The sequence below is a fragment of the Schistocerca cancellata genome, chromosome 3 (genome assembly GCF_023864275.1).
Source record: "Schistocerca cancellata isolate TAMUIC-IGC-003103 chromosome 3, iqSchCanc2.1, whole genome shotgun sequence".
Taxonomy (NCBI): Eukaryota; Metazoa; Arthropoda; class Insecta; order Orthoptera; family Acrididae; genus Schistocerca; species Schistocerca cancellata.
Genome location: NC_064628.1, coordinates 881,191,238 through 881,335,416, shown reverse-complemented (window position 1 = coordinate 881,335,416; position 144,179 = coordinate 881,191,238). Strand labels below are relative to the sequence as shown.

The 144,179-nt window shown below is 44.5% G+C and overlaps 1 protein-coding gene across 1 annotated transcript; it reads left to right on the top strand.

Moving 5' to 3' along the window:
• Positions 1-24,015: 24,015 nt before the first annotated feature.
• LOC126175948 (opsin-2) lies at positions 24,016-95,548 on the top strand. Its single transcript, XM_049923026.1, has 9 exons — positions 24,016-24,213; positions 36,675-36,683; positions 37,983-38,156; positions 46,632-46,850; positions 56,033-56,163; positions 61,496-61,668; positions 79,361-79,521; positions 89,620-89,721; positions 95,165-95,548. Exons 1-9 carry the CDS (start codon positions 24,161-24,163, stop codon positions 95,283-95,285), a joined length of 1,143 nt encoding a protein of 380 aa, XP_049778983.1. The 5' UTR covers positions 24,016-24,160; the 3' UTR covers positions 95,286-95,548.
• The last annotated feature ends 48,631 nt before the right edge of the window (positions 95,549-144,179 follow it).

The window sequence follows — 144,179 nt, the reverse complement described above, 5'->3', positions numbered from 1 at the left end:
TAGGGACACTGTTGCTCCTGGGGTATCGGCGAGGACCATTCGCAACCGTCTCCATGAAGCTGGGCTACGGTCCCGCACACCGTTAGGCCGTCTTCCGCTCACGCCCCAACATCGTGCAGCCCGCCTCCAGTGGTGTCGCGACAGGCGTGAATGGAGGGACGAATGGAGACGTGTCGTCTTCAGCGATGAGAGTCGCTTCTGCCTTGGTGCCAATGATGGTCGTATGCGTGTTTGGTGCCGTGCAGATGAGCGCCACAATCAGGACTGCATACGACCGAGGCACACAGGGCCAACACCCGGCATCATGGTGTGGGGAGCGATCTCCTACACTGGCCGTACACCACTGGTGATCGTCGAGGGGACACTGAATAGTACACGGTACATCCAAACCGTCATCGAACCCATCGTTCTACCATTCCTAGACCGGCAAGGGAACTTGCTGTTCCAACAGGACAATGCACGTCCGCATGTATCCCGCGCCACCCAACGTGCTCTAGAAGGTGTAAGTCAACTACCCTGGCCAGCAAGATCTCCGGATCTGTCCCCCATTGAGCATGTTTGGGACTGGATGAATCGTCGTCTCACGCGGTCTGCACGTCCAGCACGAACGCTGGTCCAACTGAGGCGCCAGGTGGAAATGGCATGGCAAGCCGTTCCACAGGACTACATCCAGCATCTCTACGATCGTCTCCATGGGAGAATAGCAGCCTGCATTGCTGCGAAAGGTGGATATACACTGTACTAGTGCGGACATTGTGCATGCTCTGTTGCCTATGTCTATGTGCCTGTGGTTCTGTCAATGTGATCATGTGATGTATCTGACCCCAGGAATGTGTCAATAAAGTTTCCCCTTCCTGGGACAATGAAGTCACAGTGTTCTTATTTCAATTTCCAGGAGTGTAGATTGTTGGAAAAGCAAAAATTATCCAAAATTGGCAGCGATCACATGAGTAGGCACACACAAGATGGAAATTTTTTAAGCTAAAATTCAATTATGGCAAGTTAATCACGAGGAAAAATCACAGGAGACCGGAGGGTTTTGGTCTCAAACGAGAAGACGGGGTTGTATAAAAACTGGAAGAGGAAGGATAACCAACGATGTACTTTCCGCTGTCCTAGTTGGGCGATTCCGAATAAGAAGCAAAAAAATCTGCAAAGTAGAATTCGCGGGAGGGATTTTAGAAACTTCTGCAGCTGAAACGAAGATAGGACAGGGAAATGGACTCTGTCCGTCAGTCTCATTTGAGGGCTTGAGAAGTATTACTAGGATATCGGTAATAAGACTGGCTGATGACACTGATAATCTCTTAATGCAGCCACGCTGCTATTTGTCGGTGACGAACGCTGAAATTTGCACGCCAGTGCTGCAGCTAGTCGTCCGCTGATTGGAGACAGATGGCATTTTCAGTTGTAAAATTTCCGTTGACGTATACGGCGTGAAATGTCTGAAAGCAAACACAAACAATAATCTTCGGAAGGATCCAGGGTAGGGAATGTTTTCGTGGCATTCCCCGGGGTGATCTCGTCATTCTGGAAGGGACAGTGGATCAACACAAGAAGCAGAGCCGCCGAAAGGAGCCTGCTGCTATCAGACATAGGCTTTATCAAAATGAGGAAGAAATTTCTAGGGATGGACCGGGGGAAATAGGAAAAACCGAAAATCGAAGCATTTTCTATGTGTGTAAAGTAGTATGCTGAAAATTAAGCGGACTATTAACAAATGAGGTGGAAACAAATATGAGGAAAACAGAACAAGGGACGAGATGATAGTGCAAGTGTTGACATACCAGGGGATAACTTCAATTGTAGTACAGGGAACGGCAGAGCGGTACTTTCACCTAAACTCCCTACATTTCGATGGTATTTAGCAGTCGCAAACTGAATCAAACGTAAACGGATATTGATCTGATTAGATGAAATCTCGTATAGGACAATTACTGTTTCTCATTATGCATACGCGATTGTTAATCTTTGACACCTGAACCACTTAAACCCGAACCCAATTTCCAGCCGGTCGGAGTGGCCGAATGGTTCTAGGCGCTACAGTCTGGAACCGCGCGACCGGCATGGATGTGTGTGATGTCCGTAGGTTAGTTAGGTTTAAGTAGTTATAAGTTCTAGGGGACTGATGACCACAGCAGTCAAGTCCCATAGTGCTCAGAGCCATTTGGACCCAATTTCCAGAACGGCGTTGTATTACCATTTTTTCCACTAAATTGTTTAATTAATATTCTTCTTCAAAGCGCACTTACACTTCTTATTCCCGTCGACATTTATCTCACTTGAGATACTGACTAGTATCCAATACATATTTCCTCCACTCGACGTTGTGCTTACCCCCCATTGCGACACGATGTACACTATCATTCTCCCACCCTCGACTCCCGAATTCGCAACTGACTTGGAAAACGCATGCGCACTCGCATCGACAAAAAATACGAAAATGCTCACAAATCTCCGTCTAATAAAGAACTTACGCTCCAGCAGGTATGGTACGCTTACAAGAGGCCGAAAATTGTAAGGCTGGACAGAAAGCGGAATGCACAGGGTATTCCCCTTATCTTGACCACCACAAATAACTTTTCGTCCACTTGTACAATAAAAAAAAATGTCAAGCAAATGCTTTTAAGTTCCCAGGGGGCCGTTAACCAGCATGATTGTTTTTCTTGCAACTTTGTTCGTTACGAAAATGTTAACAACAGTATGTCTTTTCTAAACAGCACCCTTATATTTTGTATTCCGCAATTCTCTTGCTCCAATTAATAGCTCTTTTTTTTTTTTAAAAAATGACAAGAACATAACACAAAATTGACTTGACTATCCTGCATATGGGCACATTACGGATAGACGACGTAAAATAAATAGTTTTTTTTTGAAAATTAACGGTCAAATGTTTTGTGAAATGATTTGTCTAAAAGTAAGAGATAATGTAGGTTAGAGAAATAATTAACGCGCCTTTGAATGCTGCTCGAAATGACGTACAGCAAATGATGCGTACAAAATGTTTCTCTAATCTATTGTAGCTTATTTCTCACTTTTAGACAAGTCGTTTCACGAAATATTTGACAATTTTTCCTATTTTTTTTTATTTTCAACTTTTGCTCAGAAATATCGAAAGATAGTATATAAAATATCGATCGGTATTCCATTATATATATATATATATATATATATATATATATATATATATATATATATATATATATATATATATATATATATATATATATCAAGTGAAAGACAAAGAGCTTTAATTTACGCTGAAATCTATTTATTATTTGACGAGATGAACTTTTCAGAACTTGATTTACATAGCAGTAGTTGTTCGTGAAATATTTCAATTTTCCCACCGCTTGAGTTCTTGTTAATTAACCTAATTACCTTCAAGCAATCTTTTTCGCAAAGCTCGTTCTCACACTATCAATTTGATACTACCAAGTTGTCCATTTCGCCCATCTTCGATTGGCTACGAAAGTAGCTTGCAGGGAGCGTTGTTTTTCGCTCTAAGCAACTATTTGACAGACAAGGAAAATGCACGGTGGTCAGTGAACAGTCTTCAGTTGAGGGTTTGTGTGAGTACAATGTACACCAACGAAGAGATGGTACAGATGCTACTCATACGTAGAGGATGTAAGTAGTACAGTACTGTACTGCATGCACCCCGTTGTAAATAAGAAGAAGTTATTGCAGTTACTGTGCTGCAAAGTTACATTCTCCGCGGACGAGTAACATTTCACCTTCTCTTCATTGGTGTACACTTTGCTGATACAGAGGTTCAACTCAAGACTGTTGACTGAATGACCAGTGTACATTTCCGCTGTGTTTCCATTTGTTTACTGATAACTCCGGCACGCGGACGAGTTATGTTGTCCCAAGTACCTGCGTTATGTACTGTTACAGGAGAGCAAAGTCAGTTTTGAGTTACATTTTTATTACGTGAATAGTACAGTGCGATACATTTTTGGAGGCGTTTTGAGGAGAGTAAGTGGATTACCGAATAAAAAATATAGAGGGCTATTTAGAAAGATGTTTTGGTTCTCCTATCACCGTAACGAACAAAGATACAAGAAAGGCAGTCGTTTTAGTTAATGTTCTCCTGGTAGCTACACAACATTTGCTTGATACGTTTTTTTTTTATTTTGCTTCTAGACAAGATTTTCGGTGGTTACGATAATGGGATACCCCGTCTGTATACAGGGTTGTTCATAAGTACCAGACGGTTATAATTAAACTGCAGCTACTCATGGAAGTTCCAATGCGGGATGTAATTTTCATACGATAATGAAAATCGGTGGAACGGATTTACAATGGAAAAAAAATAGTTCGAATTCTGGCGACCAGATGCAAATCTGGGGCTGTGAATGCAAGAAAGACGTATAGAAATGTTTCCGCATGTCATGGACTAGGACCAGGACGTGGGCAGAAACGGTCAAGCAAGTGAGAATGGAGCAATTTTGATTTTATTAATAACTGCCGCTTACACAATTTATTAAATGTGATCACCGGAGACGGCGACGAGAAGCTGCAACCGTAAAACGATGTGATGAACAACTGTTCGCAGCAGGTAGGGTTGAATCTGAGCAGGTGCTCAGAGCGGGTGCTCGAAGCGGGTGCTGTCGTAGCAGCGTCAAGGACTTCAGCGATTCAGCGAATTGCGCGCACGTGCTCTTCTGACGGTATTGATGTTCACTGTGTCATGGAATAAGCTTCTCAGACATGTGAGTGGCTTGAAGACTTCTTAAGTAAGTAGGCGTTCCCAAAGGTAGTGTTATAGGCCCTTTGCTGTTCCTTATCTATATAAACGATTTGGGAGACAATCCGAGCAGCCGTCTTCGGTTGTTTGCAGATGACGCTGTCGTTTATCGACTAATAAAGTCGTCAGAAGATCAAAACAAACTGCAAAACGATTTAGAAAAAATATCTGAATGGTGCGAAAAGTGGCAGTTGACCCTAAATAACGAAAAGTGTGAGGTCATCAACTTTTTTTTTTTGTCATCAGTCTACTGACTGGTTTGATGCGGCTCGCCACGAATTCCTTTCCTGTGCTAACCTCTTCATCTCAGAGTAGCACTTGCAACCTACGTCCTCAATTATTTGCTTGACGTATTCCAATCTCTGTCTTCCTCTACAGTTTTTGCCCTCTACAGCTCCCTCTAGTACCATGGAAGTCATTCCCTCATGTCTTAGCAGATGTCCTATCATCCTGTCCCTTCTCCTTATCAGTGTTTTCCACATATTCCTTTCCTCTCCGATTCTGCGTAGAACCTCCTCATTCCTTACCTTATCAGTCCACCTAATTTTCAACATTCGTCTATAGCACCACATCTCAAATGCTTCGATTCTCTTCTGTTCCGGTTTTCCCACAGTCCATGTTTCACTACCATACAATACTGTACTCCAGACGTACATATCAGAAATTTCATCCTGAAATTAAGGCCGGTATTTGATATTAGTAGACTTCTCTTGGCCAGAAATGCCTTTTTTGCCATAACGAGTCTGCTTTTGATGTCCTCCTTGCTCCGTCCGTCATTGGTTATTTTACTGCCTAGGTAGCAGAATTCCTTAACTTCATTGACTTCGTGACCACCAATCCTGATGTTAAGTTTCTCGCTGTTCTCATTTTTACTACTTCTCATTACCTTCGTCTTTCTCCGATTTACTCTCAGACCATACTGTGTACTCATTAGAGTGTTTATTCCGTTCAGCAGATCATTTAATTCTTCTTCACTTTCACTCAGGATAGCAATGTTATCAGCGAATCGTATCATTGATACCTTTCACCTTGTATTTTAATTCCACTCCTGAACCTTTCTTTTATTTCCATCATTGCTTCCTCGATGTACAGATTGAAGGGTAGGGGTGAAAGGCTACAGCCTTGTACTACACCCTTCTTAATACGAGCATTTCGTTCTTGATCGTCCACTCTTATTATTCCCTCTTGGTTGTTGTACATATTGTATATGACCCGTCTCTCCCTACAGCTTACCCCTACTTTTTTGAGAATCTCGAACAGCTTACACCATTTTATATTGTCGAAAGCTTTTTCCAGGTCGACAAATCCTATGAAAGTGTCTTGATTTTTCTTTATCCTTGCTTCCATTATTAGCCGTAATGTCAGAATTGCCTCTCTCGTCCCTTTACTTTTCCTAAAGCCAAACTGATCGTCACCTAGCGCATTCTCAGTTTTCTTTTCCATTCTTCTGTATATTATTCTTGTAAGCAGCTTCGATGCATGAGGTGTTAAGCTGATTGTGCGATAATTCTCGCACTTGTCAGCTCTTGCCGTCTTCGGAATTGTGTGGAAGGTCATCCACATTAGTGCTAAAAGAAACTCGTTAAACTTCGGTTACACGATAAATCAGTCAGTCTGAAAGCCGTAAATTCAACTAAATACCTAGGTATCACAATTACAAACAGCTTAAATTGGAAAGAACACATAGAAAATGTTGTGAGAAAGGCTCACCAAAGGCTGTGTTTTATTAGCGGGACACTTAGAAAATGTAACAGACCTACTAAGGAGACTGCCTACACTACGCTTGTCCGCCCCCTTTTAGAATACTGCTGCGCGTTGTGGGATCCTGACCAGATAGGAGTGACTGAGTACATCGAAAAAGTTGAAAGAAAGACAGCACGTTTTGTATTATCGCGAAATATGGGAGAGTGTCACTGAAATGATACACGATTTGGGCTGGACATCATTAAAAGAAAGGCGTTTTTCGTTGCGACGGAATTTCGCACGAAATTCCAATAACCAACTTTCTCCTCCGAATGCGAAAATATTTTGTTGACACCGACCTACATAGGGAGGAACGATCACCACGATAAAATAAGGGAAATCAGAGCTCGTACGGAAAGATATAGGTGTTCATTCTTTCCGCGCGCTATACGAGAATGGAATAAGTTCAAAAAATGGTTTAAATGGCTCTGAGCACTATGGGACTTAACTACTGAGGTCATCAGTCCCCTAGAACTTAGAACTACGTAAACCTAACTAACCTAAGGACATCACACACATCTATGCCCGAGGCAGGATTCGAACCTGCGACCGTAGCGGTCACGCGGTTCCAAACTAACGCGCTTAGAACCGCACGGCCAAACCGGCCGGCATGGAATAAGTGCCAGGCACTTAAATGTGATTTGCAGAGTATCCATGTAGATGTAGATGTAGAATAGAACCAAGAACATTGTCATCGACGGCCAGTGTTAATCAGAGACAAGGGTATCGTCAGGAGTGTCCCAGGGAAGTGTGGGAGGACTGTTGTCGCTCTCTGTATACATAAATGATCTGGCAGAGACTGTGGGCAGCAATATGCGGTTGTTTACTGTTGATGTTGTGGTGTACGGAAACGTGCCGAAGTTGACAGACTGTAGGGCGGTACAAGATGACTTAGACAAAATTTCTAGTTGATGTGATGAATCGGAGCTACCTCTAAATGGTGAAAAATGTAAGGTTTCAAGTGAGTGTGAAAAACAAACCCGTAACGTTCCAACACAACATTGGTAGTGTACCGCTCGACACAGTCACGTAGTTTAAATATATAGGCGTAACGTTGCAAAGAGATATGAACTGGAACGGGCATGTGAGGAATGTGGTTGGAAAAGCGAGAAGTCGACTTCGGTTTGTTGGGACATTTTTGAGAAAGTGTGGTTCATCTACGAAAGAAGGTCACACAATGGACGCTAGTGTGACCTTTTCTTGACTATTGCTTGAGTGTTTGGGATCCATACCGTGTTCAATTAAAGGAAGACATCGAAACAATTGAGAGGTGCGATGCTACACTTTTTACCGGTAGGTTCGAGCAACACGCAAGTATTGCGGAGGTGCTTTGGGAACTCGACGAAAATCCCTGGAGAGAAGGCGGATGTTCTTTTCGAGGAACGCTATTCAAAAAATTTGGAGAACCAGCAATTGAAACTGACTGCAGAACGATCCTACTGTCGACAGTATACGCTACTGACCATTAAAATTGCTACACCAAGAAGAGATGCAGATGTTAAACGGGTATTCATTGGATAAATATATTACACTAGAACTGACATGTGATTACATCTTCACGCAATATGGGTGCATAGATCCTGAGAAATCAGTACCCCGAAAAACCACTTCTGGCCGTAATAACTGCCTTAATACCCTGGGCATTGAGTCAAACAGAGTTTGGATGGCGTGTACAGGTACAGCTGCCCATGCAGCCTCAACACGATACCACAGTTCATCAAGAGTAGTGACTGGCGTATTGTGACGAGCCAGTTGCTCGGCCACCATTGACCAGACATTTTCAGTTGGTGAGAGGTCTGGAGAATGTGCTGGCCAGGGCAGCCGTCGAACATCTTCTGTATCCATGCAGGCCCGTACAGGACCTGCAACATGCGGTCGTGCATTAACCTGCTGAAATTTAGGGTTTCGCAGGGATCGAATGAAGGGTAGATCCACGGGTTGTAACACATCTGAAATGTAACGTCCACTGCTCAAAGCGCCGTCAATGCGAACAAGAGGTGACCGAGACGTGTAACCAAAGGCACCCCATATCATCACGCCGGGTGATACGCCAGTATGGCGATGACGAATACACGCTTCCAACGTGCGTTCACCGCGATGTCGCCAAACACGGATGCGACCATCATGATGCTGTAAACAGAACCTGGATTCATCCGAAAAAATGACGTTTTGCCAGGTTCGTCGCAGGGGCTCCTGTCTGTGATGCAGCGTCAAGGGTAAGTGAAGCCATGGTCTCCGAGCTGATAGTCCACGCTGCTAAAAATTCGTCGAACTGCTTGTGCAGATGGTTGTTGTCTTGCAAACGTCCCCATCTGTTGACTCATGGATCGAGACGTGGCTGCACGATCCGTTACAGCCATGAGGATAAGATGCCTGTCATCTAAACTGCTAGTGATACGAGGCCGTTGGGATCCAGCACGGCGTTCCGTATTACCCTCCTGACCCCACCGATTCCATATTCTGCTAACAGTCATTGGATCTCGACCAACGCGAGCACCAATGTCGTGATACGATAAACAGCCATCGCAGTAGACTACAATCCGACCTTTATCAAAGTCGGAAATGTGATGGTACGCATTTCTCCTCCTTACACGATGCATCACAACAACGTTTGACCAGGCTACGCCGGTCAACTGGTGTTTGTGTATGAGAAATCGGTTGGAAACTTTCCTCATCTTAGCACGTTGTAGGTGTCGCCATCGGCGCAAATCTTGTGTGAATGCTGTGAAAAGCTAATCATTTGCATATCACAGCATCATCTTCCTGTCGGTTAAAGGCCGGCCGTAGTGGCCGTGCGGTTAAAGGCGCTGCAGTCTGGAACCGCGAGACCGCTACGGTCGCAGGTTCGAATCCTGCCTTGGGCATGGATGTTTGTGATGTCCTTAGGTTAGTTCGGTTTAACTAGTTCTAAGTTCTAGGGGACTAATGACCTCAGCAGTTGAGTCCCATAGTGCTCAGAGCCATTTTTTTTGTCGGTTAAATTTTTCGTCTGCAGCCCGTCATCTTCGTGGTGTAGCAATTTTAGTGGCCAGTAGCGTATATAGACGTAACGTTGCAAAGCGATATGAACTGGAATGAGCATGTGAGGATTGTGGTAGTAAAAGCGAGAGGTCGGCTTCGGTTTATTGGGAGCAATTTGGGAAAGTGAGCTTATGCAAAAGAAGATTGCATATAGGACGCTAGTGCGACCTTTTCTTGACTACTGCTCGAGTGTTTGGGATCCACACCGAGTTGAATTAAAGGAAGACATCGAAACAATTCAGAGGCGAGCTGCCAGATTTTTTACCGGTAGGTTCGAGGAACACGCAAGTATTGCGGAGGTGCTTTGGGAACTCGAACGGAAATCCCTAGAGAGAAGGGGGATGTTCTTCTCGAGGAACGCTATTCAGAAAATTTGGAGAACCAGCATTTGAATCTGACTGCAGAACGATCCTACTGTCGACAATATACGTTTCGCGTAAGGACCACTTAGCTGAGCTATGAGGAATTAGGCCTCGTGCGAAGGTATATAGACTGCCAGTTTTCCCTCGCTCTGTTTGCGAGTGGAAAGGAAATGACTAGCAGTGGTACAGGGTACCCTCCGCCATGCACAGTATGGTGACCTGGAGAATGTGTTTCGAGATGTAGATTTAGATAAGCTGTGTCCATACTGAGCACCTACAGGGTGGTCCTAAATGCCTAAAATGTAAAGGCAGGTAGAGGGGACCTAAATAAGCAGCTTTCGTATAGGAATGCGTGTGCAGTAATGATGCATACAGTACTAGCTTGTACAGCAGTATGAATCACAGGAAACTGAAAAGGCGTGTAAAGACAAATGACATCGGAAATACACTCCTGGAAATGTAAGAAAGAACACATTGACACAGGTGTGTCAGACCCACCATACTTGCTCCGGACACTGCGAGAGGGCTGTACAAGCAATGATCACACGCACGGCACAGCGGACACACCAGGAACCGCGGTGTTGGCCGTCGAATGGCGCTAGCTGCGCAGCATTTGTGCACCGCCGCCGTCAGTGTCAGCCAGTTTGCCGTGGCATACGGAGCTCCATCACAGTCTTTAACACTGGTAGCATGCCGCGACAGCGTGGACGTGAACCGTATGTGCAGTTGACGGACTTTGAGCGAGGGCGTATAGTGGGCATGCGGGAGGCCGGGTGGACGTACCGCCGAATTGCTCAACACGTGGGGCGTGAGGTCTCCACAGTACATCGATGTTGTCGCCAGTGGTCGGCGGAAGGTGCACGTGCCCGTCGACCTGGGACCGGACCGCAGCGACGCACGGATGCACGCCAAGACCGTAGGATCTTACGCAGTGCCGTAGGGGACCGCACCGCCACTTCCCAGCAAATTAGGGACACTGTTGCTCCTGGGGTATCGGCGAGGACCATTCGCAACCGTCTCCATGAAGCTGGGCTACGGTCCCGCACACCGTTAGGCCGTCTTCCGCTCACGCCCCAACATCGTGCAGCCCGCCTCCAGTGGTGTCGCGACAGGCGTGAATGGAGGGACGAATGGAGACGTGTCGTCTTCAGCGATGAGAGTCGCTTCTGCCTTGGTGCCAATGATGGTCGTATGCGTGTTTGGCGCCGTGCAGGTGAGCGCCACAATCAGGACTGCATACGACCGAGGCACACAGGGCCAACACCCGGCATCATGGTGTGGGGAGCGATCTCCTACACTGGCCGTACACCACTGGTGATCGTCGAGGGGACACTGAATAGTGCACGGTACATCCGAACCGTCATCGAACCCATCGTTCTACCATTCCTAGACCGGCAAGGGAACTTGTTGTTCCAACAGGACAATGCAAGTCCGCATGTATCCCGTGCCACCCAACGTGCTCTAGAAGGTGTAAGTCAACTACCCTGGCCAGCAAGATCTCCGGATCTGTCCCCCATTGAGCATGTTTGGGACTGGATGAAGCGTCGTCTCACGCGGTCTGCACGTCCAGCACGAACGCTGGTCCAACTGAGGCGCCAGGTGGAAATGGCATGGCAAGCCGTTCCACAGGACTACCTCCAGCACCTCTACGATCGTCTCCATGGGAGAATAGCAGCCTGCATTGCTGCGAAAGGTGGATATACACTGTACTAGTGCCGACATTGTGCATGCTCTGTTGCCAGTGTCTATGTGCCTGTGGTTCTGTCAGTGTGATCATGTGATGTATCTGACCCCAGGAATGTGTCAATAAAGTTTCCCCTTCCTGGGACAATGAATTCACGGTGTTCTTATTTCAATTTCCAGGAGTGTAGTTTACAAGAGGCGCTCGAAAGAGCGGCCACCAACAGCGATACACGATTCAGCGTACGGATCAACGTACTGTAGAAAAGATGCCGATCACAAGTCCAGCAGCAACAGACACGTGGGCAACTAAATCTTCTTCAGATGTGACGGGACTCTCATGCACCAGGCTTTTCATATGGCCCCACAAGAAAAAAAATTCCACGCCGGTTAAATCGGGAGAGCGCGGAGCCAGGGAACTGGACCATCCCGACCTATCCACTGTTGGCAGTAGACCGCGTCCAGGTTATTCCTGACCTCTGGGCTGAAGTGAGCTGAGGCGCCATCGTCCTGGAACCACATTCGTCTGCTGACAGGAACATCGCCCAGAAGTTCACGTAAGACCTCCTGTGAGAAGAGGTATGTGTGGCCAGTTAAACGGCTAGGTCGAATGTAAGGTCCTAATAAGTTACCGTGTACAATGCCTGCCCAAAGATTAACGGAAATTCATTCTTGGCGGGCGTGTGCTATTGTGCCATCTGGGTTACCATGAGTCCACAGGTGAGAATTACAGTTATTCAACATATCCGACCGCGTAAAGGTAGCCTCATCAGCAAATAAGACATCTGTAAGGAGGGTTTCGTTGCCTACAGTCTGCTGTGCGTACCAACGAGCAAAGTTGAGACGTGGGAGATAATCGTCAGGGGTCATTGCCTTCACTCTCTGTAAACGATACGGCTGCATTCTGTCTTCATATTAAGACCTCAAAACACTTTGATGGCTCACACCCAACGCACGTCCTAGAGCTCTCGAGCTTGTCGAAGGATTATCTTCTACAGTGTTTAGTGTTCTTTCTTCCGCTGCAGGAGCTCTGCGATATCTTCCAATGGCAGTTCCATTCCTGGAAGCATAAAATGATCCGCTCGCTCGTAACTCCCAATGAAGATGCTCGAATGTTCGGCGATCCGGCTGAATCGCTCGCTGTACATCTTTTGACCAGCTAATCCATTTCATTCTGCAGCCCCAAAGATGAAATGCATGTCGGCCTGCTCCGCATTGGTGAAACGATGCATGCTGCTCGAGATCCGTGCGGGAAATGATGAACGCAGCTGGCGAAGCGCTTTGATACGATGCAGTCACCTCCGGTCTCTACCTGGTCAAGGCGGCATTACCGCACACACATTCCTTTGCGACATCTGCTTATTTCGGTTCCTTCTACCTGCCGTTACAGATAGACATATACACACGACAAAAACGTTTTGCATCACCTCCGTTCCGAGAGTTCCGGAACCTGTACAGAAAATAGGAATAGAGATCAACATAAACACCATTTCTGCCCGTTTTGTTGCTCATGAAAACCACACATTGCCTGTTCTACCACCATACAGCGAGACCTCGGTGGTGGTCCAGACTGCTGTACACACCGGTGCCTCTAATACCCAGTAGGATGTCCTCTTGCATTGATGCATGCCTGTATTCGTCGTGGCATACTATCCACAAGTTCATCAAGTCACTGTTGGTCCAGACTGTCGGACTCGTCAACGGCGATTCGGCGTAGATCCCTCAGAGTGATTTGTGGGTCACGTCGTCCATAAAGAGCCCTTTTCAGTGTATCCCAGGCAAGTTCGATAGGGTTCATGTCTGGACAACATTCTGGCCACCCTAGTCGAGCGATGTCGTTATCCTGAAGGAAGTAATTCACAAGATGTTCACGCTGGGGGCGCGAATTGTCGTCCATGAAGACGAATGGTTGCACTATCGGTCGGAGGATGGCATTCACGTATAGTAAAGCCGTTACGGCGCCTTTCATAACCACCCTCATATTGCCTCCCCAAAACAGCAGGGAAACTCCACCCTGGTGCACTCGCTGGACAGTGTGTCTAAGGCGTTCAGCCTGAGCGCGTTGCCCCCAAACAAGTCTCCGACGATTGTCTGGCTGAAGGCATATGCGGCACTCAGTGGTAAAGAGAACGAGGTGCCATTCCTGAGCTTCCATTAGACATGTAGTTGGGCCCATCTGTGTCCCGCTGCATGGAGTCGTGGTTGCAAAGGTGGAACTCGCCATGGACGTCGGGAGTGAAACCTATTGCGCACAGTTTGAGTCGTCACACGACGTCCTGTGGCTGCACGAAAAGCATTATTCAACACGATTGCGTTGCTATCAGGGTTCCTTCGAACTATAACCCGTAGGTAGCGGTCATCCACTGCAGCAGCAGGCCTCGGGCGAGCTGAGCGAGGCATGTTATCGACAGTTCCTGTCTCTTTGTGTCTCCTCCACGTCCGAACAACATCGCTTTGGTTCACTACGAGACGCCTGGACACTTCCCTTGTTGAGAGCCCTTCCAGACACAAAGTAATAATGAGGACGCGGTCGAACCGCGGTATTGACCACCTAGGCATTGTTGAACAACAGACAACACGAGCCGTGTACCTCCTTCCTGGTGGAATGACTGGTGATGATCGGCTGGCGGACCCCCTCCGTCTAGTAGGCGCTTCTCATGCATCTCTGGGCGGGTTTAGTGACATCTCTGAACAGTCAAAGGGACTGCGTCTGTGATGCAACTGAAAATCGCTGAGTGCGCTGTGTGCAGTCTGTGGCTGGTAGGACTCATTGTGTAGTGTTGGGCAGGTGGATGTGAACAGCGCGTAGCGTTGGGCAGTTGGAAGTGAGCAGCCAGCAGTGGTGGATGTGGCGAGAGAGATGCCAGCCAGGCTTTTGAGAGGTTACTATGAGTGGACGATCTGGACGCGTGTTCGTCAGAAAAAGGAAATTTGTATAGTTGGACGTCAAAAAATTATATATACTACTGGCCATTAAAATTGTTACACCACGAAGATGATGTGCTACAGACGCGAAATTTAACCGACAGGAAGAAGATGCTGTGATATGCAAATGATTAGCTTTTCACAGCATTCACACAAGGTTGGCGCCGGTGGCGACACCTACAACGTGTTGTCATGAGGAAAGTTTCCAACCGATTTCTCATACACAAACAGCAGTTGACTGGCGTTGCCTGGTGAAACGTTGTTGTGATGCCTCGTGTAAGGAGGAGATATGCCTACCATCACGTTTCCGACTTTGATAAAGGTCGGATTGTACCCTATTGCGAATGTAGTTTACCGGATCACGACATTGCTGCTCGCGTTGATCGAGATCCAATGACTGTTAGCAGAATATGGAATCGGTGGGTTCAGGAGGGTAATATGAAACGCCGTGCTGGATCCCAATGGCCTCGTATCACTAGCAGTCGAGATGACAGGCATCTTATCCGCATGGCTGTAACGGATCGTGCAGCCACGTCTCGATCCCTGAGTCAACAGATGGGGACGTTTGCAAGACAACAACCATCTGCACGAGCAGTTCGACGACGTTTGCAGCAGCATGGACTATCAGCTCGGAGACCATGGCTGCGGTTACTCTTGACGCTGCATCACAGACAGGAGCGCTTGCGATGGTGTACTCAACGACGAACCTGGGTGCACGAATGGCAAAACGTCATTTTTTCGGATGAATTCAGGTTTTGTTTAGAGCATCATGATGGTCCTATAGGTGTGAAGGCACATTGGAAGCGTGAATTCGTCATCGCCATACTGGCGTATCACCCTTCGTGATGGTATGGGGTGCCATTGGTTACACGTCTCGGTCACCTCTTGCACTTTGAACAGTGGACGTTACATTTCTAGATGTGTTACGACCCGATCGCTACTCTTCATTCGATTCCTGCGAACCCTACATTTCAGCAGGATAATGCACGACTGCATGTTGCAGGTCCTGTACGGGCCTTTCTGCATACAGAAAATGTTCGACTGCTGCCCTGGCCAGCACATTCTCCAGATCTCTCACCAACTGAAAATGTCTGGTGAATGGTGACGGAGCAACTGGCTCGTCACTATATGCCAGTCACTACTCTTGTTGAACTGTGGTATCGTGTTGACGCTGCAAGGGCAGCTGTACCTGTACACGGCATCCTAGCTGTGTTTAACTCAATGCCCAGGCATATCAAGGCCGTTATTACGGCCAGAGGTGGTTGTTCTGGGTACTGATTTCTCAGGATCTATGCACCTAAATTGCGTGAAAATGTAATCACATGTCAGTTCTAGTGTAATATATTTGTCCAATGAATACCCGTTCATCATCTGCATTGTTTTTGGTGTAGCAATTTTAATGGCCTGTAGTGTACTTCTTAAAATATTTTCTGAGACTGACCTGTTTCGGCTGTATGTCTCAGGACTGAACGCTTCACCTTGTAAGCTAGCTTGTAGATGCTCTGAACAATACTTCACAAGCGATAGGGGAATGCTCACCAGATATGGTGGGTACCGGGGAAATAAAATACCGGGGGGTGGGCCAAAACTACCAACTGCTGCCTTGTAGTATGATGTTGGCTTATCAAAGGCTAAAGGAAGAAAACCTCGAGTAAAAATTACCTGGTCCTCCGGGTTGGGGGTTGTGCAGTGGGCTCACATAAAAACATAAAAATGCTAAAAAACCTAATAATATGCCTCGGAAAAGTTGGAACTTCGGACGAGGAACTGGCGATGAGAAACGGAATATGATTATTGGATGCTGGAATGTGCAAGGTATTTCCACTAAAAGAAATTTACTACCTGCAGAACTTGACATGTTCAACATGGATGTTTTCCTACTCTCTGAAATAAAGAAGAAAGGCCAAGAAGAAGAAGAACTGGGTAATTATGTACATATCTGGAGTGGGGTATCAAAAGCAGTAAGAGCAAAAGCAGGAGTCTCCATTATGATAAAGAAATCATGGAAAGAAAGAATCACAAATTGGACATTCATCAATCAAAGTATTATAACTGTTGAAATGACATTATTTGCTAGGGCAGTTGTGATTATTGGCGTATACGCAGTCACGAACGACACAAAAGATAAGGAGAAAGATGCATTCTGGGCCACCCTCAGGGAGACTATTGAAAAAATCCCAAGAAGAAAGGAGTTTATTATCATGGGAGATCTGAATGGAAGGGTAGGAATTAGAGAACCCTGTAGAATAGTAGGAAAACGTGGAGAGGACGAATATAATGACAATGGGGAACGATTGATTGCAATTTGTGAACAATTTGATCTAAAAACTACCAACACATTTTTCAAACATGACTTTCATAAATATTCATATACACTCCTGGAAATTGAAATAAGAACACCGTGAATTCATTGTCCCAGGAAGGGGAAACTTTATTGACACATTCCTGGGGTCAGGTACATCACATGATCACACTGACAGAACCACAGGCACATAGACACAGGCAACAGAGCATGCACAATGTCGGCACTAGTACAGTGTATATCCACCTTTCGCAGCAATGCAGGCTGCTATTCTCCCATGGAGACGATCGTAGAGGTGCTGGATGTAGTCCTGTGTAACGGCTTGCCATGCCATTTCCACTTGGCGCCTCAGTTGGACCAGCGTTCGTGCTGGACGTGCAGACCGCGTGAGACGACGCTTCATCCAGTCCCAAACATGCTCAATGGGGGACAGATCCGGAGATCTTGCTGGCCAGAGTAGTTGACTTACACCTTCTAGAGCACGTTGGGTGGCACGGGATACATGCGGACGTGCATTGTCCTGTTGGAACAGCAAGTTCCCTTGCCGGTCTAGGAATGGTAGAACGATGGGTTCGATGACGGTTTGGATGTACCGTGCACTATTCAGTGTCCCCTCGACGATCACCAGTGGTGTACGGCCAGTGAAGGAGATCGCTCCCCACACCATGATGCCGGGTGTTGGCCCTGTGTGCCTCGGTCGTATGCAGTCCTGATTGTGGCGCTCACCTGCACGGCGCCAAACACGCATACGACCATCATTGGCACCAAGGCAGAAGCGACTCTCATCGCTGAAGACGACACGTCTCCATTCGTCCCTCCATTCACGCCTGTCGCGACACCACTGGAGGCGGGCTGCACGATGTTGGGGCGTGAGCGGAAGACTGCCTAACGGTGTGCGGGACCGTAGCCCAGCTTCATGGAGACGGTTGCGAATGGTCCTCGCCGATACCCCAGGAGCAATAGTGTCCCTAATTTGCTGGGAAGTGGCGGTGCGGTCCCCTACGGCACTGCTAGGATCCTACGGTCTTGGCGTGCATCCGTGCGTCGCTGCGGTCCGGTCCCAGGTCGACGGGCACGTGCACCTTCCGCCGACCACTGGCGACAACATCGATGTACTATGGAGACCTCACGCCCCACGTGTTGAGCAATTCGGCGGTACGTCCACCCGGCCTCCCGCATGCCCACTATACGCCCTCGCTCAAAGTCCGTCAACTGCACATACGGTTCACGTCCACGCTGTCGCGGCATGCTACCAGTGTTAAAGACTGCGATGGAGCTCCGTATGCTACGGCAAACTGGCTGACACTGACGGCGGCGGTGCACAAATGCTGCGCAGCTAGCGCCATTCGACGGCCAACACCGCGGTTCCTGGTGTGTCCGCTGTGCCGTGCGTGTGATCATTGCTTGTACAGCCCTCTCGCAGTGTCCGGAGCAAGTATGGTGGGTCTGACACACCGGTGTCAATGTGTTCTTTTTTCCATTTCCAGGAGTGTATATAAACAACAGAACACTAAAGAACTTCGTTCTATAATAGATTATATTATCACTAGGCAAACAAGTAGTTTCAAGGCAGTAGACGTCAGATATTATAGAGGAGCCCAGTGTGGATCAGACCACTATCTAGTAAAAATGAAGTCTTTCTGGCCGTGGAAGAATGCAAGGAGTGATACAAGTAACATAAATAAAACGAACCAGACTGAGAAAGATGAAAATTTACCTTTTAATATTGACAGCCTACAAGACGAACGTATCAGAACACTCTTTGCGGCCAGGATGGAAAGGAAACTGGTTGAATTATTTGAAGCAGGTACAGAGGAAATATATGACTATATAAAAACTAATGTGAAAATCATAGCAACAGAGGTGTGGGGTAAAAAAGATAGCAACCACAAGCGTGCAGCAGAGTGGTGGTCAGAGGAACTAGAGATCCTCGTTAGAGAAAAACGAAATGCGTTCCTTCAGTGGTTGAACGATAAATCAGAAGAAACAAGATCAATATACAAGGAAAAGAAGAATGAAGTGATGAAAAAAATAAGGATGTCATAAAATGAAGCATGGGAAAGAACATGTGCCAAGGTGAATAGCAAATTAGGATTTGGGAGAGCAAAAGAAGCATGGTCAGTATTAAAAGGGCTTCGACAGGATACAAAAAGCAAAACTAATCTCGAACTGATAACACAAAAGGAATGGGAAGAGTATTTCCAAAAATTATTAAATGAGGACAGAGAAGAATATCTAGAGGAAGGAAGAGTGGAAAAAAAAGGACATGAAGATGATGAGATCCAGATTTTAGAAAGTGAAGTACTTCAGGCGTTGAGAACAGGCAAGAATGGTAAATCAGCGGGACCAGGCAATATCAATCTGGAGTGTCTGAAATATGGTGGTGACAAAACTGTGAAACTGTTAACACAGCTCTTCAACAAAATGATACATGGAGATTCAGTACCCAACGAGATGAAGCTAGGTTACATTACTACAATATTTAAGAAAGGGGGTCTCAAAATTTGTTCAAACTATCGAGGAATTTGTGTTACAAACACATTAATGAGAATTTTTGCGAAAGTAATTAAAAAGAAACTGGAAAAACATTTTAGAAACCAAGAAGAACAATGTGGATTCACGGCTGGGAGATCATGTGTAGACCATATTTTTACATTACGACAGATTTTGGAGAAACATAGGGAAAAATAAAAAAATATAGGATTAATTGTCATAGATCTAGAAAATGCGTATGATACTGTTGCAAGAAAATTACTTTGGAGAGGACTACATATGGCAAACATAAATCCTTACTTGATTAAAATAATACAACAGATGTATAAAGATAACATTTGCCAAGTGAAAGTTGGTAATAAAGTTTCACAGAAATTTAGAAAAAGCAAAGGCCTTTTACACGGCTGTCCCAGGTCACCATCATTATTTAAAATCTATATAGATATTAGCCTTAGAACATGGTCTCGTAAATGTAATAGTATGGGATTAGAAATAAGAGATGGAGTTCACCTACATCATTTATTGTTTGCTGATGATCAAGTAGTCGTAGCACAAGATGGGGAGGATGCTAACTATATATGCAATCATCTAGCAGTAGCATACAAAACTTGGGGTTTGAATATTAATTACAATTACAACAGAATACTTGATTAATGATTCAGATGAGCTATACATTAAGGAAACAAAATCAAATAGATAAACACTTACTGTTATTTGGGATCCATTTTAGAAATCGAGGGAAAGTCAGAGTCAGAAATCAATAAAAGAATTAGTAGCGGACGGAGGGTCATTGGGACGCTTAACTCAGTCTTATGGAGCAGGAATGTAATGAACAGAACTAAAAAATTAATATACAAATCCATATTAGAGAGTGTGGTTCTGTATGGAGCGGAGACCTGGACAATTAACATGAAGCACATTAAAAAATTGCAAGCTCTAGTGATGGGCTACTGGAGAAGATCGTCAAGAATCTCCAGGAAAGAAAAGATAAGGAACACCGAAATAATAAGGAGAATGGAAATAAAAGAAAAAATATTTGACGTAATGGATAGGAAGAAATTACAGTGGTACGGGCATGTACGACGAATGGAGAAAACCAGAATACCAAAATTGGTACTGGAGTGGGAACCGGAGGGGAGAAGAAAAAGAGGACGACCTATGACCAGCTGGATCCAAAATGTACAGCACACAATGGGGAGAATGGACGCAGAGGAAGAGGACACACAAGATCGAAACACCTGGAGGAATATTTTCAAAATATAGTTAAAGGACGTTTATTGTTTGTATTGTAATTTCCAAGTAAATTATTATATATATATTACGACTTTTGAACGCTATTAAGGTAAATACATTGTTTGTTCTCTATTAAAATCTTTCATTTGCTAACTCTGCCTATCAGTAGTTAGTGCCATTAGTAGTCAGAAACTTTTATTTAACTGGCAGTATTGGCGCTCGCTGTATTTCAGTAGTTCGAGTCACAAAGATCCTTGTGAGGTAAGTGAGTGATTCATGAAAGGTATAAGTCATTGTTAGTCAGGGCCATTCTTTTGTAGGGATTATTGAAAGTCAGACTGCGTTGCGCTAAAAGTATTGTGTGTCAGTTTAGTGATGATCAGAATAAGTAAGAGAAAACTGTCCGAGTACGTTGAGTTTTGCTCAGGTGTTTGAAAATCAAATAACGTAAGAGTTTTTCCAGCACTTTCTTTACATGCAAGTTTCACAATACGTTCAGGAGTTCTGGGAAGTGGGGTGATGCAAAACTTTTTTTGATGTATGTAGTTTAGGACCACCCTGTATAATGTCAGCCGGCCGGTGTGGCCGAGCGGTTCTAGGCGCTACAGCCTGGAACCGCGCGTCCGCTACGGTCGCAGGTTCGAATCCTGCCTCGGGCATGGATGTGTGTGATGTCTCCTTAGGTTAGTTAGGTTTAAGTAGTTCTAAGTTCTAGGGGACTGATGACCTCAGATGTTAAGTCCCATAGTGATCAGAGCCATTTGAACCATTTGAACCATCTCTTCTGTCAACCCGACCTGGTACGGATCCCACACTGATGAGCAATACTCAAGTATACGTCGAACGAGTGTCTTGTAAGCCATCACCTTTGTTGATGGACTACATTTTCTAAGGACTCTCCTAATAAATGTCAACCTGGCACCCGCCTTACTAACAACCAATTTTATATGATCATTCCACTTCAAATCGTTCCGTACGCATACTCTCAGATATTTTACAGAAATAACTGCTACCAGTGTTTGTTCCGCTATAGGATAATCATACAATAAAGGATCCTTCTTTCTATGTATTCGCAATACATTACATTTGTCTATGTTAAGGGTCAGTTGCCACTCCCTGCACCAAGTGCCTATCCGCTGCAGATCTTCCTGCATTTCGCTGCTATTTTCTAATGCTGCAACTTCTCTGTATACTACAGCATCACCCGCGAAAAGCCGTATGGAACTTCCGACACTATCTACTAGGTCATTTGTATACAGGGTGTTACAAAAATGTACGGCCAAACTTTCAGGAAACATTCCTGACACACAAAGAAAGGAAATATGTTATGTGGACATGTGTCCGGAAACGTTTACTTTCCATGTTAGAGCTCATTTTATTACTTCTCTTCAAATCACATTAATCATGGAATGGAAACACACACAACAGAACGTACCAGCGTGACTTCAAACACTTTGTTACAGGAAATGTTCAAAATGTCCTCAGTTAGCGAGGATACATGAATCCACCCTCCGTCGCATGGAATCCCTGCTGCGCTGATGCAGCCCTGGAGAATGGCGTATTGTATCACAGCCGTCCACAATACGAGCACGAAGAGTCTCTACATTTGGTACCGGGGTTTCGTAGACAAGAGCTTTCAAATGCCCCCATAAATGAAAGTCAAGAGGGTTGAGGTCAGGAGAGCGTGGAGGCCATGGAATTGGTCCGCCTCTACCAATCCATCGGTCACCGAATCTGTTGTTGAGAAGCGTACGAACACTTCGACTGAAATGTGCAGGAGCTCCATCGTGCATGAACCACATGTTGTGTCGTACTTGTAAAGGCACATGTTCTAGCAGCACAGGTAGAGTATCCCGTATGAAATCATGCTAACGTGCTCCACTGAGCGTAGGTGGAAGAACATGGGACCCAATCAAGACATCACCAACAATGCCTGCCCAAACGTTCACAGAAAATCTGTGTCGATGACGTGATTGCATAATTGCGTGCGGATTCTCGTCAGCCCACACATGTTGATTGTGAAAATTTACAATTTGATCACGGTGGAATGAAGCCTCATCCGTAAAGAGAACATTTGCACTGAAATGAGGATTGACACATTGCTGGATGAACCATTCGCAGAAGTGTAGCCGTGGAGGCCAATCAGCTGCTGATAGTGCCTGCACACGCTGTACATGGAACGGAAACAACTGGTTTTCCCGTAGCAATCTCCATACAGTAACGTGGTCAACGTTAACTCGTACAGCAGCAACTTCTCTGACGCTGACATTAGGGTTATCGTCAAACTGCACGAAGAATTGCCTCGTCCATTGCAGGTGTCCTCGTCGTTCTAGGTCTTCCCCAGTCGCGAGTCATGGGCTGGAATGTTCCGTGTTCCCTAAGACGCCGATCAATTGCTTCGAACGTCTTCCTGTCGGGACACCTTCGTTCTGGAAATCTGTCTCGATACAAACGTACCGCGCCACGGCTATTGCCCCGTGCTAATCCATACATCAAATGAGCATCTGCCAACTCCGCATTTGTAAACATTGCACTGACTGCAAAACCACGTTCGTAATGAACACTAACCTGTTGATGCTACGTACTGATGTGCTTGATGCTAGTACTGTAGAGCAATGAGTCGCATGTCAACACAAGCACCGAAGTCAACATTACCTTTCTTCAATTGGGCCAACTGGCTGTGAATCGAGGAAGTATAGTACATACTGACGAAACTAAAATGAGCTCAAACATGGAAATTAAGCGTTCCGGACACATGTCCACATAACATCTTTTCTTTATTTGTGTGTGTTAGGAATGTTTCCTGAAAGTTTTGCCGTACCTTTTTGTAACACCCTGTATATTGCGAAAAGCATTGGTCCCACAACACTCCCCTGTGCACGCCAGAGGTGTACTTTAACGTGTGTAGACGTCTCTCCATTGAAAACAACATGCTGTGTAATGTCAGTTAAAAACTTGGAGAGATGTTCTGCCCTTCAACCTGTCTTAAGTTTCTGTTATTTTCGCGCTGTCGTTTTGTGAAATCCCGAATAAGTCTGTGCGATACATGAGTTGTGGAGACGGCTCTGAGATGAAGAGTTCTGTACAGGAGAGTAAATCGTGTTCGTACCAAACCAGTCGGAAAGACTGAAGACGGAGAGGAGGTAAAAAATAATGGATCGAAGCGATGTCCTAGCGCCCGCTTCCCTCCACAACGACGACAATACCTCCGCTGTTGTGTGTGCGCGCGCGTCCGCGCGTGCTTTGTAGGACATCTGAGGCGACCTTGATAGTGCTTCAGCGCGTGTGTTGTAAACCGTACCACAATCGGATGCTTGGCCTCAAATCGAATTAAAACGTATTGAGAGCGTCGTGGCGGCGTCGTAATGCGTTTAGGGGGCCGGCCGGGCTCGGTGATGAACGCCCGGCGGCGGTTCGCGTGATGTGCTGTCGCAGCGGCGGGTCGGCCGCGCCGAGGGAAGCCCGAAGCCGGCGGCGGCGCGCGGCTATAAAGGCGGCGCGCGGCGGCCCAGGCGCCCAGGTGCGAAGCGGCTGCGGTCGACTTTGCTCGCTGCCTGCTGCCCGCTAGCTTCTGCCTGCTGTCTCTGCCACTCCCAGACTCTGCTCACACACTCACCCCACGCAGCAACACACCGCCGACTCGCCACCATGGTGAACACCACTGACTTCTACCCGGTGCCAGCCGCCATGGCCTACGAGAGGTAAAGACGCAACTTTATAAACCACACTGCTGCTCGTCACCGTCCGCTTCGTCCCACACTACGCCTACATGCAGACCCTGCCAATCACACCGACGTGCCTGGCAGAGTGTTCATAGAATCACCTTCTAACAATACCACCACTTGCAAAGTAGGTTAGAAATCAGATTAGTAATGAAGAAACTTCCTGGCAGATTAAAACTGTGTGCTCTACCGTGAATGCACTGTAGTTCCTTCTCTAGACTGTCGTACAGATGACAAAATGGTAGATATCGAAATAGACGACAGAGGGATAGAGAAACAATTAAAATCGCTCAAAAGAGGAAAGGCCGCTGGACGTGATAGGATACCAGTTCGATTTTACACAGAGTACGCGAAGGAACTTGCCCTCCTTCTTGCAGCGGTGTACCGTAGGTCTCTAGAAGAGCGTAGCGTTCCAAAGGCAAGAAAAAGGGCACAGGTCATCCCCGTTTTCAAGAAAGGACGTCGAACTGCTGTGCGGAACTATAGACCTATATCTCTAACGTCGATCAGTTGTAGAATTTTGGAACACGTATTATGTTCGACTATAATGACTTTCCTGGAGACTAGAAATCTACTCTGTAGGAATCAGCATGGGTTTCGAAAAAGACCGTCGTGTGAAACCCAGCTCGCGCTATTCGTCCACGAGACTCAGAGGGCCATAGACACGGGTTCCCAGGTAGATGCCGTGTTCCTTGACTTCCGCAGGGCGTTGGATTGAAGAGTTCCTAGATAACAGAACACAGAATGTCATTCTCAATGGAGAGAAGTCTTCCGAAGTAAGAGTGATTTCAGGTGTGCCGCAGGGGAGTGTCGTAGGACCGTTGCTATTCAAAATATACATAAATGACCTTGTGGATGACATCTGAAGTTCACTGAGGATTTTTGCACATGATGCTGTGGTATATCGAGAGGTTGTAACAATGGAAAATTGTACTGAAATGCAGGAGGATCTGCAGCGAATTGACGCATGGTGCAGGGAATGACAATTGAATCTCAGTGTACACAAGTGTAATGTGCTGCGAATACATAGAAAGATAGATCCCTTATCATTTAGCTACAAAATAGCAGGTCAGCAACTGGAAGCATTTAATTCCATAAATTATCTGGGAGTACGCATTAGGAGTGATTTAAAATGGAATGTCATATAAAGTTGATCGTTGGTAAAAACAAATGCCAGACTGAGATTCATTGGAAGAATCCTAAGGAAATGCAATCCGAAAACAAAGGAAGTAGGTTACAGTACGCTTGTTCGCCCACTGCTTGAATACTGCTCAGCATTCTGGGATCCGTACCAGATAGGGTTGATAGAAGAGATAGAGAAAATCCAACGGAGAGCAGAGCGCTTCGTTACAGGATCATTTAGTAATCATGAAAGCGTTGCGGAGATGACAGATAAACTCCAGTGGAAGACTCTGCAGGAGAGACGCTCAGTAGCTTCAGTACCTTCACCGAGGAGTCAAGCAGTATATTGCTCCCTCCTACGTATATCTCGCGAAGAGACCATGAGGATAAAATCAGAGAGATTAGAACCCACACAGAGGCATACCGACAATCCTTCATTCCACGAACAATACGAGACTGGAATAGAAGGGAGAACCGATATAGGAACTCAAGCTACCCTCCGCCACACACCGTCAGGTGGCTTGCGGAGTATGGATGTAGATGTACACGTAGACTCGAACTTCGGGACCTTTGCCTTTCGCGGGCAAGTGCTCTACCATCTGAGCTACCGAAGCAACACTCACGGCCGTTGCTCACAGCTTTACTTCTGCCAGTATCTCGTCTCCTACCTTCCAAACTTTACAGAAGCTCTCTTGCGAACCTTGCAGAACTAGAACTCCTGAAAGAAAGGATACTGCGGAGACATGGCTTAGCCACAGCCTGGAGGATGTGTTCATATAAGCGCACACTCCGCTGCAGAGTGTAAATCTCATTCTGGCACGTTCAGACTCTATTGCTCATATTTACCACTCAGTCACTTCCCTACATTTACCCATTTTTACGTAAAATGTCCTCTTGAAACACAAATGTCTTATTGATCGCTACTCACGTAAGCTCAAGTACAGGTGGTGCACGGATGATTGAGCGCGTGACTCTAGGTCGTTACAGTGGTGTGACCTCTTAAAAGTGAGTTAATGGCTGTATTCAGAGTATGTGCAGGTGCTTGCGATATACGCTCACTGCCCTCATTCAAGTTACAATTAGTATCATCGCTTTGTATTTGACATCAAGGATCATAATCTTGTGCAGTTTGGCGAAGAACTGGCAGTAGAGCTCAGTGATTCGTCTTTTACACCGCAACAAAAAATAACATGAAAATATATTTTTTTTTAAATGTTGCATACACTGCTGTAAATGCTGTAAATAATATATGTATACAGTGATCGATAAATAGTTCACCCAATTGTGAAAGAACCATCAAATGGTAAAGATGTCGAGGCACATAGCAACAGTACCTGCTGTAATACAGTTTAATTATTAGTGCTGCTGGTGATGATTAATAATCTAACAATACCACCACTTGCAAAGTAGATTAGAAATCACTTGCAATGTAGGTTAGAAATCAGATTAATAATGTTGCTCACGCAGTATATGTTCGCTTTATCGAGCAGCAACTAAGTTATTGTCTGTGAATGGTATAGTCAGAATGGAAATAATGAAGTCACCGTAAAAAAGTCATCAATTTTGGCACTTATCTTGAATGGATTCCCACGTAGATTTCGTCGGAGTCGTTACGGCTCATCTTGTTGATTCGAGGGTGGTTCCACTTTGACTGCTGGAAGGTCCAGATCTGTATTTTAGCAATATTTGAAGTCCTAACAAGTGCGTTTTTCAGGAAAATCTGAATGATCAAACAATCCCAGATCAGAACAATGATATGGTAGAAATAATTTTTGACTTGATGTTCACGATCCACATTTTTATTAAACTTCTTTTAAATTCACATATACTTCTTCTTAATTGTCACACCATCAAGAAAACAGTTTTGTATCAATCTTCATATATTTAATTTCCAGTTTAACCAAACACAAGACTTTACTGTTATTTTACAAAGCGGAATAACAACTTAACTTCTGCAAAGTGAAACAAAGACTGCTCTATGCGCATTCGTGCCAAATCTACTTTGCCTTACAAGTAAGTCAAAGATTATGACAGTCTCACAGAAATGAATAGACAGAAGAACCATGCCACTGTAGTATATCAATACATCGGAGTACCTATACATTAATAAAACCAAATGTGAATATTGTCACAAAAATATGTCTGTTACTTCGCAGAAAAGTAGTACGATATTACTGGTATCGAGAACTGGGGTTGGAGTGCCGTAATGGTCACGTAAATAAAGAACCATTACAACCTTCACAATGATTCTCTGTTATTCCACTCTCGGACAGCGCGCTGAAAAAGCGAACGCCTATATCTTTCCGTACGAGCTATGATTTCCCTTATTGTATTATGATGCTCGTTTCTCCCTATGTAGGTTGGCATCAACAAAATATTTTCGCATTTTCGTGAGAAGATCCCGCTGCAGCGAGAAACGCCTTTGTTTTAATGTTGTTCACCCCAAATTCTGTATCATGTCCGTGGTCCTCTCTCCCCTATTTCCCGATAATACAGAAAGTGCTGCCCTTCTTTGAACTTTCTCGATGTGCTCCGTTAATCCTATCTGGTAAGGATAGCACCCCACACAGCAGCACTCCGAATGAGGACGGACGAGCGTAGTGAAGGCAGTCTCTTTAGTAGAGCTGTTTCATCTTCTGAGAGTTCTGCCAATAAAACGCAGTCTTTGGTCTGCCTTCCTCACAACATTAGCTACGCATTTTTTCCAATTTCAGTTGTTCGCAGTTGTAATTCCTAGGTTTTCAGTTGAATTAATAGCCTTCAGATTTGGTTGATTTATCGTGTAACCGAAGTTTAACTGATGCCTTTCAGCACTTATGTGGATGACCTCATAGTTTTCATTGTTTGGGGTCGATTGTCAATTTTCGCAAGACACAGGCATCTTTTCTAAATCGTTTTGCAATTTGTTTTGATCTTCTGGTGACGTTACTAGACGATAAACAGTAGTATCATCTGCAAACAACCTAAGAGGGCTGTTAAGATTGGCTCCTAAATCAAATAGATCAGGAACAGCAAATGAAATGAAATGATCATGGCATTGTTGGCCGGGAGGCCCCTTTCGGGGGGGGGGGGGGAGGGGGGGCGTTCGGCCGCCGTATTGCAAGTCCTCTTCAGCTGACGCCACTTCGGTGACTTGCGAGTCCGTGATGATGAAGGATACACAAACCCAGTCCCCTGCTGGGAAATCGAACCCGGGCCCCCTAGGTGAGAGGCGGTAATGCTACCGCTACGCTACGGAGGCGGACATAAGGAACAGCAAAAGGCATATAACACTACCTTTGGGAACGCCAGAAATCACTTCTGTTATACTAGGTGACTTTCCGTCAGTTACTACGAACTGTGACCTCTCTGACAGGATATCACGAATCCAGTCACATAACAGAGATAATATTTCATAACCATGCAATTTGATTACAAGCCACGGTGTGAAAAGCTTTCTGGAAATCTAGAAATACGGAATCAATATGAAATCCCTTGTCGATAGCAGTCAGCACTGCGTGTGAATGAAGAGTTAGTTGTTTTTCACAAGAATGACGTGTACTAAATCAGTGTTGACTGTGTGTCAAGAAACCGTTCTCTTCGAGGTAATTTATGACAATGAAAATACTGTCGAAGTAGGCTGTACTGTTTTGTTATCTACGTGATCGGCCAGCTTCAACTCTGGGCCATTTTCAAGCACGTATCTTAAACATGAAAATTACACAGAGTTGAAACTGGCCGATCGCAAAGTACACCCTCTTGGACAATGTTTCCATTCTTTAAACCAAATTAGTATGTCCGTCAGTGATGATCAGTAATTATCTAAGATTATTTATGGATCTTTCAACAACCATTGCATTCGATATTGCCAGATGCCTTAAAAGCGTTGGGCGATCGTATTGGTTTACTGGATTGTGTAATCCAGCCAGGTTTGACCTTTCTGTCTCCGTCATATTAGGCCCAATTAGGTTTAGTACGTAACAGCGTGTAATTGGTATGTATGTTGTTGTAGATTAACCTGAAGATGCCATTCATTAGCGCGAAACAGATTGTACCTTAATCTCACAATAAATTACGACTAGCAGCTACAAGCGAACTCTACAATTTTTTGGAAGTTTTTATCACAAAAATTTGAAAAGATCGTTTAGTTATACTGCAATTAAGCCATTGTAGTGTTTTTGTCTACGTAGATTGTATTTGAATGTTCGGTTACGTAGCCGCTTATTTGGATCCTGCTGAAGATTTTGTCGCTCAGACAATCAGTCTTCTTCGCTTAAAATGATTGTGCCGGTACCGCACTACAGCTTACATAATTAGTAAAAGAGTTTTTGATAAAAGGGGCCCTAATATATCACCTTCCCCAAATTTGGTCCCCCCCCCCCCCCTCCCAGGAATTTTCGGTTTCCACAGTTGGTAACAAATATTTAATGCGCATTCCTGCATGATCTCAGTCGATTATATTGTTGAGAGAATCTGTTGTGTGCAGGACGTGTAGCTTCAGCGTAGAGAGAATTGAATTTTTTTTTGCTGGGGTGTTAGTGTAACAGTCAAATTAACGGCCTGCAGTTTCTAGTGGGAGCACTGATTTGTGTTCAAATATTGGGCTGCATTTCAGTTATATAGTTTCTATGTTATATAGTTTATATGTATAATCGCTATAGTCAAGGATTTAGTCTATGCTGCTGTAGCGGCCACTACAATAAATCTGGGGATGGTCGTAATTTCGTCCCCTGTGCAGTTTCTATTTTGGCCACGGGGACGAAATTTGGAACTGCTATTAAAACTGATTTTATTTGCTGTTTGTAAAGACTGCTTTGCTTTTTTCACACGGGGAAACAAAAGCGGGGAGGAATAGATTCGTTGCACGACATCCTTGGTTTGTTTTTTCAATTGAATAAACTTTACCAGCAGCCGACACTTCACGATACGTTATTTAATTTCAAAAGCAATCAATTTTGGCAATTAATTTTGCCATCTTCGGGCCCCATACCTGATTCATACGAAAGCGTGACAGCAACTGAGCCCACCTCACACTTTCGTATGAATCATCTGCACAACGATTGGGATTCACGATATCCAGTTTTATGGCGCTATACGATAAGCTCGTTGGGGCCTGAAGATGGCAAAATCAAATGCTCGAAACTGATTGCTTTCGAAATAAAATAAAATATCGTAAAGTGTTCGGCTGTTGGTAAAGTTTATTGAATTGAAAAGTACGTACCAACCGATGTCCGCTGGCCATAATGGACCAACAGAGATTGCTTGTTTTGTTGTCACGAATCATGCTTTTCATCTACATAGACATACAAATTCGTAACTGACGCATCCTTAGACGGCTGAAAAATAACTTGAAATTTTTCATTTATGGCCTTTCAAGTGATTTATAATAGCGAAAGTGTGTGGCTATGTTACAATGGAAAAATACACTTCAGTTACTTGTACTATTGAGATATGGTTGACAAAATTACGAACTTTCGTATTACTGTTTTTGGAGTGTTAATGTTTGTGTCAAATACCGGCTTTAGTATGTTATAACAATGTAAGTGTAACTTGCCAGCTAGAAGAAAAGGTTCTATAATAATAAATCGTGAAACTAATACCTATTGTGATGTTACAACAATCTAAGTGTAACTTGGAAACTAGAAGAAAAGGTCCTCTAATAATAATATATCGTAAAACTACTACCTGTTGAGATGTACGTCAATCTGTTCTCTCATTCCCATGTGTCTGTTACATAGAAGTAGACACAAGAGGCAGCGCTGCATATCCTCTAGCCCTTCGTCGCAGTGAATCACGCAATCTCTCAAATACAGCTGGCTCCATTCGGGTTGCGTCGCATACATTGGTCACACGCTCCTGTAACGTCTGCACATTGTTGCCGGGTGCCTATTGTCAGAAATCCAACGATTCGTTTCCGGTGGACTGGGAGCACACGCTGCTAATCGTCCCCGACATATAAATCGCTCGCAGAACGTTGCGGTGAGATAGGGTGCATGGAAAAGTGGCTGGTGCTGCGTCCCACATAAACTACAGTCGTTGCCTTCCTGCAAGGGTAACGTTCTTCAAAAGCGCCGGTAATATATACCGCAGAAATCGGTGATCTGCACCTGTTAAACTGTTTGTTGAAGTGTATGACCCTGTGAATCTGTTAAGAATATAGACTGATACCGAAGCAATTCTGATGCCTCTCCTCTGTTACTGCTCGAGGATTTGCGTCTGCTCACATGCGCGTAGTGTGGTAATTCACTATGCAATCTCTTGTGAATCTTGCCTCATCCGTAAACACTACACATTACTCTCCGCAAGTAAAATGGCCCATACCTCAACAGGTATTGGTTTCCGGACATATAACTACGGCAACTTTTACTCTGGTTTTGGTCAGTACTACCCCTGTACGAATATTTTTAAGCACGTTGTACACTCTTGTACAAATGATTCCGTGCAACTACACTACTGGCTATTAAAATTGCTACACCAAGAAGAAATGCAGATGATAAACGGGTATTCATTGGACAAATATATTATACTAGAACTCACATGTGATTACATTTTCACGCAATTTGGGTGCATCGATCCTGAGAAATCAGTACCCAGAACAACCACCTCTGGCCGTAATAACGGCCTCGATACGCCTGGGTATTGATTCAAACAGAGCTTGGATGGCGTGAACAGGTACAGCTGCCCGTGCAGATTCAACACGATACCACAGTTCATCAATAGTGACTGGCGTATTGTGACGAGCCAGTTGCTCGGCCACCATTGACCACACATTTCCAGTTGGTGAGAGGTCTGGAGAATGTGCTGGCCAGGGCAGCAGTCGAACATTTTCTGTATCCGGAAAGTCCCGTACAGGACCTGCAACATGCGGTCGTCCATTATCCTGCAGGGATCGAATGAAGGGTAGAGCAACGGGTTGTAACACATCTGAAATGTAACGTCCACTGTTCAAAGTGCCGTCAATGCGAACAAGAAGTGACCGAGACGTGTAACCAATGGCACCCCATATCATCACGCCGGGTGATACGCCAGTATGGCGATGACAAATACACGCTTCCAATTTGCGTTCACCGCGATGTCGCCAAACACGGATGCGGCCATCATGATGCTGTATACAGAACCTGGATTCATCCGAAAAAATGACGTTTTACCATTCGTGCACCCAGGTTCGTCGTTGAGTACACCATCGCAGGCGCTCCTGTCTGTGATGCAGCGTCAAGAGTAAGCGTAGCCATGGTCTCCGAGCTGATAGTCCATGCTGCTGCAAACGTCGTCGAACTGTTCGTGCAGATGGTTGTTGTCTTGCGAACGTCCCCATCTGTTGACTCAGGGATCGAGACGTGGCTGCACGATCCGTTACAGCCATGAGGATAAGATGCCTGTCATCTCGACTGCTAGTGATACGAGGCCGTTGGGATCCAGCACGGCGTTTCATATTACCCTCCTGAACCCACCGATTCCATATTCTGTTAATAGTCATTGGATCTCGACCAACGCGAGCAGCAATGTCGTGATACGATAAACCACATTCGCAATAGGGTACAATCCGACCTTTACCAAAGTCGGAAACGTGATGGTAGGCATTTCTCCTCCTTACACGAGGCATCACAACAACGTTTCACCAGGCAACGCTGGTCAACAGCTGTTTGTGTATGAGAAATCGGTTGGAAACTTTCCTCATGACAACACGTTGTAGGTGTCGCCACCGGCGCCAACCTTGTGTGAATGCTGTGAAAAGCTAATCATTTGCATATCACAGCATCTTCTTCCTGTCGGTTAAATTTCGCGTCTGTAGCACGTCATCTTCGTGGTGTAGCAATTTTAATGGCCAGTAGTGTACTACTAACAGAACTGCCATCGCTACATCCCAGTGACGCAATCACAATTACTCCCACAGATTTAATGGATTTGACTCTTTGCAGTGATACTTTTATATAAGGGAGTTCGATTCTTTAATAAATCGGTCATTGCTTGGTGCTGATTTTCCTCTAAAATTTAATGCGGGAAAGTACATACAAAAAAGCGAATACAGGTGATTTCACAAAGCGTCTTAATGTGAATGTATTGTATGGATAATGTTAGACACATTAATGTTTGTTATGTGTCTAGGGTACCAAACGTAATAGATTAATAAACTTTTTGTGATTTTGTTACTGAAAGCAGACAGTATGATGACAGATCATCAACGTTGTAATTTGGCTTTACAGCAATGTAGGTTTATATTAACCACTTCACCAGGAGCGAGACACCAAAAAGTGCACAACAAAAGACCAGATTCGTCCTCCCAACCTGACTGAAGAGCTACAGATATCTGAAGACCACAGATTTATTCCGAAATAAGCCGTGGCAATAGATAATAAACTTCTTTAAGTTTTCAATTTATTTATTTACTTGTATCTGATTTTGCAAATTCCTTATGCTATCGTATAAGCAAGACCATTCGAAAATTACTAGAAAAATAGCTTTATTATTATTTTTTTTGATATTCTGGCAGCATCCTTTCTTGCCTTACGTATCTTCCACTTATTTTCTCATTCTCATTAAATATCTATCTCTTCCCCTGATGTCCTAATTTCGCTTACAGTCCAGTAATGCAGAATACACCACGGCACACAAAATCTCATCTATATGCTCTCTGCTCTTCTGGTTGGCTGTTCCCCAATGTTCGCAATCAGGACCAATGCTGACATTGTCAATTCTTCTCAGGATTTGTGCGTCGCTCTCCGTGCGATCTTCCCATTATATCTCATAATCACACCACACAGATACAGAAGCTAAGGTAAAAAGTCACTGATATGACAGAATATCTAAATACCGCCACGGCCTAGAATATGAATTTGTTGAACGCAGTTTTCCGAAATTACTTCACCAGGGAAGACGAATGGAATATTCCAGAATTTGAAACACGAACAGCTGCTAGCATGAGTTTCTTAGAAGTAGATACTTTAGGGGTTGCGAAGCAACTCAAATCGCTTGATACGGGCAAGTCTTCAGGTCCAGACTGTATACCGATTACGTTCCTTTCAGATTATGCTGATACAATAGCTCCCTACTTAGCAATCATATACAACCGCTCGCTCACCGATAGATCTGTACCTACAGATTGGGAAATTGCGCAGATCACCCCAGTGTTTAAGAAGGGTAGTAGGAGTAATCCATCGAACTACAGACCTATATCATTGACGTCGGTTTTCAGTAGGGTTTTGGAGCATATACTGTATTCAAACATTATGAATCACCTCGAAGGGAACTATCTATTGATACGTAATCATCATGGTTTCAGAAAACATCGTTCTTGAGCAACGCAGCTAGCTCTTTATTCGCACGAAGTAATGGCCGCTATCGACAGGGGATCTCAAGTTGATTCTGTATTTCTGGATTTCCGGAAAGCTTTTGACACCGTTCCTCACAAGCGACTTCTAATCAAGCTGCGGGCCTATGGGGTATCGTCTCAGCTGTGCGACTGGATTCGTGATTTCCTGTCAGGAAGGTCGCAGTTCGTAGTAATAGACGGCAAATCATCGAGTAAAACTGAAGTGATATCAGGTGTTCCCCAGGGAAGCGTCCTGGGACCTCTGCTGTTCCTGATCTATATAAATGACCTGGGTGACAATCTGAGCAGTTCTCTTAGGTTGTTCGCAGATGATGCTGTAATTTACCGTCTAGTAAGGTCATCCGAAGACCAGTATCAGTTGCAAAGCGATTTAGAAAAGATTGCTGTATGGTGTAGCAGGTGGCAGTTGACGCTAAATAACGAAAAGTATGAGGTGATCCACATGAGTTCCAAAAGATATCCGTTGGAATTCGATTACTCGATAAATAGTACAATACTCAAGGCTGTCAATTCAACTAAGTACCTGGGTGTTAAAATTACGAAAAACTTCAGTTGGAAAGACCACATAGATAATATTGTGGGGAAGGCGAGCCAAAGGTTGCGTTTCATTGGCAGGACACTTAGAAGATGCAACAAGTCCACTAAAGAGACAGCTTACACTACCACTCGTTCGTCCTCTGTTAGAACATTGCTGCGCGGTGTGGGATCCTTACCAGATGGGATTGACGAAGGACATCGAAAGGATGCAAAAAAGGGCAGCTCGTTTTGTATTATAACGTAATAGGGGAGAGAGTGTGGCAGATATGATACGCGAGTTGGGATGGTAGTCATTAAAGCAAAGACATTTTTCGTCGCGGCGAGATCTATTTACGAAATTTCAGAATGCGAAAATATTTTGTTGAGCCCAACCTACATAGGTAGGAATGATCATCAAAATAAAATACGAGAAATCCGAACAGAAAGGTTTAGGTGTTTGTTTCTCCCGCGCGCTGTTCGGGAGTGGAATGGTAGAGAGATAGTATGATTGTGGTTCGATGAACCCTCTGCCAAGCACTTAAATGTGAATTGCAGAGTAATCATGTAGATGTAGATGTAGACTAGTCTATTGATGGGTTTTTAGTACCTACTCCTGGAATCCCTTGTATCCCATACTTTTAGTCCTATTGTAGAGATGTTTAAACTGTACTGCTTCATCAGTGGGAAATCTTTCACTGTACAGCGATTTTAATATAATTGTAGTCAGACAGTGAACAGAGCTTTCGGCCCTTTTCACTGTACTTTACGTGTATTATCTGCAGTATTTTTAAGTTAAATAAATGAAATGGTATTTTTGCTAGCTATGTGAGGTTTCACTTGCTATGACGGCATATGATTGTGTCATGAACAGTCACCGCTATATTCCATACCTTCAAATTAAGAATTTATAGTATTTTTTTAAATCGTAGTATTAGTTTACTGATGTACATATATAGGGTGTTTCAAAAATGACCGGTATATTTGAAACGGCAATAAAAACTAAACGAGCAGCGATAGAAATACACCGTTTGTTGCAATATGCTTGGGACAACAGTACATTTTCAGGCGGGCAAACTTTCGAAATTACAGTAGTTACAATTTTCAACAACAGATGGTGCTGCAAGTGATGTGAAAGATATAGAGGACAACGCAGTCTGTGGGTGCGCCATTCTGTACGTCGTCTTTCTGCTGTGAGCGTGTGCTGTTCACAACTTGCAAGTGTGCTGTGGACAACATGGTTTATTCCTTAGAACAGAGGATTTTTCTGGTGTTGGAATTCCACCGCCTAGAACACAGTGTTGTTGCAACAAGACGAAGTTTTCAACGGAGGTTTAATGTAACCAAAGGACCGAAAAGCGATACAATAAAGGATCTGTTTGAAAAATTTCAACGGACTGGGAACGTGACGGATGAACGTGCTGGAAAGGTAGGGCGACCGCGTACGGCAACCACAGAGGGCAACGCGCAGCTAGTGCAGCAGGTGATCTGACAGCGGCCTCGGGTTTCCGTTCGCCGTGTTGCAGCTGCGGTCCAAATGACGCCAACGTCCACGTATCGTCTCATGTGCCAGAGTTTACACCTCTATCCATACAAAATTCAAACGCGGCAACCCCTCAACGCCGCTACCATTGCTGCACGAGAGACATTCGCTAACGATATAGTGCACAGGATTGATGACGGCGATATGCATGTGGGCAGCATTTGGTTTACTGACGAAGCTTATTTTTACCTGGATGGCTTCGTCAATAAACAGAACTGGCGCATATGGGGAACCGAAAAGCCCCATGTTGCAGTCCCATCGTCCCTGCATCCTCAAAAAGTACTGGTCTGGGCCGCCATTTCTTCCAAAGGAATCATTGGCCCATTTTTCAGATCCGAAACGATTACTGCATCACGCTATCTGGACATTCTTCGTGAATTTGTGGCGGTACAAACTGCCTTAGACGACACTGCGAACACCTCGTGGTTTATGCAAGACGGTGCCCGGCCACATCGCACGGCCGACGTCTTTAATTTCCTGAATGAATATTTCGATGATCGTGTGATTGCTTTGGGCTATCCGAAACATACAGGAGGCGGCGTGGATTGGCCTCCCTATTCGCCAGACATGAACCCCTGTGACTTCTTTCTGTGGGGCACTTGAAAGACCAGGTATACCGCCAGAATCCAGAAACAATTGAACAGCTGAAGCAGTACATCTCATCTGCATGTGAAGCCATTCCGCCAGACACGTTGTCAAAGGTTTCGGGTAATTTCATTCAGAGACTACGCCATATTATTGCTACGCATGGTGGATATGTGGAAAATATCGTACTATAGAGTTTCCCAGACCGCAGCGCCATCTGTTGTTGACAATTGTAACTACTGTAATTTCGAAAGTTTGTCTGCCTGAAAATGTACTGTTGTCCCAAGCATATTGCAACAAACGGTGTATTTCTATCGCTGCTCGTTTAGTTTTTATTACCGTTTCAAATATACCGGTCATTTTTGAAACACCCTGTACTTGCACCTTATAAGAGGGATAGTTTATTATAGCTTATTTGCAATGGCAGTTTCCCTTACGTAAGCATCTTAATTTTTAGGACGAGTGTCTGTTTACGTCCACACGTGCCTGCTTCTTACTTTAAGTACTGAGGTTTCGGCCGTACTTGCGCGAATCCCCATATGAGTCGCTGGACAGAAAGAAAGCTTTAAAAATAATTCCCCGCCGTTAAGAGGATTGCAAGCAGCGCACGGCGCGCTGCGGCACACTTGTGAAGTTTCGTTTCGGCAGCCGCGGCGTTTGTGTGTGTTGCAGTAGCCTGCCGCTGCTGGGATGGAACGTGCCGACGGAACACCTCGACCTGGTCCACCCGCACTGGAGGAGTTTCCAGGTGCCCAACAAGTACTGGCACTTCGGACTAGCCTTCGTCTACTTCATGCTCATCTGCATGTCCTCCTTGGGCAACGGCATCGTCCTGTGGATATACGCCACGTCAGTAACCTACTTAGTACACGTTTCTCCATATGCACATTATTATTATTTTTGTAGCGCACGCTAACATAAACTGCACAAGAGCCTTTAGTTTAGTATTAAAGGGACTGGTTCGAGAACACATGGGGAAATCACGAAAAACTTGTGAGTTTTCTGAACAGTGTAGCTCAAGGAATACGACTTGTAAGCCCATTTCATGCTATCCATCTTTTAACAAATCTTTCGGGTACAATTTCTTGTATTGGCCACAGCTTTCGCTCTCACACTTTTTTTCTGAACTGTATTTTGTGTTGCAAGTGAAATCAAGCATGTTAATTATTTATGTGCAGCACAGGTACACATACCTCGAAAAAAAAAGAACGTAGAAGTTTGATTTTTGTTTTGCAAATTCTGTACACTATTGTGTTTAAAGAAGACTTTGAGAAAGACTTTGCTGTCATAAATTATGGTTCCAAAAAATTTAATAATTATCATCAAAAATTTCAGTAATTATAGTTTTTCTTTAAAAAGTTTTTAATTTTCAAACTGAAGTCATAAGAATAGTCTGCTCTTTAGTTAAGTATACTTAAAGCCAGTATCCCGAATTTCAGCCTTCTATCTTTAATAGTTTTTAACCAATGCATGCCAGGATATAAAAAAGTGAACATCTGGTTAAAAAGAAATAAACTCCAAAAAAATGTTTGAATGGTTTTCTTTCTCCTACAGCAATTTACAACCTCCTATAACGACACAAAAATTTTTGGATTCTCGGAGTCAAAGAACAAATATTCGGGCTAGAAAGGATTGCAGCACACGGAAAGATAAAACGCACAAAAGATATTAGTTTAGTATTAAGTATTTAGTAGTAAGTGGGAATTTGAGGAGATGGGACCTGGATAAACTGAAAGAACCAGAGGTTGTTGAGAGCTTCAGGGAGAGTATTAGGGATCAAAACGGTTCAAATGGCTCTGAGCACTATGGGACTTAACATCTTAGGTCATCAGTCACCTAGAACTTAGAACTACTTAAACCTAACTAACCTAAGAACATCACACACATCCATGCCCGAGGCAGGATTCGAACCTGCGACCGTAGCAGTCCCGCGGTTCCGGACTGTAGCGCCTAGAATCGCACGGCCACCACGGCCGGCGCATTTGGGATCGATTGAGAAGAATGGGTAGCTTTGAGAGATGAAATAGTGAAGGTAACAGAGGATCAACTAGGTAAAAAGACAATGACTAATAGAAATCCTTAGGTAACAGAAGAGACATTGAATTTAATTGATGAAAGGAGAAAATATAAAAATTCAGTAAATGAAGCAGGCAAAAAGGTATACAAACGTCTCAAAAATGAGATCGACAGGAAGTGAAAAATAGCTAAGCAGGGATGGCTAGAGGACAAATGTAAGGATGTAAAGGTGCATTTCACTAGGGGTAAGATAGTTACTACCTACAGGAAAATTAAAGAAACTTTTGGAGAAAAGAGAACCACTTAAAGAGACTTTTGGAGAAAAGAGAACCACTTGCATGAATATCAAGAGCTCGGATGGAAACCCAGTTCTACGCAAAGAAGAGAAAGCAGGACGGTGGAAGGAGTACATAGAGGGTCTATACAAGGGCGATGTTCTTGAGGACAATATTATGGAAATGGAAGAGGAGGTAGATGAAAATGAAATGGGAGATATGATACCGCGTGAAGAGTTTGACAGAGCACTGAAAGACCTAAGTCGTAACAAGGCCCCGGGAGTAGATAACATTCCATTAGAACTACTGACAGCCTTGGGAGAGCCAGGACTAACAAAACTCTATCATCTGGTGAGCAAGATGTATGAGACAGGCGAAATACCCTCAGACTTCAAGAAGAATATAATAATTCCAATCCCAAAGAAAGCAGGTGTTGACAGATGTGAAAATTACCGAACTATCAGTTTAATAAGTCACGGCTGCAAAATACTAACTCGAATTCTTTCCAGACGAATGGTAAAACTGGTAGAAGCCGACCTCGGGGAAGATCAGTTTGGATTCCGTAGAAATGTTGGGACTCGTGAGGCAATACTGACCATACGTACATCTTAGAAAATAGATTAAGGAAAGGCAAACCTACATTTCTAGCATTTGTAGAGTTAGAGAAAGCTTTTGGCAATGTTGACTGGAATACTCTCTTTCAAATTATGAAGGTGGCAGGGGTAAAATACAGGGAGCGAAAGTCTATTTACAATTTGTACAGAAACCAGTTGGCAGTTATAAGAGTCGAGGGACATGAAAGGGAAGCAGTGGTTGGGAAGGGAGTGAGACTGGGTAGTAGCCTATCCCCTATGTTATTCAATCTGTATATTGAGCAAGCAGTAAAAGAAACAAAAGAAAAACCCATGGAGAAAAAATATAAACTTTTTCGCCGATGACATTGTAATTCTGTCAGAGACAGCAAAGGACCTGGAAGAGCAGCTGAACGGAATGGACAGTGTCTTGAAAGGAGGATGTAAGATGAACATCAACATAAGCAAAACGAGGATAATGGCCTGTAGTCGAATTAAATCGGGTGATGCCGAGGGAATTAGATTAGGAAAGGAGACGCTTGAAGTAGTAAATGTCTTTTGCTATTTGGGGAGCAAAATAACTGATGATGGTCGAAGTAGAGAGAATATAAAACGTAGACTGGCAATTGCAAGGAAAGCGTTTTCGAGTATTGATTTAAGTGTCAGGAAGTCGTTTCTGAAAGTATTTGTATGGAGTGTAGCCATGTATGGAAGTGAAACATGGACGATAAATAGTTTGCACAAGAAGAGAATAGAAGCTTTCAAAATGTGGTGCTACAGAAGAATACTCAAGATTAGACGGATGGATGACATAACTAATGAGGAGGTATTGAATAGAATTGGAGAGAAGAGAAATTTGTGGCGCAACTTGACTAGAAGAAGGGATCGGTTGGTAGGGCATATTCTGAGGCATCAAGGGATCACCAGTTTAGTATTGGAGGGCAGGGTGGAGGGTAAAAATCGTAGAGGGAGACTAAGAGATGAATACACTAAACAGATTCAGAAGAATGTAGGTTGCAGTAAGTACTGGGAGATGAAGAAGCTTGCACAGGGTAGAGTATCATGGAGAGCTGCATCAAACCGGTCTTTGGACTGAAGACCACAACAACAACAACATTGTCAGCAAACTGTGTATACAACCTTTTTGTAAAACTTACTACATGTGGTTTATTCACGATTTGTTCCCTAAGTTTCTACCTTAGATAGAGCGCGCTAGATTTGGAGTTGAGACATTTATCGCAGTTCAAGTGCAGAAGTAATTAACACTAACAGGCTTGACCTATGCACGTATTTTTACTGTTGCAACTTCAGGTAACTAAACTAATGAAATAAAGATTGATAACTGAGAATTTCTTTACAGATTATTTTACTTCAAAAGACAAAAATAATTGTCTCCGTTGCAGTTCGTCACTGCCCTCTCTCTCACTCTTGTAAGATGAATATGAGATTATAAATCATCGCGCGCAAAATACTAGCAATAGGTATTATTTTAATGCACACAGCTAGATGAAATTTAATGGTTGGTCTAAAGCAAATTTTACAGTTAATTAGATTTTAGAGCAACAATATCTCATTAGGGAAGACGTCCACAGTTTAACTATTACTGGTTGAAGCTATTAGGTTCATTAATCTCCATTTAATCACCACAACTTTATTGAAAGGTTAATTACCCTCAGCATAATCGTCTAGACACCGAACAGTTCACGTCTAGTGTCCTCAGAAAACATTGTGAATTCTAAACACAGCAGCTCCATTTTATAAATCTGCCAAAGAACGTGCATTTCATCACACTCTGCGCACGCTTTCGTTGTCGTCCGGTATATCGGCAATATTTTTCCTTTCTGTTTATTCAAAGATATCAATATTTCGACAAAGTACAGACATTAGAGTGAAGTGTTACAAACGAGTATCAACTTGGAAGATATAGTACTCTTACAGTTACATTTAATAAAGTGCTCTAGTGCGTTGAGCTCTATATTTCAAGTACTAATTCACTTGAAAAACAAATCCTGAATGGAGAGAATAAGCACTTTTCCTTTTGAAGTTTGTTTTGGAACACTAATGAAGTCAAGACTGTAGTACTGGATGTGAGCATCCCGCCTCCTCACATTTATTTTTTAAATTCGATTTTTTATTTAATCTTTTAACTCGGGGCTGGTTTACTATCGATTAATTGCACGCTGATCCGTGAAAGTATAACTATCTCTCTTATCGTCAGATGTCGTTAATGCAGGGCAGTGATTTGCTCGCCGTGTGTTTGTCCGTTTTCAGTTGATTATTTGAATGCTGAACACCGGATCTAGCTGCGTGTAATACACAATATAAAGAACCTGTAAAAAACCTATCATCTGTTGATAAGCTTGCTGTGATTCTAAAACTGGGCAATGGGACAAGTAAATGTTGAAAAACTTTTTAAAGTGATTGGTTGAATTTTCCACATAGATCATCTGCTTCGTAGGATTTTATTGAGGTTCTAATGTGGGACAGTAAATCGCGAGTTTCATTTCCTATTATGCACGTACATGCGAGACAAAACTCTAGCACTGCATTAAATTTTCAGTGCGAAAGACTTTGAGATTTTTAGCATAGTATGTGATTAGGTATTTATGGCATTTCTAGACTTGGAGGAAGCTTTTGACAATGTTGGCTGGAGTACTGTCTTTGAAATTCTGAGGACAGAAGGGGTAAAATACAGGGAGCAAATGGTTATTTACAACTTATACAAGAACCAGATGGCAGTTATAAGAGTCGAGGGGAATGAAAGGCAAGCAGCGGTTGAGGAAGCATTTAGACAGGGCTGTAGCCTATCTCCGATGTTATTCAGTCTGTACATTGAACAAGCAGTAAAGAAAACAAAGAAAATGTAGTACGAATTATGATGGAATGTAGTAGAACTAAATCAGGTGACGCTGGGGAATTAGATTAGGAAACGAATCACTTAAAGTAGGAGATGAGTTTTCCTGTTTGGGCAAAATATAATTGATGATGGTCAAAGTAGAGAGGATATAAAATGTAGAGTGGCAATGGCAAGAAGAAGAAGAGAAATTCATTAACATCGAATATAGATTTACGTATTACGAAGTCTTTTCTGAAAGTATTTGTCTGGAGCATAGCCGTGGTGGAAGTGAAACATGGACGATAAACAGTTTAGACAAGAAGAGAATAGAAGCTTTTGAAATGTGGTGCTACAGAAGAATGTTTAAGATTAGATAGCTAGGCCAAGTAACTAATAAGGAGGTACTGAATAGAACTGGAGAGACAAGAAATTTGTGGCACAACTTTTTCAAAAAGTAGATATACCAGTCTCATGAACTTGGTTCGAAAAAAACCATTCAAAATTGGAAATTAAAGTATGCAACTATAATAATAATTGACCACATCCCTTTGAATTAAAGCTACTACCAGATAATGGCAATTGTAGAAACAAATTGGAATCATTTCTGTTAGAAAGTGAGGTTATGTAATGGATTTATCCATTTTTGTTGGAAATTTATTTGTGTGGCATACAGAGCACAATAATAAATACGACATCCTCATTTAACACTTTCACACTAAGATATTTACTTTCCAGAGCTGAATGAAGTAATTAACTATTGATGTTGTATTGGTTACTGTGCTCTGTGTACAGGACAAATTTCCAGGAAAAATGGTTAAATGGCGGTACAAAGCCTTATCGGCACAACTCACAGGTAACCCTCAACACACTTCAGATTAATGTACGTCTGAATATAATGAACCTGATGACAGCATGCTGCCGAAAGGCGTCGTGCTAATAAATAGTGACAAAAATTGACGGAAGCAGTAAAAACTATTTCATAATTCTGAAATACAGTCGTTGACCTTAATCAATTCCATACGGCATGGATAAATTTCAGAGTAAGAGATTCGTTGTCACAAATTATTGATAGGGAATAGAAGAAGGGTAAAACCACATAGGAAAGGAAAACGTACGATATATTAAATAGGACCTCTCCAGTAAATGGCACATATAACATTTAAATAATAATAATTAAAAATAAATTGTAGCTTATCAAAAACTTTGACACGTAGCACTAATGTTTCACGTCTTTCGGATTCTTAGGCAATCATCACATAACTCAGTACTAAGTACAGAGTCCACAAACTTCAGTGAGAGTTCATAGCTGTACAAAGATTGTTGTACAAAGGTATGTAACATTTTATGACTATGTCGATATAAAACGTAAGAAAATGTAATACCCAAAGAGACCCTGAACAAATAAATCTCATATTAAAGTATATTCAAATTTTAAATCTATATGAATGTATAAGCCGAATATATCGTACAAGTGAATAATGGCACAGTCTAGCATGCCATATGGAAAACTGGTGAATGTGCACAGGTTGGAAAAAGGATTGGATGGGGAAGCAGAAGTCTATCGAATGTGGGTGTAGAACAGTGATAACAAGATTATTATCTAATGATGATAGAAATAATGACTGGCTGCTGCTACTTTAGTAAGGGAGGGTAATTTAAAATATGTTTGGTCGTTAAGGACCAGGTGTAAAGCTGGAATCTTTCGTATTTGAGTCTCCAATTCTTTCTATGCTCAGTCAGTTTAGTAGTTATAGCCCTACTTAATTGACCTAATATAATTTGCCACACAAATTGCAAGAAATCCTGTAAATTACACTCTGTTCCAAAGATGGTATCTAATCTTTGGTGTTGAACAGAAGGTGGGCAACAGTATTCCCAATGTAAAAATGTGGAGTATATTTCCTGGATTTTAGATCCCATGTAAGAACCTGTGAAGTCCTGCCTGTGGCAAACTAATTGAGCATGAAACGACTTGGAGAAAGATTCCACCTTTGCTGAATATGCTCTGAATGGATGTTATATTCCGGCCTGTTCATCACATTCACCAGTTTGTCCATATGACATAGTAGGCTGTGCCATTACTCACTTGTACAACATATTTGGCTTACGGATTCATATAGTTTTAATATTGGAGTATACTGTGTAACGTTCCCTTAGAAAAATTATAAATGACTGTACTGATAAACTTCTTACGTTATTTGATTTTCAAACAGCTGAGCAAAACTGAACGTACTCAGACATTTCTCTCTTACTTATTCTAATCATCACTAAACAGACACACAATTTTTTTTTTTTATTTTTTATTTTTTTAGCGCAACGCAATCTGACTTTCAATAATCCCTACAAAAGAATGTCCCTGACTAACAATAACCTGTACCTTTCATGAATCACTTACCTCACAAAAATCTTCGTTACTCGAACTAATGCAATACAGCAAGCACCAATCCTGCCAGATAAATGAAAGATTCTGACTACTGAAGGCACTAACTACTGATAGGCATAGTTAGAAAATGAGAGATTTTGATAGAGAACAAACAATGTATTTACCTTAATAGTGTTCAAAAGTCATAATATATATATCAGTTCATGACATCCAGTCTTATAAATTTCCTTTTTCTGACGGACACACATCCAGATCGTCCGCTCTCAAAACTCTGCCATCTCTCTCCACACATCCATCACTGCTGGCGGCTCACCTCCAACGGCGCAACGCTACGCGCTGTTCACATCCAACTGCCCAACACTACAATACCGAATATTCCGACAATGAGTCCAACCAGCCACAGACTGTACAGCACAGTCGCTGATTTTCATACAGAGCGCTACGTGGCGTTACCAACATAAAAACCTAAACTGCGTATTTACAACTGTAATTTAAGATTTATTTGTTTAGAATCGCTTTGGGTATTACATTATGCTTGTGTTTTGTGTCGATACTGTCATAAAATGTCAGATATCTTTGTATAACAATCTATGCACAGCCATGAAGTCCCGCTGAACTCGTGTGAACTATCTGTTTAGTATTAAGTTATCTGACGAGGACCTAAGAGGCCGAAAACCGGTTCATGACGAACTGTTAAATTAATATTATTGTGGAACGTTACTATTGTGTATTCAAGTTTTTAATATGACTTCCTGCAAGAACCGAGGGAATATTCCATAAATTGCAGTTTCTGTAGGATTGGTGATGTTACAGGGAAAGGGGGCGGTAGGGGGCGGGTGACAGTACGGAGTGGTTCGAGGATAACCTAGCACGGCCGGCCGGAGTGGCCGAGCGGTTCTAGGCGCTACAGTCTGGAATCGCGCGACCGCTACGATCGCAGGTTCGAATCCTGCCTCGGGCATGGATGTGTGTGATGTCCTTAGGTTGGTTACGTTTAAGTAGTTCTAAGTTCTAGGGGACTGATGACCTCAGAAGTTTAGTCCGATAGTGCTCAGAGCCATAACCTAGCACAATCTAGCGATCGGAAACCCTACATAGCCTTCCGTTATGGTCAGACATCAGATATAAAAATTTCTTCCGCCGCCAGCGTTCGAACCCTCACTGTAGAACGTCGCGCACCTTGTAAAGAGCCAGCAGAAAGTGGAGGTAATGTTACTGAGTAGAGTGTTGCGCCGCCCACAGGACCAAGTCGATCCGCACACCGTCCAACATGTTCATCGTTAACCTGGCGCTGTTCGACATACTGATGCTGCTCGAGATGCCGATGCTGGTGGTCAACTCGTTGTTCTACCAGCGGCCCGTCGGCTGGGAGTTGGGCTGCGACATTTACGCCGCACTCGGCTCCGTCGCAGGAATGGGCTCCGCCATCAACAACGCCGCCATCGCCTTCGACCGGTACAGGTAGGTCAAATGGAGCTCCGTCTCTCTACCTGTTGCTCCGCGCTGCCTGCGAGCGAATCAAGCGGTGAGGCCAGCTTGCGCTTCCTGTAATCTCCGCATTGCCAATTGCACTCTAGAGTTTTCCGAAATAGAGGTATCAGACAGAAGCAGAGGGAAGGGGAGAAGCACCTGCACTGGATGAAGTGAGCTTGGAGATGGCGAGAGCAGCTGACATTTTTGGAGTGCAGTGGCTCTATCGGGTCACGAGAACGGTACAGAAAGAAGGAGGGCACCTGAAGTCTCGCAAAAGGGTATCATAGTGGTAACTTTTAAGAATGGCTGGTGCTCCTTCTCTCTACCTGTTGCTCTGCACTGCCTGTGAGCGATTCAAGCGACGAGGCAAGCTTGCTCTTCCCGTAATCTCCACATTGCCAATTGCACTCTAGTCTCTTTCCGAAGTAGAGACATCAGAAAGAAGTAGAGGGAAGGGGAGAAGCAGCTGGACTGGATGAAGTGAGCTTGGAGATGGCGAGAGCAGCTGACATTTTTGGAGTGCAGTGGTTCTGTCAGGTCACGAGAAGGGTACAGAAAGAAGGAGGGCACCTGAAGTCTGGCAAAAGTGTATCATAGTGGTAATTTTTAAGGAGGGCAGCCGGAAAATGTGTCAAAATTCTAGGAAAAGAGAGCTTCGATGATAGCTGGAGGAGTATTGAAAGAGGGACAAGGTCAGTTTAGACCGGGAAGGTCAACAGTGGATCTAACTTTCATGGTAAAGCAGTTCAAAGAGAGATGCTTTGAATTTCGTAAGGATTTAGTAATGAGAAGGGGTGTGGTAGTGTGGAACGAAGCGAGATCGGGGAAACTCATCCGGAAAGGGGAACTGGAAGGCTGACTATGGAAAGCACAACGGAAGCGTATCAAGGAACTGTGACTTGTGTAAATGCAGGAGGAGAGAAGACTGGCTGGTTTGAACAGATAAATGGGCTGAAGCAAGGGAACGTACTATCACTTTAATTTCTCATCGCCATTGTGCAGGATATAATGACAGGAGTGATGCAGCGAATATGAAAGGAAAATACGGAAACAGTGATGTTTGCACATGATTTAATTGTATAGGTAAATAGTGAAGGAGAAGTTCAAAAATGTTGGGATTAAGAGGCGAGACAGTATCGACTGAAATTTGGGAAAAGAAGTGTGAAATGATGCTGACAACGAGGAATAAGAGGGCAGTAGCGACGGATATAAGTGTTAGTGGGCAAGTACTAAAGAAAGTGGTGAGCGGACGATTTGGATGGGATTCGGTTAATGAAAAGGGGACATACAATACAAGGTTTATTTCCCCAAAACAATTAATTAATTGTAATGAATTACACTATGGTTTACCAATTACAGTGACACAAACAATCAAACTGCTTACAATATGAGGTCATAAAAATGTGAAATGTGAACAGAGAAACTTATTTGTGTCGTTTGAATCACTGCCAAACAAACTTTACAATGTGATACTTTAACAAATAATCGTTGCGCATTAAACTACATACTTTTACCTAATACAGTTAAATTTTTAAACGTGAAGCACAAATGTATAATTTACAATTAAATTTTCAGTTGAAGTTACTCCTTCCTATACCTTCTTTAAAAGAATGATAAAATTTTCAACAGGTATCTCAGCTAAAATGCCCTAAAATCCTTAAGACAACAACACGTACATGAGTAAATATATGTACAGCAAGGCCCAACATTACCAGCGCAAACACATACAAACTTTCGCCAACATGGGCCGCTTGCCCGTCAAAACATGTTACGACTACAGCAGCGGGCGAACTTACATAGGTAATAACACAGGCCACCTTGCAATCTTGCCAAAATCAGTTTACACGAAGGAGGAGGAGGGGGGGAGGGGTAAACACAACAAATACCATACGCAAGTGCACTTGCCAAACCTACTACTAAAAATACAGTATAAAAGCTATCAGTTAATGACAAATCCGGGATAAGCCCAGCAATATTGCACCTGAGCGCTAGTAGCCAAAATAAGGTTGACAGATACCAAGGTCTGACATCATCTTAGGGCTAACTGGCACAACAAATAAATAAGAGTAAAAGAACGAGCAAATGTCAATGCTCAAGAATTTAAATAGGATTAAGTACACACGACGCTAAAATCAATTGCTAGCACCTTGGACATCGTCTTAGGCTTAATTGACACTACAAATAAAGGTAAAACGACAGACAAATGACAATGCCCAGCAATTTAAATAAGTAAGCACAAGGCTAAAAGCAATTGCTAGCAACTTAACAAGCACACATAAAAATATCAGACTGCTGCCACATCAAAAACGGAACAGGCGCGCTCGCAGTCCCCAGCAAGCCAGAATACCAACAACACACACTCCAGCAACAGAGCCAGCCTGACCACAGTAATTTCAACTCAGAATCAGGGCGCGTGAGCACACCGGGTCCACGCAAAACACACGCTGCTAAACAATTCCCACCAACAGACACGGCCGCCCCCCGGGCGGGAAAACAGGGACGAAGACCGGGTACACACCAGCAGAAAACTCGACACAGACTCCGGCAAAACTGCCCTGCAGTCCTTACAACTGCTGAGCGCGGAAACCCAAGCGATATCGTGACACCCTTTTCATAGGCTGAGAACCTCGAGCAATCTCGTGCGGGAATCCATCAGTTCTCCACTACACCACATCATCAACACGGCACACTGCCCAATGTCCAAATCAACGAGACCACACGTCCGTGCCGGGGTGGAAGGCAAAATACCGCCAGCTCGGTGCGAAACCAACTGCCGAGCCGAGCGCGCGCGGCCCCCCGCGAAAAACGCTCCAGAGGGCAGCAGCCGCCTCAGCGCCTGCGCAGGCCGAACCAGACGGAAACAGAAATACAAGTCGCTATCGATAGTGCCGGATACACAACGCGCCAGAGAACTGGCACAAGTGGGAAGTTTCAAATACCTAGGGAGCGTAATAGAAGACAGCGGGAGGAAGAATAAGATTAGTGAAAGGGGACCGCAAGGCCACGGAGAGTGAAAAAAGCTTGGTATGGAGCAAGGACGTAATACCCTAAAGCAAGCACTTGTTATGCTGAGTATATTATGCTCCAGTATTCACGTATACATCGGAAATAGGGGTAATGAAGAGAAGGCAGGTGAGCAGTATATCAGCTTACAAAATGCAATTACAAAGACGCGTGAAAGGATATGGATACAGAAGGAAATGAGACAATGGGAGGAATAGTGAAAGAGAAGCCCTTGCAGGAGACCATAGAAAAAGCAAGATTAAGACGGTATGGGCATGCTGTAAGAATGCGAATTGGCAGGATACCGAGACCGGACCATAAAATGACAGTAGGAGGCAAGAGACCTAGAGGAAGACTCAGAGATGCATCGTGGAAGTGAAGAAATTTGCCATGAAGAGAGAAAAATACTGGGACGGAGTGTAGGGAGAAACGCGGTAGGAGGTCAGGGAAAGGTTGGGAGGCTTATGCTCTGAACAGACACAGCCATGGGATGGAACCTGTAGATGACGATGATTATTAGGATGACGATGGTGAGAATCACGATCGGACGTGAAGGTATCTCTGGGTGATTACCCTCTGTATTACTGACACGAGTGACACCGTGGTTGTAAGATTACTGCACTTGTATTCGAGGAGAACAAGTATAAGACCTCCGGCGGCCCTCTTGTTGTTGGTTTTCCGCTCTTACTCTATGGACGTTCTCTCGGGAATGTCATAGGGCTCATTCCTGGGTCCACTGTTATTTTCCTTCTATGTCACTGATATCTCGCCGATTCAGTCCTCGTATAAATATCATTACTATACTGACAACCTACAGCAAAACTCTAGTGTCAGGCCAGAAGATATGAATACTGTCACCGTCCAGATGAACGACGATTGGACTTCAGTGCTCAAGTGGACACAAAATCTCCTCTCAGAAAATGGGGAAGAACTTGGGTGCAGTTTCGGGTGAGAATTTGAATTGGACAGAAAATGCTGCCGCCATGGGCAAGGAGGTTTCCGCTTGCCTCTATGCCGTCCGTAAATTTCAGAACATATTATATCCCCCGGATGTGAAACGTACACTTTTACTATCACTAATCCTGCCGAATCTCCACTATTGCGATGTAATCCAGCACGGCCTTAAAAGCGGAAACCCTAGGCGGTAAAGACTAAGCCTGAAAGCTTGCGTTACATCTGCAACATCCGTCTATTTGAGTGATTAACACACGCTACACGTACTTCGTCGGCTCATCAGCATACGTTCACTCCAGAGATCCAATACCCACACAGTCGTCACTCAAAGTCTCGCTTGTCTAATATCCTAGCTGTGCCCATTCAAAAAACGAAAGCATTCCCAAACAATTTTTCTGTTGCTGCTCGCTATAGGCGCATGCCGGGATTGTCCTATACGAAGTTACGACCTATTTCCCCACGCATCCATCATTCCTAGCACTTGTCTGCATGGTCGGTTTCATCTACAGCTGGGTGTCGAGCGCAACTTCTGAGACCTGTCCCTTACATGCCCTCGTTGACTTGCTCTAAGCATCATTTCTTATTACCCCCGTGGCGTCTACGTCCTCCTAGACCGCAATGGAAGACTGTTTTTGCCATAGATGATGTGGCCACATCACCTAAGACATGTTTCTTTTAATTTGTCGATTATCACTGTGACTCCCATTCTTTCCCATTACGCGTTCTTCGTATGGACCAGCCGTGCAAAGCCATTGTGCATTGTGGGCGCTAGCGATGTAAGTTGGGTTGCCTGCAATATTTTCTGGGCCAGGTTAACATTGTTGACCGTACACGTGGACAACATTTCCGTTTCAGTTTCTTGCAGCCGTTGTTTATATTTCGCTATTGCTGCCCGATATTCTGGGCCGTATAGAGCCAGCAGAGTAAGACGTATCTGTAAATTTTCCTCTTTAGTTGGTTGTGTGCTTTCTTGTGACGCAACACTTCTTTGACTTGACGACCGAAACTATAGTACAACACGGCTAGAACCACAAAAGTGACTGGTAACTTATTAATAGTAAGACGAATTTGTACATGGAGTACTTTCGTATAAGTTAGTTGACTCCTGTAACTACAATACATTGATTTTATTAATTTATTTCACATTATTGATTTCGTGATACCCTGTCTTATCCTCTAATGTTTCTGGAAAGAAGTATATCAATGGAAAATAACGTACATCTACTGTGGGAATCCCTTATTTTCGGCTGATGTACTTCAGTTTCCAGCCACATCTGATGACGTGAAACCAAATAATTAATGCAGTACTGTTTGAGGAATCTGTTAGGCAACGTAAAATTACGGCTGCGTTTCCCTCAAAACCGCCGAGAAAGAAGGGAAGGCAGGAACATACAAAATGACATAAAAACACTCTGTTGGTGTTGTTAACGGAGCGTCTTTGCACAGACCGTGCGCTTATCACAACCAAACAACATCTTTCAGCCATCTTTCAGCCTCCATTGCGAACAAGTGTTCAGATCTCAGTAACCGGGAACATATTCATGGGACCTTTTTTTTAAAAAAATATTATGATGGCTACTACCGCCTCTAAAAATAGGACACATATCCTTGTTATACTCCTTGCCTGTAATATATACAATTCTTTCTGCTTCGCACTCCATACATATTAATGCTAAAGCCACCCTGAATCGGAACGTGTTTCATAGCGTGAAGCAAGACGAACGTGAATCCCATCGTGGCTGGTTCACCCTTAGAAACGAGCTGGTGCATCACAGGGAACGTAACGTGTTCCTCACCGTTATCTGCGACCGAAGCGCTGATCCAGCGGCAGTTTTCAGTTGCATCTGACTCGCAAATCATACAGTTTGCTTATGAATACGAACACGCGTGAAATTGCTACACCTACTCTATTAAAACTCACATTTTCTACTTTCTCGATATGCCAACCGTGTTCTTCTATCTGTAGTATACGCAAATAAAATATCCATAAACATGATAGGCGACAAAAAGAAAAGTTTTGTTGAAATAGACGGAAGTTGCAGATGGAACGGACACAAGCTTTCATGATTACTAGTGCTGGATTACATCACAATAGTGGTCATAAACTTTTAAAACTTCCATTACAAATAGAGCGTTAAAAAGGTACAAAAGTCTTCTACATAAGATAGAAATTATATCATAATTCTTATTTTTTTGTTAATTCCTAAATTGATTCGTATTAGAAAACTCCTTCTATTTAGTAACTGAATTTTTAGGATTTACTAAACACGAGATCTAAAACAAGAAAGTGAGAAATTTCCTACAGCAAAAAGTGCAAGCTGTCTTGCAGATAAATGCTAAAGTTAATATCTGTACTGCAATACTGCTACTAAATTTTCTGTACTTCATGTAAGTGTGTGTGTGTGTGTGTGTGTGTGTGTGTGTGTGTGTGTGTGTATGCACACATAAATTTGTATACTTGAGTGTTTGTGCACACAATTATACACAATATTTAAAAAGGACTTACATTTCCTACAGTATGGAAAGTTATTTGGATAAATAAACGAACAAATGCTAAACTGCGATTCAATCAGGTAGAGTCATCCAAAACAGATTTGCAATTCACTGGTCCACGTTCCATGGCATGTTCACAAAACCGAACGAGCTCACTTCTGAAGTGGTGCACCCTTATATATACATAACACCGAATTTTATTGTACATACTTCTATGAAAGTAATAAGGAAGTCTAAGAATTTTTAGAGAAAGCACAGACGTTTAAAAATAATCGCAGATAGCAGATGTGAGCCACCTAACTCGTATTTATAACAAAGCTTGTGTCCAATACACTATAGATTTTTTTGCTAAAATCTTTTACTCGAGTGAAACGCCTTGAAGGTTTTAACCGCCAATATCTCATTAAAAACCAAACTGCGCCCGAAAAAACCATGATGGCCAAACGGTACCGACAGACCGCTGTGTCGTTCTCGGCTCACAGGCCTCACTGGATGCGGATATGGAGGGCTATGTGGTCAGTACATCGCTCTTCCGGCTGTTTTCTCAGTTTACGAGACCGGAGCCGCTACTTCTCAGTCACGGAGCTCCTCAGTTGGCCTCACAAGGGCTGAGTGCACCCCGCTTGCCAACTGCGCTCGGCAGACAGGATGGTCACCCATCCAAGTGTTAGCCCAGCCCGATAGCGCTTAACTGTGGTGTTCTGACGGGAACCGGTGCTACCACTGCGGCAAGGCCGTTGGCCAATAACGCATTAATTGGCATTTAATTATGAAAAATCGTACCAAAAACGACTCGTTTTTGAGAAACCTTCAGTGAGGCGTTGACTTGAAACGGCGTACGTTCATAACACGCAAGTTGCAATACAAGAACATCAAATACAAAAGTTATTTAATCACCGATATGATGTTCCCCATAGTTTTATTTCAACAAATTGCACAAAAAATGACGAGTTTTAGAGAAATCCGCGCTGTGGTGCTGCTTCGGAACAGCATGTAGTCCTAGTACGTAAGTACACTACTGGCCATTAAAATTGCTACACCAAGAAGAAATGCAGATGATAAACGGGTATTCATTGGAAAAATATATTGTACTAGAACTGACATGTGATTACATTTTCACGCAATTTGGGTGCATAGATCCTGATAAATCAGTACCCAGAACAACCACCTCCGGCCGTAATAACGGCCTTGATACGCCTGGGCATTGAGTCAAACAGAGCTTGGATGGCATGTACAGGTACAGCTGCCCATGCAGCTTCAACACGATAACACAGTTCATCAAGAGTAGTGACTGGCGTATTGTGACGAGCGAGTTGCTCGGCCACCATTGACCAGACGTTTTCAGTTGCTGAGAGATCTGGAGAATGTGCTGGCCAGGGCAGCAGTCGAACATTTTCTGTAGCCACAAAGGAACGTAGAGGACCTGCAACATGCGGTCGTGCATTATCCTGCGGAAATGTAGGGTTTCGCAGGGATCGAATGAAGGGTAGAGCCACGGGTGGTAACACATCTGAAATGTAACGTCCACTGTTCATAGTGCCGTCAATGCGAACAAGAGGTGACCGAGGGTGATACGTCAGTATGGCGATGACGAATACAAGCTTCCAATGTGCATTCACCGCATGTCGCCAAACACGGATGCGACCATCATGATACTATAAACAGAACCTGGATTCATCCGAAAAAATGACGTTTTGCCATTCATGCACCCAGGTTCGTCGTTGGGTACACCATCGCAGGCGGTCCTGTCTGTAATGCAGCGTCAAGGGTAACCGCAGCCATGATCTCCGAGCTGATAGTCGATGCTGCTGCAAATGTCGTCGAACTGTTCGTGCAGTCTTGCAGACCTCTCCATCTGTTGACCCAGGGATCGAGACGTGGCTGCACGATCCGTTACAGCCATGCGCATAAGATGCCTGTCATCTCGACTGCTAGTGATACGAGGCCGTTGGGATCCAGCACGGCGTTCCGTATTACCTTCCTGAACCCACCGATTCTATATTCTGCTAACAGTCATTGGATCTCGACCAACGCGAACAACAGTGTCGCGATACGATAAACAGCAATCGCGATAGGCTACAATCCGACCTTTATCAAAGTCGGAAACGTGATGGTACGCATTTCTCCTCCTTACACGAGGCATCACAACAACGTTTCACCAGGCAACGTCGGTCAACTGCTGTTTGTGTATGAGAAATCGGTTGGAAACATTCCTCATGTCAGCACGTTGTAGGTGTCGCCACCGGCGCCAGCCTTGTGTGAATGCTCTTAAAAACTAATAATTTGCATATCACAGGATCTTCTTCCTGTCGATTAAATTTCGCGTCTGAAGCACGTCATCTTCGTGGTGTTGCAATTTTGATGGCCAGTAGTGTACTAACGTGAAACGCATCAAATACGTGCTTCAAGTGCAAACTACGTAATTCAATATGGTGTCTCCTAAGTTCTGTTCGTGACGTAGAAAGCATCTGATTGGCCACGTTTCTCTTCACGAGGCAAAAAAATCTGACGTGCCTTAGTTTTCCACGCTTCGGAATGCTCTGGAACGTGGAATTCCACGTTGTGATGTCACAAAACGTGATCAGCTCCACGTCCAGGATCGCTTTCACGTCTCGTGCGAGGATACGTACTGCAAAGTTTTCGATACCGCTGGAGCTGTACCTGCTGCTTTGCGTTTTGCTGTGTACACGGTGTGTGTGTGTACGTGTGTCTGCCCTCAGGACCATCTCGTGCCCCATCGACGGCCGATTGACGCAGGGCCAGGTGCTGGCGCTCGTCGCCGGCACGTGGGTCTGGACACTGCCCTTCACGCTGATGCCGCTACTCCGCATCTGGAGCAGGTTCACCGCAGGTAATGGCATCCCTCCTGCCTGACGGGTTGCAGAAGATACGAGGGCTGTTCGGAAAGTAAGGTCCCATGGGTAGCGAAATGAAGACCACAGTGAAAGTAAAAAATTTTTTATTCTCAACAATGAGCCACACTTTCCACCTACCTCTCTACATAATCGCCACTCCGACTTACACATTTGTCGTGGCGGTTTGCAAACTTTCCCGTACCCTCGTCACCGAAAGCAGCCGCCTGTGCTTTCTGCCAATTCTGTACGCTGGTCTGCCTTTCGTTGTTTGTGCCAAAATGTTGTCTTCATAGCCAGCGGTTCATGTGAGCAGAGATGAACAATGGAGGGTGACAATTAAGGGATGTGTTCTGGGTGATCAGACACTTCCCATCGGAAACGCTGCAGGAGCGTCTTCATTGCCCCTGCAGAATGCGGCTGAAAATTGTCTTGAAGAAAGAAACGCATGACATTTACGTTATGTGGGCTGCATAACTTCAGGCGAAATTTCTCACCAGATCCATGTGAAAAAACGCATGACATTTACGTTATGTGGGCTGCATAGCTTCAGGCGAAACTCTCACCAGGTCCACATACTTGGCGGGAGACACTGTTGTTTTAGGCATTTCTATGTGATCGCTTTGCACTCTGAACTGAAAAGAGCGACGTGAAGCGTTCGACAGGCGCACTAAAGACAATTCCCAACAAATGTGTGCAAAGATCCGTCGGATTTTCACTATGGTTTCCATTTCGCGCCTAATCGGAGCTTACTTTCCGAATACGCCTCGTATGCCCCCTAGCATTGACGCTGTCTGCTCTTTCCTGACCTGATCATGACGAAGACATGAACTTCCTCTCACTTATCTCTGTGATTGTGATCAAGCTACTAACAGAAACCAAGGGCAGGTGGGGAAATGAAAAATTTACATAAATGAGAAAGCATCTGAATCGGCAGACTCAACGGACTCAATTGATAGACAGTTTGGTGTTAAAGCAAAATTCAAACCTACTTCGTGAAACTATCAAATATGATATCTAAAGTTAAATTTATGTGAGAAGTATCACAGCCATTTAAAAAAGACAGTTGTTAGACAAGAGGAAGGCTTATCACCTGTACTGTTTAACTGCATTTCAGAAAAAATTGCAAGTATCTGGAATTTGGAGCTAAAAAAAATCACAAAATTGAGCCAATAATTTTGGAAAGGGAGACAAATGAAAATAAAGTAAAATACCTGGCTTTTGCAGGTGATTTTGCAATGCCTTCAAAAAATCTGACAGAAGTAGTTATTCAAATAAGTATTCTGGAAAAATTTACGAGTAGAACCTATATCTAAGAAATGTACCAAAATATATGGAAACGCAAGTACGTAAAATAGAACGAGTTAGTAAGTCTACATATCATGGGCGAAATTATACAGCAGAATGGACTAAAAAAGTTGTAATAGATGCAAGAGTAAATGAAATGGAAACAGCATGTGGTTCGACAAAAAATATATCTACAACGACAAACGCAAACCTATAAAACCTAAATTAAAACACTGTACCGCAGTGGTAAGACCAGAAGTTTGTGACCATGTGAATGCTTAACGGTGAAGTGGGACAGAACAACTACTTGAAAGACGGATTATTAGAAGAACAGTGGGTGCAACACAAACTACAGATGGCTGGAAAATAAGAAGTAACGAAAGAATCTATGAAAATATTGCGAAAGTGTCAGAAGTAATAGCACAGCGAAGATGAATCTTCTTTGGACACATCTACTAAATGAATGAGAATAGGCTAATGAAACAAATGTTTCTCTGGAAAAAGAAATCGACAGAGGCATATGTTACAGAAATAAGAACATAACTAGAAAGAAAATCAAAGAATCGGAAATAACAGAAACAAAGGTGATTCATGCAATTGTTTAGAAATTAAATACTTGCAACAATTCATTGTAGATGTAGACCGGTTGCAGGTGTAACACTTGTTGCAAGAGACGGCATTAAGCTAAACAGCTTGTAGCTAGCTGGTTTGTGGCTGACAAAAGAAAAAAAGAAAGAGGTAAGAAAAATGAGGCGAGGATAAACTCGTGTTTTGGATAGTGGCTTAGCCAAGGGCGACAGCGGTCTGCTTTTAAACGCGAGCACTTGCGGTACAAACTGTAGCTTAAACGCCTCGCTAATGGCGCCTTACTCTCCCTAATTACCTAGTGTTATCAGGTAGTGGAAGGTTGCAACTGGAGGTAATGCTGCCTGTCAACGAAGCAATGTCTCGTGTAATTTGCAGACTGTGCCCGAACTTTATCGACAAAATTTCGAAGACCGTTCAGCGATATTTTCTGACTATTTTAATAATAAGGGACCTGTGAGCTCCGGTAGCTCGTGATAGAGTAAATTTCATTTGATTTGTTACCCTGACTTACCTTCGTATCTTTACTGGAATGAAAATATATTCACAACAGCGAAAATGTCGTGGGTGTACCCTGGGTGTGTTGTTTGGAAACCAACTTGTTCCTTTCATTCACTACAAAGTGTGGACAGTCTTACGTGGCAGTCAGCCACGATTGTAAACAAACGAGAACTTAGACCGCCTGAGGGGAGAGGAGTGGTGCGAGGGAAACAAACACAGCTTCACTGTCGCAGAGAGTACCTTTGTACTTTTGCATCTCTACATAGGCTCCTGCGACGAACTAGGCCCTTCTATGTTAGAGCGGAAGATAGAATATTACAGGCCTCTTCACAGATACGAATTCGGTTGACAAACACGCCACGGTTCCCTTATAGCAAAATACTCACGAAATATCCCTGAACAACCACCAAAATTTTATCAGAGGCGTTCTCTGAGATGAAAAGGGGAGCACAGGAGAAGCAGTTGAGACGGGCCGCGTCGGACCTGCCAGAAGATTGATGACAAAGAAAGTTCGGAGAGTATGAGCGAACTTTTATTGTAACGAGTAGGTTAGTGTAGGTTTCCGAGCTTTGTAGATAGATCAGTGCAATGCATGGCACTCGCGTCTGCCGCCCTATAACTTGTTATTGCTTGCAGCAGTAAGCCTCAGCCACTACTTGAAGATGTCGAGCGTTTATATCGAGGAAATAGTGAAGGACGCACAAAACACGATCTGGCGGCAGATTCGCGAGCCAAATACCGAAGCAGATCAGTGACTGTGAGCTAAGACCCTCGACAGCAACTTCTGCCTGTCACAACTTGCAGACCACGGGGAAAGGACGAAACAAAAAAAAATTCCTCTTCTCGTAGTATTTAGAATTATTACAAAAGAATCAGTTATCGAGTCCAACTTACTCTGTATCTACATCTACACTCCGAAAGCCATCCTACGGTGTGTGACGAAGGGCACTTTGTGTACCAGTATTACTTCGCTCTCTTGGTGATGATGATGATGTGATGATGTTTTGGTTTGTGGGGCGCTCAACTGCGTGGTTATCAGCGCCCGTACAATTTCCCAACCTTTGCTCAGTCCAATTGCGCCACTTTCCTGGATGATGATGAAATGATGACGACAACACAAACACCCAGTCATCTCGAGGCAGGTGAAAATCCCTGACCCCGCCGGGAATCGAACCCGGGACCCCGTGCTCGGGAAGCGAGAACGCTACCGCGAGACCACGAGCGGCGGACCGCTCTCTTGGTGTTCCAGTCGTTTATGGTTCACGGGAAGCACGATTGCCAGTAACCCTTCGTGTGGGCTCGAAGCTCATTAATTTTATCTTGATGGTCTTCACGTGAGATATACGTAAAAGGAAACAATGTACTTGTTGACTCTTCCAGAAATGAAGGCTCTCGGAACTTAAGAGCAGACTATAACGCGATGCAGAACGCCTCACTTGGTGTCTTCCAATGGAGTTGGGTGAGCATTCCTGTAACGGTTTCGCGCTTGCTAAATGAACCTGTAACGAAACGTGCTGCTCCTCTTTGTACCTTCTCCATTTCCTCTATGAGTCTTACCTGGTACAGATCCCATACTGACGAGAGATAATCAGCTACTGGTCGAGAGAGGTTTTTGTAAGCCACTTCCCTTGCTGATGGACTACTTCCAACGAATCTTCTAATGAATCGCCTTACTAGCGATTAATTTTTTATGCTCTTTCCACTCCAAAGCGCTCCGTACGCATTTTCCCAGGTATTTTATGGAAGAAACTGCTTCCAGTGAATGGAGTACAATTTTGTAATCATACAGTAAAGGGTCTTTAAATGTATTCGCAATTGCGAATAAGGACAACCAGCTGTAGAATGGAATGGCGACAATGAAAATTTGTGCCGTAGCTGGACTCGAACCTGGTTTTCCCATTTATCGCAAGCGGTCGCTTTACCATTAGGCTACCCGTGCACGACTCACGGCCACAGCCAAACTCCCTTACGTCGTCAGCCGTACGTATACGATCTGCACTTGCATATCCATTATGTATATTCCTGTACACGTCATCACGAGGTCTCAGGCTCGATTCCTGGCCGGGTTGGGGATTTTATCCGCCCCGGGATTGGGTGTTTGTGCTGTCCCCATCATTTCATCATCATTCATAGAAGTGGCCAGATTGGACTGAGTAAAGACCAGGAATGTATAGTTTGGATCCGGCTGTGAGTCGTGTACGGATAGCCAAATGGTGAGGCGACCGCTCCAGATAACCGCCGGCACGGTAGCTCAGCGGGTTCGGTCAGAGGGCTAGCTGCCCTCTGTAACAAAAAAAAAAAAAAAAAAAAAAAACTGAGTTAATCGATCAACAACGAACGTAAACGGATGTCTTACGACGTCCGCCCCGAGCAGATGCAACGAACAAAAGCGAACAAAATGAGATTAAAAAAAAAGAAAAAGAAAAGAGATCTACTTGCCCTTTGTAATAAAAAAACTGAGTGAATGGGGTCAACGATGAACTTAAACAGGTGTCATGGGACGTCCGCCCCGAACAAATGCAACCAACAATAGCGAACAAAATGAGATCAGCAATAAATAAATAAATAAATGGTAAGGCGACCGCTCGTGATAAGTGGAAAATACGGGTTCAAGTCCCGCTACGGCACAAATTTTTACTGGAGTCATTTCATTCTACAGCTGATGGTTGTCCGTATTCGCAATTGCGAATTTATTTAATGCATTTCACAGAGGCTGTAGTCGCCACAACTTTGCAGCGTAATCAGAATAACGCTGCAATGTACTAAAGGGTCTTCCTGTCTATGTATTCACAATGCGTTACATTTTTTAATTTTGAGGCTCAATTGCCACGCCTTGCACCAAGCGTCGATCCCGTGCAGGTCTACCTTCATTTCGCTAGAAACTCTGTTGTTTCATTCGAATTTGTGTGGAAAGTGTTAAGGTAAGCGGTGAGTGAGAGGGGCTCTGGTTTCTTTCAGAGGGCTTCCTGACGACGTGTTCGTTCGACTACCTGACCGACGACGAGGACACCAAGGTGTTCGTGGGCTGCATCTTCGCGTGGTCCTACGCATTCCCGCTGTGCCTCATCTGCTGCTTCTACTACCGCCTCATCGGAGCCGTCCGGGAGCACGAGAAGATGCTGCGCGACCAGGTGAGTCGCCGCTGTATGGTCTGCAACGGAAGTTCTCACGTGAAGCTACGTCATCTTCAGACAATAAACACTCCGGCCTGAAAACATACGCCACCCACTTATCACGCTAATACCGTGTAGCACCGCCACTAGTCTTGACACAGAATAGCGCAGTGTCTCCGTTTGATAATGTCTGTATATTTTACATTCCACTAGGCCCACAGCATAGTATACACCAGTGTATAGACACAGTGAAAGTGAATGCTCGAGAACTAGGCGCATCAAGTTAATATTTTTTTAAATATCTTACACGACAGGCCTCTTTCGGCTTATCGTAATTGTAGCGTGACTCTAAATGTATATTTGTTCAAATGGTTCAAATGGCTCTGAGTACTATGGGACTTAACTTCTGAGGTCATCAGTCCCCTAGAACTTAGAACTACTTAAACCTAACTAACCTAAGGGCATCACACACATCTGCGACCGTAGCGGTCGCGCGGTTCCAGACTGTAGCGCCTAGAACCGCTCGGCCACCCCGGCCGGCGGATATTTGTAAACATATAACATCGTAGTAAAGAACTGTGAAAACTGAACTATCGAAATACCTGACAATAATGTATTTTTGCCTTCCGTAACTACAAAAAGTAATATATTGACCAAGATATAACAACAAGAATTACTATGGATGTAATATGGTCCTCACTTCCAACTAGACGTCAATTGAAAATGACAATAAACCTAAACATGTGAGTCATGTAAAATAGTTTTTTTTAAAAATATTACCTTACTGCAGTTGGCTTTGGAGCATTTATTTTCATTATGTACTGTCTTTTAAATGGAGAGGAGATAGGTGGAAAGAGTACAACGAAGCCTCTATGAGGGGGGGGGGGGGGGGGAAGATTTATCTGATGTGATAGAAGAAGCACGAGTCGATTTAGAAGAGACAGAGGATCCAGTATTAGAATTTAAGATAGCTTTGGAGGACTTAAGATCAAATAAGGCATGTATGAGTCTGGCGACATACCATCTGACTTTCGGAAAAATAACATCCACACAATTCCGAAGATTACAATAGCTGACAAGTGCAAGAACTACCGCACATTCAGCTTAACAGCTCATGCATTCGACTTGCCTACAAGAATAATATATAGAAGAATGTAAAAGAAAATTGAGGACGTGTTAGATGACAATCAGTTTGACTTCAGGAAAGGTAAAAGAACCAGCGAGGCTATTCCGACGCTGCGGTTGATAATTAAAGCAAGAGTAAACGAAAATCAAGACACGTTCATAGGATTTCTTGACCTGGAAAAACCATTGGACAATGTAAAATGACGCAAGGTGTTCGATATTGTGAGAAAAACAGGGGTAAGCTATAGGGAGAGACGGTAATATACACTCCTGGAAATTGAAATAAGAACACCGTGAATTCATTGTCCCAGGAAGGGGAACCTTTATTGACACATTCCTGGGGTCAGATACATCACATGATCACACTGACAGAACCACAGGCACATAGACACAGGCAACAGAGCATGCACAATGTCGGCACTAGTACAGTGTATATCCACCTTTCGCAGCAATGCAGGCTGCTATTCTCCCATGGAGACGATCGTAGAGATGCTGGATGTAGTCCTGTGGAATGGCTTGCCATGCCATTTCCACCTGGCGCCTCAGTTGGACCAGCGTTCGTGCTGGACGTGCAGACCGCGTGAGACGACGCTTCATCCAGTCCCAAACATGCTCAATGGGGGACAGATCCGGAGATCTTGCTGGCCAGGGTAGTTGACTTACACCTTCTAGAGCACGTTGGGTGGCACGGGATACATGCGGACGTGCATTGTCCTGTTGGAACAGCAAGTTCCCTTGCCGGTCTAGGAATGGTAGAACGATGGGTTCGATGACGGTTTGGATGTACCGTGCACTATTCAGTGTCCCCTCGACGATCACCAGTGGTGTACGGCCAGTGTAGGAGATCGCTCCCCACACCATGATGCCGGGTGTTGGCCGTGTGTGCCTCGGTCGTATGCAGTCCTGATTGTGTCCATTATAATTATCCGGGCTGTTATGCCGTGGTCGGTTGATGAATTCAATGGTGATTCCCAACGTTTCGTCTCCGACTGCGGGAGACATCTTCAAGGCGGTCCGTAGCTTGATGGAAGGTCCAACACACACACTGGCTCGCTACTGACTGCCGCTAAATTCCGTGTCCGCGCGTCCCCGCGCGCCCTGATTGTGGCGCTCACCTGCACAGCGCCAAACACGCATACGACCATCATTGGCACCAAGGCAGAAGCGACTCTCATCGCTGAAGACGACACGTCTCCATTCGTCCCTCCATTCACGCCTGTCGCGACACCACTGGAGGCGGGCTGCACGATGTTGGGGCGTGAGCGGAAGACGGCCTAACGGTGTGCGGGACCGTAGCCCAGCTTCATGGAGACGGTTGCGAATGGTCCTCGCCGATACCCCAGGAGCAACAGTGTCCCTAATTTGCTGGGAAGTGGCGGTGCGGTCCCCTACGGCACTGCGTAGGATCCTACGGTCTTGGCGTGCATCCGTGCGTCGCTGCGGTCCGGTCCCAGGTCGACGGGCACGTGCACCTTCCGCCAACCACTGGCGACAACATCGATGTACTGTGGAGACCTCACGCCCCACGTGTTGAGCAATTCGGCGGTACGTCCACCCGGCCTCCCGCATGCCCACTATACGCCCTCGCTCAAAGTCCGTCAACTGCACATACGGTTCACGTCCACTTTGTCGCGGCATGCTACCAGTGTTAAAGACTGCGATGGAGCTCCGTATGCCACGGCAAACTGGCTGACACTGACGGTGGCGGTGCACAAATGCTGCGCAGCTAGCGCCATTCGACGGCCAACACCGCGGTTCCTGGTGTGTCCGCTGTGCCGTGCGTGTGATCATTGCTTGTACAGCCCTCTCGCAGTGTCCGGAGCAAGTATGGTGGGTCTGACACACCGGTGTCAATGTGTTCTTTTTTCCATTTCCAGGAGTGTACAATGTGTACAAGAGCATAAAGGATATTAAGAGTGGACGACCAAGAACGAAGTGCTCGGATTAAAAAGGGTGTAAGACAGGGATGTAGTCTTTCGCCCCTACTGTTCAATCTGTACATCGAAGTTGCAATGATGGAAATAAAAGAAAAGTTCAGGAGTGGGATTAAAATTCAAGATGAAAGGATATCAATCATAAGATTCGTTGATGACATTGCTATCCTGAGTGAAAGTGAAGAAGGATTACGTGATCCGCTGAATGGAATTGTCTAATGAGTATAGAATAAGGATTGAGAGTAAATCGACGAAAGACAAAAGTAATGAGAAGTAGCGGAAATGAGAACAGCGAGAAGCTTAACTTTACGATTGGTGGTCACGAATAAACAAAGTTAAGGAATTTTGCTACCTAGGCAGCAAAATAACCAATGACGGTAGACATCAAAAGCAGACTAGCACTGGCAAAAAGGGTGTTCCTGGCCAAGACAAGTCCACTAGTATCTAACATAGGCCATAATTTGAGGAAGAAACATCTGAGAATGTACGTTTGGAGCACAGCATTGTATGGTTGTGAAACATGGACTGTGGGGAAAAGGCAACAGAAGAGAACCGAAGCATTAGAGATGTGATGCTACAAACGAGTGATGAAAATTAGGTGGACTGATAGGGTAAGGGATGAGGAGGTTCTGCGCAGAATCGGAGAAATATGTGGAGAACACTGACAAGGAGAAGGGGCAGGATGATAGGACATCTGTGGTGTCACCGCCAGACACCACACTTGCTAGGTGGTAGCTTAAATCGGCCGCGGTCCATTAGTACGTGTCGGACCCGCGTGTCGCCACTGTCAGTACTTGCAGACCTAGCGCCACCACATGGCAGGTCTAGAAAGACGGACGACATTGCTAGCGACTAGACGTACGAAGCCTTCCTCTCATTTGCCGAGAGACAGTTAGAATAGCCTTCAGCTAAGTTAATGGCTACGACCTAGCAAGGCGCCATTTGTAACATTGCATGTATCTTAATGAGTCTCACTTGTATCATCAAGATTGCTGTATACCAAAGGATGCATAAAAGTTAAGTGTTCTAGTAGCTACGTTCTTTTCTTTATCGCATTCACTAATTATCCCGTTCCAGAAATCACGCCAGTCGGCGTGTGTGTACGCGTGCCTTTCGGCTACCTCAAAGTGGCGTGGCTGTTTTGCTACGCCACAACAACATCTATTAAAACATGAGGGAATGACTTCCATGACACTAGAGGGATCTGTGGAGGGCAAAAACTGCAGAGGAAGCCAGAGAATGGAATACATCCAGCAAATAATTGAGGACGCAGGTTGTAAGTGCCAAGAGATTGGCACAGGAGAGGAATTCGTGGCGGGTTGCATCAAATTAGTCAGAAGACTGATGGAAAAAAAAGAAAAAGACCATCCTGTGTAGTGTTCAGGATGCTAAGGAGTTCTGGTATTGCGTTCCATTCCTCCACCAGCGCCGCTGACTGACAACTGCTGGATGGTCATTGGTGCATGTGGACGTGTTCCAGTAAGTCACCTCAACGCCTACCACACATTGTCGATGGGATTTAAGTCGGGTGAACGGTCAAACCATCTCATCCGCCTAATATTCTCTTGTTCGAAGAGCTCCTCCACTTGCGATGTTGGGTGCGGTCGCGCATTACCATCCATAAAAATGACGTCACGGTCGGAAGCACCCGCGAAAAGACGGACATGGGATAGGAGTACTGTGTCAGAATAACACTGATGAGTGGGTGTACTGTTTTCAAAGGTTTGTCATCGCACCGAGACCGTGGCGACTGAACTAACGAGGAGTAGGACCACGTACTCTTCTCGGATTAGAGCAGATTCCGCCTGAGTAGTGATTCTTGATGGGCTCTCATATGGTGAGAGGAGAGAACACGTAACGGACACAGATATCTTGTCGAACATGACTTCTAGTGGTCCAGGTGTGACGGTGTGGGGAGGCATAATGTTGCGTGGATGCACTGACCACCAAATCTTTGAACGCAGTTCATTCACTGCTCAACATTGTTGTCACACTGTACTCCTTTCCCATGAGGGTCTTTTCGAGGGTGCATTCGGCCGTTGTCGATGACAACACGCGACCGCACTGAAGAGTGCAGGTCGAGGAACTCTTGGAACGACAGGATATTCAGCGAATGGGCAGAACTGCAGGTTCCCCCGGCTTAAATCCCACCGAGCACAAGTGGGTAGACGTGCTACAGCCCGTCCGGAAGCACCAACGACCATCCACCAGTTATCAAAAGCGTTGGTAGAGGATTGTAACTACCCACCTCAAGAACTATTTAGCAATCTAGTGACCGGCATGAAAGCTCTATGTAGTCACTGTCGTCCGTAGTGATCACACATCCTATTTTAAGAACTATGTCCCGCCATTTGTAATGCCCGGCGGATCATCACGAATAGCGGTGGCTTGAGTGTAATTGTTGTCTTTGAATAAAAGACGGTTTTCTTCTGTACTACACTGTAGCAGGTGTTTCTACGTACGGTCCAAGGTTTCATCGATCTGTGTTACTGGGCAGTCACATACCATGCAAAAGTTACGATCGTCATTGAATTTTGTGCAACAGTGTACATTAATAAACGGCTGAAACGGTCACACAGCCCCAGTTCCCAGTTGCAGTTCAACATTTACATCTACATTACTATTCTGAAATTGACACTAAAGTGCTTGCGGTAGGGTTCTTCGAACCACCTTCAGACTGTTTGTCTACCGTTTCACTCCCTAACAGCGCGTGGGACAAATTAACACTTAAATCTTCCTGTACGAGCGCTGATTTCCTGTGACAAACTCGCTATTGGCTTCTGTCTCGGGTTCTTCAGCCGACGTTCATCTAATGATTTCCTGTGTTATATTACGCCGATAGTTTCTCCTAATGTGGGATGGTAACAGTGGAATACGAGGGCTATTTGGAAAGTGAGGAACTGTGAAAATCCGACGAGGTGCCTAGCACAACAATGTCTGTGGCCAAGTAGGAGGGCCCGCTGAGAGGCTTCGCCTTAATTAATGCAGCCCACCTAACACAACTGCCACGCACTTCCTTCTTCATGGCAATTCTAAGCCGCACTCTGCAGGAGCACCGAAGACACTCCTGCAGCCTTTTCGATGGGAAGTGTTCGGTCATCCACAACACAGCCCTAATTGGCTCGTCCTGAGTATCATCTCTGTTCACATGAAACGCTGAATACGAAGACAACACTTGGGCGCAGGCTATGCGCTATAGACCAGCATAGAGAATTATTGGAAAGCACAGGTGGCTGCCCTGACGATGGTGTTCGAAATCTGGTATAACGCTCCGACAAATGTCTAAGTCGGAGCGGCGGCTGTGTAGAGAAGTACCTGGAAGGCGTAGCTAAATGTGCAAAGAAAACAGTTTTGATTTTCACTGTGGTTTCCATTTCGGGACCGGTCGTTCCTTACTTTCCGAACAACCCTCGTATTTTGACATTGATAGCAGAAAATTGGTGACTGAAACTTCGTGAAAAGATCTCGCCAACACCTTTTTTTTAATTACTGCCACCCCAAGTCGCTTATCATATCCGTGACAATTTCTCCAATATCTAAAGGCTTATGGGGGCAACAAAAATTTAATTTCATATATTTATTGACCGAATTTAAACTTTTAAAATGCTATCATAATATACTCATTAAGAGGTGTAAACTTACATTATAGTTTTAGCACCATAAAACAACTATTTAAGTGAGATACTGTGCGTAAGTCTTGAGTCGTAACTAACAGCGAGAAAACCACCCAAACCGTACTCATCCACAGTTTGATTATGAGAGCAGGTAGCATCTTTTAACAAACTTTAAACTAATTTTAAACCTTTTCTTAACTTTTCCTCTCTTGCAACCCCATAAACAGTACTTTTTATTTCCACTTTTTAATACGTGTGTGATCCGAAACCAATAAAACCAGTATGACTAGGGTTTTGCGTTTTCAATTCTTAAGGTTTTACATGCTTATCGCCGCATATTTAACACATTAACTCAATTGTAACCAGACGTATGAAGCTGTTTTATCCGTGGCAGTTCGGGGGGGATCGATTGTTAAAGATTTGTGGGGTGAGAGGGTGTTACTGGTACATATTGAATCTGCTTGCAATTTCTCCATGCGTTCTAGTGTTACGTTTTACATGACACCGCTTCCCAGCGCCTAACCCACTCGCATCGCCTAAATGTCATCAGTAGAGGTCTGCACGTATAAAAGAAATGAGACCTGCATCCATATCGCATCTACATCTGCCTTTTCCGATTCCACAACTCTTTTTTATCCAGTTGCGCACCCGCATGCGCGGATATTAAACTACTGTACGCCATTGTAACCCGTCCGATAGACTGGCGCTCTGACGGCAATATTGGCTCTGCTATGAATTTTCGTCTGTTGGAGTCGGACCTCATACTTTACACTTCACTTAGTAAGAACTTGGAGGTCGATAATGACCACAGTTTAATTCAACATGTCCCGTTTTATACTTCCATGAGTTAGAACTTCCGTTGTATTTAATGAAACGGATTTTTTGTAATTTTTCCGTGGAAAATTTCCGCGTCACTGAGAAGTCAAATGAACTCGTGTGACAATACAGAAAGGGAAGTGCCGATAAAGCCCTGCTTCGTAAAGAGGACAATTTTTGCCAACGTCTGCGACGTGTTGAAGTAAACGTGAAGCAACTGAATATTGCTCTGGAGGCGATACAGGACCAAAACCACGGCCACTGGGGCAGTGAAAGTCGTTTGAGAGCGCTGCAAAGTGGATTAGCGTGCAATACGGTTTCTTTCTGCTAAGCCCGAGGAAACCTGTAGCGAGGCGGACTGCTTTTTTCACTCCGCTGTCACTTTCAACAGCCTTCCTAAGAGCGAGACACAGATGTCAATTTTCGTCGCACCAGATTCTCTCACCTAAAATCACCGTCACTGATCAAACTGCTGAAGAGGCGCTCAGCAGAAGACCCGGAATGAGAACGCACCATCACGGAGAATCCCATGTTCGTTCACCAGTCTCCTCTCTTGTGTCAAGTTCTCAGAGAAGCAATTGTACCCAACATCGTGTTTTCTCATTTTTTTTTGCATTATGATCCTTTCATTGCCTATTCTATGGGCACCTCATCATTGCTTATCTTATCAGTCCATAAACTTTCATCGTCATTCTACAGCACCACATATTAAGCACTTTGATTTTCTTCTTTTTCGTTTTCCCGATAGTGCATGATTCACCTCCGTAAATGCTAAGCACCATACGTAAATTCTCAGAAATTTCTTCCTAAAATTAAAACCGATTTTGATAACAGTAGCCTTCTTTTGACCAGAAATGCTCTCCTGTTGCTGTATGTTTTCTATGTTTTCTGCAATCCTTGCTTCGCCCCTCAATATACGTTTCCAAGTTAATAGCACTCCTTCACTCCATCTACTTCGTGGACCCCAGTTTTGATGGTAAGTTTTTCACAAATCTTGTTTTTGCTACGCCTCATTACTTTCATCTTTCTTCGGGTTACTCTCGATCCATGATATTTACTCTGTATAATGTTCATTCTATTCAGTAAATTCAGTAATTCTTCGTCACCTTCACTGAGGATAGCAATGTCATCAGCCAACGTTAATATTCATATCCTTTCACCTCGAATTATGTCCTCACTCAGGAACTTCTGTTTTATTTCCGTCTTGCTTCTTCGATGTATAGATTGAACAGCAGGGATATAAGACTGGACCCTGTCTTACACCATTTCCAATTCATTGCTTATCAGTCCACAAACTTCCATCGTCATTCTACAGCACCACATATTAAGCACTTTGATTTTCTTCTTTTTCGTTTTCCCGATAGTCCATGATTCACCTCCGTAAATGCTAAGCACCATACGTAAATTCTCAGAAATTTCTTCCTAAAATTAAAACCGATTTTGATAACAGTAGCCTTCTTTTGACCAGAAATGCTCTCTGTTGCTGTATGTTTTCTATGTTTTCTGCAATCCTTGCTTCGCCCCTCAATATACGTTTCCAAGTTAATGGCACTCCTTCACTCCATCTACTTCGTGGACCCCAGTTTTGATGGTAAGTTTTTCACAAATCTTGTTTTTGCTACGCCTCATTACTTTCATCTTTCTTCGGGTTACTCTCGATCCATGATATTTACTCTGTATAATGTTCATTCTATTCAGTAAATTCAGTAATTCTTCGTCACCTTCACTGAGGATAGCAATGTCATCAGCCAACGTTAATATTCATATCCTTTCACCTCGAATTATGTCCTCACTCAGGAACTTCTGTTTTATTTCCGTCTTGCTTCTTCGATGTATAGATTGAACAGCAGGGATATAAGACTGGACCCTGTCTTACACCATTTCCAATTCATTGCTTATCAGTCCACAAACTTCCATCGTCATTCTACAGCACCACATATTAAGCACTTTGATTTTCTTCTTTTTCGTTTTCCCGATAGTCCATGATTCACCTCCGTAAATGCTAAGCACCATACGTAAATTCTCAGAAATTTCTTCCTAAAATTAAGACCGATTTTGATAACAGTAGCCTTCTTTTGACCAGAAATGCTCTCCTGTTGCTGTATGTTTTCTATGTTTTCTGCAATCCTTGCTTCGCCCCTCAATATACGTTTCCAAGTTAATAGCACTCCTTCACTCCATCTACTTCGTGGACCCCAGTTTTGATGGTAAGTTTTTCACAAATCTTGTTTTTGCTACTCCTCATTACTTTCGTCTTTCTTCGGTTTACTCTCGATCCATGATATTTACTCAGTATAATGTTCATTCCATTCAGTATATCCTTTAATTCTTCGTCATTTTCACTGAGTTTAGCAATGTCATCAGCCAATTTTAATATTCATATCCTTTCACCTCGAATTATGCACACACTCAGGAACTTCTGTTTTATTTCCATCTTGCTTCTTCGATGTATAGATTGAACAGCAGGGATATAAGACTGAACTCTGTCTTACACCATTTCTAATCCGAGCACTTCATTCTTGGTCTTCCATTCTTATTTTGTCCTCTTGGCTCCTGCACACATTTTATATTATCCGTCTTTGCCTATCGTTTACCCCATTTTCCTGGTATTTTCGAACATGTTGCACCATTTTACGTCGTCGAACGCTTTCTCCAGATCAACAAATTCTACGATGTCTTGATTTCTCCTAAGTGTTGCTTCCATTATTTAGTGCAACGTGGTAACTGTATCTCCGTTGTCTTTACCTTTCCGAATGCCAAACTGATCGCCACATAAGAGATCCTCAATTTCTTTTTAGTTCTTCTGTGTATTATTCTTGGATGCATGTGGCTGCTTGTGCGGTAATTCTCATACTTATCTGCCAATGGTTTCTCCAGAATTGTGTGGATAATATTTTTCTGAAAGTCTGATGCCTCTAGTCTTATACATTCTACACACCATCTTGAACAGGCGTTTTATTACCATTTCCCCTAATGATGTCAGTAATTCTGGAGGAATATGGTCTCTGTCAAACACAAACTTTAATACTGGATCGCTTTGTCTTGCAAATCGATTTCCATTTATTCTTCCATTTCGCCTACAGACAGTTTCACCCTTCGTTGCAACCTTTTTTAGTTTTGCGGTGTATTGTTTTGACTTTTCTATAGTTGAATCAGTCCTTCATACAACCTTTTTTTTCGAATTCTTCGCATTTTGCCTGCATCCATTTGCCTTAGCTTCCCTGCACTTCATTTTATTTCATTCATTAATGACTTATATTGTGCTGTTCCTGGTTTTTCCTGAGCAGTTTTGTACTTCCGTCTTTCATCGATCGGTTGTAGTATTTCTTCTGTTACTCAAGGTTTGTTCGGAGTTACGTTTCTCGTAGCCATGTTTGTCTGTGCAACGTCTGGGATTGCCCTTTTTAGGGATGTTCTTTCCTCTTCTTCTTAGCTGGCTGCTGTGGTATACATTATCGCAGTATCTACAACCTGAAAGAATTTCGAAAGCACATCGTCACATCTCAGTACTTCCTATCACACTTAATTCCACATTGATTCTTCCTGACGATTCTCTTAACCTGAAAACTACTCTTCATCATTAGTAGATTACGATTTGAGTCTATATCTGCTTCTGGGAATACATTACAATCCAGTAACTGATTTAGGATCTCTGTGTGATCATGATGTAATCCAAAAGGTATTTCCCGTATCTCCAGACCTTATAAATGTACATGGTTGCTTTGTGTTTGCATGCTGATATCACCGAGAATGGATCAAATGTTTCAGCATTATATGAATTTCAGTTTTTATTATTTAGTTAATAAACTCCCTGGCGATAAATAGAGGAAATTAATTTCTATTAAATATTCTGATTAAAAACAATATTTCACCACTTACCGCAACTAGCGCACATAGTAAAAAAACACTATAACCACACGGAATCAATGCAGTACAGGATTAACGTGATAATACCATGCTGCCGAAACACGTCGTGCCAACTAGTTTTGTAAAACAAATACAAATAAATCGAGTGAATTATGAAAAAAAGTACGTATTTCAAGTCTTCTGCAATTGATGTCTTTAAACCTGTGTTTATCAATCCAAAATGACCTTTCTGTGGTTATGTGTTTCCTGACAAAAAAGTAAAAATGGTGCCATAATGTCCGATACACAAGTTACGACCTTCCTCGGCGACGTAAATGAATGTGATCGCGTGTGCGTAATCGGACCAGAAAATTAAGACAATCGTATTCGAAATAATAAATATTATCAGGGAAAGTGTACAAGAAGCTACTTCTACAACTAACGTACTCTACTTTCTTCTTTACGTAAATTTTGAATGATCGTTATAAAGTAGTGCAAATCATACACTGTTTATCTGTCTGTTGGGTATCAAAACAATAATTATTACGTAAGTTATACTAAAGAAACGTTTGCTGACGAAATAGTTCGCACGCAAAACCAACATAAGCACTTTAGGAAATAACAAGGAGAGATATCGTCTTTAACTTACTTAAGAAAATAACATGTAATAATTTGGGGGAAAATGAAATAATCGTTATAGAAATAGTTAAATGGTGAGCTCTATTACAATCAAAACTGAGTTACTTCTCACTGACTTTTACCTGGACAGGCAAAACTGATCATCTTCAACGAAAGAGATTATAGAATTCATTGTTCTGAATAATCTGGAACTCTTTGCATGAAATACTAATAACCAAAATTCAACGCTGATGCAACGCCGCAACGGGAAACATCAATCGAACAATAAAAACACTTCTATAAAATCAATCGCCAAATGAAAGATTTAAAACAACTTAGTTTTTCTTAGCCAGTATTATTGCATTTAAATTACATTACTAAGAATTTTGAAACACGTTTCTGTCTTTAATTGACAAATTAGATTTTCGTCAAAGACACTCGATTCTATTACAGTAGGATATTTCCAGAATCCTAGTTTAGGTAACAAAGAAGTTACTTTCAAGATCTAAAAATTACAGCTTGACGTGAGGTTTTTATTATTCAGTTCTCAGTGAAATTCACTGGATATACATTACAATAGTGCCAAGATAACTAGATGTGAACAGTCTCACAAGTTACCGATCCTGTTGACAAGACTGTGTCGGCATCAGTGACAACTGTCTATTCATTCCGGTGCTTATCAGTAATAGCAGACGATTTCGGAGCAGGCTCTTGATGTTATTTAGAGCTTAATTCGACTGGCGACGTCGCTTCTCTTGTCTCTCGACAAGTAGAGCTTGGGGCAACAGTGCCGAGCGCACTGACATACTGAAGCACCACCCAGAGGCGCTGCTGTCATTGCAGCCTACTCTCTGTCACAGGTATAGAAGCCATTCCAATACTGCATGACCCACTGTAATATCAATTCACGTAATATTACGAAAGTTGTTAAAGACTGTTCTAGGAAATACATATCATTTCTAAAAACATTTTGTTCTAGTCACAGGTGAAACTTGCCGCGCGGGGTAGTCACGCGGTCAGGGGCTCCTTGTCACGGTTCGCGCAGCTCCCCCCGGCGGTAGTTCGAATCCTCCCTTGGGCTTGGTTGTGTGTGTTGTCCTTAGCGTAAATTAGCGTAAGTTAGTTTAAGTTAGATTAAGTAGTGAGTAAACTTACGGACCTATGACCTCAGCAGTTTGGCCCAATATAACTTACCACAAATTTCCAAATTTTTACCGGTGAAACTTCGAAGTTACAGAAGAAATAAATATTTTTCCTCGTACAAAATGAGAAGTAGTTTGGGAAGTTTGTGGTAAGGACTATGGGACCAAACTGCTGAGATCATCGGTCGCTATGCTTACGCACTACTTGATCTAACTTAAACTAACTTACACTAAGGACAACAGACACACACCCATGCCCGAAGGAGGACTCGAACCTCCGACGGGAGGAGCAGACAAAATGGGTTGACACTTAAGAAGATAGTTTAAGAAAATATAAGACGTTTCACAGTGTCTATCACACACTTTCAGGGATTATAGGAGGGACTTAGTAGAGAAAGTTCTAATAGGCACTTCATGTCCAGAAATAAGTTTGAAGATCGCATTATTTTCAAATCCCCCGCTTCACGGTACGCCCACCAGCTGAGAAGAGGCTGCCGTCGCCAGTACTTTGTTGTAGTTATGACGTCACACACCATTTTTCTTTCCGACAGCAATACCGGCTGCGAGAAACTGGTACGTTCGCGACTTGTGGTGCTTCACGGACGCGCCCGCACGCTCTCAACTTTGAAGAGGACGTCCTCCGTTGCGGAAAGGAGAATCCATCGTCGATTTCTCGAAACATTGTCTGTGCCGTACGCTTCTGTACAGCACGCGGGTCAGAGCTCATTCTCTCTGCGTTGCACGCACCGCGAAGCGGGAGATTTGAAAGTGATCCGATCTTCACACTTATTTTACAGTAAAGCGGTGCATTTTGGGACATGGCTTCCTCATTAAAACTTTACCTACAAAGTCTACTCTACAATCCCTAATAGCACGTAATAGGAATTGTGAAGTATCCAGTAAGTCCCATCTCTTTTATACTCGTAGCATTACAACCTCCTAGTTCATTTCAGAAAAATTCAAGTTCCAATTTAGTTTCAACCAGCACCCCTCCCCCCTACCCTATCGCTCACACTACTATTTTTTTTGACCATACACGGTTCATGTGAATCTGAAAACTGGTGAAGCAATCGAAAATAGAAAAGGGCGTGGCATTTGTTATTGACCTACAGCAAAGTTCAAACATATCTTCTTACTGATTTCTACCTTACAGAAAGAACAGTTTAGTTTTATATTGTTTCTGACCCAATTGTTAAATCCTCTGAAGGCAAAAAAAGAGATATAATAAAGGTTTTTAGTGAGGCACCCGGTGAGATTTCAGGCCTTATTGTGTGTGTTTGTGTGTGTATGTGTGTGTGTGTGTGTGTGTGTGTGTGTGTGTGTGTGTGCGTGTGTGCGTGCGTGTGCGTGTTTCGTACTTACAGGCGCTCAACGCCGAGGTTATCATCGCATTTACACATATTAAAAGAAACGAAAGTGATAAAATGTCTATTATTGTTGCCACACAGTGACGAGAAAACCTATAAAAGATACTCATTCACTAACTCCCACGCCACTCGCGTTGACCCAGAAAATCACTCGGTTTCACAGGCCTTAATACGAGGCCTATTCGGAAAGTAAGGTCCGAACGGTCGCAAAATGGTGACCCCCGTGAAACTGCAAAATGTTTTACTTTTAACAGTTAGCTACACCTTCCAGCTACTTCCCTACATGGTCGCCGCTCAGATTTAGACACTTGTCGTAGCGTTGTACCAACTTTCCACTACCCTCGTCATAGAAGCTGTGGTGTCACCGCCCGACACCACACTTGCTAGGTGGTAGCTCTAAATCGGCCGCGGTCCATTAGTACATGTCGGACCCGCGTGTCGCCACTGTCAATACTTGCAGACCTAGCGCCACCACATGGCAGGTCTAGAAAGACGGACTAGCATTCGCCCCAGTTGTACGACGACTTTGCTAGCGACTACACTGACGAAGCCTTTCTCTCATTTGCCGAGAGACAGTTACAATAGCCTTCAGCTAAGTCCATGACTACGACCTAGCAAGGCGCCATTAACCGTATCTGAATATAGTCTCATTTGTATAGTCAAGAGCGATGTACCACAAGGATGCAATAAAGTTAAGTATCCGAGGAACTGCATATTTTTCTCTATAGCATTCACCAAGTATCCTGTTCCAGAACTCACGCCAGCCGGCGTGTGTGTACGCGTGCCTTTCGGCTATTTCCTAGTGGCGTGGCTGTCTTGCTACGCCACAACAGAAGCAAACCACCTGTGCTTCCTGCCAATTCTCTACGCTGGTCTGCAGCTCGTTGTCTTCTTAGTTAGCGGTTCATGTGAGCAGAGATGAAACTCAGGGAGAGTCAATTAAGGGCTCTGTTGTGGATGATCAAACACTTCCTAGCGAAAACGCAGCAGGAGCATCTTCTTTGCCCTTTCAGGTATGGCCGAGAACTGTCTCGTAGAAGGAAACGCATGACAGTAATGTTATGTGGGCTGCATGGCATCAGGCGAAATCTCACACCAGGCCCTCGTACTTGGTGCGGGACACTATTGTTCTAAGCATCTTCAAGTGCTCACTATGCGCTCAGAACTGAAAACAGCGACGTGACGCGATCGATGGACATTCTAGAGACACTGCCCAACACATCTGTTTAAAGCTTCATCGGAATTTCACTGGGGTTTCAATGTCGCAACCTATCGGCCCTTTCGTTCTGAATAGCCCTCGTACAACGGCGAAGGATGCAAAATACCATTCTGGGGATTAAAATATATGTAAAACCAAAGAAGAGCTGAAAGAAAGGCACAGAGAGATGTGACTGGTTGACCACATACAACAAACATGGGCGAGCCAGTCACTCTGTTAGAGCACGTTAACAATATCACCCTAAAATATTTGGAAACAAGAGAGACACATCACAATCTTGAAACGCAAACAAATTCATTTCAGTGTCATTTAACATAGAGGCAGATCTGCTGGTATATCCGCCGCTGCCGTCTGGTCCAAAAAGAAAACACAGTCTAGTAACATGTGGCGCGCTGCCCACCTGGCTAGCCCTGTGGTGTAACGCACTGCTTCCTGAGTGGGAAGGCATGCAGGTCCACAGCTCGAATCCACCTGGAGGATTATTGTCGAGCTCCAGTGTGCCGGCCAGGCTGTGGATGGTTTTTAAGGCTTTCCATCTGCCTCAGCGAATGTGGGCTGGTTCCTCTTATTCCGCCTCAGTCACACTATGTCGGCGATTACTGCACAAACATTGTCTCCACGTATGGGTCAACCATAATTACTCTACCACACAAACATTTGGGGTTACACTCGTCTAGTATGAGACGTTCCTGGGGGGTCTGCTGGGGACCAAACCACACAATAACGCTGGGTTCCGTGTGGGGCGGCGGTGGGGTGGGTGGACTGTTGTGGCCTGTTGTGGGCTTGTGTACCACTGAGGGTTACGGCGGGACGAAGTCTCTCCGACGTTTCTAGGTCCCTGGTTCAACACACAATACACACACACACAAGAAGTGGCACACACTTATCTACATCTACATCTACATTTGTACTCCTCAAGCCACCCAACGGTGTGTGGCGGAGAGCACTTTACGTGCCACTGTCATTACCTCCCTTTCCTGTTCCAGTCGCGTATGGTTCGCGGGAAGAACGACTGTCTGAAAGCCTCCATGCGCGCTCTAATCTCTCTAATTTTACATTCGTGATCTCCTCGGGAGGTATAAGTAGGGGGAAGCAATATATTCGATACCTCATCCAGAAACGCACCCTCTCGAAACCTGGCGAGCAAGCTACACCGCGATGCAGAGCGCCTCTCTTGCAGAGTCTGCCACTTGAGTTTGTTAAACATCTCCATAACGCTATCACGGTTACCAAATAACCCTGTGACGAAACGCGCCGCTCTTCTTTGTATCTTCTCTATCTCCTCCGTCAACCCGATCTGGTACGGATCCCACACTGATGAGCAATACTCAAGTATAGGTCGAATGAGTGTTTTGTAAGCCATCTCCTTTGTTGATGGACTACATTTTGTAAGGACTCTCCCAATGAATCTCAACCTGGTACCCGCCTTACCAACAATTAATTTTATATGATCATTCCACTTCAAATCGTTCCGCACGCATACTCCCAGATATTTTACAGAAGTAACTGCTACCAGTGTTTGTTCCGCTATCATATAATCATACAATAAAGGATCCTTCTTTCTATGTATTCGCAATACATTACATTTGTCTATGTTAAGGGTCAGTACACTACAAGCGCCACACACTGGAGGATCGTCTCGCTGGAGCGAGAAGCCATGCGTCAGGAGCCCATCTTTGTGGCCGACAGGATGTCTGCTATGGCCGCGTAGTGGGCTTCACTAGATGTAGCAAGTTATCATTTACTTCTAGCCACTCGTCTTACCATCGATGCATTACTCTGTACCTCAAGAGTGATATGGTATCAAGGAGGGGGTTAGCACATTGAAATAACCGAGGATTGCAACATGCCTCCTTCTTTGCTACATACGCCCTTTCGTCCCCCGTAATACCCAAGCGTCCTGGTACCCAGCAGAAAGACATATTCTTCTCCAGGCCTCATTATCCTGGCTGCAGACGCACAGCCACTGGCGTATTCCCTCCACACGGACTCGCGCGTTCTGAAAGCGCCGTCAACTTCTGTGTTTCAGGCTAAGAAGATGAACGTCAAGTCGCTGCAGAGCAACGCCGACACGGAGGCCCAGTCGGCCGAGATCAGGATCGCCAAGGTGGCGCTCACCATCTTCTTCCTCTTCCTCTGCTCCTGGACACCGTACGCCGTCGTGGCCATGATCGGCGCCTTCGGCAACAGGTGCGTCACATCTGGCGGCCGAGCCAGCGTCGTGCTTGGGCGATGTCGTTTATTAGTTTATGTGAGCCACGATAGAGTGTAGCAAGGTGAAGTGTACCACATGACGCTCTAGTCCAAGGATGTACAACCCGCAGCCCTCGGGCCTCATGCGGCCCACAAAGTGAGCATCTGTCAGACGATTGCTAAAATCCCTTTTATGGAAGTTATGGTAATGAAGCTTCCGCCGTATGGTAAAGATGTCATTCCCTCATTGGTCCATACTACACTCCTGGAAATTGAAATAAGAACACCGTGAATTCATTGTCCCAGGAAGGGGAAACTTTATTGACACATTCCTGGGGTCAGATACATCACATGATCACACTGACAGAACCACAGGCACATAGACACAGGCAACAGAGCGGCACTAGTACAGTGCATATCCACCTTTCGCAGCAATGCAGGCTGCTATTCTCCCATGGAGACGATCGTAGAGATGCTGGATGTAGTCCTGTGGAACGGCTTGCCATGCCATTTCCACCTGGCGCCTCAGTTGGACCAGCGTTCGTGCTGGACGTGCAGACCGCGTGAGACGACGCTTCATCCAGTCCCAAACATGCTCAATGGGGGACAGATCCGGAGATCTTGCTGGCCAGGGTAGTTGACTTACACCTTCTAGAGCACGTTGGGTGGCACGGGATACATGCGGACGTGCATTGTCCTGTTGGAACAGCAAGTTCCCTTGCCGGTCTAGGAATGGTAGAACGATGGGTTCGATGACGGTTTGGAAGTACCGTGCACTATTCAGTGTCCCCTCGACGATCACCAGTGGTGTACGGCCAGTGTAGGAGATCGCTCCCCACACCATGATGCCGGGTGTTGGCCCTGTGTGCCTCGGTCGTATGCAGTCCTGATTGTGGCGCTCACCTGCACGGCGCCAAACACGCATACGACCATCATTGGCACCAAGGCAGAAGCGACTCTCATCGCTGAAGACGACACGTCTCCATTCGTCCCTCCATTCACGCCTGTCGCGACACCACTGGAGGCGGGCTGCACGATGTTGGGGCGTGAGCGGAAGACGGCCTAACGGTGTGCGGGACCGTAGCCCAGCTTCATGGAGACGGTTGCGAATGGTCCTCGCCGATACCCCAGGAGCAACAGTGTCCCTAATTTCCTGGGAAGTGGCGGTGCGGTCCCCTACGGCACTGCGTAGGATCCTACGGTCTTGGCGTGCATCCGTGCGTCGCTGCGGTCCGGTCCCAGGTCGACGGGCACGTGCACCTTCCGCCGACCACTGGCGACAACATCGATGTACTGTGGAGACCTCACGCCCCACGTGTTGAGCAATTCGGCGGTACGTCCACCCGGCCTCCCGGATGCCCACTATACGCCCTCGCTCAAAGTCCGTCAACTGCACATACGGTTCACGTCCACGCTATCGCGGCATGCTACCAGTGTTAAAGACTGCGATGGAGCTCCGTATGTCACGGCAAACTGGCTGACACTGACGGCGGCGGTGCACAAATGCTGCGCAGCGAGCGCCATTCGACGGCCAACACCGCGGTTCCTGGTGTGTCCGCTGTGCCGTGCGTGTGATCATTGCTTGTACAGCCCTCTCGCAGTGTCCGGAGCAAGTATGGTGGGTCTGACACACCGGTGTCAATGTGTTCTTTTTTCCATTTCCAGGAGTGTAGTTTTCTCCTCAGTGATTATTGTTGGCATTAAGTATAGGGGAGAGGCAAAATAATGTGAACACCTGTACTTGCTTGGAAATGGTTTATTAATGAGGGGATAGACCCGCATTTGTCCAAAACACGGTTGCGATTCTTCTTGGAATACTGGCATATAATGATTGCATGGTCTCCAGTGGAATGTTATGCCACTCTTCTATCAGAACTTCCTCTAACTCCTGTAATGACGAGGGAGGCGCAAATCTACTCCGGAGACTGCACTCCAAAACCGCCGACAATGTTCGATAATGTTCAAGTCCGAGGACTATGCTGGCCAGGGAAGATGCTGCAGTTCAGTTGCACGCTCCTCGTGCGACGGTTGTACTGTCCTGGCTGTGTGAATGGGTGCATTATCGTCCTGAAATACTGCATCACTGTTGGGGAACAGCATTTGAATCACCGTGTGCACCCGATCACCTACAGTGTTGGCATAATCGTTGGCTGTAACACGACCTTTGTCAGTAATTATGGGACTAGCGGAATATCAAGACATGGCTGCCCGCACCATCACACTTCCACTTCCAAGCTTAACCGTTGGAATCAAGTAATCTGTGTTCTACAGATGTAAACCCGGCCCGATGTTGGAAATAAGGAAAACGTTGACTCGTCGGATCATATGACGTGTTTCCACTGATCAGCCGTCCAGGATTTATACTCCTGACACAATGTTTAACGCTTCTTTGCGTTGGTTGTCGTCATTAATGGTTTCGGAGTAGCAGCTCTTTCATGAATTCTCAGCGGACAGTGTCGATAGATACGGGGTCTCGAAGATGGCTATTGAGCTCTGCCGTCACTTTAGTTTTGTGTTCTTTTGACAATTCGTGTTAGCGTACGACTATCTCTGTCATTTAGTTTTCATTTGCGCCCACTATAACGTTTACACAATAATGTCTTTCCATGTTTTGTGTAGGCTGTCATGACAGTTGAAACAGTTGCTCTTGAAACATTCAATAAGTTGGTTGTCTTGGTTACTGATGCTCCAGATAATTGGGCCCCCAAAATCCGCCCCCTTTGGAACTCTGTTAGGTCTTTCATTACATGTCGAACTCTGCTACTACAAAGTGTGCACTACTCATAAACAACCAGCACTGATGCCTAGTCTGAACACCCGCAATCCATCGCGACACGTGCCTTGCCTGCGTTGTTGACCGTGAAACACAAACATCCCATTACTACCACTATTCACATCATTTTGCCTATCCACTGTACATCATTGTCGGGCCCAAAATACCCGTCTTCTTCCAATGTGGCACAGATAAGCTAAAAGGCTGAACACCCCTGCTCTAGTCAAAAGCTTAATCCCGCAATTTCGAGTTCTCACGAGTTCTACAACAACATCTACATTCATACTCCACAATCCATTGTGCGATGAGAATGGGGCGCTCCGCGAAACTCACGGACCTCGGACGTCGTCAGGTGATAGGGTGTCACTTGTGTCATATGTCTATACGCGAGATTTCCACACTCCTAAACATCCCTGGGTCCACTGTTTCTTATGTAATAAGTGGAAACGTGAAGGGACACGTACAGCACAAAAGGGTACAGGCCGACCTCGTCTATTGACTGACAGAGACCGCCCATTGTTGAAGACGATCGTTTTGTGTAATAGGCAAACATCTATCCAGACCATCACACAGGAATTCTAAACTGCATCGGGATCCACTGCAAGTACTATGGCAGTTAGGAGGGAGGCGAGAAAACTTGGATATCATGGTCGAGCGGCTGCTCATAAGCCACACATCACGCCGGTAAATGCCAAACGACGCCTCGCTTGGTGTAACGATCGTAAACATTGGACGATTGGACAGTGGAAAAACGTTGTGTGGAGTGTCGAATCACGGTACACAATGTGGCGATCCGTTGGCATGGTGTGGGTATGGCTGATACACGGTGAACGTCATCTGCGAGCGTCTGTAGTGTCAACAGTAAAATTGGGAGACGGTGGTGTTATGATGTGGTCGTGTTTTTCATGGAAGGGGCTTGCAACCCTTGTTATTTTGCGTGGCACTATCAAAGCACAGGCTTACATTGATGTTTTAAGCACCTTCTTGCTTCCCACTGTTGAAGAGCAATTCGGGGATGGCGACTGCATCTTTCAGCACAATCGAGCACCTGTTCATAATGCATGGCCTGTTTCGGAGTGGTTACGGGACAATTACATCCCTGTTATGGACTGGCCTGCACAGAGTCCTGACCTGAATCCTATAGAACACCTTTTGGATGTTTTGGAACGCCGACTTCGTGCCAGGCCTCACTGACCGACATCGATACCTCTCCTCAATGCAGCACTCCTTGAAGAATAGGCTGCCATTCCCCAAGAAATCTTCCAGCACTTGATTGAACGTATTCCTGCGAGAGTGGAAGCCGTCATCAAGGTTATAACGGTGGGCCACCACCATATTGAATTCCAGCATTACCGATGAAGGGCGTCACGAACTTGTAAGTCATTTTCAGCCAGGTGTCCGAAAGCTTTTGATCACATAGTGGGTGTATGAGTTGATTCTAGTTGTGACTCTGTGACATTGTAGTCATAGTACGTTTCTGCTTTCTGTGAAGACACATTTTTACATTCCTGAATGTTTGAAACAAGCTACCAATATCCACATCATTTCGAAATGTTATCGAGGTCTGACTGGATAAATGTGCAGTTTGTTTCCAGATGCAACTTCACACGAGGTATGTTTTTTAATAAAAATAAAACATGTAGACTTTTCTTAACAATTTTATTTTCACGTGAAAGCCTGTACTTTAATCTACTTTTCCACACAATTACCACCAAATTTAAGGTACTTATCGTATCGTACAACCACCTTTTGAAGACCATCCTCGTAGAAATCTGCCGCCATATTAGGCAACAACTGAATAAAGCATTCTTCTTGACACTTGAGGAAACTGAAAGCATATCGTCGAAATCGTAAAGTGCCCGTTTTCTCTCAATTTTTCATCAACGTTCTGCATCAGTTAGTCAGTAATTACTGAAGATTGCCCAGTTTGTACCTCGTCGTGAACATTCGTACGACCATCTTTAAAATTTATTGCCCATTTATGTAATTTCTTAACCGGATTTTATAATTTCAATTGAGCCAATTGCTGAACGAATGCTTTTACTTCAACTATACAGGGTGAGTCACCTAACATTACCGCTGGATATAGTTCGTAAACCACATCAAATACTGACGAATCGATTCCACAGACCGAACGTGAGGAGAGGGGCTAGTGTAATTGGTTAATACAAACCATAAAAAAATGCACGGAAGTATGTTTTTTAACACAAACCTACGTTTTTTTTAAATGGAACCCCATTAGTTTTGTTAGCACATCTGAACATATAAACAAATACGTGATCAGTGCCGTTTGTTGCATTGTAAAATGTTAATTACATCCGGAGGTATTGTAACCTAAAGTTGACGCTTGAGTACCACTTCTCCGCTGTTCGATCGTATGTATCGGAGAGCACCGAATTACGGTAGGGATTCAAAGGGAACGGTGATGGACCTTAGGTACAGAAGAGACTGGAACAGCACATTACGTCCACATGCTAACATCTTTTTATTGGTCTTTTTCACTGACGGATATGTACATTACCATGAGGGGTGAGGTACACGTACACACGCGGTTTCCGTTTTCAATTACGGAGTGGAATAGAGTGTGTCCCGACATGTCAGGCCAATAGATGTTCAATGTGGTGGCCATCATTTGCTGCACGCAATTGCACTCTCTGGCGTAATGAATGTCGTACACGCTGCAGTACATCTGGTGTAATGTCGCCGCAGGCTGTCACAATACGTTGTTTCATATCCTCTGGGGTTGTAGGCACATCACGGTACACATTCTCTTTTAACGTACCCCACAGAAAGAAGTCTAGAGGTGTAAGATCAGGAGAACGGGCTGGCCAATTTATGCGTCCTCCACGTCATGGCAATGTACAGGTGCGTCAGTGAAAAAGACCAATAAAAAGGTGTTAGCATGTGGACGTAATGTGCTGTTCCAGTCTCTTCTGTACCTAAGGTCCATCACCGTTCGCTTTGGAGCCCTACGTAATTCGGTGCTCTCCGATACACACGATCGAACAGCGGAGAAGTGGTACTCAAGCGTCAAATTTAGGTTACAATATCTCCGGATGTAATTAACATTTTACAATACAACAAACGTAACTGATTACGTATTTATTTATATGTTCAGATGTGCTAACAAAACTAACGTGGTTCCATTTTAAAAAAAACGTAGGTTTGTGTTAAAAAACATACTTCCGTGCATTTTTGTATGGTTTGTATTAAACAATTACACTAGCCCCTCGCCTCACGTTCGGTCTGTGGAATCGGTTCGTCAGTATATGATGTGGTTTACGAAATATATCCAGCGGTAACGTTAGGTGACTCACCCTGTATGTTTTTGTTTGACAGTAACAAGTAGTATGTTTGCGTTATCAACTTTGATTACAATGGATTCACAGTTTCCTAATATTTCATAAATAATCTTCACTAACTACATCTCATCCATGGCTAAGCAGAGATGGCTAGAGGACAAATGTAAGGATGTAGAGGCTTATCTCACTAGGGGTAAGATAGATACGAATCCCACACCTACTACAGTAGTACAAGTTTATATGCCAACTAGCTCTGCAGATGACGAAGAAATTGAAGAAATGTATGATGAAATAAAAGAAATTATTCAGATAGTGAAGGGAGACGAAAATTTAATAGTCATGGGTGACTGGAATTTGAGTGTAGGAAAAGGGAGAGAAGGAAACGTAGTAGGTGAATATGGATTGGGGCTAGGAAATGAAAGAGGAAGCCGCCTGATAGAATTTTGCACAGAGCAAAACTTAATCATAGCTAACACTTGGTTTAAGAATCATGATAGAAGGTTGTATACATGGAAGAATCCTGGAGATACTAAAAGGTATCAGATAGATTATATAATGGTAAGACAGAGATTTAGGAACCAGGTTTTAAATTGTAAGACATTTACAGGGGCAGATGTGGACTCAGACCACAATCTATGTAGATTAAAACTGAAGAAACTGCAAAAAGGTGGGAATTTAAGGTGATGGGACCTGGATAAACCGAAAGAACCAGAGGTTGTACAGAGTTTCAGGGAGAGCATAAGGGAACAATTGACAGGAATGGGGGAAAGAAATACAGTAGAAGAAGAATGGGTAGCTTTGAGGGATGAAGTAGTGAAGGCAGCAGAGGATCAAGTAGGTAAAAAGACGAGGGCTAGTAGAAATCCTTGGGTAACAGAAGAAATATTGAATTTAATTGATGAAAGGAGAAAATATAAAAATGCAGTAAATGAAGCAGGCAAAAAAGAATACAAACGTCTCAAAAATGAGATTGACAGGAAGTGCAAAATGGCTAAGCAGGGATGGCTAGAGGACAAATGTAAGGATGTAGAGGCTTATCTCACTAGGGGTAAGGTAGATACTGCCTACAGGAAAATTAAAGAGACCTTTGGAGATAAGAGAACCACTTATATGAACATCAAGAGCTCAGATGGAAACCCAGTTCTAAGCAAAGAAGGGAAAGCAGGAAGGTGGAAGGAGTATATAGAGAGTCTATACAAGGGCGATGCACTTGAGGACAATATTATGGAAATGGAAGAGGATGTAGATGAAGATGAAATGGGAGATACGATACTGCGTGAAGAGTTTGACAGAGCACTGAAAGACCTGAGTCGAAACAAGGCCCCGGGAGTAGACAACATTCCATTGGATCTACTGACGGCCTTGGGAAAGCCAGTCCTGACAAAACTCTACCATCTGGTGAGCAAGATGTATGAGACAGGCGAAATACCCTCAGACTTCAAGAAGAATATAATAATTCCAATCCCAAAGTAAGCAGGTGTTGACAGATGTGAAAATTACCGAACAATCAGTTTAATAAGCCACAGCTGCAAAGTACTAACACGAATTCTTTACAGACGAATGGAAAAACTTGTAGAAGCCGACCTCGGGGAAGATCAGTTTGGATTCCGTAGAAATGTTGGAACACGTGAGGCAATACTGACCTTACGACTTATCTTAGAAGAAAGATTAAGGAAAGCAAACCTACGTTTCTAGCATTTGTAGACTTAGAGAAAGCTTTTGACGATGTTGACTGGAATACTCTCTTTCAAATTCTAAAGGTGGCAGGGGTAAAATACAGGGAGCGAAAGGCTATTTACAATTTGTACAGAAACCAGATGGCAGTTATAAGAGTCGAGGGACATGAAAGGGAAGCAGTGGTTGGGAAGGGAGTAAGACAGGGTTGTAGCCTCTCCCCGATGTTATTCAATCTCTATATTGAGCAAGCAGTAAAGGAAACAAAAGAAAAATTTGGAGTTGGTATTAAAATCCATGGAGAAGAAATAAAAACTTTGAGGTTCGCCGATGACATTGTAATTCTGTCAGAGACAGCAAAAGACTTGGAAGAGCAGTTGAACGGAATGGATGGTGTCTTGAAGGGAGGATATAAGATGAACATCAACAGAAGCAAAACGAGGATAATGGAATGTAGTCGAATTAAGTCGGGTGATGCTGAGGGAATTAGATTAGGAAATGAGACACTTAAAGTAGTAAATGTGTTTTGCTATTTGGGGAGCAAAATAACTGATGATGGTAGAAGTAGAGAGGATATAAAATGTAGACTGGCAATGGCAAGGAAAGCGTTTCTGAAGAAGAGAAATTTGTTAACATCGAGTATAGATTTAAGTGTCAGGAAGTCATTTCTGAAAGTATTTGTATGGAGTGTAGCCATGTATGGAAGAAAACATGGACGGTAAATAGCTTGGACAAGAAGAGAATAGAAGCTTTTGAAATGTGGTGCTACAGATGAATGCTGAAGATTAGATGGGTAGATCACATAACTAATGAGGAAGTATTGAATAGGATTGAGGAGAAGAGAAGTTTGTGGCACAACTTGACCAGAAGAAGGGATCGGTTGGTAGGACATGTTCTGAGGAATCAAGGGATCACCAATTTAGTATTGGAGGGCAGCGTGGAGGGTAAAAATCGGAGACCAAGAGATGAATACACTAAGCAGATTCAGAAGAATGTAGGTTGCAGTAGGTACTGGGAGATGAAGAAGCTTGCACAGGATAGAGTAGCATGGAGAGCTGCATCAAACCAGTCTCAGGACTAAAGACCACAACAACAACAACATCTCATTTTTATTCTTGCTGGGTTGCAATGGCTTCTTAGATAGTGATAGCCTTTCTTGTTCTTACTGCTGAAGACATCTCTTGATGATCAGCCATTTTTAGTTGGGACGAGTGAAATTTATGTCAGAAATAATCTCTTCGTAGTCAGAATTAAAAGAGGAGTGATGAAAGTGTACCGACCCTTTTCTTAATAACTGCTCCTGGTCACTGGAGAATTGCTGACTAGTCGTTTCCCGTATTCTAGCCTTTACAGTGTTGTATGTTGCCCTTTTACTCTTAAATACTTGCACATATGATGGAACTGGAGGAAGGGCCTTTAGTATCCGTTCTCAGAGACTGAACAACAACTGTGGCTAAAATACACTAACTTCAAAGAAGGCACGTTCCCGATCCCTGGCGGAAAATTTGATTAAATATTCCAATGCAGATTGTCATCCTACGGATCTAGCCATTTCTTCCATAGTCGTTCCCAAACTGCAGGGTGTACTATTCTTTCCTAGTCCACAACTTCCTCCATTCTCTGCACACGAAATAGCTCGGATGATTTCTATGCATCCAGTAGACTCATGTTTCATTTACATCCCTGCTATGTTTTAGACAACGCCACATGACCATTAAGCCTCACTGACTATGTTCTATACGAACAATGTAGTTTGTATGTCAATTTGATCTACCCTGGCAGACCAGATAACATCGTCATCTGGTGACAACAATAATGTACTTTGTGCCTGTTATGTCACAAATTATTGCAGTTCTAATCATTTAGACACTCACAAATAGTCTGTACATGCACGACATTGCGTTCACGTCTGTAGCATTTCCTTCAGATACCCATGGCATTGTTGTGTTTCTTTAAACTGGACGTCTCTGACCAGGAGAGGTTTGTCAAAGAATTGAGGGAGATTTTAGTCTCTCCATAGAAATTTTTCTATTTTGTAAAAGGCTTGATCATGATTTATGTCTTCCATTGGCTGTTAATAAATAACGTTACGTTTTTACACTATTTATAAAGAGAATCAGATTTCGATACTTTGTCACACAGAGTGAATATCAAAACCAGCGATCCATGCTAATTTGAGGTGCAAATGATTCAGTGACGAGGTCTGTAAAAAAACTCTCGCAAAATTTATTTGCCAAGATTTCGAGGGAGGAATAAATTTTTAAAAATAACACACGTACACCTGTCACAAACCAGTATTCACTGCTGAATATTGTATGGTATGGATTAATGAATTATTGTTCGCAGGGCTGCACTAACACCTTTGTCGACAATGATCCCAGCAGTGACAGCTAAGATCGTGTCGTGCATCGACCCATGGGTGTACGCCATCAACCACCCTAGGTTCAGGTAAGTCTATGACCTCATGTTTTGATACTGATCATAGTTGTGTGACTGGAAAAATATCCTGCAGTAAGTATAAAAATATATTTAAACACTGACACGTCACCGAAAATTCAGAGTACTGTACATAGCTGAGCTAGTAACATGACTTAAAGCTAGATGGGGAATTAGGGTTCGACCTAGGGACTTTTATTTGTTAGATGGAGTGGAGCAGCTGCTGGCTGCAAGGTCCGCTCATTCAGCTAATTTTGTCTCGCTTTAGATCCATATAGAACACAGGCACACAGCGACGGATATAGACTTCTAAGGGATCCCAGATTGTCATACGTAAATAAGTAAATAGTACCACAGGACCACAGAAATTATGCCCAGGAAGTAAGCACACAACATTTCTAGATATGCACACAATCAGCCAGAAATCAGTTATCATGTGCGAGAATCATTGGTTTAAAAGACCATCTAACATTTTTAAGGGAGATGTAGCCTTTCTGGGGAGATGTATGAACGACCTAGAGGGCATGTTGAAAGAAATGGACAGCATATTTACCGGAGAAGAGAGCTCACCTCCAACGTGTACATGATGTAGTTATTTCAGTCGAAGAACATGAAAAGGAAGAAGCAGCTGAGCAGCGCGTGAAACTATTTAACAACCTGTTCAATCTGTTCACAGAACAAACAAGGAAACCAAGGATAAATTTTTAAATGAAAATAAAATTCAAAAAATGCAAGAAAGGACTTAGCGGTTTTTCGGTAACGGAGTGTTATAACAGGGTTGGCAAAGAACTTGAAGTATCAATGAAATTGAAAAGACACAGTTGGGACATGGTACATTCTCTATACCCCTACAAAGTGAAAAATTATTATCACCTGAAAATGCACCTACAACCGGTTGTATTGCATAATAAAGGAATTTGTATACAACGAAGGCGGCCTTGAAGAATTTTCATTTATTAAAAAAGAAATTTAAAGCATTTTGTACGATTATTTTGTTTTTGAAAATTTTTGGAAATTTCTTTACAGTGACAATATATAATCTAAGCTATGGCTGCCCTAATTACAAAATGGTCTTGAAAAGAAGGTGTAAGACGAACATCGACAAAAATAAAATAAGGACAATGGAATATGGTCGAATTAGATCAAGGCTAAATGAATTAGATTCGGAAATGAGACACTGAAAGTAAGAGAGGAGTTTTGCTGCTGAGGCAGAAAACTAACTAACGATGTCAGAAGGAAAGAGGAGACAAAGTTCAGACTGGCAGGTTTCCTGAAAAAAAAAAAGAGAAATTTTGTTAACATCCAATATAAATTTGAGTGTGAAGTGAAATTAGATCGCTTTGACCCTTGCAATAGACTGGTGACCTCGATACCTGAGTAGCCTGTACAATTTGCAGTGAACTGCCTGTTCGTTCTTTCAACTGGACTCCTCTTCGCAGATTTCCGCGCCCTTAACCTACCCCAGTAACGATACTAGGAAGAGTCGACCTACATTACAGCATAGAATCCGAACCACGTGCATTGGGGCACCATGTCAAATACTTCCCGGAAATCTAAGAATATGGTATCTACCTGTTGCCTTTCATCTATAGTTCGCAGTATATGACGTGAGAAAAGGGCAAGATGAGTTTGGCACGAGCGATGCTTTCTAAAACCATGCTGATTCGTAATACAAACAACAATAACAACAACAGCAGTATCAAAGTTGAGAACAAGACAGTAGTGGAAGAGTTGAAAGAATTCTCCTATATAGAAAGCAAGACTGCGCAGAATAGCTGATGCAAGGAATATACTTTAGACTCAGTAACAGAATATCCTTACATCTTTTTCGGCGATACACTCGTATCTTCAGAATCTGCCATTGGATAAGAAGACAACCCATGTAAGAATCTTAAAATCTACGCATGTTTTACATATGTAAGTGACTTAAGTAAAAAATCAAAATATATGCGGATAGTTTCAGTCTACAGAATGCCATGTAAATGTAGGAAAGCTTACATTCATCACATCACTCACAGAGATTATGAAGGGTGCATCGAATATGGTTGCAACACTCTCCACCCACAGTCCAGTAAGTCAGTCGTAGCTGAGAAAGTATTTTCACATGACATACTGTGGATTATTCTGCCACGAAAATATCGGCTACAACAAGATATTTCTGGGGTCCAGTTACTAAGAAGTCAGTAGAAATATGAGTAGATTTGGAAGAGGACGTCGTTAGTCCTGTTGGTGCTTTCAACTAGCTAAGTCTTGGAATCTGGCGATCTCTTTAATTCCTTCACAAAGTAAATTTTTACATTTTATGCCACATCTAGGGATAGCTAATTTTATCATTTTGACTACTACATTTTAACTTGGGAGCCTACAGTTTAACACTATTACACATGTGCCTACACAGTGCAGCTAGCCATATGCCAGTACAGCAGTCTCTAATGTAAACCTCACTTAAGAATAGCTGCCTAGTTTTCAGCCAGAAGAATGGGTCAAAATATTGATGTCATGGAACAAAATAATAGTGGTTGATATCTGGATCATTGGTGGTATTTGCTGCACAAAGTGTTCATAACATGCATTGTCATCTGAAAAATAAAACCAGGAAAACATATAGGCTAAGTAAGTGGTGCTTCGACTTCCTTACTACTAACACACACACTAACACACACACAGACACACAAACAAACAATATGTGGATATATATATATATATATATATATATATATATATATATATATATATATATATATATGTGTGTGTGTGTGTGTGTGTGTGTGTGTGTGTGTGTGTGTGTGTGTGTGGGGACAGAGCCTACAGTTTGCACTATTACATGTCCATTTTCTTATTTTGTATAACTGGTAAGTTCAAACAATTAGTCATTTAGTGTATGTCAATGTAGTGTGCAAATCAAAATGCTTTCAAACATGTTTAAAACTAGAGTAAAACCTGTTTTTGGAATGAAAATAATGAAGAAATGGGCCAGTTAGCGATGATTTTGCGAAGGACTTGGGTATTTACATATCTGTGCCTATGCTTAGAAGTGATGGTACATAACAGATGGCATAGAGCATTATTCTACCATGCTCCTCCATCTACAAGGCACCTTAACTAACTGGCCAATGATGGGAATGAAAAAAATTTGGAGCTACTAGCCTGTTGAAAGCCTATTTGATGTCAGTTTGGCAGTGTTCATGTATATTTTCCAACTTATTTTATCAAGTGGTCTCTCATTCGGCCACGTGAGAAAAATCTGATTTGGTCACTATAAATCAAATGAGGGCTTCTGTGTTATTACTCACAGATGCTAACTGCTAGACCTTAGAGGCAGCATATGCTCAGAGGTGATAACACATTTGTTTCTTAAATTTAAAAAATGTGCATAAAAGGTCAATGACTTCTCCATAGATACAATGTAATTTTTTACCTATATACAGGGTGACAAATATTTAACCATATGAAATAAAATCATCATAACTTCTAAATAGTTTGCATTAGGTCGTTCAAAGTGGACAGATGGCCATGGGGCATGATGGGAAATAGTATGCGCATGTATCATTTGCTTTAGCGACGAAGCCAAGTTTCATTCGGATGGGTTCGTCAATAAGCAAAATTGGCGCATTTTGGGGGACTGAGAATACGCATTTTGCGATCGAGAAGTCTCTTCACCCTCAACGAGTGACTGTGTGGTGTGCAGTGTCCAGTCACGGAATAATCGGTGCAATATTCCTTGATGGCAGTGTGACTACTGAACAGTACATGAAGGCTTTGTAAGACGATTTCAGTCGCATTGCCCTAATGTTTGTGATCAACTCAATAATTTTGGTTACCTGGTCATCAAGTTTCTTTACATCAGACTTGTGCTGTTGGTTATGGTAATTTGTCCCTGTTTGAAACATCGAAGACAAAGATGTTCTTCCCAGTCGGAAAGGGAACAGGCTGTGTAACATCACAAACTTTATCCGCATTGCTAGGAAACTGAATCACGTTTACAGAAAGTTCGTCTGTCTGTTTAGTAATTGTACTTAAGTGTTCCTGGATAGCAGATTTTGTCTCTTTAGATTTAAAAGATGCACACTGCTCTTCAAGACTTTGTATCTGGGTTTCAAACTGACTATCCTGCTATTTTAACTGTGAAATTTCGGCACCTTGACTTTAGATTATTTATTTCAGGATTGAACTCCTCACGTACATCTTATTTAACATTTTTAGGTTTCTCATTTAAAAAGGCCGAAAGTTCCTCTCTAAACTTTTTATTATACTGTTCTAGATTGCTTGCAATATCCCCTATCTTTTCTTTAATCTCTTCTGTCACTTTCTTCAAATTTCTAAGTTCTTGAAACATTCTATCCCATTCTTTATCGTGCTCTGCTAATACCTTCAGAAATTTTCTATCCTATTATTTATTGTGCTCTGACAACACTTCAGGATATTTTGCGAAAATTCATTGTCCCCATCTTCAGCATTGCTACAGGAAGGGTTAGAGACTGGCTCAGCTTGGTCAACAGTTGTGGATGCAAAACCTGTATTTTTAACTACAGAACACGACTGTTGTGACAAATTACATCCTACAGACTCAGAGTACCTAGCAGAATTCCCAACTGGATTTTCTCGTTCCATGTTTGAAACCGAAAAATTACGCTGATCAACCCTGGCAGGCATTGTCCTATCTGTTTCAGTTAAATCAAGCGTCCCTGTTCAATGGTCCCTTCTCTGTCCACATAATCATCAAAACTTACATCAATTGCGCCTTTCACATTAGACCTAGCTCTGGTAGCATTTGACAAAAGTGAAATCTCTTACACACATACGATCAACACTACGTAGATAACAACTACAATCCCTTGCTATAAATGTAAATGAAAGCAGGAACATATTTAAATTACCACTGTCAGGATTCACTGAATATATGCAAATCCAAGCTACTGATTTCCAAACGATGTGGTTCATGCAAGATGGAGCTCGACCCCATCGAAGTAGGAGAGTGTTTGATGTCCTGGAGGGGCAATTTGGGAAACGTCTCTGGGGTACCCAGAGACAACTTGCACGGGCCTCGATTTATCGCCATTTTCTCTGGATCTGAACACATGCGATTCCGTTTTGTGGGGGTATATTAAAGACAAGGTGTACTGCAATAACTGCAAAACCATTGCCAAGCTGAAAACAGCCATTCAGGAGGTCATCGATGGCATCGATGTTCCGACATTTCAGTGGGTTGTGCAGAATTTTTATATTCGCTGCACCACATTGTCGCCAACGATGGCAGGCATAACGAACATGTCATAACCAAAATTCGAATATCTGTTGTGACGTTTGCATGTTGGATACAGTTGTACACACTGTAGTTTTTAATTAATTTACGTTTTTTCAGTATAGTTCAATAATTGTTGCCCTGCATGAAACGCAGTTCGAAACAAAGTAGGGACAGTGTCGGCTGATGGTGGCCGGTGGGCTGTTATTGCAGGGCGGAGGTGCAGAAGCGGATGAAGTGGCTCCACCTCGGCGAAGACGCCCGCAGCAGCAAGTCCGACACCTCCAGCACGGCGACGGACCGCACCGTGGGCAACGTGTCCGCGTCGGCCTGAGCCCGCAGCCACCAGACTGTCTAGAAGGCCCTGTGGGCTGCAGCAGCGGCTGTGGCGGCGGCGGCCGCGCGGCCTGAGCCAGAACACCGCTCACCTCTCTACTCGGGACGCGTGGCACCTGCCCACCCTGCCATTACTGCTGCGACACAGGAGACCCGGCTGACGGACATGGACTTCGCGCCTCTCCCATACACACGCACTTCCTGTTTTCTTGTACAGTGCCATTTTCTTTCTAGAATAAACTCTTTCCTTTCATACCGCAACTGCTCGTCTACTGTCTTTATTTCTCGTTTTTCTACGCATGTGGCCCCCACCAGACAATAGATAGCTGAAGTGAACATTTTCTGCTGGCAGGCTCACTTAGCAGTGTTTGACCATCAAGTTCAATACTTAGTTATTGACACCAACACCTAGAATTCAGTCGATACCTCGGTAATATCGGGAACAAAAGTGTTGATACCGACAGTACTGCAACGCAAAACTGTACCCAGCAGCCGGCCGGAGTGGGCGAGCGATTCTAGGCCCTTCAGTCTGGAACCGCGCGACCGCTATGGTCGCAGGTTCGAATCCTGCCTCGGACATGGATGTGTGCGATGTCTTTAGGTTAGTTTGGTTTAAGTAGTTCTAAGTTCTAGGGGACTGATGACCTCAGCAGTTAAGTCCAATAGTGCTCAGAGCCATTTGTACCCAGCATCTGAGGTAGTGGAGAGAGCAACTGATGTTAGTTCCATGGAATGAAACTGTGAGTCAGCCTCCTATTCCCATCAAATACTATTGTTTGTATGACAATGATGAACACAGTTTATGCCGTGCAGTTTACCTCGAGAAAGTGAATATCGCCCAATGGTAACGCCATATAACCTTTTCACTAATGACATGAGATGGCTAGCTTACGGAAAGCGCAACATAAAATGGGAAACTTACCGGATAGCAACACAGTTTAATACTGAACTTGTACATGAAAATGCTAACGACATACTACTCTGACGGGAAAAATTTCAACACAAAATATTAATTAATGTAGAGTAGGGAAATTTATGAAATACGCTTGTCTAGGTAACATACACTACTGGCCATTAAAATTGCTACACCAAGAAGAAATGCAGTTGACAAACAGGTAGTCATTGGACTAATATATTATACCAGAACTGACCTGTGATTACATTTTCACACAATTTGAGTGCATAGATCCTGAGAAATCAGTACCCAGAACAACCACCTCTGGCCGTGATAAAGGTTGATACGCCTGGGCATTGACTCAAACAGAGCTTGGACGGCGTGTAAAGGTACAGCTGAGCATGCAGCTTCAACACGATACCACAGTTCATCAAGATAGTGACTGGTGTATTGTGACGAGCCAGTTGCTCGGCCACCATTGACCAGACGTTTTCAATTGGTGAGAGATCTGGAGAATGTGCTGGCCAGGGCAACAGTCGAACATTTTCTGTATCTGGAAAGTCCCGTACAGGATCTGCAACATGCGGTCGTGCATTATCCTGCTGAAATGTAGGGTTTCGCAGGGATCGAATGAAGGGTAGAGCAACAGGTCGTAACACATCTGAAATATAACGTCCACTGTTCAAAGTGCCGTCAATGCGAACAAGAGGTGACCGAGACGTGCAACCAATGGCACCCCATACCATTACGCCGGGTGATACGCCAGTATGGCGATGACGAATACACGTTTCCCATGTGCGTTCACCGTGATGTCACCACACACAGATGCGAACATCACGATGCAGTAAACAGAACATGAATTTCTCCAAAAAAATGACGTTGTGCCATTAGTGCATCCAGTTTCGTCGTTGAGTACACCATCGCAGGCGCTCCTGTCTGTGATACAGCGTCAACGGTAACCGCAGCCATGGACTCCGAACTGATAGTCCATGGTGCTGCAAACGTCGTCGAACTGTTCGTGCAGATGGTTGTTGTCTTGCAAACGTCCCCATCTGTTGAGTCACGGATCGAGACGTGGATGCACGATCCGTTACAGCCATGCGGATAAGATGCCTTTCATCTCGACTGTTAGTGATACGAGGCAGTTGGGATCCAGCACGGCGTTCCGTATTACCCTCCTGAACCCACCGATTCCATATTCTGCTAACAGTCATTGGATCTCGACCAACGTGAGCAGCAATGTCGCGATACGATAAACCGCAATCGCGATAGGCTACAATCCGATCTTTATCAAAGTCGGAAACGTGATGGTACGCATTTATTCTCCTTACACGAGGCATCACAACATCGTTTCACCAGTAAATGCCGGTCAACTGCTGTTTATGTATGAGAAATCGGTTGGAAACTTTCCTCGTGCCAGCACGTTGTATGTGTCGTCACTGGCGCCATCCTTGTGTGAATGCTCTGAAAAGGTAATCATTTGCATATCACAGCTACTTCTTCTTGTCGGTTAAACTTCGCGTCTGTAGCACGTCATCTTCGTGGTGTAGCAGTCATAATGGCCAGTAGTGTATTTAAGTGAGTAATGTTGTAATATTACAGGTCAATGTAAGTGCGAGATAAGCCACCACAAATGTAAAATGCTGGTATATTAATAACCGATGTAACCGCCACAGTGTTGAATGCAAACGTGCAAACGTACGAGGAGTGTGTTGTACAGGAGCTGGATGTCAGTTTGTGGGTTAGAGCTCAACAGCTATAGCTCTTGATTGATCACAACAGGGACGATTAAATGCCGGTTGCGGATGATGCTGGAGTTGTCGTCTGATGCTGTCCCATACGTGCTCGATTGGAAAATGTTCAAGTGTGTGTGAAATCTTATGGGACTTAGCTGCAAAGGTCATCAGTCCCTAAGCTTACACACTAATTAACCTAAATTATCCTAAGGACAAACACACACAGCCTTGCCCGACGGAGGACTCGAACCTCCGCCGGGACCAGCCGCACAGTCCATGACTGCAGCGCCTGAGACTGTTCGGCTAATCGCGCGCTGCTCAATTGGAGACACATCTGGTGACCGAGCAGGCTGAGGCAACATGTCGACACTCTGTAGAGTATGTTGGGTTACAACTGTGTTATGTGGGCAAACGGTATCCTGTTGGAAATCACCTCCTGGAATTTTGTTTATGAATGGCGTTACAACATGTCGAATCACTAGAATGACGAACAAATTTGCATGGGATAAGCACGAGAGTGCTCTTGATGTCACACAAAATAGTACCCCAGACCATAATTTCAGGTGTAGCTCCAGTGTGTCTAGCACGTAGACAGCTTGGCCCTCAGGTGGCCTCCTTCTAACCAACACATGGACATCACTGGCACGAAGCCAGAAGCAGCCAGAAACAACAGAAATATATAAATGGAAGGGGGATCACTGCTGTCAGCTGCAGAGGTCCATCAAGCGGAATCAGTGACGTAGATCGCTGGCAGCGACGCAGGACCAGCTTTCATCAGAAAACACAACAGGCCTCCACCCTGCCCTCCAATATGCTCTCGCTTGACACGACTGACGTCGCAAATGGGATAAGTGGAACGCACGCTACAGGGCATCGGGCTCGGTGTTGTCCTTGAAGTAATCGATTTGTAACTGTTAGTTGTGTCACTGTTGCGCCAATTGCTGCTCGAATTGCTGCTGCATAAGCAGTATGAAGCGTCAGAGCCATACGCCGAACACGATGGTCTCACCTATCAGTAGTGCCACGTTGCTGTCCGGATCCCGCTCTGGCTCTGACCACTATGGGACTTAACATCTGAGGTCATCACTCCACTAGACTTAGAACTACTTAAAGCTAACTAACCTAAGGATATCACACACATCCATTCCTGAGGCAGGATTCGAACCTGCTACCGCTCGGATCCCGGTCTTCTTGAGACTGTACATTCCCGTGACCACCGCTGCCAGCGATCGTACGGTGGCTACATTCCTGCCAAGTCTTTCTGCAGTATCGCAAAATAAACATCCATGTACATCTACATCCACGTGATTACTCTGCTATTCATAATAAAGTGCCTGGCGGAGGGTTCAACGAACCACCTTCAAGCTGTCTCTTTACCATTTCACTCACGAACGGCACGCGGGAAAAACGAGCACTTAAATTTTCTGTGCGAGCCCTGATTTCTGTTGATCCTGATGATCATTTCTCCCTATGTAGGTGGGTACCAAAAGAATGTTTTCGCAATCGGAGGAGAAAACTAGTGATTGAAATTTCATGAGAAGATCCCGTCGCAACGAAAAACGTCACTGTTTTAATGATTGCCACTCCAATTCACGTATCACGTCTGTGACAGTATCTCCCCTATTTCGCGATAATACAATGCGACCTGCCCTTCTTTGTACTTTTTCGATGTCATCCGTCAGTACCACCTGATGTGGATCCCACACCGCACAGCAGTACTCCAGAATAGGGCGGACAAGCGTGGTGTAAGCAGTCTCTTTAGTAGACCTGTTGCGCCTTCTAAGTGTTCTGCCAATGACTCGCAGTCTTTGGTTTGCTCTCCTCACAATATTATCTATGTGATCGTTCCAATTTAGGTTTTTGTAATTGTAATCTCTAAGTATTGAGCTGAATTTGCAGCCTTCAGATTTGTTAGACTTATCGCGTAATCGAAGTTTAGCTGATTTCTTTTAGTACTCACGTGAATAACTTCACACTTTTCTTTATTCTGCGTCAATTGCCACTTTTCACACCCTACAGATATCATATCTAAATCATTTTGCAAGTCGTTTTGATCATCATATGACTTTACAAGACGGTAAATGACAGCATCATCTGCAAACAATCAAAGACGGCTACTCAGATTGTCTCGTACATCGTTAATATAGATCAGGAACAATAGAGGGGCTGTAACACTTCCTTGGGGAAAGCCGGATATTACCTCTATTTTACTCGATGACTTCCGTCTATTACTTCAAACTGTGACGTTTCTTACAGGAAATCACGAATCAAGTCGCACAACTGAGGCGATACTTCGTAGGCACGCAGTTTGGTAAGAAGACGATTGTGAGGAACGGTGTCGAAAGCCTTCTGGAAATCTAAAAATATGGAATCAATTTGACATCCCCTGTCGATAGCACTTATTACTTCACGAGTTTTATACTGTGTTTCACAAGAACGATATTTTCTGAATCCGTGTTGTGTCAATAAATCGTTTTCTTCTAAGTACATAATGATCGAATACAGTATTTGTTCCAAAACCCTACTGCAAATCGACGTTAGTGATATAGGCCTCTCATTCAGCGGATTACTCCTACTTCCGTTTTTGGATATTGGTGTGACTTGAGCAATTTTCCAGTCTTCAGGTACGCATCTTTCTGTGAGCGAGTGTCTGTATATAATTGCTAAATATGGAGCTATTTTATCAGCACACTCTGAGAGGAACCTGACTGGTATAAATCTGGACCGGAGGCCTTGCCTTTATTGATTTAAGCTGCTTTGTTACACCGAGGATACTTCTTCTTCTCATAGCCGTATTACACGACGTCGTTCAAAGTCAGTGAGCTGCTGATTACAGGGTCTTGATCGCCTTAAATGCATTCTGGACCAACATCAACTCACCACGTCCAGTCTCACAGGTAACAAACGCTCACGACTGTTACAGCGTGTATGTAAAACAAATCTGATCTGCATCCTCATTGTGAAGCTACTGGCGCCACTCTTATGCTACTGGTGCGAAATTTTTAGTGGACGACATATCTCAGATGTAGGAACACGCCTACTAACTTCGGTTTACGTCGTACTACACCTTTCTTACGATGCGATTTTTCTCCGGCAGTGTCTTCAAGCCGCAAGTTTAATAAATCACACCTTACAGGCCAGATTTGTGCAAAGACAAAGTCTTCGTCACCTATTAGCTACTTTACCTAATAACCTGTGAACATTTAGGCCGTGTGATGAAAGCATTGATTTGCAATTACAGTGTCTGAGCAGCAGGAAATTTCGTAGCAATTACGCCATCATTAGTTTACCTGGTTTGGTGAAAATCTTTAACAAAACAAGAAATTCTAGCAGAAAACACATGTGTATTTCAGCTATGAATCAAGTGCAACACAAATGCACTACCTAATGAATGTACATGAGAATTCTAACAATGAGGCAAATACATGTGATGAAAATTGGTAATTCCAGAAAAAGGTCTGAATGATTTTCGTGAAGCTGAAATGCAGTAGTCAAGTAGTATAATGTACCAATTCGTTATTTGTACAATTCTCACGTTGTGGTGCTGAATAAACATCGAAATGGAGTGTCTTATATTCCTTCGGGGACAATTTCACAATCACAAAAGAAACAATATCGCAGATCTATTGCAAACTTGGTCCTGAGTGAAAACAGTTGCTTGTATGTCGCTGATGCCTAGCCCAGATAAGAATTCAGATCACGACGTGTTCTCAGTCAGTTGAAAATGTGAACAAAAACCAGACACAATGCATGTGAAATCTGCACGAAAATGATATGCCTAACCTGACTGCTATCATGGTATGTTCGCTGATCGAACTCGTTCGTGTTTGCACTAGAAAAGTCTGCAATCTGTTTGCTACAGTATGCTGCTAAGGGCGCAGAATAATGAAGAAGTCTTCTTCTTTCAATAAAACTTTTCTGTATTTGTGACCGCATTGTCAGTATATAAAACTTTTATTTTTTTTTTTTTTTTTGGTCATCAGTCTACTGACTGGTTTGATGCGGCCCGCCACGAATTCCTTTCCTGTGCTAACCTCTTCATCTCAGAGTAGCACTTGCAACCTACGTCCTGAATTATTTGCTTGACGTATTCCAATATCTGTCTTCCTCTACAGTTTTTGCCCTCTACAGCTCCCTCTAGTACCATGGAAGCCATTCCCTCATGTGTTAGCAGATGTCCTGTCATCCTGTCCTCCTTATCAGTGTTTTCCACATATTCCTTTCCTCTCCGATTCTGCATAGAACCTCCTCATTCCTTACCTTACCAGTCCACCTAATTTTCAATAGTCGTCTATAGCACCACATCTCAAATGCTTCGATTCTCTTCTGTTCCGGTTTTCCCACAGTCCATGTTTCACTACCATACAATGCTGTACTCCAGACGTACATCCTCAGAAATTTCTTCCTCAAATTAAGGCCGGTATTTGATATTAGTAGACTTCTCTTGGCCAGAAATGCCTTTTTTGCCATAGCGAGTCTGCTTTTGATGTCCTCCTTACTCCGTCCGTCATTGGTTATTTTACTGCCTAGGTAGCAGAATTCCTTAACTTCATTGACTTCGTGACCATCAATCCTGATGTTAAGTTTCTCGCTGTTCTCATTTCTACTACTTCTCATTACCTTCGTCTTTCTCCGATTAACTCTCAAACCATACTGTGCAATCATTAGACTGTTCATTCCGTTCAGCAGATCATTTAATTCTTCTTCACTTTCACTCAGGATAGCAATGTCATCAGCTAATCGTATCATTGATATCCTTTCACCTTGTACTTTAATTCCACTCCTGAACCTTCCTTTTATTTCCGTCATTGCTTCCTCGATGTACAGATTGAAGAGTAGGGGCGAAAGGCTACAGCCTTGTCTTACACCCTTCTTAATACGAGCACTTCGTTCTTGATCGTCGACTCTTATTATTCCCTCTTGGTTGTTGTACATATTGTATATGACTCGTTTCTCCCTATAGCTTACCCCTACTTTTTTCAGAATCTCGAACAGCTTGCAGCATTTTATATTGTCGAACGCTTTTTCCAGGTCGACAAATCCTATGAAAGTGTCTTGATTTTTCTTTAGCCTTGCTTCCATTATTAGCCATAACGTCAGAGTTGCCTCTCTCGTCCCTTTACTTTTCCTAGAGCCAAACTGATCGTCACCTAGCGCATTCTCAATTTTCTTTTCCATTCTTCTGTATATTATTCTTGTAAGCAGCTTCGATTCATCAGCTGTTAAGCTGATTGTGCGATAATTCTCGCACTTGTCAGCTCTTGCCGTCTTCGGAACTGTGTGGATGATGCTTTTCCGAAAGTCAGATGGTATATCGCCAGACTCATATATTCTACACACCAACGTGAATAGTCGTTTTGTTGCCACTTCCCCCAATGATTTTAGAAATTCTGATGGAATGTTATCTATCCCTTCTGCCTTATTTGACCGTAAGTCCTCCAAAGCTCTTTTAAATTCCGATTCTAATACTGGATCCCCTATCTCTTCTAAATCGACTCCTGTTTCTTCTTGTATCACATCAGACAAATCTTCACCCTCATAGAGGCTTTCATTGTATTCTTTCCACCTATCTGCTCTCTCCTCTGAATTTAACAGTGGAATTACCGTTGCACTCTTAATGTTACCACCGTTGCTTTTAATGTCACCAAAGGTTGTTTTGACTTTCCTGTATGCTGAGTTGTCCTTCCGACAATCATATCTTTTTCGATGTCTTCACATATTTCCTGCAGCCATTTCGTCTTAGCTTCCCTGCACTTCCTATTTATTTCATTCCTCAGCGACTTGTATTTCTGTATTCCTGATTTTCCCGGAACATGTTTGTACTTCCTCCTTTCATCAATCAACTGAAGTATTTCTTCTGTTACCCATGGTTTCTTCGCAGCTACCTTCTTTGTAGCTATGTTTTCCTTCGCAACTTCTGTGATGGCCCTTTTTAGAGATGTCCATTTCTCTTCAACTGTACTGCCTACTGCGCTATTCCTTATTGCTGTATCTATAGCGTTAGAGAACTTCAAACGTACCTCGTCATTTCTTAGTACTTCCGTATCCCACTTCTTTGCGTATTGATTCTTTCTGACTAATGTCTTGAACTTCAGCCTACTCTTCATCACTACTATATTGTGATCTGAGTCTATATCTGCTCCTGGGTACGCCTTACAATCCAGTATCTGATTTAGGAATCTCTGTCTGACCATGATGTAATCTAATTGAAATCTTCCCATATCTCCCGGCCTTTTCCAAGTATACCTCCTCCTCTTGTGATTCTTGAACAGGGTATTCGCTATTACTAGCTGAAACTTGTTACAGAACTCAATTAGTCTTTCTCCTATTTCATTCCTTGTCTCAAGCCCATATTCTCCTGTAACCTTTTCTTCTACTCCTTCCCCTACAACTGCATTCCAGTCGCCCATGACTATTAGATTTTCGTCCCCCTTTACATACTGCATTACCCTTTCAATATCCTCATACACTTTCTCTATCTGTTCATCTTCAGCTTGCGACGTCGGCATGTATACCTGAACTATCGTTGTCGGTGTTGGTCTGCTGTCGATTCTGATTAGAACAACCCGGTCACTGAACTGTTGACAGTAACACACCCTCTGCCCTACCTTCCTATTCATAACGAATCCTACACCTGTTATACCGTTTTCTGCTGCTGTTGATATTACCCGATACTCATCTGACCAGAAATCCTTGTCTTCCTTCCACTTCACTTCACTGACCCCTACTATAGATATAGTAGGGGTCAGCGAAGTGAAGTGGAAGGAAGACAAGGATTTCTGGTCAGATGAGTATCGGGTAATATCAACAGCAGCAGAAAATGGTATAACAGGTGTAGGATTGAGCCTTTGCATTTCCCTTTTCAGATTTTCTAGTTTCCCTACCACGTTCAAGCTTCTGACATTCCACGCCCCGACTCGTAGAACGTTATCCTTTCGTTGATTAATCAATCTTTTTCTCATGGTAACCTCCCCCTTGGCAGTCCCCTCCCGGAGATCCGAATGGGGGACTATTCCGGAATCTTTTGCCAATGGAGAGATCATCATGACACTTCTCCAATTACAGGCCACATGTCCTGTGGATACACGTTACGTGTCTTTAATGCAGTGGTTTCCATTGCCTTCTGCATCCTCATGTCGTTGATCATTGCTGATTCTTCCACCTTTAGGGGCAATTTCCCACCCGCCGGAAGTCTTCGGCCGCCAGTATAAAACTACCCACGTTTAATTCCCTGTTGCAAGCGACAGCCTCTTACTTTCTGGAGGATGATTAAAGAGGTAATAGAAATAGCCAAGCGACCCTCAAACATGAACAGGGAAGACGGGTACCGACTTCAGACGTCTTAGCTGCCAGCAGTAACAGCATTACGGGAGGACAGCTCATATGAAGCAACACACTTAGACTTGTGGGAGACCGCAGCGGCTGCAGGTACGTAGAGTAGTGGCGCGCCTCGGCCGGCGCTGGAAAGCAGGAAAACAACGCCACGTCACAGATGCCGCCTGGTTTTCCATTTGCCGCTTTCCACCAATCACAAACAGTAATGAAAAGAAATAATAAAAACAACAATAAAAACACCAATAAAGACTTCTAAAATCCCTCCCCTTCATCCTTAATAGCTTATCAGAATTAGGTAACAACCAAGTCTGCAGGTATATAAAAACAAAGTTTTTTCATTCAGCTCTACAGTACCAACTACTGTACTTTCTATCCCACCGCCAGCGTGCCCCAACACTCTGTCCTTTCCCCTCGCCTCTATTTCCTGTATACTACAGATATGCCCACCTGTTCAGCTCCTCCAGTTTGCTGATGACACCGCCTTCCTGGCTCTTTATCCTACCCTTCAACAGTCCTAATGTACCCTTCAAACTCACCTGCCTGGTGCAACCAGTGGCTCCTTCGCATATACCCTTCCAAGACCCAGGCGACTCCTCTATGATCTCATGCCCTTCCCACACGTTCTGCTTTTCCTCAAACACATCCAAACCCTGTACATTGTCTGTCGACTCGATCCTCCCCATCCCCTGGTGTCTTCTATCCTCTCTAGCCCCAATCTATTACCGCACCTTTACCGTTGTGTCTCACCCTCTCTTCATCTCCACATCCAGATCCTTTCCCAGAGATACTTCCAGCACCTAACCATCCCTGATGATGAGCTTCACCGTGATCTCTAACCGTTCTACCAACTCTAATCCCACCTTCCCCCCTTTCTACTCCTCAGGGCTCCCTCTCTTTCCTTCCCCTGAGCGGTTTTCCTCCCTCCTACACCCCCTCCCTTTCCTGTGGCTCCCAATCTGTGTCTCTGCATTCCCTCCTGATTTACCTTCCCTCTCCATTTCCCGTCCCACCCGTCTCCTACCCCTTGCTGTGCTACCCGACCTCCCCTTTTCTTCTTTCTCTACAGCCCCCTCCCCCACTGCACCTTCCTCGCCTCTCTTTATCCCTCCACTCAGGCGCCCTCTCCCTCAGCAAATCCCTCCAGGCAGGTTTTATTCTTTGTGTGTGCTCCATCGCTTCCAGTCGTTTTTTAAGTGTCTCTCGTTCTGTGTGTTTTTACACTGCAGCCAACTCTTGTGTGTGTGACTCCAGTGTATTTTAAGTGCTCCACGACCCACAAACTGTGTTCTTTTAACTTTATGTCAAGCTTTTTTAACTGTCCCACACTGAATATCCCTGTGTCAGTGTATACTTTAACCCCACTGTCTTCCTTTATTATGTTTTTATGTCCCCCTTTTTTCGCCTTTTTTGCATAGTTTCCTCTTTTTATTCACTGTAATGTCACTCGGCTGAAGATCGGCGGATTATGCCGCTCCCACCCTCTCCTGCCAATATGGGGCAAGGGAATGAACTCACAATAAAGAAAAATAAATGCATACAGCTGTAAACAAAAACACCCTGAAGAATGTCACTTGCAGCAGGGACTAAAACGTTTTACATACTGACAGTGCTGTCACAAACCCAGAAAATTTTTATTGAACGTCACAATGGCAGCAGAAGCCTACATTTATAAGACTTATCCTTTATCTTTCATATGACAGCTTGCAACAGGAGGCTCTCCATTGTTTCCTGTTCTGAGCATCTTCTTTAATCTGTCTGTATGCTCGACCTCTTCTAATCTCAGGGATCATTCCAATTTTCTTCCTACTTCTTGCTCCCATTCCACTTTTCTTTCTAAAATTCTTTGTTGAGCCAAGATTTTTTTCCTCTTTCTGATTACATCTTTCCTTATTTAGTTTGGGTCTTCTTCATTATTACGTCTGTCAGTCTATGTCACCTAAAGCATTCGTCTCCATAGCCACATTTCAAAACTTTCTAAATATCTTTCTTCTCTCTTTTGAACTGTCCATCATTCACTACTGTATAATATTACACCCCAGGCAAATATTTTCAAAAATGGTTCAAATGGCTCTGAGCACTATGGGACTCAACATCTTAGGTCATAAGTCCCCTAGAACTTAGAACTACTTAAACCTAACTAACCTAAGGACATCACACACACCCATGCCCGAGGCAGGATTAGAACCTGCGACCGGAGCAGTCCCGCGGTTCCGGACTGCAGCGCCAGAACCGCACGGCCACCGCGGCCAGCAAATATTTTCCTCAGCTCCATTGAAATTCTTCTACATATTAGGAACTCCTTCAACTTTTCGAGTGCTCTCTTTCCCATGGCTATCCTCCTCCTTATTTCTTCTGTACAGGTTTCATTACCTTTCATTAAACACGCCAATTTTACTTGTTCTGTGTTTTTTCCAGCTAGGAATGTGTTATCTGGAGCTTCCTTCTTACTTATTCTCATAACTTTTGTCTTTATTTATCTTCATTCTATGCTCTTTGGCCCTTCTTTCAGTGCTCTTCAACATCTTCTGTAGCTCCTCTTCTGATTCCTTCAGCAGTGTCTGATCATCCACGTATTTTATAGTCTTTATCCTTTCCCCTCCAATTACAGTCCTCCTGCGTCCTCTACGGCCTTGCCTGTCAGTTTCTCTCCATACATAATGAAAAGCTTCGCTGACATTAAGTAAACTTGCTTTACACTCCTTCAAATGCTCATCTCTTCCATCTCGTCATGCCTTGCTATAACCAGCACTTTTGGCTCTATATACATCTCCTTTATTTACCTTCTATCTTTCCAGTCTATCTTTTAAACTTCTACGCAGCATACTTCAGTTGACTCTGGCGAAAGTCTTCTGCCAGTCGATAAAAGAAATATACACATATCTCCCCCGCTCTATCTCCAGTCATCCTCAACTCTTTCTGAATCCGAATCGGTCTTCGTCAGTAATTTTCCTCGATTTTCTATTCAGTTCTCCTTGGGATGACTTTCGTTGAAACCTTTTTAACATAACTAATGCTTCCACTGTGTAATAGGTAATTACTACTAACAAAGTACCAAACTGAGACAATATACTCTACATTAAGCTTGTATATATTGTATTGATGTCGGCAGGCAAAATTCGCTTAAAATACTTTCCAAATTGGCAGTTCAATTTTGACTATAACTGGCAATTTTGAGTGAAAACATCGTGAACTAAAGGTACAAAGCCACTAGAAAATTGTAGAACCTAGAGGTATCTGTCATTTTCAGAAAAAAACATTTCAGATTTCATGAAAAATGGCTCTGGTATGATACGCCTGCTAGTAGTCACTGTCCATATGTCCTGGCTACCTTCTAATAGGTACTGGTTTCTACCCGTATTTTCTTCATTATTTAGTCTGTCAGTCAACTTCATCTTAAGCATTCTTCTCCACAACTATACTTCAAATCTTTCTAAATATCTTCTTCTTTTTTTAAACTGTCCGTGATTCACAGCTGTGTAACACTACACTATGGGCCTAAACATTTAGCAGATCTTTTCCTCAGCTCCACTGGAATCCTTCTCGATGTTAGAAACTGCTTTACATTTTCAAATTCTCCCTTTACCCGTAGATATTCTCATCCTGACTTCTTCTGTACAGGTACCATTCCATGTCATTAAACTTCACAGGCCTATGTGATGGAGCAGGAAGCATGATAAATTTGAACATATAAATGTTTTCCTGGGGTCGGTGAATGGAAGGGGAATGGGAGTGGGGGGGGGGGGGGGGGAGCGTGTTGTAGCTTCCCTGCCCCATTTCTGATTACGCCCTTATAGCAAACTGTTGATTTCCTTACGTATCTTTAAGATTTTCTTGAACACTGAAGGCGTTATCTGGAATACTAAGCGAAATATGGCAGTTATACCATACCTTCACGCACCAAATTGAATATAAAATCCAATACCAAAATAACAAGTAAGGAAAATGACAAATATCTAACTACGAACGAAATACAGGCCTCGTCTTAAGTTTCATGCTACCCACATGTTCAGTTGTTACTGTACATCATTACAAGCGTCTCTTTGTGACAAAAGCATTCATAAACAGGACCCTTCTAAAGACAGAAGCACTCATTTCCACTAAAAGAAAAAATAATTATGCCACTCATATATTAATCATTTTAAGCATGAAACTGGAACGCCAACTTTTCGAAGATAGTGGGTACGTAGTAAAAAATATTGGTATATGTTCCTGAAATATATTTGTTGTAGACTGCATATGCTATGAAATTTTTATTACATTGATTTTCTTTCCTGTGTGTTACATACAGACGTGCATACATTTTAATTCTCATTAAAATACTAGTGAAAGTTTTTGTCCTCGGCCACACCATTCGATATTTCGGTACGGATAACCTGACACTGCTTACGTGTATCTGGTATCTGTATCAATTAGACAGGTATTAAAACAAAATTATCCGTACTTACTCATATCTGCAACATCGCTACCTCTGTAGACTTGTAACAAGGGTTATAATTTGAAACAGCAATCAGCCACCAGTAGGGTGTAAAAAAATTATTTAGATCAGACCTCTACCGGTTTCGAATTTACTAAATAGCCATCTTTAGATGGCTTTCACAGATATTCATTCTTTACTGTTGGCGCCACATTTTGTAGTTGTTATTGGTTTTGAGTTCTAAGAAAAAGACAATATTTTTGTTCAAAATTCGTTAAACATACGAGTGATTTTATTTTATTCTTTTTGTACTTCACGGAAAGATACATTTAATGGACTTCAAGTTAATAAAACATCAAATGGGACAGAAACCTAAGTGATGTACACACTCTACAAAAAAAGAAAAAAAGAAGAAAAAGGGACGCACCACGAAGGAATTATGCATATGGAACGGAAATCGGTAGATGTGGTGTACATGTACTGACAAACAAATGATTTCAGTTTTAGAATAACTGGCCAATTTATTCAAGAGAGAGAGAGAGAGAGAGAGAGAGAGAGAGAGAGACAGAGAGAGAACTTCACAAATGCAGCAAGTCAGTAACGTGTTGGTGCACCTCTGTTTCTTATGCAGGCAGTTATTCGGCTTAGCATTGATTGAATTGCTGGATCTACTCCTGAGGGTTATAATGTTAATTTCTGTCCAATTGGCGGGTTAGATTGTCATACTTCCAAGCTCATTGGTAGGCATTGCCCATAATGCTCTAGACCTTACTGGCCAGGATAAAGTCTCAGCGTGTGCAGGCGGGCATTATCTTGCTGAAGCGTAAGCCCAGGATGCTTTTCCATGAAAGGCAACAAAACTGTGGGTAGAATATCGTCGACGTAGCGCAGCACTGTAAAGGTCCCACAGATGACAATCAAAGGAAGCCTGCTATGAAATGACATGGTACCCCAGATCATCTTTCTGGTTGTCGGGTCGTACGGTGGGCCACATTCAACTTGGGATCCCACCACTGTCAGGGGCATCTCCTGACACATGTTCGTTGTGCATCGTGACTCAGTTAGAAGTGGGACTCGTCACTGAAGACAATTCACCTCCAGTCAGTAAGGTTCCGGACCGAATGGTGTCTACACCACTTGATGCGTCTTGCTGGTGTACAGAGGTCAATGACAGTCGGCACAAGGGGCTCCGTGAGCTCAGCACGCTTCCTACGAAACACCTGTTAATGCTCCTTGCGATCACCGAGCCACAAGCTACACATCGGATCAATAATAATGCTGAATCAGGGGATGCGTCTGACGTTTGCACGATCATCACGTCCTGTTGTCTGTTTTGGTCGATCGCTTCCTTTTTGAGGCTGTGTGTGGCCGTGCTTGACCCAATTCTACCGACATCGTCGAATAGCAGCATCGCTCCTGTTCATATGTCGAGCGATCCGCCAGTTACTCCAATTGGCTTCTTTGAGCCCAATTACACGTCCTTTCTCAAATGCTGCGTGTATTGTTCACGGGCATGTCTCCGAGGCATATTTACTGTCCAACTGAGAATATGGAATAAAATTCACAAAGACGTTCTGCCCCAGTGTCGTATTGTTGTAATACATTTTAAAGTTTCCATATTGTGACACATGCACTGTGTGAGTGCTGTCAAATTCTCAGGAAACCGGTTAAACACTCACCGTCCAACGTCCTATTGTAGCACACATGCTCAACATTTATAAGAGATGATCCAGCTTCACATAAGTAACAAAAATATTAATTTCAAAGAAGTTAAATTATAGACAGACTTTAGAATATATGGGAACAGTAAAATATGTCTTCGCTGAAACGATAAAGTTAATGTAAGGGTCAAAAAAGGGCGGTAAAGTCATCTAGAGCAAACTGCAATATACACTGAAGAGCGAAAGAAACTGCTACACCTGCCTAATATCCTATAGGGCCCCCAGAGCACGCAGAAGCGCCACAATACGACATGGAATGGACTCGAATAATGTCCAAGGTAGTGCTGGAGGGAATTGAGATGAATCCTGCAGGGCTGTCCATAAATCCGTAAAAGTATGAGGGGCTGGAGATGTCGTCTGAACAGCACGTTGCAAGGCATCCCAGGTCTGCTCAATAATGTTCATGTCTGGGGAGTTTGGTAGCCACTGGAAGTGTTTAACCTCCTCAGAAGAGTGTTCCTGGAGCCACTCTGTAGCAATTATGGACGTGTGGGGTGTCGCATTATCCTGCTGAAATTGCCCAAGGCCGTTAGAATGCACAATGGACATGAACGGATGTAGTTGATCAGACAGGATGCTTACGTGTGTGTCACCTGTCAGAGTCGAGTCTAGACGTATCAGAGGTCCCATATCACTCCAAATGCACAAGCCCCACGCTATTATCGAACCTCAACCAGATTTAACAGTGCCCTGCTGACATGCAGGGTCCATGGATTCATGAGGTAGTCACCATACTCGTAGACGACCATCCACTCGATGCAATCTGAAACGAGACTCATGCGATCAGGCAGCATGGTTCCAGTCATCAACAGTCCAATATCGGTGCTGAAAGGCCCAGGCAAGGCGTAAAGCTTTGTGTCGTGCAGTCATCAAGGGTACACGAGTGGGTCTTCGCTTCCAAAAGCCCATATCGATGATGTTTCGTTGGATGGTCGGCATGCTGACACTTGTTGATGGCCCACCATTGAAATATGCAGCAATTTCCGGAAGCTTTGAACTATTCTCTTCAGTCGTCGTTGGTCCCGGTCTTGCAGGATCTTTTTGGCCGCAGCGATGTCGGGGATTTGATGTTTTACCGGATTCCTGATATTCACGGTACAGTCGTGAACTGGTCGTATGGGAAATGCCCACTTCATTGCTACCTCGGAGATGCTGTGTTCCATCGCTCATGTGCCGACTATAACACCACGGTCAAACTCAAATCTTGATAACCTGCTATTGTAGCTGGAATAACCGATCTGACAACTGCGCCGTATTCTGCCTGTTTATGTATCTCTCTATTTGAATACAGAGGCCTATACCAGTTTCTTTGGCGCTTCAGTGTCGTATCCTACTGAACGGCTACGAATTGTCTAATGGGTAAACTGAACGTGATGGGTGAACTTAACTTAGACAAACATCGGAAGTTTTATAGGCGTGAATATCTAATCAAATCTCACGTGTGCTACATTGTGATTAGATAAAGTATTGGTATTTTTGGTTTAAATATTTCCAGCACTGAACGTGGCATTAGATGATCGACATTGCGTACAGTACAAAAGCACCGGTTTTTTTTCTTACAGTGGGAAAACTGTGAATGAACGTTGAGTGAGTTTGTTGACTGGCAAAACGCTCTCTTGAAGTGCCTTAATTTCAGACATATCATGATGTGTTATTGGTATGCTACGAAACCCACCGCATGGACAGGCCGGCGAGCTCGGCCGATTTTGATCGTGTACAGCACATCCGAGATCGATATGTTGCGTACAGTACGGATAGTACAGGACCAAGTGTAGCTAGATGCAGTTCTGGTGAGTTCACTGCCTTGTGGTATTCACATCAGATTGCTTGTTATAACATGCATTATTAAGCTATGTACACAAATAAATCTTATGTGAATACCACAAGACAGTGCACTCACCAGCATTGCATCTAGCTACACTTGGTCCACAACATTATGTTTCTGTAACACCTCCATCTGAAGCTGAGCCTGCAGTGGCTCGAAAACATGTTCATGGTTGAATAAAAGATAAAAAAGCGAGTGGTTGCATATTCATTGCCAGCTACACGCCCACTTTTCTAAATACTTTTTTGTGTAGCACTGTTTGCATAATTTCTTGTGATAAAACTTCTTTTCTGTTCTATAAAACCTACAAAATTTACTCTCAGTTCAGGACATCTTTGCCGGCCGGTGTGGCCGTGCGGTTCTAGGCGCTTCAGTCTGGAACCGCGTGACCGCTACGGTCGTAGGTGCAAATCCTGCCTCGGGCATGGATGTGTGTGATGTCCTTAGGTTAGGTTAGGTTTAAGTAGTTCTACGTTCTAGGGGACTGATGACCACAGATGTTAAGTCCCATAGTGCTCAGAACCATTTAAACTATTCAGGACATATTTCATTACTTCAAAACTAATAAAATCATCAGTGCTTAGAGATCTACTGAAGAGGCGTATTTTCAGTATCGTGGTATATTTTCACGTGTTGTTGGACATATGCAGTGCACTTCGGTTTGACATTTGAGATATTTTCTTTTCTTTTTTTTTACGTCCCGCCACCAAAACTGATTTTCATGTTGGTATCGATGGAATATGGAAAACTTCAAACTTCGGTAGTCTATGGATGAATTTGTGATGCTGCAACGCATCTGGTAAGGATAGTCAACAGGGAACATGTCGATACGAGGGTATAAAGTCTTTGCAGATTTCATCCTGTTACTCAGTTGTACAGTAAAATGCCTCGGAGAAAGGCGCTTATACAAAATACGCAGGATATGAGAGAGGACGTGTATCCAGAATGAGATTTTCGCTCTGCAGCGGAGTGTGCGCTGATATGAAATTCCCTTGCAGATTAAAACTGAGTGCCGGACCGAGACTCGAACTCGGGACCTTTGTCTTTCGCGGGCAAGTGCTCTACCATCTGAGCTACCCACGCACGACTCACTCCCCGTCCTCACAGCTATACTTCCTCCAGTACCTCGTCTCCTACTTTCCCAATTTCACAGAAGGTTCGCAGGAGAGCTTCTGTGAAATTGGGAAAGTAGGAGACGAGGTACTGGCGGAAGTAAAGCTGTGAGGACGGGGCGTGAGTCGTGCTTGGGTAGCTCAGATGGTAGACCGCTTTCCCGCGAAAGGCAAAGGTCCCGAGTTCGAGTCTCGGTCCGGCACACAGTTTTAATCTGCCAGGAAGTTACAGAGGACGTGTAGTTGGACTCAGAGAAGCCGACTGGAGTTAATGGCGTATAGCTCGACATTTGAATAGGAAACGGGTGATGCATGGACATTCACAGAGTCAAGAAGGCAGTGGTTGACCTAGAGAACCGAGCAATCATCAGAGAAGCACTCACAGCCCAGGACTCAGAATGATCATCGTTCCGATGTACGACTGGTGTTTCGATTACCACGAGGACCATTAACAGACGGCTCACAGAAAAGGGGCTGAGCCCACGGCACCCCTTGCAGCGACTGCCAGTGACCTCTATAGACCAACAAGACCGTATCCAGTGGTGTCGGGCACATTCGGCCTGGAACTGGAGTAGAAGTGTCTTCAGTGATAGAGTCTCACTTTGAACTGTGCCCCGATGAGAAGCGAAGACGTGTCTGGAGAGGCCCCAGGCAGTGGTGCGTACCAACCTAAACCTTACGGCTCGACGACCATACCTGATGGCCTGGGGTGTCATTTCATTTCATAGCAGGACCCCTTTGTTTGTCATCAGCGGTACGTCGACGATATTCTATCTGCAGTTTTGTTGCCTTTCATTGCAACGCATCCTGGAGTTACATTTCAGCAGGGTAATGTCCGCCCGCTCTCGGTAAGAGCTTCTCCTGCTTATCTTCGTCCTTGCCAAACACTACCTTGGGCAGCAAGGTCGCCTCGCCAGATATCTCGTCAATTGAGATGGTTTCGAGCATTATGGGCGGGACGCAATAACCAGTTCTTTGTTTTGACATTCTAACCCGCCGATTACACAGACTTTGGCACGATACCCCTCAGGTGGACATCCAACTCTGTCAACGGCTTGTATAACGGCCAGAGACGGACCAGTGCATTATTGATTTGTTCGATTTGTGAATCTCTTACTCTTGAATAGATCATGCAATTTCTCTGCAATTGTAACCATTTGTGTGCCTTTACGTGTGAATCACTTCTACCGATTTCCGTCCCATTCAGATAATTCGCTCGTGGAACACCTTATTTTACTTTTTTTTTTTTTTTTAGAGTGTATTAGTTTGTGATTTCGGCAGGATTATGGAAGCGCCTCAATTTCAGTTGACGCTTTAAAAGCATTGAGAAATGCATGAATCTGTGTCTAGCCGGCCGGTCCACCGATATGTAACCCACAGAGCAAGTCTGGCATGCAGTAGGAAGATGCACACTTTCATTCCAGCTTGCAGGCAGCAGTCTTATAATCTGACACAGCATGTGTTTCGGGTACGGGATGAAGTGCTCAGTATTATATATCTTCAACATTTCGCGGCCCTGTCAGCAGATGTATAAATATTAATTTTAATTTTAATAATCAACAGCCTCAGTTGCACCGTTTATCTGGACTTTACCTAGGTTTCAGTCGGGATAACCCAACCTTCTTCAGAATAACAGTAACTACCGTTTGTCCGTAGTGGATATCGTCAAGCTAAAACTACAAATCCACAAATTATCGTCAGACTATAAAACGTATCTGGAACTGCCTCGGCCCCACTTCGCGACCGCGATGCCGCATCCACGAGTGCTGTCCTACACTCCTGGAAATTGAAATAAGAACACCGTGAATTCATTGTCCCAGGAAGGGGAAACTTTATTGACACATTCCTGGGGTCAGATACATCACATGATCACACTGACAGAACCACAGGCACATAGACACAGGCAACAGAGCATGCACAATGTCGGCACTAGTACAGTGTATATCCACCTTTCGCAGCAATGCAGGCTGCTATTCTCCCATGGAGACGATCGTAGAGATGCTGGATGTAGTCCTGTGGAACGACTTGCCATGCCATTTCCACCTGGCGCCTCAGTTGGACCAGCGTTCGTGCTGGACGTGCAGACCGCGTGAGACGACGCTTCATCCAGTCCCAAACATGCTCAATGGGGGACAGATCCGGAGATCTTGCTGGCCAGGGTAGTTGACTTACACCTTCTAGAGCACGGGATACATGCGGACGTGCATTGTCCTGTTGGAACAGCAAGTTCCCTTGCCGGTCTAGGAATGGTAGAACGATGGGTTCGATGACGGTTTGGATGTACCGAGCACTATCCAGTGTCCCCTCGACGATCACCAGTGGTGTACGGCCAGTGTAGGAGATCGCTCCCCACACCATGATGCCGGGTGTTGGCCCTGTGTGACTCGGTCGTATGCAGTCCTGATTGTGGCGCTCACCTGCACGGCGCCAAACACGCATACGACCATCATTGGCACCAAGGCAGAAGCGACTCCCATCGCTGAAGACGACACGTCTCCATTCGTCCCTCCATTCACGCCTGTCGCGACACCACTGGAGGCGGGCTGCACGATGTTGGGGCGTGAGCGGAAGACGGCCTAACGGTGTGCGGGACCGTAGCCCAGCTTCATGGAGACGATTGCGAATGGTCCTCGCCGATACCCCAGGAGCAACAGTGTCCCTAATTTGCTGGGAAGTAGCGGTGCGGTCCCCTACGGCACTGCGTAGGATCCTACGGTCTTGGCGTGCATCCGTGCGTCGCTGCGGTCCGGTCCCAGGTCGACGGGCACGTGCACCTTCCGCCGACCACTGGCGACAACATCGATGTACTGTGGAGACCTCACGCCCCACGTGTTGAGCAATTCGGCGGTACGTCCACCCGGCCTCCCGCATGCCCACTGTACGCCCTCGCTCAAAGTCCGTCAACTGCACATACGGTTCACGTCCACGCTGTCGCGGCATGCTACCAGTGTTAAAGACTGCGATGGAGCTCCGTATGCCACGGCAAACTGGCTGACACTGACGGCGGCGGTGCACAAATGCTGCGCAGCTAGCGCCATTCGACGGCCAACACCGCGGTTCCTGGTGTGTCCGCTGTGCCGTGCGTGTGATCATTGCTTGTACAGCCCTCTCGCAGTGTCCGGAGCAAGTATGGTGGGTCTGACACACCGGTGTCAATGTGTTCTTTTTTCCATTTCCAGGAGTGTAGATTTGTAGTTTTAGCTTGACGATGTGCACTATGTAGTTACTGTTATTCTGAAGAAGGTTGGGTTTTCCCGACTGAAACCTAGGTAAATTCTAGGTGAACGGTGCAATGAGGCTGTTGATTATTAAAATTAAAATTAATGCTCAATATTACTTTCAGAGGCTGTTTACTTCCAAGTCACAACGAATACGAGGGTGTATGCGTGTCAGTGGGGATCACGCAACATACAGATGATGGTGGATATCAGTTTGAAATGAAACTAAAGTTTAATTATCCAGCACCCATTATGAGAAAACATTGATAAATATCCGATTCGCGTTTCACGATGCAAAACTATGCATTTCTGTCTGTGTATTTTTGAAAAGTTTGCAAATTTTGCGAATGAACTCAGACTTTCACGACCCCTTCCAAACAGTTTTCAATGCCTGTTAATTTATTAAAGAAAAGAAACGTAGTTTTGTCAATATGTGTTTGTGAGGCGAAACTGGTTATTCCGCCCCAATACTTTGCCTCGATGTACCCTACGTTCTTCATTGTTATTGACATACTGACCATCTTCACATTTTGTTCAGGTACCGGGAGCCTCTGGCGATGAATGGACACGACTGTGTTCATTTACTTACTTCATATGGCACATCCTTTTCCCATCCCTATTACGTCGTTCTCAGTTATGGAACGGGTGTGCGTTTTGACTGCGATTTCGTGAGTTGATCTGCTGTAGTGCAAAGATACAACTACATGTTTTACGTAAGCTTCGGTACCAACCTAGTACTTGGAGTGAACAGTCAAAGATGCACCTGTGGCGATGGAATCTTCAGGGTTGGTAAGAGCCACCACTCCCTTCAGGGGTGAGCAGAGCGACCGTTAGCTGGCACACCGCGAGTTTTTCGGCATTCGGTTTCCAGGTGGCCTAGAGGATGGACGTGCAGCGGGACAGGTTGCTCTCCCACTATCCTTTAAACAATCTGTCCACCTACCTCGATAGGCTTCAGATTGTCTGCCCTATCATTCTGCGATGGTAGATACTGGTTTGGCCGACAGAAGCAACGTTGAGGAAAATTCGAATAAACACCTACCGCGCAAAGGCCACATAACTCCAGCCCATGGACAGTAGCTGAAAGTTAGTTAAACTATCGAGCGTTCAGGATTCTTGCATGAGTCGTTTGAAAAAAATGCAAAAAAAATAAATTATTTTAGTCGGTCTATTGTCTTTAAAACACGGAAAATGGCTATCAAGTCCTTGTTTGACATCCCGACACCAATTATACAATGTTACAGACTGTCTCTCTAACTAGTTCACATTAAAAAGCAGCCAGAAGACGTTTAGTCCGACCGGATATTTTAAACGTCCGAAACAGTCACTGACCCACGACACTCGCCAGTTAACACATTCAGTAAGCTTCTTGTAAACAATCTGCTCGAAACACGCCACGCGGAGTTTATGTACGACTTGTAAGGTTCACACGCGAATACCTCATAAAATAAACCACTCACAACGCTCAAACTTTCACAAAATACTCAGTATTGTAGTCGCCTTTCGTCAACGTCAAGCGAACAGATCACACCTACGAATTTCTTCAGTTTGATACAAATTTGCTCAGCGCGGTTTAACACAGGTGTTTACCAGAAGACAGCTCCCGTTCGACTGCCTCGACTGCTAGATTTGAGGCACAAAACCTTAGTCCAATGCGCGGTGAAATGCTGAATTCCTGTTAGCTCTTACGTTAAGCATTCAGTCGGATTATCTCGAGCACTTCTTTACTCGCGGTATTTGTAATGTCAGCCAATCACACTACCAGCAGCAATTTAGACTAAAAATTTCCTAATTCCGAAAAAAAATTAGTTTTAAGAAAACAAAATACGTTTCCCCTTTTCACAAATTAATACTCAACGCCCCTTCTGGCTGCCTTTTACAAAAGCAAGTTCTCTCGGACATACTGTATGTCACAAACTCCCCTATTGCACAACAACTTTCTCACGCACACATTTACATAGTTTTAATACAATATCACATTCTCACTTTATGTATGTCCTCCGTTCACTCTATCAGTCTCTCCAAACACTTACACAACCAAAACACAATGAAGCAATAATTTTTGGAAGTATTGTTAATTACGTCAGTAATCTATAGTTTTGAGGCTAAAGAAAATTGTAGAAAATTAGATTATGTGAACCTACGCTCTTGGTCGTAGTTTCAGTTGACACTATAAATGAACACGTTACAGTCCCTAACTCAAGTTTCACGATGCCAGCACGGTTGTTAAGTGTTTTAGGTAAAAATTAATATCTCCAAAAGTATTGAAGTTATTGGATTGAAAGTTTAGCAGTATGGTTGTGTTAGCCATAGAAGTTGTTACATTAAGTATGAAAAAGATCGATTAATTTTTAATAGTTCTTCTTCAGTTTCATAGAGAGTGTGTGCAGCGTATTGCAGGCAGCATATTAAGTCAAGTTCACCGCTCGCCCGGCCCAGTGGCCAGGGTCATCTGTGTGAGCGTGAGAACCAAAATCTCCTCTCCTCCCGGCACCACGGCAAGCTAAGCTTTGAATGCAAGATAACAACTAGTCATAATTTGCTACGTCACAGACTCTGTGCAGAACGCCGTGAAGCTGTTTGGTTAATTAGGTATATTGTAACTACAAATAACTAATCCGTTTTTTTTTCAGAACCGTCTTAAACATGATTATGTTGCGATCAGCCTGTGTAATTGTTTCCCAAATACATTCAGTGGTCAGGGCTTAGTTTTCTAAAGAGCACATGGAGCTCATTTCACTTCCAGCGGTCTGAAACCTTCAGCACATTTAATGTTTTTTCCATTAATTTTTCCCTCCAGTTGTGTCTATTTCTTTCCGTTAACTCTTTTACAGAATATTTATCGTTTTTCCTTTGCCATATGGGCCTAACACATCGTGTATCCGTCAGCCATACGGTCGAAACCGTTGTAACAAACAGTGGTCATTTTAACTTATTGTTTACAAATTAGGATCGTAATGGACTGAACAGTTTCAGATGCCTCAATTTGATTATATTTGCTTTTCTCCATGCTCCCACATAAGTATAACTGCATGGAGAAAGGACCATTGCTTATTAAGTGAGTAAGGATAGGATTTGCATGTGTCAACACTTGCTGTTAATCGAAAAACAATCCAATACGGCTATTACATAGCTGTGCCACTGATTTCCGATCAGCCACATGGTGTTGGCTGCATAGTCAATGAACAACGGACGTTCTTGTGTAATTCCATGGTAGATTTTGCGTGCATGTTGGTGAAATTTTTCCATTGACTTCCAATCTCCCACGTGGTGTTGGCTGCATGGTCATTACAGATTGATCGATAATGTACAATTTCGTAGTAAGCTAAACTCGTGATCAGGTGAAGGATTTGATAGGATGTATTGTTGATTCATATGTACTCTGACGGAAAAAATTGCCACACCAAGAAGGAGTTGTGAGACATGAACGAAAGTTGGTAGGCGTGTTTCTACATCAGAAAGATGATGTCTATTCGGATATCGCGTCAGTTGCATAAGAGTGGCACCAGTAGCGTCACTATGAGGATGCAAATCGGATTTGCTTTAAATACACTGAAGCATGGTACGACTCAGTTCTTTAGAAAATAAAAAATTACAATCTCACCACAGCCATTTAAAGGAAATAGGAAGCCCGGGATCACTAGTGAAGGACAAGATTGTGATTGTTTTACAATTTTAATTTGACTCAAAACAGATTTTATTATAAACTTCAATTCGGACATTTGCCCTCTTACTGATGCAATATACAAATCTTCACTTTAATTGAATTACATAAACACGAATAAGAATCATATTTTGCGTCCGCAACCAAAGTCATAGATAGTAGGCACGATGAAATAATCATAAACAATCGTTCTTGTTTAACCATATCTCAAAAGACTAGTAACACTATACACTTCCAACCCAAAGTTACACAGCCACATAATACCACAAATACATTAAAAAACAAAGTTCTTAAAGCTTAATAAAGCTGAACTGCCCACATCAAGGTCCACAGTGAAACATGCTTATACTGAAAATGCAAGGTGGGCCAACCAAGGTCACAAAACTGGCACACAGGAAAAATAACAAGTTGCACATTCATTAAAGATACACAGATGATTAACATAAGTGTTAAATAAGAATGGCTAGTAATAACTCAACCAGTAAAATGACTTACAGAAACGCAAATATTAACAAAGTGCCCTCACTTAACTAACGGACATAATGACTCAGAATGATTCTCAAATTGCACTTAACTTTAGAGAACAGCGTTACGGCCCACAGCAGTATTTGAAAGCAATAACGCTACGGCCGGCAGGCAATACGAGCGTTCACTCCCCACGGCTTGTGCACAGGCTCACTAGCACGCGGTATATACCGGGTGATCAAAAAGTCAGTATAAATGTGAAAACTGAATAAATCACACAATAATGTGGATAGAGAGGTACAAATTGACAAACATGATTGGAATGAGATAGGGTTTTATTAGAACCAAAAATATACAAAATTTCAAAAAATGTCCTACAGAATGAGCTTCATCTGATCAGAATAGCAATAACTAGCACAACAAAGTAAGACAAAGCGTAGATGATGTTCTTTACAGGAAATGCTCAATATGTCCATCATCATTCCTCAACAATAGCTCTAGTCGAGGAATAATGCTGTGAACAGTACTGTAAAGCATGTCAGGAGTTATGGTGAGGCATTGGCGTCGGATGTTGTCTTTCAGCATCCCTAGAGATGTCGGTCGATCACGATACACTTGCGACTTCAGGTAACCCCAAAGCCAATAATCGCACGGACTGAGGTCTGGGGACCTGGGAGGCCAAGCATGACGAAGTTGGCGGCTGAGCACACGATCATCACCAAACGACGCGCGCAAGAGATCTTTCACGCGTCTAGCAAATATGGGGTGTTTTTTTTTCGTTCTAATAAAACCCCCTGTCATTCCAAGCATGTGTGTCAATTTTTACTTCTCTATCTACATAATTCCGTGGTTTATTAAATTTTCAAATTTATACTGACTTTTTGATCACCCGGTATTTATATATAGTCCGACCGGCCTCACAATGAGCGGTCCTGACAAGAATCCATAACCGCACAGACGCCAGGAAACGAGCAGACTTAAATGGCCTGCAGCACAAATAGATCGTAGTGAAAACAAGTTCAAATCACAGCCTCACTGGAATATATACAGGGCTATTAAAAATGATTGAAGCGATTTCATTAATTCACTGTAGCTCCATTCATTGACATATGGTCACGACACACTACAGATACGTAGAAAAACTCATAAAGTTTTGTTCGGCTGAAGCCGCACTTCAGGTTTCTGCCGTCAGAGCGCTCGAGAGCGCAGTGAGACAAAATCGCGACAGGAGCCGAGAAAGCGTATGTCGTGCTTGAAATGCACTCACATCAGTCATAACAGTGCAACGACACTTCAGGACGAAGTTCAATAAAGATCCACCAACTGCTAACTCCATTCGGCGATGGTGTGCGCAGTTTAAAGCTTCTGGATGACTCTGTAAGGGGAAATCAACGGGTCGGCCTGCAGTGAGTGAAGAAACGGTTGAACGCGTGCGGGCAAGTTTCACGCGTAGCCCGCGGAAAATTGGCTCATGCCACAACTGGAGACCGACAGCGCCGACTTCATCTTTCAACAGGATGATGCCCCACCGCACTTCCATCATGATGTTCGGCATTTCTTAAACAGGAGATTGGAAAACCGATGGATCGGTCGTGGTGGAGATCATGATCAGCAATTCATGTCATGGCCTCCACGCTCTCCCGACTTAACCCCATGCGATTTCTTTCTGTGGGGTTATGTGAAAGATTCAGTGTTTAAACCTCCTCTACCAAGAAACGTGCCAGAACTGCGAGCTCGCATCAACGATGCTTTCGAACTCATTGATGGGGACATGCTGCGCCGAGTTTGGGAGGAACTTGATTATCAGCTTGATGTCTGCCGAATCACTAAAGGGGCACATATCGAACATTTGTGAATGCCTAAAAAAACTTTTTGAGTTTTTTTATGTGTGTGCAAAGCATTGTGAAAATACACTCCTGGAAATGGAAAAAAGAACACATTGACACCGGTGTGTCAGACCCACCATACTTGCTCCGGACACTGCGAGAGGGCTGTACAAGCAATGATCACACGCACGGCACAGCGGACACACCAGGAACCGCGGTGTTGGCCGTCGAATGGCGCTAGCTGCGCAGCATTTGTGCACCGCCGCCGTCAGTGTCAGCCAGTTTGCCGTGGCATACGGAGCTCCATCGCAGTCTTTAACACTGGTAGAATTCAGCGACAGCGTGGACGTTAACCGTATGTGCAGTTGACGGACTTTGAGCGAGGGCGTATAGTGGGCATGCGGGAGGCCGGGTGGACGTACCGGCGACTTGCTCAACACGTGGGGCGTGAGGTCTCCACAGCACATCGATGTTGTCGCCAGTGGTCGGCGGAAGGTGCACGTGCCCGTCGACCTGGGACCGGACCGCAGCGACGCACGGATGCACGCCAAGACCGTAGGATCGTAGGATCCTACGCAGTGCCGTAGGGGACCGCACCGCCACTTCCCAGCAAATTAGGGACACTGTTGCTCCTGGGGTATCGGCGAGGACCATTCGCAACCGTCTCCATGAAGCTGGGCTACGGTCCCGCACACCGTTAGGCCGTCTTCCGCTCACGCCCCAACATCGTGCAGCCCGCCTCCAGTGGTGTCGCGACAGGCGTGAATGGAGGGACGAATGGAGACGTGTCGTCTTCAGCGATGAGAGTCGCTTCTGCCTTGGTGCCAATGATGGTCGTATGCGTGTTTGGCGCCGTGCAGGTGAGCGCCACAATCAGGACTGCATACGACCGAGGCACACAGGGCCAACACCCGGCATCATGGTGTGGGGAGCGATCTCCTACACTGGCCGTACACCACTGATGATCGTCGAGGGGACACTGAATAGTGCACGGTACATCCAAACCGTCATCGAACCCATCGTTCTACCATTCCTAGACCGGCAAGGGAACTTGCTGTTCCAACAGGACAATGCACGTCCGCATGTATCCCGTGCCACCCAACGTGCTCTAGAAGGTGTAAGTCAACTACCCTGGCCAGCAAGATCTCCGGATCTGTCCCCCATTGAGCATGTTTGGGACTGGATGAAGCGTCGTCTCACGCGGTCTGCACGTCCAGCACGAACGCTGGTCCAACTGAAGCGCCAGGTAGAAATGGCATGGCAAGCCGTTCCACAGGACTACATCCAGCATCTCTACGATCGTCTCCATGGGAGAATAGCAGCCTGCATTGCTGCGAAAGGTGGATATACACTGTACTAGTGCCGACATTGTGCATGCTCTGTTGCCTGTGTCTATGTGCCTGTGGTTCTGTCAGTGTGATCATGTGATGTATCTGACCCCAGGAATGTGTCAATAAAGTTTCCCCTTCCTGGGACAATGAATTCACGGTGTTCTTATTTCAATTTCCAGGAGTGTATCTCAAATAATAAAGTTATTGTAGAGCTGTGAAATCGCTTCAATCATTTGTAATAACCCTGTAATAAGCATGCCCCCAAATTATTATGGAGCAACACTCTAACATTACCCGTCTCTCAGTATATTAGCACGAATATTAGATATCACTTCCAGTGCCTTAAGGCTCTTTCAACATGAAATAACCATACCAAATCCTGCCGTGACAAATGATTAAACTATTAACTCTACGGCTGCTGGGCACGTACACAACGGCAAACAGTCCCAAAGCGGTCAATATGTCCTAAAACAAGTTAAAATTTGCATGAAAACCACTGAAAACACACACACACCACAGATGATGAGAAACGAAACGAGGAATTCCTTAAAGTAGCTACTGTGGAACCAAGTTCAGAACCATCTCCGGCAGCTAGCCATGCCACAATAAGTTTCAACAATCTTCTTAGTTACACACAGATTAAAGGTCATCCATAACTCGGAGCTTGCAAACAACGAGCTGGGAAGCTGTTTAGCGCGAGACGACGAATCCACCAGAATTTTGCACGTCAAGGCGCCGAATGATCGGAGTACATCCGTATGCCGTACATCCGGCGCGACAAAAGACAAGGGCGGCGGGCATGGCGAGGCCCATGCACCACGGTTAGGGACGCGGGCTTGTTTTCAACACAAGTTGGCTCGTTGAACGCCGACCGGAGACTCTCTCGTCACACGTTCACCCGGAAACCCGCCGGGGAGAGACGTCAAAGATAGCAGGACAGCCGAATATCCTCGATAGAACTCCGACATTCAAAACTCACTGCAATAACACCAAAATGAAAATCTCCTCTCGAAACAACCTAATTCGCAAACTAGCGGGGACACAGTGGGGATCACATCCACAAACTACTCGCTGCTCTGCAATGGCACTGTGCTTTTCTACTGCAGAATATGCTTCTCCAGTCTGGTACAGGTAATCTCACGCCAGACAAGTAGACATTGCTCTCAACGAAACCTGCAGGTTGATCACAGGTTGCTTAAGACCTACCCCAACTGATAAGCTCTACTGCCTGGCTGGAATAGCGCCACCATGGATACGCAGAACAGTGACTGCCGAACAAGGAGAGACTGAAAGTGGAACAGGACAGTGCCCATCCACTGCACGGACATAATCCACCACAGCGACGGCCGAGCTTGGGAAAGAGCTTCCTGAGAACATCCGAGAAGCTCACCATTTCACCAGAGAAGGCAAGGCTGGAGTTATGGAAGAAGTCGACGCCTCACCTGCAGACGCCAGAAGCTGAAGAACTACCTCCTGGACACAATGAGAGCTGGCTGGTGCGGAAATCTTTAAACAGATTACGATCAGGAGTTGGACGATCCAGAGACAACCTGAAGAGATGGGGCTTCATAACAGAAGATACGTCCTGTGATTGTGGACAAGAACAAACCACAAGCCACACGCTCCAGTGCCTTTTGTGTCCTACATCCTGCACCAAGATTGACCTCCTGCAAGCCACTCCAAGCGCCTTGGAGGTTGCAAAGTACTGGGCACATCTAATATAAATACAATTTGTGTATATATATGTACATATTTATTGATGTGTATGGCTACTGTAAATTTGCATGTTTCTAATTCGAGAATTAAAAAAAAAGCCGATTATCGATATCAGCTATGCAAGTAGAATACCCTACAGCCAGTCGCCACGGCTCATACACACTGTAACGGTGATGAGCGTTAGTTATCTTTGAGACTGGATGAGGTGAACTGATGTTACTCAAGAATGCCTTAAAGGCGACAAACACCTCACTGATTTTGAACGAGGTCGTGTAGTGGCTCTACAAGAAACTGGATGTTCCTTCTGCGATATTCCTTGCCAGGAATGTAGCCATTGTACATGTCTGTTGGCAGCAGTGTTCACGTGAATGCTGGGTTCGGGCCGGTCACGTGGCACTACCGACAGGGAAGACCATCGTGTTCGGCGTATGGGTTTGGCGCATCGTACGACATCTGCAGCACCAATCTGAGCAGCGGGTGACACCACAGTGAGTTTACAAATCGGTTACTTGAAGGACTGTAGCGTGCATCCCACTGACACCACCCCTTACCCATTCGTTACTTCCGTGATGTCAATTTTTACTTCGGACTGGCGGTCCCACCTGTTGTGCTGTCAGTCATGAACAGCATTGCAGAGGGCGTTTCCCATTATGATACCGCTCGGCTACGTACCGCTGCTGTGACACAACATGCAGTACAGTGTGTCGCCATGGTGCCTCGGACTGCTAGATCACCAGATCTGTCCCCAGTCGACCACATATGGGGCATCATGGGACGACAGCTCCAGCGTCACCCACCGCCGGGATTTAACCGGCCTTTTAGCCACCGACCAAGTGCAACAGGCATTCAGCTCTAGCCCATAAAGCCGGCCGGTGTGGCCGTGCGGTTCTAGGCGCTTCAGTCTGGAACCGCGTGGTGTCCTTAGGTTAGTTAGGTTTTAGTAGTTCTAAGTTCTACGGGACTGATGACCTCAGAAGGTCCCACTGTGCTCAGAGCAATCTATCCCACAAACTGACATCCGGCTCCTCTACAACACAATGCGTGCACGTCTGCATGCTTGCATTCAACATTCTGGCGGATATATCCGTTTTCTGATGTACCAGCATTTCACATTTGCAATTGTTTAGCTCGTGTTTGTATGAGCGTGAGTCAAATGAAAACCTTAAATATTTTTTCATCTTATTTATTGTGCAGAAGCGGTACAAAGCTGTATCATGTTTCAACGTAATATCTCCCACGCTCAATGAAAGTCCTCCAGCGTTTACAAAGTGCATAAATTCCTTTAGAAAAAAAATTCTTTTCGTAGTCCGCGCAACCACTCATGCACCGCGTGGCGTACCTCTTCATCAGAACGTGAAACGTCCCCATAGAAAAATTTATACATGACTGTGCTTGAACTGACACACAATATTTTTTAGCGCAACGCAATCTGACTTTCAGAAATCCCTACAAAGGAATGGCCCTGACTAACATTAATCTATACCTTTCACAAATCACTTACCTCACCAAAAATCTCCGTTACTCGAACTACTGCAATACAGCGAGCGCCACTACTGCCAGCTAAATAAAAGATTCAAACTACGGAAGGCACTAACTACTGATAGGCATAGTTAGCAAATGAAAGATTTTAATAGAGAACAAACAATGTATTTACCTTAATAGTCATAATATATATAGCAGTTCATAATATCCAGTATAACAAATTTCAAAACTCCGCCATCTCTCTCCCCACATCCACCACTGCTGGCGGCTCACCTCCAACTGCGCAACGCTACGCGCTGTTCACATCCAGCTGCCCAACACTATAATGGCAGACAACAATGCAAACTAGCCACAGACTGCACTCAGCACAGCCAGTGATTTTCATACAGAGAGCGCTACGTGGCGGCGGCGTTACCAATATAAGAACCTAAACAGCCTACTTACAAACGGAACTTCTTTCCTCCCATTGCGTCTTGGAGTCGCCCAAACATATGGAAATCACTTGGGGCAAGGTCTGGTTAGTATGTTGGATGATGAAGACACTCAAATTGCAGGTCTGCGATGATTGCAACTGTTGTTCGGGCAGTGTGGGGCCTTGCAATGTCATGTTGCAAAAGGACACCTGCTGACAGCAATCCACGTCGCTTTGATTTGATTGCGGGCGGCAGATGATGTTTTAGGACATCTGTGTATGACGGACTGGTGACAGTGGTCCCTCTAGGCACGTATTGCTCCAAAATGACTCCTTCTTAGTCCCAAAAGAGAGCATAACCTTCCCTGCTGATGGTCTGTTCGAAACTTCTTTGGTTTTGGTTATGACGAATGGCGCCATTCTTTGCTCGCTCTCTTCATTTCCGGTTGGTGAAAGTGAACCCAGGATTCGTCCCCACAAATCGCCGTAGAAGTTCTTCACAAGCATCAACACGTCGTTCTCTCATTTCATGAGTCAGCTGCCGTGGCGTCCATCTTGCAGACACTGTGTGAAACTGGAGCACATCAAGCACAATGTGGTGTGCTGACCCATGGCTAATCTGTAAACATGCTGCAATGTTATTCAGTGTCACTCGGCGGTTTTCCTTCACTATGGTTTCAACTGCTGCAATGTTCTGTGGAGTCACAACTCGTGCCTGACCTGTACGAGGAGCATCTTCCACTGAAGTCACACCATTTGCGAACTTACTACTCTATTCGTAGAATTGCTGCTGTAACAAACATGCATCACCTTACTGAACCTTCATTAGTCGATGAATTTCAATAGATTTCATACTTTCACTACGCAAAAACCGAATAACAGAACGCTGTTCTTCCCTGGTGCAAGTCGCAAGTGGGGCGGCCATCTTTATACTGATACTGCGACGGTATGTGTGGATCTGCACTATGCTGCCACCTACAGGCCATTCTGCACGCTGTTTGTAGCACGCTTACCAACTTACAGGATAACGACGCGAAATTTCGATTTGTTATTATAAATTTAAGGTTTTCATTTGACTCACCCTCGTATTAACCTGTGTCCTTGCAACCTATCATGTCCTTACACAGGATAGAGGGCAGACAGAAGGTTTTAGGTCAGTCTGCAATTTCGGCGTGTTGAGGAGCAAATGCAGAAAGATAGGCTAATGAGGCAGGCTGATGACTTGAATCAGCGCCAAACACTGTTACGGGACACCTACGAGAGGCGCGGATTTTGGGAATCGAAGAGGATGCTTGCAGCAGGGGACTCGTGGAATTCAGGGGTCTGATTAACATTATTTATATGCAATCAGACTAACCACTAAACTGAAGGCGAATTCTAAACATTAGAGAAAAGCTAATAAGGCAACTGGTTGCACAGCAGAAGTCAGTGTCTGAATCCATGGGACTGGGCTTTAACAGAAGTAGCGAACACTGGCAGCACGTTAAGTAAAAACTTGAGAAAAACAATGTCGGAACTTACCGAGGCTAGCCACGAGTGACACGGAGCGGCGCTCCAACGATCCGACTGACTGTATGAATATAAAAATATGGTTTTTTTAAAGAATCGTTGTGCGGCACTATTTCCTCCTTCCTACAGTCGACCCACCAGTCCACAGGCACTTCATAAGATTCGGTCAATCTGGCGAGTCGCTCTGCATCTCCAGGGCGCCTCTGGCCAGTCACGTCTAGATGCCTCCCCTTCTCCTGCTGGGTAGTTGGGACGCTTCTGGATTTTAAATTAACAAACTCCAAGTTTGGTAGAATCAGCGTTCAGCTGAAAGCTAAACGTCACTACCACCCTTATCATGGGCAGCAACAACAGTGTTTCACGTCCCCTCCAGCCGCCCCCCCCCCCCTTGCCACAGCCTTTTTGTGTGTGGGGAGTGCTGTAGTAGCTCTCTGTTGTTGTTATTGTTGTTGTGGCCTTCAGTCCAGAGACTCGTTTGATGCAGCTCTCCATGCCACTCTATCCTGTGCAAGCTTCTTCATCTACCGGTACCTACTGCAACCTACATCCTTATGAATCCGTTTAGTGAATTCATCTCTTGGTCTCCCTCTTCGATTTTTACCCTCCAATACTAAATTGGTGATCCCTTGATGCCTCAGAATATGTAGTACCAACTGATCTCTTCTTCTAGTCAAGTTGTGCCACAAACTCCTCTTCTCCCCAATTCTGTTCAATACCTCCTCATTAGTTATGTGATCTACCCATCTGATCTTCAGCATTCTTCTGTAGCACCACATTTCGAAAGCTTCTATTCTCTGCTTGTCCAAACTATTTATCGTCCATGTTTCACTTCCATACATGGTTACACTCCATACAAATACTTTCCGAAACGACTTCCTGACAAATCTATACTCGATGTTAACAAATTTCTCTTCTTCAGAAACGTTTTCCTTGCCATTGCCAGTCTACATTTTATATCCTCTCTACTTCGACCATCATAAGTTATTTTGCTCCCCAAATAGAAAAACTCATTTACTACTTTAAGCGTTTCATTTCCTAATCTAATACGCTCAGCATCACCTGATTTAATTCGACTACATTCCGTTATCCTCGTTTTGCTTTTGTTGATGTTCATCTTATATCCTCCTTCCAAGACACTGTCCATTCCGTTCAGCTGCTCTTCCAGGTCCTTTGCTGTCTCTGACCGCATTACAGTGTCATCGGCGAACCTCAAAGTTTTTATTTCTTCTCCATGGATTTTAATACCAACTCCGAACTTTTCTTTTGTTTTCTTTATTGCTTGCTCAATATACAGATTGAATAACATCGGGGATAGGCTACAACCCTGTCTCACTCCCTTCCCAACCACTGCTTCCCTTTCATGTCCCTCAACTCTTATAACTTGCATCTTGTTTTTGTACAAATTGTAAATAGCCTTTCGCTCCCTGTATTTTACCCCTGCCACCTTCAGAATTTGAAAGAGAGTATTCCAGTCAACATTGTCAAAAGGTTTCTATAAATGTTAGAAACGTAGGTTTGCTTTTCCTTAATCTATTTTCTAAGATAAGTCGTAACGTCAGTATTGCCTCACGTATTCCAACATTTCTACGGAATCCAAACCGATCTTCCCCGAGGTCGGCTTCTACCAGTTTTTCCATTCGTCTGTAAAGAATTCGTGTTAGTATTTTGCAGCCGTGGCTTATTAAACTGATAGTTCGGTAATTTTCACATCTGTCATCCCCTGGTTTGTTTGAGATTGGAATTATTGTATTCTTCTTGAAGTCTGAGGGTATTTCGCCTGTCTCATACATCTTGCGCACCAGTGGTAGAGTTTTGTCAGGACTGGCTCTCCCAAGGCTAATGGAATGTTGTCTACTCCCGGGTCCTTGTGTCGACTTAGGTCTTTCAGTGCTCTGTCAAACTCTTCACGCAGTATCGTATCTTCCATTTCATATTCATCTACATCCTGTTCCATTTCCATAATATTGTCCTCAAGAACATCGCCCTAGTATATACCCTCCATATACTCCTTCCATCCCTCTCTCCTGTATAAGCCCACTGACGCTGCCGTTTTCATGAGTAAGTATGAAGCTTGCCACCTGTTCTAAGACGTGCCTTTTCGTGGCCGTCTTCTATTGTGACACCTTACAACACTGTCTAAGCGGTGGATGGAGTTACCAGTTAATTCTCTGAAGTGAAACGTCTCCCCTGGTACAGCTGAGCAGAGCGTTTACAAATTGCAGGGCTCTAGTATCACTTTTTAGCTCCGGTAACCTAATCGCTAACACTTTTGCGCGCTCTCTGCATTGTGTTTCTGACTTGCTATCTTGGAGTGCCCTTGATGGCTCCCAAAAGCCTTAAGCGTAACAATGTACAAGTCGTTACGTCGTCGATTTATGACAAATGATAATCGTTTAAATACACTCCTGGAAATGGAAAAAAGAACACATTGACACCGGTGTGTCAGACCCACCATACTTGCTCCGGACGCTGCGAGAGGGCTGTACAAGCAATGATCACACGCACGACACAGCGGACACACCAGGAACCGCGGTGTTGGCCGTCGAATGGCGCTAGCTGCGCAGCATTTGTGCACCGCCGCCGTCAGTGTCAGCCAGTTTGCCGTGGCATACGGAGCTCCATCGCAGTCTTTAACACTGGTAGCATGCCGCGACAGTGTGGACGTGAACCGTATGTGCAGTTGACGGACTTTGAGCGAGGGCGTATAGTGGGCATGCGGGAGGCCGGGTGGACGTACCGCCGAATTGCTCAACACGTGGGGCGTGAGGTCTCCACAGTACATCGATGTTGTCGCCAGTGGTCGGCGGAAGGTGCACGTGCCCGTCGACCTGGGACCGGACCGCAGCGACGCACGGATGCACGCCAAGACCGTAGGATCCTACGCAGTGCCGTAGGGGACCGCACCGCCACTTCGCAGCAAATTAGGGACACTGTTGCTCCTGGGGTATCGGCGAGGACCATTCGCAACCGTCTCCATGAAGCTGGGCTACGATCCCGCACACCGTTAGGCCGTCTTCCGCTCACGCCCCAACATCGTGCAGCCCGCCTCCAGTGGTGTCGCGACAGGCGTGAATGGAGGGACGAATGGAGACGTGTCGTCTTCAGCGATGAGAGTCGCTTCTGCCTTGGTGCCAATGATGGTCGTATGCGTGTTTGGCGCCGTGCACGTGAGCGCCACAATCAGGACTGCATACGACCGAGGCACACAGGGCCAACACCCGGCATCATGGTGTGGGGAGCGATCTCCTACACTGGCCGTACACCACTGGTGATCGTCGAGGGGACACTGAATAGTGCACGGTACATCCAAACCGTCATCGAACCCATCGTTCTACCATTCCTAGACCGGCAAGGGAACTTGCTGTTCCAACAGGACAATGCACGTCCGCATGTATCCCGTGCCACCCAACGTGCTCTAGAAGGTGTAAGTCAACTACCCTGGCCAGCAAGATCTCCGGATCTGTCCCCCATTGAGCATGTTTGGGACTGGATGAAGCGTCGTCTCACGCGGTCTGCACGTCCAGCACGAACGCTGGTCCAACTGAGGCGCCAGGTGGAAATGGCATGGCAAGCCGTTCCACAGGACTACATCCAGCATCTCTACGATCGTCTCCATGGGAGAATAGCAGCCTGCATTGCTGCGAAAGGTGGATATACACTGTACTAGTGCCGACATTGTGCATGCTCTGTTGCCTGTGTCTATGTGCCTGTGGTTCTGTCAGTGTGATCATGTGATGTATCTGACCCCAGGAATGTGTCAATAAAGTTTCCCCTTCCTGGGACAATGAATTCACGGTGTTCTTATTTCAATTTCCAGGAGTGTATATTGTATATGCCTGGTCTCTACTGAGATTTGGGCTTAGTGCCACAATAAAGTGTATCTTTAACGAGAATTAACGTCACTGTTCATGCTAGTAGTTACAGTCCCGTAAACCCAAATAACAAAGCAATCCTGTATAGTTTCCACTGTGAAATCATGTTGAATCAGTCATTAATGAAATCACAAAAAGGTGTGGTTATTTATCGTGCCAGACAGTTGTGCAAATGCCATAATTCAGCTACCCCAATTGATTGCCTGCTCCCTGCTGTTGCATTATCCGTTGTGCTAAGTTGATTAATTCAAGATTGAACTAATTCATTGATTAAATATATTTTCGGGCTGTCCACAGTTATTATCAAGAGCAAGCATTGAATCAAAGAGGTATCAAGAGTATTTAGTCACTTTAGAAACCACATTCAGGCAACGATTTCGTATAGTGTTCGACGAACCGTAAACTCATATCAGTGGAATTTTACGCACGCAAAAGTAAAATGTACGTAAACGGTAGCATTTCAGTTGCATGCAAAAGTTTATAGGATTTATTGCAGAACAAAATAAAGCATAGCGATTTATCATACACCTTGTAGTGATCGAAATTTTAATACCATTACGATATACGAGGGTTGGAACTTAAACAGCGACAAATATTTATTCACAGCCCAGCCCAGCGCATTGCCGTGCAAAATGCTGGCTGGGATGCGCAGAGCTCCAAAAACGAACAGTAATACGACTTAAGTCCTTGTGACTTTGATTTGATTTACTAGATCAAGGAACCACTTCCTGGCATTCGCTTCAGAACTGTTTCAGAGATTCGACAGGCCGTAGGCCGCTCCATTCGCACCATCAACAGAACAGGCTCTGCTAACGATATACTACGCCTTCCGCATCGCTGCAACTGGTTCTACACAACGATGGTGACTACTCTGAAAGACAGTAACTGGTGCAAACATATAACTCTTTTGTATCGGCTGTGAATAAATAGTTGCCACTACGTAAGTTCCAACCCTCGTATATACGATGCGTTTGAGAAATGTCATGAGTCAGATTTTTTTTATCTACCAAAGTTTTTTTTTTTTCGAACAAGAATATTGTCTCCTTCAAGGCAGCTGTGTTCCTAGTCTTGGTAGCAGACAGATTGGATATTTGTGGTAAGCTCCGATGGGACGGAACTGCTGAGGTCATCATCGGTCCCTAGGCTTACACACTACTTAATTTAACTTACGTTAAGGACAACACACATACACGTGTCCGACGGAGGACTCTAACCTCCGCCGGTGAGAGCCGCGCGAACCGTGACAAGACGCCCCAGACCGCACGGTTACCCCGCGCGGCGAAAGGCTTCAAGTGGTACGGTCTGCAACGTGTAGGTCACATTCTTTTGAATGTCCTCCACAGTTTCGAGCTGACGTCCTTTTAAGACTTTTTCAATTACGGGAAAAGAAAATGTCACAAGGGCTCAAAACTGGAGAACAGAGTGCTGTGGAACAACCGGAATGTCTTTTGAGGTACAAAATTTCGTGACTTGAATGGCCGTGTGACATGGGGCGTTTTTATGGTGCAGCATCCAGTTGTCTGAAATGCCAACTCTCACTCAATTCGCGTTTTTCATTAGCCTTTAAAGAACATCTTTGTAAAACGCTTAGTTGACAGTTTGTCCCGGAGGAACAAATTCTTCACTCACGGTACCCCTACTGTAAAAAAAAAAAAATCAAAATTGTTTTGATCTGTGTTTTGTTCATTACAGCTTTTTTCGGTGTAGGAGATATCACACCGTGCCACTCCTCACTTTACCGCCTTGTCTCAAACCCATAATTCATCACCTGCAATCACACTACTGAACCATCCTTATTCATTGGCACTGGTCTCAAGCAAATTAACGCAAACGTTTCTTCGATTGTCTTCCTGTTCAGTCGTGAGATTTTGCGACACCATTTTGGCACAAACCTTTCGCGTGTGCAAAACGTCCGTCAGAATTTTATGTTTGGTGAAAGTGTTTAACAGGTCGCCCATCTTCCATATTTTTGATATTCGGTCTGATCTCTCAAGAGCACGTACACGTTTGCGTCGGTGTTTGATGTTCAAGCCCTCCACGAGCAAGGTACATCTTCAACTCATCCTCTGACTTGCAGGAATGCTTTTTGTACTCTGGAAAAACTTGTACTCGTGATAAGAAATGTTTCCCATAGACCTGTTTCAACTGTTCAAAGTTTCCACTCGCGGATACCTCGAGTATAACACAAAAATTGATGGTATAATGTTACTCTAGATTCCGTTGTTCCATTTTCGTAATACAGAAGGAAAACACAACTTCACTATTTGCGCTCTCAAAAATCACGTAATGGCTGTACCTAGCTGAAACTCGGACTGAGCACCTGGAAGGGATGAACCCAGTGTCTACACAAGTAGAACGACAAAGCATTGCCAGATCGTTCGCCGTGTTGTCAGTTTCATTACTTTTCTCACACACCTCGTAGACTTGAGTGGCGCATTAGCGTATTCAATAAGAATGATTAGGAACTCCTGCAGGTAGAATTTAAGGAAATTACTCATAAATAACTATTTTTAAAAGTCAAATGCCTTTGGAGCACTGTTATTCAAATGAATGTACCATTTATGTTCATTCACAACGAAAGGAAATACTAATTTATACTAATTTCCCATTACAATTACCAATTTCTCTGGGTCGTTACCAGGGTGCTCAGATCGTGGTTCGTATGAAATAAACGGAACTGGCAGGCGGGCTTAGAAAGAGAGAGAGAAGAGAGAGTGAGATAGCTGTTGTGCATTTTTACCGGTCGGTCATCATGTTGCCACCGGCGCGGAAGAAGATGCGTCGCAGACGGCTGCAGTGTGTCGATAGCGACAGGCATTAAACCCGCAAACAAAGTTGACACTCAGGGCCGTGGCTGATGGGAGCGGCTGTAAATGGGAAATGCCTTTGCAGTCGCTCCCATCAGCCACAGCGCCGAATGTCAATTTTGTTTGCGTGTACAGTAGTTGGCAGGTGGGACGACTCTGGCCATAGTCGTAGCTGGAATGTCCCACACTGACGACCCTGCAACAGGCCTCAGCAGCGGACTACCATCTCTGGCGCCTCTTCGGGACGTCTCGCCAAGAACTGAGCACATTGGCGATAAATGACAAAATAGAAGATCACAAACAAAACTGGAGGAATATAATGAATGAACAAAAGAAACGAGGACTCTAAACATGGCCTTACAATACAAACCCAGAGAAAAGAGTGACATAGGATGGCCATAGTTCTTGCATCGCGTTCTTTTTGGATTGTCCTGCACGACATCTTGTTCTTGTTCACTCATCTCGTGAATAAATTGAGCAAATCAACTAATACGACCCGTTACAGTCGTTGATGTTAATGGCCCTGACCAGAAAGAAAAAGGAAGCGTAATGTATAGTGGTGTCATTATGACTGCGCACACTGCATATTCGCAGCCCACATGCAAGCGAGTACAAGCGCGTGGCATCCGTGTGGTGGTCGCGTGGCTGTCAAGAATCGCTCACGCGGCTGCGTTATCAGGCGGGATAGCATCGGCCACCTTCGGTAACTTCCGCCAACGTTTGGAAAGGGTATCCGTCCTCTCTCGCGCGCGTATCACAGCCGCATGCGGTCGACGCGGTCAGACCATTAAGGGCGGGGGACCAGATCTTTATCCACAGACCCATTCCAACCTTATATTGATATCTAGTACCCTTTATGACATATTAGTACTGCGTACATCATGTGGATGCTTCGAGAATGAATGTTCACTTCGCAGCGTAGTCTGGGCTAATATGAAACTTCTTGACAAGTCAACACTGTGTGCCAAACTGGAACCTTCGCCTTTCCTGGACAAGTTCTCTTGGTTCAAACGGCTCTGAGCACTATGGGACTTAACATCTATGGTCATCAGTCCCCTATAACTTAGAACTACTTAAACCTAACTAATCTAAGGACATCACACAACACCCAGTCATCACGAGGCAGAGAAAATCCCTGACCCCGCTGGGAATCGAACCCGGGAACCCGGGCGAGGGAAGCGAGGACGCTACTGCGCGACCACGAACTGCGGACTTACAAGTTCTTTACCAACCACTTGCCCGCCAAAGCCAAACGTATCTAGTTCGAGTGCCGTTTAAGCAAACAGTTTTCATCTACCAGGAAGTTAGCGTTCACTCCACTGCACAGCGAAAATTCGTTGTATTCCTTCCAGAAGTGCTTGTACTGCAAGTTTCACTGAAGAACTTCTGTGAATGTCGGAAGATCGGAGATAAGGTACTGGTAGAAGTAATGCTGTGAGGACGTGTAGTGATGCGTGCTTGCGCAGCGCAACTGATAGAACACTTGCCTGCGAAAGGGAACGGCCCCAGGTGCCAATCCTGGATTAGCACACAGTTTTGAGCTTCCGGGAAGTTCCGTATCAGCGCACTCTCCACTGCAGAGTGAAAATTCATTGTGCAAACAGTCCCTCAGGCTGTGGCTTAGCTATGTCCCCAACTATATCGTTACTTCCAGGAGTACTAGTTCCGCAAGTACGCAAGTAGAGCACCTGTGAAGATTTGGGGGTAGGAAATGAGATACTGACAGAAGTAAAGTTCGTACATAATGTGAAAATCAATGAAACAATTTAAAATGAGAGGTGGTAAAATAGTCTATATTAATCTGAGTGAAAGTCGAAGTCTGCAATAGCTGATTATTGCGTTTTCACTGTATAATGACCCGTTTCATACCGTGGAGATATATCCTCAGGTCACATAAAACAAATATTTCATGTGCCACGAAAACATGAGCACAAAACACGTCACTCCTCGGTAAAACCTTGGATGAAACAGCAGGTGGGCATCCGATACCCGGGTTCCCGGGTTCGATTCCCGGCGGGGTCAGGGATTTTCTCTGCCTCGTGACGGCTGGGTGTTGTGTGCTGTCCTTAGGTTAGTTAGGTTTAAGTAGTTCTAAGTTCTAGGGGACTGATGACCATAGATGTTAAGTCCCATAGTGCTCAGAGCCATTTGAACCATCCGATACCTAACATGAATGATCGGTAATACATCTGCAAAACACTGTTAAAAGACAGTGCTTTGGAGATGCACTGCTAATGATGCATGATGACAGTCTACCTCCCGGGTATGAAACCGGTCGTCATACAGTGAAAACACAATAAACAGCTATTGTGGATTTGGACTTTTACTCAGTTTAATATAGACAATTTTACCATTTACGATTTTAAATTGTTTGATTGTCCATCATAGTATGTACAAGTTTTTAGCCGTGGTTGCCCGACCTATTAACATTATTTGTAGAAGTAAAGCTGTTAGGACGCGTCATGAGCTGTGCTAGGTAGCTCATATCGTAGAACACTTGTACGTGAAAGGGAAAGGTCGCAGGTTCGAGTCTCGGACCAGCACACAGTTTCGATGTGCCAGGAAGTTTCATATGGATCAGTAGCGTTGGTGAGAGAATAGAACTGTGAGGAACTCCGACGTTACGTTATGCCATTCAGATTATAGATCCGTGACACCTGTTATAGATGTTTCCTTATCCTTTGATGTAACCACCATCTTAATCTCGATGGTGCCCGCTTGTTGTGTTATGGTCCGGTTCTGTGTATCCATTAAAGCAGTAGCTAAAATAAACTACCCAATCTCAGCCGGCACGTCTGTGAACTGTAACGAAAGCATGTTTCACAACAACGAAATTATCTCGCCAGCCCGACACGAGCGGTGGATGAAGGGGGGAAAAACGACGACAGAGCACCTCTATCGGTAGCCACGCTGAGCGGTGAGCGGTATCTGACACGGAACGGAGCGCCCGTGAATAGCAGCAGCTGGTGGCTAATTGGCTCTCGGCAGGGTGGAAGGTGCAACGCGGAAAAGGACTATAAATTGCAGCGGCCATCTCGGCCGGCGAACAAAGGCTCGGCAATAGCGGAGCTATCGCACACGCGCGCGGCACGTCTTATAAAGGGCTCTCTAGCACGTCATTTATATTTTAAACAAACGGTGCGAAGTGGCGCCAGGGGGTGAGGGATGGGGGGGTTGGAGTGGTAATGAGCCACAGGGCTGGTATCTCGACCACGCTGGAGCACGGTATTCTCCAGGGGTGGGGGGGGGGGCTAGAAAGGAGAGCGGGGGGGGGGGCTGTAATCCGCGCACTGCGGCCCACGTACCTCCCCCCACCCCTCGGCATTGTCCGCGGGCGCGGCCGAAGACACAGCGTAAAAATGAAGAGTAGGCCGCGACCTCATAAATTGCCCGCCGGAATATTAGGCGCGTAATTAATTGCTCTGAGGACAATGGGGGCGCGCCGTTTAATCTCTGCTGGCCTGTTAATGAGGGAAAAAAATCGTAAAATGTGGCAGTATGCGCCAGAGATTAAAAAAGAAAAAAAGCTGGAGGGCGAGGAACAGGAGCGATTCGTTACATTGAGTATTATATGTGGCATGTTGGTCAAGCCGTGTCCGTAAGCGGATGGAAATTAGTATTGGTAGACCGGGGACAAATGTGGTGATGGAAGTCAGTGCACGAGTCTACCGGATAAATTCACAGCCACAGCACGTAGGCAGGCGTGATGTTATTGCTCAGTTGTTCAAACAACTTGCGGGTTTGCTGCCGCGTGACATCGTCGACCACCCTCCCATTCTCAAGGCACAACTGCAACGAGGAATCAATGTGCAAGAGAATTTAACACCTAGGTTCAAAGAGGAAAAACAAGGAAGAAACCACACACAAAACAAGTAAACGCAGAGCCAGTACACAACCAAAGATAACCAACATCAGAAATATCAAACTTCCTGGCAGATTAAAACTGTGTGCCCGACCGAGACTCGAACTCGGGACCTTTGCCTTTCGCGGGCAAGTGCTCTACCATCTGAGCTACCGAAGCACGACTCACGCCCGGTACTCACAGCTTTACTTCTGCCAGTACCTCGCCTCCTACCTTCCAAACTTTACAGAAGCTCTCCTGCGAACCTTGCAGAACTAGCACTCCTGAAAGAAAGGATATTGCGGAGACATGGCTTAGCCACAGCCTGGGGGATGTTTCCAGAATGAGATTTTCACTCTGCAGCGGAGTGTGCGCTGATATGAAACTTCCTGGCAGATTAAAACTGTGTGCCCGACCGAGACTCGAACTCGGGACCTTTGCCTTTCGCGGGCAAGTGCTCTACCATCTGAGCTACCGAAGCACGACTCACGCCCGGTACTCACAGCTTTACTTCTGCCAGTACCTCGCCTCCTACCTTCCAAACTTTACAGAAGCTCTCCTGCGAACCTTGCAGAACTAGCACTCCTGAAAGAAAGGATATTGCGGAGACATGGCTTAGCCACAGCCTGGGGGATGTTTCCAGAATGAGATTTTCACTCTGCAGCGGAGTGTGCGCTGATATGAAACTTCCTGGCAGATTAAAACTGTGTGCCCGACCGAGACTCGAACTCGGGACCTTTGCCTTTCGCGGGCAAGTGCTCTACCATCTGAGCTACCGAAGCACGACTCACGCCCGGTACTCACAGCTTTACTTCTGCCAGTACCTCGCCTCCTACCTTCCAAACTTTACAGAAGCTCTCCTGCGAAATATCGATAGTGACTATTAATCAACAGGTGAGGTAGCACTAATTCCGTCCCTCTGTTTTTTGATGAGAGACAGAACCGGATTACAAGCAGCATTTAAACAAAATCCACCATCTCTGTTTATAAGATTGCTTGATAGTTTGATTTCAACAGCTTCCTTAATGACACTATCCCAATAGCTGGACATGCAAGCCAGAATCTCCGTGTTGTTGTATTCCTTAGGATGACCGGTGTCAAGGCAATGTTCTGCAATAGCGGATTTGCTCGGCTGTTGTAAGCGTGTGTGACGCTTATGTTCAATACACCGGTCTTCCACAGTCCTGATTGTCTGACCAATATATGACATGGCTACGAAGTCTTTCGCGACGTATTTCTTGAGTAAAAATCTCTCTGTGTACATGCCGCGTCAATTCAGGATAAAACTCCAAGCTTTCGACCACTACCTCTATGGTCGTCGTCAGGGCTAAAACTGACTGTCGTGAACCAGCGAGGTTCCCACTTTTATATGCAAAGGACGGCTCCTGATTGGCTGGAATACGTCTTAGCAACAGCAATATGGCGCGTAGTGAAGTGGTGCCCTCTACTTCCATAGATGTAGTTTCTATCCCGCGTTGCTTGCAGTGCCATCCCTTGAATCAGTAGGTAAAGTGCGGGAAGTTCTTCTCTGCGATTTTTCTTTATCCAGTGCACTCTTCCAAGTGTTGCTAAGTGCATAGCCACTGTCTCTGTTAAAGTTATTATCGCTAAGTCTAATTTCGACTGCTTCCCGGATCACAGAGTCCCAGTAATTCGATGCGTGGGCTGTTACTCCGGTTTCTTCAAATAAAATCTCATGCTTGTTAAGCAGGCTATGTTCAGCCACCGCTGATTTTTCCAAATACCTGTATTTCAGGTGGCGCTGGTGCTAGATGCAGCGGTCGGCAACGGTTCTTACAGACTGGCCCACGTAATTCTTGCCGCATTCGCAAGGAATAGTATAAATTCCCGGCACTTAAGCCGAGACTATCTTTGACTGGTCTCAACACCTCCTTAATTTTCCAAGGTGGTCGGAAAACTGGTTTTATTCCTTGCTAGTTCACGACAGTCAGTTTTAGCCCTGACGACGACCATGGAGGTAGTGGTCGAAAGCTTGGAGTTTTATCCTGAATTGACGCGGCATGTACACCGAGAGATTTTCACTCAATATATGACATGCCACAACTGCAAGGAATACGATCATTCGAGGGTTGGATTCCCTCACTTCCTCATCGAGGACTTGCACTGCCTGGGCTACTCTCAGGGTGTATCTTCGACGTGGAAGAGCCCCACCGTTTCCTTGCCGTGTCGTCTGCCCGCCGTCACTACTGCTCGCCGTCCGGTCCTCCTCGCCGCCACCGCCGTCGCCGCCGCCTGCCGGGCCGCCGCCGCCGCCGCCGCTGCCCGGTCGCCGCCTGCCGGTGCTCGCCGCCACCGCCGTCTGCCGCCGCCGCCGCCCTTCTCGCGCGACGCCACCATGTCCCAACCCACCACCACTATCATTTTCACCTCTCCCTCCGCTGCTCCAACCACCATCACATGGAGCTCATCCTCCACCCCCCTTCCCGTCGTTCCTTCTCTCCCTGTCCACCCCACCCCTGCGCCACTTTCGGCTGTAACCACACCCAACTCTCCCTCCCCTATCACTGTCGCCCCATCGACAGCTACTGACTTTCTGCCACTCCCTGCACCGCCTCCGACGGGCTTCGAGCCGGCACGGATTTCGGCTCGCCATTCCACAGTCTCCGTGACACCCACGCCCCCTCCCTCTGCGTCGTCCGCTGCTCAGGGTGGTACTTCCCCCCGCCATCTCCCCCTGCAACCCGTCCCCCAGCCCCCTCTCCACCTGGTAGTGACCACGAAACCTTCAAAGCGCCCGAATGTTGACCCTTCCCCTGAAATCTCCTCCAAAAAAACCCCCGATCCCCGTGACCCACCCACCCCCGTGGACGCGACCCCGACCCCGACCCCTGCCACGCATGCCACCCACACCTTTGTCCTCTCCAATCCTGGCCCTCAAATCCTTGATGCCCAGTCCCTCACCCTCACCATCCGGAAATACTACTCCGATTCCCCCATCTCCCTTCTGATTCCTCACAAGGACTCGGTCCTCATTAAATCCCTCAATGCTTCCTTCCACACTGATCTCCTCTCCCGCATCCTCCGTATCCAATTTGGCCGACGTGCTACCCTCACCCCCTACCACACCCTGTCCTCTCCCCATCAGCCTCGACCTCCCCGACGTCTGCCGACCTTCACCACTGTGATCACGAAGCTTAGCCCCATGATCACGGAGGCTGAGGTGTTGGTGGAACTCGACTCCCGGCCTGACAGTGAAATCCGCTCGGCCCGTCGCATCTTCAATGATGCTGGGCTGACTTTTCTCATGCAGATATTCACTGAATCCTCCTCCATTGACCGCCTCCTCACCGAGGGAGCCCTCATCTACAATCGCCATCATAAGGTGGACCCCTCCCATTCCAATGCTACCACTGCCAACGCTGTCTCACATACAACGACCATGTTACCTCTGCCTCCAAGAACCCCCCCACTTGTCCCCACTGCAAAGCTTCACACTTCCTCAAGAATTGCCCCAAGCTCACCTCTCACCCCTCCTGCAACACTTGTAACGAACCACATCCTACCTACTCCTCGAAGTGTAAAGTGAAACCTCCTCCGGTCACCCCTGAGCTCACCGTCCCTGTCCGTCCTGTTGATGACCCCATCCACCCCAACAACTCGCTCCACCCTCCACCTACTGCAGAGGACATCATCCGTTTCATGACCATTGTGCTCCAAAACATCCACACTTCCAGCGCTCCCACACCCTTT

Bases quoted from the DNA above. Each gene is read 5' to 3' on its own strand.
- LOC126175948 (XM_049923026.1), top strand. From the start codon at position 24,161: ATGGTGAACACCACTGACTTCTACCCGGTGCCAGCCGCCATGGCCTAC. The intron at 46,851-56,032 runs GTAGGTCAAATG...GTCTGCCCTCAG, and splicing joins ATCGCCTTCGACCGGTACAG to GACCATCTCGTGCCCCATCG. The intron at 61,669-79,360 runs GTGAGTCGCCGC...TCTGTGTTTCAG, and splicing joins AGAAGATGCTGCGCGACCAG to GCTAAGAAGATGAACGTCAA.